Genomic DNA, 143,205 nt, shown 5'->3' on the forward strand with positions numbered 1-143,205 from the left:
TTTAATCCTCGTGACTCCCTCCCCCTGCTAACTGGAAGGGTAAGGTGATCTCACACATTAGACTCAGCTTACTGACTCATCTATAAAAATGGGGTAAGTGACTTGTTCAAAGTCAAAACCAGGACACAGACCTGGATCCATGCCGCAGGTGTGTCTGAACCAAACACAGGTTCTTTGTGATTACATCTGCCCAGGTACGACACTCCTGCACAACTCCAAGAATGTTGTGAGGATGAAACAAGTCACAGAAAGCACTTTTTGGGGAAAGCACAAAGTCTGAAAGCTTATACATAAAACACCCAAACCACCACCATAGAGTGGAACATGCTCTATGTTCTATTAGGATAACCATTACTTTACAGAAGGATTTTTCGGTTATGGATTGCTTTTTCTCAGTAGTGACGGCCCCTCCTTCATTCCTGGCTTCAAGTAATTTTAACCTTTTTTTTCTAGTCAGTTGAGCTGGAAGTTCGTCAATTTTGTCGATCCTTCCAAAGAACCCGTTTGGTTCTGTTGATTCTCTCTATTGTTCTCCTATTTTGTTTCTTTCCTCTCTCGTATTTCTTTCCTTGTTTTTTTTTTTTGGGGGGGGGGGGTTACTTTGCTATTCCTTTTCTAGTCTCCTAAGGTGAAAAATGGGACTATTGATTTGAGATCTGTTTTCTTAAGACTTTTAGTTTTAGACTCATAGCAAAATTGAGAATATGCAAATACATTTTTCATAGACCCCCTGCCCTACAAATGCATAATCTTCCCCATGATCAACATCCCCACGAGTGGGATCTTTGTTACAGTTATGAACCCATACTGACACATCACCACCCCAGTCCACAGTTTTCCTTAGGGCTCCCTCTTGGTGGTGTACACTTTGCAACTGGGCAGATGTGCAACGCAGTGCGTCCGTCATTAAAGTACCAACACAGTACTCTGCCTTTTCCAGAATGTCATGGAGTTAGAATCAAAACGTGTCATCTTTTCAGATCAGTTTCTCTCATTTAGTAATATACATTTGTTTCCTCCATGTCTTTTTGTGGCTTGTTTCTTTTTAGCGATGAATAATATTCCATTGTCTGGGTGACTCAGTCAAGTGTGTGACTCTTGATTTCGGCTTGGGTCATGATCTCAGGGTCATGAGATCGAGCCCTGTGTCGGGCTCCACACTGAGCGTGGAGTCGGATTGATTCTCTCTCCCTCTCCGTTTTCCCCACCACGACACCCTCACACATGGATGTGATAACACGCACAGACACATTCTCTCAAAAAACAAACAAACAAAAAAATATTTTATTCCATTGTCTGGATGTACCACAGTTTAACCATTCATGTACCAAGGGACATCTGGTTGCTTCCAGTTTGGGTCAATTATCAGAAAAACTGCCATAAGCACCCATATCCAGATTTTTGTATGGACATGTTTCATTTCATTTAGATAAACATCAAGGAGCACATCTGCTGGACCATATGCAAAGAGTATGTTCAGTTTTATAAGAAAATGTTCAACTGCCTTCCAAAGTGGCTGCAGCATTTTGCATTCCCACGAGCAATTAATGAGAGTTTATAATTTGTAGTTATAAATACAGGGATTTATAGTTATAAATTTCCCTCTACCTACTATCATGGATGCATCCCATACATCTTGGTATGCTGTGTTTTCATTTTCATTAATCCCAAAAGTATTTTCTAATCTTCCTTGTGAGTTCTTCTGTGACCCACTGGTTATTTCGGTGTGTTAATTTCCACATATTTGTGAATTTCCCAAATTTGATTCTGCTGATTTCTAATATAACTCCACTGGGTAAGATAACATACTTTGTATGGTTTTAGTACCTTTGGATTTACTGAGGGTTGTTTTATGGCCTAACACGTGGTCTATCCTTAAGAATATCCCATATACGCTTGAGTAAAATGTGTATGGTAACTGTTCTTGGATGGAATAGATGTCTGTTAGATCTACTTGGTTTACAGTGTTCTTGGATTCTCTATTTCCCTGCTGTTCTGCCTCATTCATGTACCCGTTATTAGAAGTGAGATACTGGGGCACCTAGGTGGCACAGTTAAGCAGCTGTCTCTTGATTTCAGCTCAGATTGTGATCTCAGGGTCATGGGATCAAACCGTGTCAGCCTCTGGCCTCAGGAAATTCTCTTTCTCCTTCTCCCTTTCCCCTTCTCTCTCTCTAAAATAAATCTTTTTTTTTTTTTTTTAAGTGAGATACTGAAGTTTGCAACTGCCATTGTTAGACTTCCTTACCATGCCACCTTTCACTAGCAAAGCAACTCAAGTTTTCCTTCTAAGCAATAGTTACCATTACAGAGCATATGCCAAGCACCTGGGACTCTGTTGCATATTTCATATGAATTATCTCTTAATCATTAAAAATCACTAATAGTGAATATTTAACAATAATAATAATAATGATTGAATTGTCTATTTCTCCCTTCAATTCTCTCAGCATTTGCTTCATGCATTTTGGAGCTCTTGCCAAGTGCATATATAATTGTTATGTCTTCCTTATGGACTGGCCCTTTTATCAATATGTACTGTCCTTTGTCTCTTGGAGCTTTTTTTTTTTTTTTTTTTTTTGGTCTTAAAGTCTATTTTGAATATGTCATCTTACAGCTTTCTGACCTCATTATTTCTGATGAGAAGCAAGCTTTTAATCTTTTTGAGCACCCTTTATATGTGATGGGTTGCATCCTCTTGCTGCTTTCAACACTGTCATTGGCTTCTGACAGCTTGACTATGGTATGTTTAGATGTGGTTCTCTTTAAGTTTATCATACTTAGGATTTGTTGAGCTTCTGGATATGCAGATTAGTAACTGTTTTTTTTTCCCAAATCTTTCATCAAATTTGGGAAGTTTTCAGGCAATAAATCTTCAAATATTCTTTCTGCCCCCTTCTTCTCCTCCTAGGACTCCCATAATGTGTATATTGGTATGCCTGATGTTGTCTCAAAAAACCCTTGGGTTATCTTCACTCTCTATTCTTTTTTCTTTCTGCTCCTCAAACTGGATGATTACAACAGTCCTATTTTCAAGTTTTCTGTTTATTTCACCTGTCAAATCTGATTAATTTTTCTTTTGGCTCTTTGAACATATTTAAGACAGTTGGCTTAAAGTCTTCTCCAGGATCTCTTTCGATAGAAAATGGAATACATAAGATTTCTGTTGAATTAATGCCATCGGCATATACTGAACTCACTGAGAACAGCAGACATTCCACTTAGGATATACCATCCAAGTGAGGAAACTGGCCTCTCCAATTTCACAAAATATCAGCGCTGGTTTCTGGACTATGGCATCTACCTCCCGATTAGAACATCAGAGTTCAAGGTCAAATCCATCTGCTCTTCAGCAGCACCGGAGTGAAGAGGATCTAAGGGGCCGACCGTCCGCTAATAACTGCAAACCAGTGTTTCTCACTCCTTCAGTACCACGGCCGCTTGTTATGACAAATATTTTTAAATGCCCTTTTCTTTATTCAAAAAAATGTACAGACAGACATCATATAACATACCTTAGGCGTTTTTTGAATCACTATGTCTAACTATAACTTGGGAGAAATGAAAGGAAGCAACTCATGGTGACATGTAATTCAATATGAAAATAAATGGTCACAACTTCTGAAGATACAGTAAGAAAGTAGTCAGAGGCTTACCCGTAGGTATATGTAATTACCATGAATGGGGCCACAACGGATGCTGACCAACGCAGCTCCACTGACGTCTGAGTTGCAACTCAAATGCTATGAGCAACGTCGCCACTGGTGACAGGGGTTTCCAAAATGGTGAAATACTCTTGCTAAAGTACTAAGCAAAGAGTACAACCTTCCCTCACTTGATAGTCGCATTTCTGGGTGAGAATCACAAAACTGCAGTAACAAAAAATGTACATTTTAGTTTATGTATGTACAATGGACTGAGCGTCTAGGCTCCGATCATTATTGTCAGTGTTCACCAGCTAGACACCATGGGAGACAGAGCTGTCGTCACGCCAAGGTGGGTTTATTAACACTCTTTGCACAAGGAAGATCCTTCGGATCACCATGGGATGCTCAGTACTGGGTGTTAGGAAGGATTTATTCTAGGACTTGGGCTTGTGTCATTTCCTTTCAAGAAGGGTTCCAGGAATCGGAGGTTCACTCTGGAGTGGGTGCTTGCAGAAAATGAAGCATGCTAATATGGGAGGTGGCAGAAACAGGGGCTAAAGCTAGCTGGCAAAGCAGCAGCAGTCAGTCACTCGTGGAAGCCAGGAGCAGAGGGTGTTTGGTCATTTTTTGTGGTCTGCGCAGTACTCTTGCTTCTATGCTCCAACATGATTACAGTGTCCTTATTTCTGCCTTGCTCCGTCATAGTCATAGAATGGCTCTGTCAGATGTTAGTATCGAATAAAACTATTTATGTTCAGCCGGACGCCGTAGGCTTAGCAGTTTGGGTTGGGGCAGCTTCCAGCCAACAGCTGTCAGGAGGTGATTTTTCTAATTATAAACAAAATTTTCATGTTTAATTGTTCAGGGGGAGATACAGACGTTATTTGAGATGCAGGACAACTGCTGGCTATAGAGGACTGTCCTATGATCTACAAGCGCCTGGCATCCCTGGGGTCCACACGTTCAAATATCACCCAGCCCCGTGACTAATCACTGTGTTAACCAACCCTTCCCTCCCCACCATCCCCCCGAGAACCACTGCTCTGAATATCCTAAGTCTAACCCCCGAATCACACCGAAGTCAGGATATACATTAAGAATACCTCAGACTACACCCCTCCCAGAACTATCTCACCAAGCTGTAGTGAATGGCTTTGCATCAAAAGTTGGCTACAGGGGCACCTGGGTGGCTCCGTGGATTAAAGCCTCTGCTTTCAGCTCAGGTCATGATCCCAGGCTCCTGGGATTGAGCCCCACATCAGGCTCTCTGCATGGCGGGGAGCCTGCTTCCTCTTCTCTCTCTGCCTGCCTCTCTGCCTACTTGTGATCTGTCAAATAAATAAATAAAATCTTAAAAAAAAAAAAGTTGGCTACAAAAGCCGTCGAGATCAAGGGCTATTTATCACAGAAACAGCACTAAAAGCATTAGCCGCCAGCTGCAAGGGTCCTCCACATAAAGCCTCCCATGAGAAATAACGTAGTCAGCACTGCTACCCACTTACTTACCTAATGTCTCTTTCACTTTCCCCTACTAATAAAATCTCACTTTTAGGCAAAACAGCAATGTGCCTACTGAAGTACCTGCTTTTCCAGACTTCCTGACACCTCAGTGATGCCATTTTGGCTAATCCGATGTAACCAGCAGCAGGTCTCCTGTTTCTTTTTCTTTTTTCTTTTTTTAGATTTTTATTTATTTCACAGAGAGAGATCGATCACAAGCAGGCAGAGAAGCAGGCAGAGAGAGGGAGGAAGGGAAGCAGGCTCCCTGCTGAGCAGTGAGCCTGACTCGATGGAGAGCTGGAGCCCAGGACCCTGAGATCATGACCTGAGCTGAAGGCAGAGGCTTTAACCCACTGAGCCACCCAGATGCCCCTCCTGTAACTTCTGAGAAAGCTTTTGCTTTTCCAATAGAAGCAGACAGATGCAACTGGAGCCTATAATCTTCTTCCTCAAAAAGAGATGAGTCACCTTCAGCTGTGACAGTCATCTTGTGACCGTGAGGCCATGAGCATGGAGACAAAAACCAGCTCTCTAAAGAACAGTTCAGTAGCCACAGCAACACTAGCCAACGGGCCACTGCCAGACTTCCTTTGTGGAAAAACACACAGACCCTTTTCTTGTCTAAGCCATTATTATTTGTAGGACTGTTCGTGACTTGTGACTGAACAAATCATTGAGAGAGGAAATCAACAGTTACAACAGATATCTCATGGAATTAAAAAAAAGAGGTTTATGTTAAGCCTTTAATATAATAACCAACTGGACAACAAACAATGCTCAAACTATGTGTGGGGAAGCTGTGTGCGTTAAATCTTCATCTTTCCATAGCAGGAAGTCAAGGGCTGATGTATCAAGTTGAAAAGCCAAGAAACACTGTAAACACCATAAGAATATTATTTAGAGATATGGAGGTAAATACCCCAAAATATAGAAACAGAGGCACCTGAAGACATTTGCTTCTGGGAGCAGAATTGAGAGTGAGAAAAGCTGCTTTCCTTTGTAGCCTCTGTAATACTTGATTTTCTGACTCAAGAGGTTTTTGTTTTAGTTTTTTTTTAATTACTTGGAGTAAAAAGCTCTATGAGATTATTTTTTTTCTTGGCAATAAATTGTAACTTCTTCAGGAAATCATATGCTTTCTCCTTTCTTATGTAGAATAATAAGAAGGTTTTAAGGAGTACCTCCTGCTTCTCATAAGAATTAGATAATACTTTGATTTTATTTGTAATTGAAAAGTAAACTTAACATCCAATTTTAGAATGTGCTGTTCAAAACCAGCAACAGACTAAGTTTGAAAATCACTGACTGCACTGTGGTAAAAACTGGCACAGCTGAATTTCACCTACAAATACATTGTTTGGCTTCATGTGTTTTCTTCCTTCTTCCTTTTTTTTTTTTTTTTTTTCGAGAGAGAGAAAGAGCACACGCAAGTGGGTAGGGGAAGAGCAGATGGAGATGGGGAGAGAGAATCTTAAGTAGAGCCCAACTCGGGGCTGGATCTCAGGACCCTGACATCATAACCTGAGCCGAAATCAAGAGCCGGACACAACCAAGCCACTGAGGTGCCTGGGTGGTTAAGTCGGTTAAGCACCCAACTCCCAATTTCAGCTCAGATCATGATCTTGGGGTCCTGGGATCAAGGCCCACACCTGGCTTTGTCCCTAGTGGGGAATCTGCTTGAGGATTCTCTCCTTCTCCCTCTGCCCCTCCCCCTGCTCTCTAGCTCTCTCTCTAAAATAAATAAATCTTTTTAAAAAATAAATTTAATATTTAAGCATTAAAAGATGAGATTTCATGTAAACATCTAGGCTTTTCATTTCTCTTGAAAAATGGAAAAACTCGGGAACAGAGGGACCGTACTCCTGAGTGGCAACAACTATCTGGAAATGAGAAGCTTCTAGTCTCTTGGATGGTGTGTGGACTCTCCCAGTTGGTAGTTTTCACCTGGTCAGCTCCACCTCTCTGGTCCCACCCACACTACAGGATAAGGAATCCAATGTCTCTTCTTGTAAACAGAAACAGCATGGAACAATGCAAAGTATAGCTTATCAGCTGTGCCACCAGTAAGTCAAAGCAGGCTGGTAAGCCATGTTGTGGAAACAAATTAACCAGGTAATCAAATGGCTTTACACACCAGAAGTTTCTTTCTCACCTGCACTGTATGTCCCACAGGAATAGGCAAGGGGATTCTGCTCTACAAGTCACTCTGGGACTCAGGCTGGCAGAGGTTCTGCCATCTTGAGCACCATTGGTTGCCACGGAAGGGGAGGAAAGATTAGAGACTTCCCCTTCTTCACCCAGAAATTACACTGGTCACTTTCACTCAGATTTCATGGCCATAACTACTCATGGAGGCTCAGTTAATTAAGAGAGCTGGGAAATGTAGAACAAATGAGATACTTAGTAAGCATTACTATCTCTACCACATGCAACCTTCAGTAAATTATTTTACTTATCTCACAGGGCACCTAGGTGGCGCAGTTGGTTAAGCGTACCATTCCTGATTTCGGCACAAGTCATGGATCTCAGGCCCCATGGGAATAAGTCCCATGTCGGGCTCCTTGCTCCGTCAGGAATCTGCTTCTCTCTCTCTCCCCCCGTCTCACTCTGTCCCGCCACCTGCTCACATGCACTCTCTTCTCTCTCTCTAAAATAAATAAATCCTTTTTAAAAATTTATTTTACTGGGACGCCTGGGTGGCTCAGTTGGTTAAGCAGCTGCCTTCAGCTCAGGTCATGATCCCAGCATCCTGGGATCGAGTCCCACATCCGGTTCCTTGCTTCGCAGGGAGCCTGCTTCTTCCTCTGCCTCTGCCTGCCACTCTGTCTGCCTGTGCTCACTCTCGCTCCTCTCTCTCTGACAAATAAATAAATAAAATCTTTAAAAAAAATTTTATTTTACTTATCTCGGTTCTAGTTAGGCATTTGTAACATGAGGCAATTAATGGTCTTTCCTCCCTCTTGAGGTTACAAGGTGAATCAAATTAGATCACACATGTTGGCAAGGATGCAGAGAGAGGGAAACCCTCCTGCGCTGCTGTTAGGAATGCAAAATGGCACAGCCATGCCGGAAAACAGCGTGGAAGTTTCTCAAAAACTTAAAAACAGAACTGTTCTACAACCCAGTAGGTCCCAGGGACCCAAAGGACACAAAAATACTGATTTAAAGGAGCACACACATCTCGATGGTCACAGCAGCTTTACCAGCAATAGCCAAATTATGGGAAGAGCCCAATGCCTGTCAGCTGATGAATGGATAAAGATGTGGTGTATAAATACCATAATGTCACTCGGCCATAAAGAAGAATGAAATCTTGCTATTTGCAAGCCAGAGTGTTATTATGCTGAGTGAAATGCAGGGAAAAACAAATACCACATGATTTCACTCATATGTGGAATTTAAGAAACAAAACAGATGAACCCAGGGGAAGGAGAGAAAGAGAGAGAGAGAGACAGAAGCAAACAATAAGAGACTCTTAAAGACAGAGAACAGACTGAGGGCTGATGAAGCGGGTGGGCGGGGTACAGGTTAAATGGGTGATGGACATGAAGGAGGGCACTTGGGAGAAGCATTGGGTGTTGTAAGTGATGAACCACCCAATTCTACACCTGAAACCAATTTTACCATATATGTTAGCTAGAATTTAAATAAAAAATTGAAATTAAAAAGAAAAAAAGCGATCATACATACGGAAGAATCTTGATGAGCTCTAAAGTTATACAAATTCAAAAGGATCAGAGTCCCTACGCTATGGTGGAACATGCTATCAGCCCTACACACGCGCGCACACACACACACACGCGCGCGCTATGCATTTCACAGGTGTGGTCCGAGAACACATACTCCGGGAGCTGTAAAATGCAACGTTGCTTTCATTCTAATGGCACCATGCAGCCAGTTCACCTATGCTCCAGACGGACCCAGGGAACAGAAAAGAGAAAATAATGCTCACTGCCCTCCTCGGTGCCCCCCACATAACCTTTCAGTCTCGATGAATGATTAAAGCAGACGTGGCAGACTGTACTTCCCAAAGAAGGCTCACAGTCTCTCCCGGCCCACGTAATCCTGTTTGTAATGTAGTCCTAACAGTCCCCCCATCAAGCTTGGGTCCACCATGTACCCTTCCCTTGAACTCAGAGAGACCTTGGCAACCACGTCAGCCACCAGAGAAGAGCTGAGGTGATGTTAAGTGGATACTCAGACGAGTCATAAAAACACCATGTGCTTCTCCTGCTCTCTAGGGAAGCACACTCTGAGAATCCAGCTGCCAGGTTGTGAAGAGGCCAAAAAAAGCCGACAAAGGGACTACAGAAAGACAGCACAAATGTAAGGTGTTCTTAGGGGCGCCTGGGCGGCTCAGGCAGTTAAGCATCCACCTTTGCCTCAGGTCATGATCCCAGGGTCCTGGGATGGAGCCCCAGACTGGGCTCTCTCTTCCGCAGGGGGCCTGTTTCTCCCTCTCCCTCTGCCTGCCGCTCTGCCTACTTGTGATCCCTCTTGCTTGCCATCAAATAAATAAATAAAATCTTTTAGGAAAAAAAATGTAGTGTTCCAACAACAACAACGTAGCAAAGGTCCTAGCTGCCTGCCAACACAACCCTCCAGACCTGTGGCTAAAGAAACCCCCAGAGTTTCCTGCCCAATGAGTAAAGACAGGGCTACAGCCGAACCCCAGACACTGTATAGCAGAGAAAAGCTGTCCCACCAGGCCACTTCCAAATTCCTGTCCCACAACATGTGTAAGCATTAACAAAGACTGTTACACCACTAAATTTTTATGCAGCAACGGCATCCGGAACCGCTAAACTCATCGGCACCAATAACAGTACCTTAATGACCACACATAGAAAACGACAACTACGTTTTTCCTGAATTATTACATCCTAAATGCTGTACTAACAGAAGCAATTGTGGGGGCTGCTAAAAATATACTGTACTGGTAAGAATTCCATTAGGTTACAGCAAAAGAAAAGCCAAAATAGTAACACTTGAACAAGAGAAAAATTTGTTTCTCACCTAGAAATTTGGACAGGCAGCTCAGGGCTGCTATCCCTGTCAGGGAGAACGCAATCTCTACCTTATTTCTGCTATTCATAAACAGGTTTCCATCCCACAGCCCTAGATGGCTGCTCAGGCTCCATTGATCACACGCCTACATTTCAGCTAGCAGGAAGGACAAAAGGGGATGGGATGGGTAGACCCCTCTTTATTATGTTTTTTCAAGATTGATTAATTGATTGATTTGAGAAAGAGAGAGTGGGAGGGGGCAGAGGAGAGAGAGAAACTCAAGCAGACGCCCTGCTGAGTGCAGAGCCCCAGGCAGGGCTCTATCTCAGGACCCTGAGATCATGATGTGAGCCGAAATCAGGAGTCGGAGGCTTTTTAACCCCCAATGCCCCTCTTTTTAAGACAACTTCCTGCAAGTGCATCCACTGGCCAGAACGCAGTCACAGGGCCACATCAAGATGCAGGAAAATCTGAGGAAAGCTGTATGTTGCCATGTCCCTGCTAAGAAGCAGGAAATGGGCAGAAGGGGAAAATGGGACTTTGGGAAGTAAGTGGTAGATTCTGCACATGCATACTCCAAAATACAATTCCTATTTGGCTTAGGATTACAGGTTCAAATCATGACGCAGCTCTCAGAAACCATACCAATGTGGCCCCTGTCAGACGTCAGACTCTCAGCTCTAGAGCTTTCTGATTCAACACACGTCTTTACGCAGTATCCACTTTCCTCACCAGACGACTATAAGCAAAATGGCAAATAAACACTTAATAAATTAATGATTCCTAAGAAAGCAAAAGACATTCAGAGACAAATACTTCCTCTAAAAATCATAAATATCCTGGTGGGTCTTCCTGTCATCTGTGTTTCCTTGGACAAGGCACTCGATAAAACCTAAAATCCCGTTCCATCAGCTGTAAACAGGTATTAAGCATTACTGGTTTGTCGTCAGGATGGAAGGAGATTACACATGCTGAAGTGCTTTGTAAACAGGAGGGTTTTATACAAATATAAAGTTATGCACCTTCAAAGCAATCACACCAATAAAGACACTTTGAATATTAAACATTTTTGTAAAATTTTTAACAATGTATAAATACATCCCACAAAATAATCTGTTGGTTAAAAGACACCAACAAAGTTTACAGAACATACAACAGAATTTATAGACTCCTACAACTGCTTGTAGATTGTTACATATATTGCTTTAAGAAATACCAATAATACAAAGGCATGATTTACAATATCCCCATTATATCAAGAAAAAAAATAGATTCATACAATAAAATGTCTTTTAGGCATTTATTATGCCAAGTATTTAAATGATTATTCTCACTAGGACATAAGAATAATACTCTTTTAGTGATAAAAGATAGATTTCATTAGGCCAAGGCCCACTGACGAGTTTCCAAGAAGTTCTAAAGTAAAATCTGGCTATCCCTTCCAAAAAATAAATAGAACAGCAGCAATCTCTAAAAATCCCCTAAACAGAAACTGTGAAAATTCCATTTACATTAATAGGGCCTTAAGTACATGAGTTATTATAAATAAAAATAAAATTTACAAACTAGTTAACCACTAGCCCAAATTTGGTTTCTACCTGCCTGTGAGTGCCTAAGATAAGAAGTTTCATCATGAAGTATATATTAACTTGTAAGATTAACAATTATCTCTAACTTACATGTAAGCCAAAGTGCTTACTTTTACCACAGAAGCAAAACCTTCTTCTGACAATAATTTACAGAAATAATATGGACACACCTAGAGTTCTGCAACAGACCGAGAACATCCCCTTTATTCTACACATCCAGGTACAAATGTCTCCATTACATATGTACATGAACACACTTTCAGTCATTTGGAATCAACGGACATTACAGGACTACGTGCACACATACATAACCACACATACATAACCATAAACCACTTTTAACCATGAGCCACGCCATACTTCCACGCCCCAAAATGCTAAAAAAAGATTAAAAACTCTGTATGAAAACTACCTTCCCATTTTTTTAAAGTAGATTTTAGAATGGAAAAACAAACCCAACACTCCTCTTTGCAACGTGTACTGAGTTCCAAGAGCCTCAGAGTCAAGAATCTCTTCAGCTGTTCCCCAGTGTAAAAGGACACACAAGCTTGCTCTCCCTCTCTTCAGGAAGTCTGCTCATCTCCGGTGTTCTGAAAAAGAGAAAGAACTCCTTCAGACTGAGAATTGTTCTACTTGACATGCCAGCCTCCAAAGCACTAGGAAAATATTCCATGTCTGTAAGGAGGGCCAGATACTACACTACCTTACAGAGCATGGCCCAATGATTTTAAAAATGATGGACATGCAGGGCACCTGGGTGGCTCAGCTGGTTGGGCGACTGCCTTCGGCTCAGGTCATGATCCTAGAGTCCCGGGATTGAGTCCTGCATCGGGCTCCCTGCTTGGTGGGGAGTCTGCTTCTCCCACTGACCTTTTTCCTTTCATGCTCTCCCTCTCTCTCTCAAATAAATAAAATCTTTAAAAAAATAAATAAAAATTTAAAAATAAAAAAAAATGATGGACATGCGGAGAAGTACATCAAAGGATCCCCTGAGATGTCCAGCAAGTCCGTCTCATGTTAAGCAGAATACCAGCAGCTGCCAGGTAACTCTCCTGACCCTACCCGTGTTATGTCAGGGTCAAGGTTCTATTTCCCTGTATTCAGTGTCCCTCCCTGCTTCAGAAACACTAAAAATCCGAAGGGAAAAAACTATTCAATACGCACTTGACAATTACCATACAATGGACCCCTGCAACATCCTATCTGGGACTGTGCAAAAATACCTCAGGAAAAGAATCATGTCCCTACAACATTATTCATTTTCTGGACTTTTCATCATATACAAGAGAAACTGTACAGTAGAATGGAAAGAACAATGAATTTCAAAAGAACAGAGGTGGGTTAGGCCTTAGCTAAGTGTACTATATATATACATATATATTAGGCCTTAGCTAAGTGTACTATATATATATATATTAGCTGTATATCCTTAAGAAGTCACTCAGTCTGTCAGAGCCCTAGCCATCTAAATGTAGTCCTAGGACCATGAGCATCATAGTCCCTGGACCACCACCCACCTGGAAACTTGCAAGACATGCAAATTGTAAGACCCTGCCAGGTTAACTCTGGGAGTAGAACTCAGCAATCTTTGTTTTAGCCCTGCAGGGGATTCTTAAGCAGGCTCAAGTTTGAAAAACCACTGTCCTATATAACATTACCTGCCTGACCTACTGCCCTTAACAAATGTGAGGTATCCCAGAAAGTACCCCGTCAAATCTCCCCAAGTGATTTAACCACAACTATTCACCTATGGATAGGACTTACTCCATTGAAACCCCTAATTTAAATCTTCATACAGGGGAACTAGAGTAAAACCTTTATGTTCTAAAAAACAATCAAACAAATCTGAGTACTCTAAAATAATCTTTAATGATAGAGTCTTATGTCTCTACTTGTTCTGACCATAAATCCAAAAATCATAACATATGTTCTCCGAAACTTCATTTAGAGCCACCAGAATTAATGGAAAGCTACTGAACTTAGGTAGTTTTTTAGAATTAAGTTGTTATCAATGATAGTTTTAAAATAATTTCAGGGCAGGGACCCTGGGTGGCTCAGTTGGACTCTTGATTTTAGCTCCAGTCACGACTTCAGAGTCATGAGGTCGAGCCCCGCATCAGCCTCTGTGCTGAGCATGGACCCTGCTTAAGATTCTCTCTCTCCAAGGGGAACCTTCCTACACTGCTGGTGGGAATGCAAGCTGCTGCAACCACGCTGGAAAACAGCATGGAGGTTCCTCAAAAAGTTGAAAACAGAGCTACCCTACAACCCAGCAATTGCACTACTGGGTATTTACCCTAAAGATACAAAGGCAGTGATCCGAAGGGGCACATGCACCCGAATGTTTATAGCAGCAATGCCCACAATAGCCAAACTATGGAAAGAACCTAGATGTCCATCAACAGATGAATGGATAAGGAAGATGTGGTGTATATATATACAATGGAATACTATGCAGCCATCAAAAGAAATGAAATCTTGCCATTTGCAACGACATGGATGGAACTAGAGGGTATTATGCTGAGCGAAATAAGTCAATCGGAGATATCATATGATCTCCCCGATATGACGAAGTGAAGATGCAACGTGGGAGGTTTGGGGGGTAGGAAAAGAATAAATGAAACAAGATGGGCTCGGGAGAGAGACAAACCATAAGAGACTCTTAATCTCACAAAACAAACTGAGGGTTGCCAGGAGAAGGGGGGTTGGGAGAGGGTGGTGGGGTTATGGACATTGGGGAGGGTATGTGCTATGGTGAGTGCTGTGAAGTGTGTAAACCCGACGATTCACAGACCTGTACCCCTGGAGCTAATAATACACTATATGTTAATTAGAAAATTAAAAAAATTATTAAAAAAAAAAGATTCTTTCTCTCCCCCTCTCCCTTGGCCCCTCCCATTTTCTTCTTTAAAAAATAATAAAAATAATACATAAATAATTTTCCAAAAGAAATAATAAAGAATGAATAAGATTTCAGGGTACTGACAATACATTTCTAGAAAGTCCTAAAAGTCAAAAATAATTAACATAACTTTATCATCATCATCTCAAAGTTTTTTAAGTATTTCCTAAAAATCAAACTCTGTAAGAATTAGTCACTGACCTTCACAACCAGAAAACACTTACTTGTCTTAAAAACTGCTTTCCAAGATAAGATGTAGCCATGTTGGTTAAATTCTTCCTGCTGCCCACTTTGCACCTGATGTAACCATACAGGTTGGCACCTTGTAGCACCACACCCATGATAACCACCGCCTGGGAAAGAAAAAATAATATAAATAAAATGCACTGACCTTCCTCTGTGTCAAAAAACAACAACAACAAAAAACACAACAAAACAAAGCAGACCACCATGGGAAAGAGAAGGAAAAGGAAACTCATGGGTGGGACTTGTGTCAATGAGACTCCTTAACCTGACAGAACAGACCCATCCAATACCTGCTGAGCACAAGGCACTCACATCCGCCCAACATATATTAATTACACACATATGCTATACACCAGGCCCCAAGCTGCCCCCTGGGGACGCAACAAAAGGACCATTCTCTCTCTAGGATTTTCCATGGGTCTGCAAATAAAGATACAAAAATAAGTAAGTAAATGAGATTCAGAAGAGGCTCAAACGTTAATTATTCCTTTAAGAATTGTGAAAGAATGGTCAGGAGATCAAGCTTTCTCAGTTATTAACTAAGCATGCAAAGGGGAATCTCCACTCTAGGCGAGCGTGCGTGTGTGTGTGTGTGTGTGTGACAAACAACCATCTTCCAGGAAAACAAGGCAGAGCTGGGAGACAGCAATCAATGGTTGTTGGCCTCCTGTGAGGAGCAGGATGCAGGGAGAGCACTAGGAGGAAACACACTTTGGCACAGTTGCTCCTTCCTTATAGCCACATCTGGGAACCTACCCATGACCCCACTAAGATCATTAAAGACAGTGAGTAAGAAACTCAAGCTTCCTCTTTAAGGATTACGGAAGAGGGGCACCTGGGTGGCTCAGTCGGTTAAGCGTCTGCCTTCAGCTCAGGTCACGATCCCCGGGTCCTGGGATCGAGTCCCGCATCAGGCTCCCTAATCAGCAGGGAATCTCCTTCTCCCTCTCCTTCTGCCCCTTTCCCTGCTTGTTCTCTCTCTCTCTCAAATAAATAAATAAAATCTTTAAAAAAAAAAAAAAAGATTATGAAAGAAAAGTTAATTAGAATGTGAGGAGGTCCCACAGTTGCTCTAGAACAGGGGTGGGCAAAGTTTTTCTGTTAGAGCCTTTGCAGGCCATGTGATCTCTGTTGCAAACACTTCACTCTGCCATCCCAGTCCAAGAGCAGACACACACAACATGTAAACAAACAGGCAAGGCTGGGTTCCACTAAAAAGTTACAAAAGCAGGTGCTGGGCTAGATTTGGCACACAGGCCATAGTCTGCCAAGGCCTGCCCTAGAATAAACTCATCAACCCATCTGCTGTTAAAAGGGTCACCCGGAAAGTGTTTCTATGTGAAAAAGCAACACAGCTAAACAGAGTCTCTCGCCAATCCACACTTACTCTCCTTAACCTTTAATAAGCTATGCAGTTGATTTTAAGGACGTTAAAGGGTTTAAGTGTTTAATTAAGGAACAGATACAAATTCCTAGTAAAAGTGGAATTGCACTTGCTGTTTAAAACTTGTGTTTCAGGGTGTCTGGGTGGCTCAGTCATTAGGCGTGGGAATGAACCCCACATGGGGCTCCCTGTTCTGAGGGAAGCCTGCTTCTCCCTCTCCTGCTTCCCCTGCTTGTGTTTTTTCTCTTACTCTCTCTCTCTGTCAAATAAATAAATAAAATTTTTTTAAAAACTTGTGTTTCACAGAAATAAATACATTAGAATTATACAAGGTTGTTAGTTACCTAAATAAACATAAAACTGTATTTTTATTTAAATAAAACTTCTCATGCTTCTCAAAGTGGGACACTCATAACATGCTAGGGACCAGCAATCACAGACTGAGCATGGGTCCTACAACAAATTTTAAAATCTATTTGTAAGTTCATTGGAGTGCCTGGGTGGCTCAGTGGGTTAAGCCTGCCTGTGCCTTCGGATCCGGTCATGATCCCAGGGTCCTGGGATCAAGCCCCGAGTTGGGCTCTCTGCTCAGTGGGGAACCTGCTTCCTCCTCTCTCTCTCTGCTTCCCCCTCTCTCTCTCTGCTTCCCTCTCTGCCTGCTTGTGATCTCTGCCTGTCAAATAAATAAATAAAATTTTTAAATCTATTTATAAATTAAAACAGCAGACATCTGGTTTAAGGTGGTGTAGTGAAGCCTAACATCCAGAGCTCTCTATCCCTAACACAGAAGAGATTTTAAAAATACACAGGTTAAAAAGAGATTTTTAAAAATAGGTTTGGGCGCCTGAGTGGCTCAGTTGGTTAAGCGACAGCCTTCGGTTCAGGTCATGATCCTGGAGCCCCAGGATCGAGTCCCGCATCGGGCTCCCAGCTCCATGCAGGGTCTGCTTCTCCCTCTGACCTTCTCCCCTCTCATGCTTTCTCTCCCCCACTCTCTCAAATGGATAAATAAAATCTTTAAAAAAAAAAAATAGGTTTAAAATAAAAGGGAAATAAGCCAGTACTAATAAACATTTAAAAAGGGGGAAGGGGCTGGGGGTCAGAGAAAGAACCAACTTGGTTCTGCTCTATACAACTCCTCTCTCTCCAAAGACCCTCTAACGGAAATTTCAGCGATGATCACTGCCCCTCAATATGTTGGAGGCAGAAGTCCAAAGGATCCAGACAGCCCTGAGAAAAAATTCAGACCCCTGCCTCCCAAACACCCACCACGCAACACAGGCACCTGATCCCAGCAGCCCGCCACAAGATGCCCCCGGGCGAGGAGAAGCAACACAGAAGGACCAGCCAGCATCAATCCCATGTTCTCAGCGGGAAAGGGGGAAGACGTTCCCAGAGAGCCTGAGTAATGGGAGCCCAAACCACCTTCCTTATAACCTTGCCCAGCTGTTTTAGGAAGTGGAACCAGTGCTAGGGAAGGACTGGGCTGACTCCCCCAGAGTGCTAGGTCTCCGAGGCCTCAAGCAGGAAGGTAGCACCAGCACGGCGCACACAGCCACCCAGGAGAAAGAATCACACAACCTTAGAGAAGGCAAAACCCAAACAAGCTAGTATAGAGGAAGCCAGAGGCCAGGCTGTGCCCTCCACCTCACACCTACACCTCAGGCCGCCAAAGCCAGAATTCTGGCCTAGCTCAGAGCAAAGCCCAGATGTCTCAGATACCACCTGGAGGCGGTCAAGGAGAAATCACCCGCACGCAACCTGGAGAGGGGAAGAGGGAAAACACATCCATGCAAAACTACGAAGGAGGAGCAAGATGAAGATGATGATGGTGGAGGAAAAGAAAATAATAAGAAAGGAATATAATATGTAAAAGGTGAAGAATCTATTCCGAAAGAAATAGAGCCCACCAAAATAAAAGCATTTCTGGGAACACTGCACCCTACGAAGAACCCAGAGATAAGAATTCAAAGGAGCATGAAGGTTAACACAGGACAAGAGGAGATGAAAACGGGGCTGGCAGAGGTAAGGAACTACAGATGGAAGCTGCTGCCACACGCCCACTGGGAGTGGCCCAGTGTCCTCGCCCCTGTGTTCTCCAGCATGTTCCACCAGCATAGAAGCTCCACCAGAGCCTAGGTGGCCACCAACTGCACCTCAGGGCCTGGAACAGCTCTAACATCTGGAAGAGTCCTAAGAAGATTTGCAAACCGAATAAGCAGGAAGGGAAAAAATGAAAGATGGTAGAGGGGAACAGATAAAAACAACCCAACAGAGAGATAAATGGTCCCTCAGAATCCAAGAAGCCCAAAAATAGAATATAAATGAATGTAAACACTTGACAAAAGACAACCATCCTGATTCAAAGCAAAACCAGCATTGACATATTCGAAGAGTACACAGTTTCCAGAAAAATCAACATAGAAAGATAAATATAAGGATACTCTGGAATTTTTTTAGCACTCAAGAATTTAAAAAAATAATTTCTTCATTCGGGGAGAGAAATGATGCACTCACTTACATGCAGGTTAAGTGAACCTGGCCTCAGATTTCTCTGCAATATTCAATAGAAGAAAATGATGATGTAATGTCTTCTAAAGGCTGCAAGAAAGAACCTCTGACTCACCGTGCCACATCATCAATCAAGAATGAAGTCAACTGGGGGTGCCTGGCTGGCTCAGTTGGTAGAAAGTGAGACTCCTGATCTCAAGGTGGTAAGTTAGAGCCCCGCTTTGGGTGTAGACATTACTTAAAAATAAAAATTAGTAGTAAAAAAATAAAAATAAAAGAATGAAGCCAACAGATTCATATTCTTTTTCTTTTTTTTTCAAGTAGGCTGCAAGCCCAGCATGGAGCCCAAAACAGGGCTTGAACTCACAACCCAGAGATTAAGACCTGAACTGAGGTCAAGAGTCAGATGTTCAACCAAATGAGCCACCCAGGCACCCCAACAGGCTCATATTCTTAAATATGACAGAGCAAAAGGAAAATAGCACCTACAAATTCTCTGAAAAAAAATCACCCAACAAGGAAATTTAGCCAACCAGGAGGTAAAAGGAAAAGCTGCAGTTAACCCAACTGAATCAGTGTATTTAAATAGATCAAAGAATGAACACCCAGTAAGACACATCATTTCAAAAGGTCTAACTGCTAAACCTTGACAACAAAACTCATACTAGAGAAAACGCAACCCAGGCAAGAGGAAGGGAAGAAACAAGAGAAGGAACAGAAGAATGTTTATCTCCTTCCCTTTCTGACAGATTCTAGAGGTCAAGAAAGAGGTTTAAACACCATACTTAAAACAACTAAAATTAGCCTAGAATCATCAGAAATCCAAATGCGGAGGCAGGACGAGAAGTGGGAGAAAGCATGGCTGTTAACTCTGCCATCCTTCACAGCAGGAAACCAAGACTACTACGTTTCCCAATCCACAAAAGAGGGTGTGATACAAACATAAAGAGAGACCTACTAGAAAAACTAAAAATACACAATAAACCTCCCAAATCCCAAAAGGGAAAGTATGTATATGAATACACAAAGAAAAAAAAAGGCCTATATAGCAAAACAGACATAAGAAAATAATTAAAATATGGGAAAAAAACATAAGTAAAGCCAAAACATGCCTGGAATCAATAAATGTTAAGTGAAATAAACTCAACTATGAAATGAACAAGAATCATGGTTTGGGTCAAGTGAGGGATTATATTTTCCAAAGATGGTAGCAATGACATCTGTTCCACGTGCTTTTCTAGAACTTTCATATTCCCCCCATCAAGCAAGCTACATAGCTTAATCCCCATTCCCTTGAATGTGGATGGGTGGCAAAAGTGATGATCTCTGAGCCTAGATTGTTGCCATGGCCTGAGTTGCATCTTCCCAAAATTCTAGGAAATTGAAATACTAACCCTGCACCTCAGAATGTCACTGTATCTGGAGAAAGCATTTTTAAAGAGGTAATTAAGGTAAAACGGGGTCACTAGGGTGGAACCTGACCCTCTATGACTGGTGTCCTTGTAAAAAGAGATTAGGACACAGACACACTTGGAGGAAAGACCACATGAAGATATGAGGGAAAGACGGCCACCCACAAGCCAAGGAAAGAGACCTTGGAAAGAAGAAATCAAACCTGCCAACATCTTGATCTGGGGCTTCTCGCATCCAAAACTGTGAGAAAATGAAGTTCTGGTGTTTAAAGCCCTCAGAAGGCAGTACTTTGTTACAGCAGCTAGAGCAAACTCACACAGTGTAAAGGGCAATTCAGCTTGAACTAAGACACTCCCAATGAGAGCTGTGAACTGCCATGAGGCCGCCATGCTGTGAGGACGCGCTACATGACCATGCGGGGAGACTACGCCGAGAGGCTGTGGGACTTCACAAACAGGCGATGCCTCCAGCCATGCCAGCCACTGCCTGACTGCAACCACATGGACCCTAACCCACAACCTTCCAGACAAGCCCCACTCAGTCCTAGTTCCTGAACCAGAGAAACTGAGAGAAATAATCAAAAAAAATTTTATTTTTATTATAAGTTACTTTATTTGTTATTTATACTTTATTTTTAGCTTGATGGGGGAAATAAAAATTTATTTTTAAGCCACTACATTCTGGGAAGATTTACGATATACCAACAGCCAGCCAGAACAAGTTACCAACTAATATTTCCAGAGAAGAGCCTTCTGTTAGTTCCAAACTAAGCTAAACATGTTTGACTGGAGCTTACTGAACATCCACCAAGATAATACTGTGATAAATATACAGTAACCTCTGTACAAGGCGGGTTAAGTCAAAATTTTGGAAGGCCCTAGGAAAATCAGTGAAAAATCGGTGTTTAAGAGGATTATGCTCTCCAGGTCTGAGAAAAGCAGAGTTGGAGAACAAAACTTGGGAAATGCATAATGGAGCTGCCTATTCAAGACAGGTCTCAAATGTTAACAGAGATGGTTGCTTCTGGTGATCACCCATCAGACACGATAGGGAATTAGTAGGGACATCCTCACAGATGGATACTCACCAACCACTTAACTCTGAAGGAGAAGAGCGCGCTAAAGGCAAATATGACCCACAGCACCGGGCAGGCAATGAGTCCTAACCAAAAGATTCTTGATTCAGCCTCGGAAACAGTTTTACTCTCTTGAGCAGACACCTAAAAAAGAACATGAACTTAATAACCAGTACTGTAGCATTTATCAGAAGAAAGTTTCACATTTTTCATGAAAATACCTAAGTCTAAAATCTGAATAAATTAATGAAGATGACCCAAGTCCCTCCCCCAACCCCAAAGAACAGTTGGTATATCTACCACTATTTAATTTTAGGAACTGGCTTAAATATGCTTTAACTCAAAAAAAATTTTTTTTTCAGGGCAGAATGGACAGTCTGTCATGACACAAGACATGGGTAAAGGTAAAGCTTGTTTCTGACAGGCTTCTATTCAATTCTTCCTGTTCTTGTACTGTTTATTAATAAGGAAGCTTTGAATCACACTATAAGAGCTAAGACAATCAAGACAATCAAGGCTACAGCCATCCTGGAGACAAAAGATCAGGTTAGGGGCCAGAGAAAGAAATGGAATCAGGGGATTTTGGATGATGCCAAAATGTCTTAGCAATATCCAGAAATTGTAAAGGGTGGTGAGTTGCTTCCATATAGATCTTATAATATAAAGGACCTGGGCTTATCACTGAACACAAGACTGCCTTCTCAGAGGTGGAGCCTGTCAAGGCCCTTCCAAGCAGAAGGCAAACAACTTAATTAGTAGTGTTCTCCAAGAATTCTGTCCTCTGCCTCCCAGCCGAATCCACAGGGAAACTGAATGTTTGCTACAGATTGGCAGGCTAACCCAAAACAGATCAGCTTCCCCAAGGGTTCCCAAAGGCAGAGGCTTAAAGAACACTGTTCTGGTTGATTCAGATTTTCTCTGTCTACTTGTAATCCCTCTTTTTCTTTTCCCTGCCCACACGAGGAAGTGGACCGTGCTTTGGAACAAGGACAGAAGGAGCTACTTTGGAAGCAGTTATCTGCTGACAGGGACAGATCCCTGGAGAGACCAGGCACAGCAACACAAAGCTGAGGGCCTTCAGAGGTCCTTTTATCAGCAGCCCCTGATAAGTAGCTTGGCACACAGAAGAAACTCGGACCCAAAATCCTTTCTCAGGGGCTTCTTTCCTGTACGCACCTTACTTCCAGTCTCAACTAGACAGAAAAAATGCAGTTTTAGAAGGCCATCTGGTTTAGTGCTCACAGGCCAAGGGATCTAGGGTAGTACTTTTAGTCCTTTATACTTCACCTATAAATACTCAAATGTAATCTGCACATAATTTATTGAATGAGATTTTGGAGGGGGAAAAAAAGGGTAGTTTACCTTCCTGGACTCAAACACCCAGTGGCTTTTTCCGTCTTCATCTATATGATTCCACCAACGCAGACCAACCATGAGTCTACCTGTGACATTCTGGTAAAGATTAATATAAACACATGCATTTTAAAAGCATTGTTTAAAGAACTACCATAAGGTCATATCTTAGTGCAACATTTCACAAACCAAAAAAATCTTCAGCTTTATCTCCCATAACATCCAGTTAACAAAGACCACCACACACCAGGCCTGGACAAAATAAAAAAAAAAAAGATAATGCAACAGCATGACCAATAGGGGTTGAGGTGACAGGGTAATAAGCATGTCACTAAGCATCACCCTTCCCCTTCTCTTGAACTCTTGCCCTTTCTTCCAATTCCCTAATGTGTTCCTTGGTTTTTTTTTTTTTTTTTTTTAAAGATTTTCTTTGGAGAGAGAGTGAGAGAAAGAGAGAATGAGTTCTGGGATGGGTGGGAAAAAATGAATAAAATGAAAAACTGGCAGTCTGGAACCCAGAGGAATGCCCTCACCAGAAGCTGACCATCCTGGCACCCTAACCTGGCACTTCTGGCCTCTAGAACATTAAAAATACATTTCTGGGGTGCCTGGATGGCTCAGTCGGTTAAGTATTTGCCTTCAGCTCAGGTCATGGTCTTCCTGCTCAGTGGGGAGTCTGCTTCTCCCTTGCCCTCTATGATCTCTCTCTCACAAATAAATAAATCTTAAACAAAGAAAGAAATAAAGAGAGAGAGAGAGAGAGGGAGGGAGGGAGGGAAGGGAAGTTCCTATCATTTATAAGCCACCAGACTATGGGATGTTAGAACATAGCAGCCCAAACCAATACAATGGTCACAGGCACTAGCCCTCATTTAATACCTCAAAGGTACCAAACCCCTTCCTCTTACTAATGTAACAAATTGCTCTGACAGCTCTCTCAAGGTCTATTTACTCAACTAATATTTATTGAGCACTTACTCTGTGCTGCTAATAAAAATGGTGACCAACAGGGAGCTCCCTGCCCTCAGGGAGCTTCAAGCATTATGTGGAAGAGAGACAGTCCAGCAAAACAAAAACAAAAACGCACTGCCACCAGCTGCGGTAAGTGTGGTGAGGGAGAAACGCAGGACACCTCAAGAGGCTAGCCGGGAAATCTGATCTAAACTGCAAATCAAAAAATGTCTCCCTGGGAGTCAACTTTGGGAACAAAATTAAAGGATAAGCAGGAATCACTCACTAATGTGGATTTCTGGTTAGAGGTGTTCACTAACAGATCCAAGGGTTCTGTGAACTTACGTGAGGAAAAAAAATGCTCTCTTTATCTTCACTAACTTTGGGCTGAAATTTAGTTTGTCTTTAAATTATGAATGGAAACAATAAACCACAGTAGAATTAACAGCATGTGTGACTCAGACCAATAAAAACCACAGATATTTTTTACATTGTATTACACCTGGTACAGTTATCACAAAATAGTGCTTATGCGCATCACGGCTTGGGAAGCAATCAGATAGGCCTCTAGATCTTATTATTTAATGCATTCATAAAGAAGCACATCACACAAAATCAGAAATTTCTCTTTTTAATGTTTTCATTATATCTCAATATAAGTAACTTTCTTTGTAATCTTGTGCATTTTCTTTCAAGTATTTAAAAGCACTCATGGGACACCTGGGTGGCTCAGTCATTAAGCGTCTGATTTCACCTCAGGTCCTGATCCCAGGGTGCTGGAATAGTGCCCTGTGTCAGGATCCTTGCTCAGCTGGAAGCCTGCTTCTCCTCCCATTCCCCCTTCTTGTGTTCCCTCTCTCGCTGTCTCTGTGTGTCAAATAAATTAAAAAGAAGAAGTAGAAGGAAGAGAAAAGGAGGAAGGGGGAGGAAGAGTAGGAGAAAGGAATGTCAATAAATAAATAAATGAATGAACGAATGAATGAATGAATGTGCTTGGTAGCTTCATGAGATTGTGAAACCAGTGGCACAAAAAAGGTTAGGAATCCTGGGGTTAAGGTGATACAGCAGTGAGAACATTCCAGGACAAACCGTGGGCACAGAGCCCTAGGGAAGAAAGAAACATCTATGGATTTATGGGACTTAGTGACAGACCGGATAAGGAATAGGAAGAAGGGAAATCCTCCATCTCTTGTTTGCTCAGGTTAGACACCAGTGATTCGAGGCCCCAGGAAAGGGAGCTCAGGTGGAAGTGCGACATCTTGAGGCCAGAAGGAATAGTGAGATTTCCCACAGGCTGAATGTGAGGTCCTTCAAGACAACTCGCTAAGTGAAACTGTCAAGCAGACAGGTCTGCCCGGGTGAGGACAAGCCTGGACTGGAGATCCAGGTCTGAGAGCCACATGGCTCATGGACAAGCAACTAAAATCAGAAGCACAGATGGTACTGATCAGGAAAGGAATACAGAAAAAAGGAAAAAAAGGAGGTTTCATACCAAAATTCATATTGTAGAAATGCTAATATTGAAAAGCTAAGGAAGAGGAGAGAGTCGGTGGTAAAACCGTAGGGCAGCCAGAGGTCTATTTTACTGGCATTTTCAAACACCACCTCTTTTAATATTTTCAAACTCCTTTCCCATTTTCCCATTCTTTACTTTTCTGTTTTGATCACTAGATTATTTTCAAAATTTCTCTCTGGTTTATTGTTTTGTTTTTGAACCTTCTGGACCTCTAATTCTTAAAAAACCTTTATTCTACTGTTTTTCCTCTAAGTTCAGCCTTAGACACATTCTGAAAGTTTCAGTGTAGGTAATCATCACCACGAATGTATAAATAATCTGTATTTATAGTCTATTTCCTGTTTAAGCCACGAGCTTTCAGCAGGTTGGCTTTTATTTGTAATCTGGATTTTGAAAAGCATTTTTTTTGTTGTTAGTTTTTAGTTTTACTGCACTAGACTAGAAAATAGAGCTTTTCTGAGGAACGTACTTGGGTCTTCTTCACAGTGATACTTAATCAACTTTTTTAAGTGCTCCACAGGAGCAGAACAGGAAGGTAGTCTCTGTATGTAAAAAGTTCCACAATATTGCTATTGTGTTGACCTCCTCATTTCATTCAGATCCTTTAGACCTTATTTATTTTTGTTGCTTTGATCTGTTAGATTCACAATAAGTTTTTCCCACCTTATCCTAGTGCCTCTAATAGTTTTTCCCCCATACATGATCTGAAGGAATGTCATTCTGTGAATGGTCCTCAATGTGATTCATAAGATGACCTTCTTTGTTCCCTTAAGTATTATCTTACTTTCTATTTTGTCTGATAATATTACAATGCCAGGTTTCTTTCTGTTTCTATCAGGCTGATATTATCTTGTGTCCTTTTACTTTTTCTAATGCTGCCATTTTATTTCGATCTTTTAGTTGGGACTTAAGATTTTAAGACTTTATTTATTTATCTGTCAGAAAGAGAGCACAACCAGGGGGAGCAGCAGGCACAGCAGGCAGAGGGAGAAGCAGGCTCCCTGCTGAGCAAGGAGCCCAATGTGGGACTTGATCCCAGGACCCTGAGATCATGACCTGAGCTGAAGGCAGAAGCTTAACTGACTGAGCCACCCAGGCATCCTAGGACTTTTGATTTTTTACCCAATCTTCAAATTGTTATCTTTAAAAAGAGATTTTAATCAAATTACGTTTACTGTTATAACTAATTTGCTCCTACTTCCATCACCTTGTACTATGCCTTGTGATATTTAAACTTACTTTGTTTTCCTTCTCTTGCTATGTGAACCATGCTTTCATTGCTATCCTCTCCAACACTGTGGGAGACACACAACTTACTTTAAATTTTACTAAGCATTATTAAAGTTCTAAAACCATTTTTTAACCTCTTTTACACATTCAGAAAAGGAATAAAACAAAAGCCCCATAGAAGCTATAACATTTAAAATTTTTTTAGTATTTTTATCTTTGGGGCACCTGGGTGGCTCAGTCCTTAAGGTTCTGCTTTCAGCTCACATCATGATCTCAGGGTCCTGGGATCAAGCCCCACTAGGGCTTCCTGCTCTGTGGGAGGCCTGCTTCTCCCTCTCCCACTCCCCCTGTTTGTTTCTGTCTCTTACTGTCTCTCTCTGTCAATAAATAAAATCTTTAAAAAATATATATGTATTTTTATCTTTCACTTGTCTCTTTTATAAGTTAAAATAAAATAATAATAAAATTAAAAATAAATCTCCTTCTGCCAAATGCACTGAGATTTATAATGATTATGATGTATCTCTGTTCTAACAAGGTTCTGAACTGGATCTACCTCTTTTACCAAATCCATTTAACAATCTCCCTATTCTTGACCTCTTCATTCTGCATTGTATCTCAATGACTGGGATACCTCCAAGTAATTCTGTCACAGATAAAAGAGTGACACTTTATAAGCCCTTTTTTAGGAAGGAAGGAAGGAAAGAAGGATAAGTTTATTAGAAAATATATTTTTGGGCCACATGTTTTAAAACCCTAAGCCCAGAAGGATTTAATTATATTGTTAAGAACTGGGAAATGACCAGGAAAACCAACCAAAGGCCCTGTTCTATTTGGCTAAACAGAAATTACATAATAACAAAAATGCACATTCCTCAAAACACAATTGTGACCAGGATACAGTAAACACTACAGAGCATAAAGCAACAAAAGAAATTCAAAGAAATGCAAACCAAAGACGGTACAAAAGAAAAGCCAGGGCGCACCTGAGTGGCTCAGTGGGCTAAGCGGCTGCCTTCAGCTCAGGTCATGATCCCAGGGTCCTGGGATCAAGCCCCACATCAGGCTCCCTGCTCAGCAGGAAGCGTGTTTCTCCCTCTCCCACTCCCCCTACTTGTGTTCCCTCTCTCACTGTGTGTGTCTCTGTCAAATAAATCACTAAAATCTTTCTCTAAAAAAAAAAAAAGAAAAGCCGAAATAAAAGAAATCTTTATTAAAATCCTCATTCTCCGTGTTTTGCGGCCTGTGGAAGCTGACAACCACCAAAACAGCCACTTCTGGTGTCTGAAAGAATCAGGAGGTCTAAAATGGCAGGGCTGGTGGCTGCAAATGGATCTATAACATCTTCCTGGTCTCTTAATCAATACACATGTCTCTGAAATCCCAAAATTAGCTTTGGCCTTTGTTGTTGTTGTTATCTTTGACTTTTTTTCCCCACCACTTTACTATGAAAATTTCCAAAAATAGAACAGTCAAATTTTACAGTGGCCACCCACATACCTACCACTAGAGTCTACGTTTAATATTTTACTAGTTACTTTAACATACCTCCACCTATTGAGGTACCTGTCTATTCATCCATCTTCCTACCTATCACTGTATTTGAGTTTAAAGCCATTTCTTACTACTTCCTATCCCTTCCAACAGGGTTTCTCCACCTCAGCGCTATGGATATTTGAGGCCAGATAATTCTTTGTTGAAGGGACTGTCCTGTGCATCTTAACATGTTTAGCAGCATCCCTGGCCTCTACCCACGAGATGTCAACAAAGCACCTCCCCCAACCCCAGCTGTGACAACCAAAAATGTCTTCAGACATGGATAAACGTCCTCTGGGGGATAAAATTGGTCCTGGCTGAGAAACACCTCCCTAAAACGCACAGCAGCCTTTGCAAAGGGTGCGCATTCCTTAAGAATTTGTGCGTGATCTATCCTGGGCCCTTACCCAGAAATCACACACAGTACACCTACAGGTGTGGTCTGAATGAGAAGCAGTATACAGACTTTGCAGCTGCTAGTCACATTCTGTCTGTTTAATTTTAAAGCTGACGTAGTCTGACATAGGCACAGACAAGTCACCAATATAATAACCCACATGTGATCTGATGATATTAACACAAAATGAGGGCTAAGGTAGACAACAAAAAGAAACATTAACACAAATCCAAATTGCTAAGGGTCATTTTTTTCCCCACAGTTCATGCATCATTCAATCTTATCGTATCAAACACAATTAAAATAAAAACGATCGAACCTACCTTGACTGCCCAAAAGTCACATGACAACAACAAGATAATTGTCACCATACAGGCAATAAAGCTGCTGCTGAACAATTCACAGAGAAGATAGACTACAATTGCACTGACGCGAAAGAATAAATGGAAAAATGATGCCACTGGGTGTCTGAAAACCAAAACATAACAAAAGAAATGCAATTACATTTCACCACAGGTACTGCAGACAGAGATGAACAACGTTTCAGCCATAACATAACCATGCAGAGTTTTGTCAAAACAAAAGAGATGACTGGAGGAAGAAGCAAATCGCCTACTTTTCTGTGTTTGTAAGTCCCCTTTTTGACTAGGCTCTGCTGTCACAGAAAATACACTAAGGAACCAGGACTTTAACATCTCACTGAATATAAACTTTCACAAAACATATAATGAGAAACTTTGCCAAGCTTGGAAAATTAAGGAAACTATACTCTTGGGATTAAATCCTATTTTCACATAAAAAACTAATTCAGGAGTGCCTGGCTGGCTCAGTCAGAAGAGCATGTGACTCTTGATCTTGGGGTCATGAATTCAAGCCCCTTGTTAGGCGCAGAGATTACTTAAAAAATAAAAATAAAAAGAATTCCTGGGCCCTCAGAAATCACTTCAGGCTTTAAGGCAAAGTAACTATCAGGTAGACTTGTTTTTGCTTTTTTAACAGCTTTATTGAGGTATAATCCACATACCATACGATCATATATTTAAAGTCTATACACCAGTGGTTTTTTTGGTATATTCACAGAACAGTACAATCATCACCACAATCACATTTAGGACTTCTTCATTACCCCCAAAGGCAACTGTATACCCACTGGCAGTCCCTCTTCATCCACCCCGAACCCTACTCCTCTCCAGCCATCAGCCATCACTCATGTCCCGCTGTCTCTACAGATTTGCCTATTGTGGACATTTCACATAGATGAAATCATACAATATGCGGTCTTTTGTGCCTGGCATCTCTCACTCAGCATGCTTTCAAAGGTCAGGTGGAATTTGATTGCAGTAAGTGACTTTCTTTAGAGGGAACTAAATTTGGAATAGAAATATGTCTGGCTTGACATGTTCATGTTATTTTATAGATAAAAGATGTGATTCTGAAATTCACACAATAAATCAAAACAGAACAGGTCTACAGAAACTAAAGAAATGGTGTGTTTCTATTTCTATGGCGCAGTTTGAAGTACAAACACCAGTGTTCACAAAAATGGATTCACAGATATGAAAACTCGGCACCGAGTACAATTCCATAGGCCAGTTATACTCAAAGAAAATCTGAAATGTCCTCTTTGTCTCAGACCAAAGCTCAAACGAGCCATGTCCACTACTCACAAGTATGTAACCACCACTCTGCCCTGAATCCATCGGCTGGCTCCCGCCTACACACTGAACAGCCCCGGGTACTCACACACTCTTACATCTTCCTACCTGATCTTGGATTTTTTTGGTCTGTTAGTTGTCTCCTCTTCCGCATCAAACAGGGAAACATCCTCGGTGTCATCATTACTGTCCTAGCAGGAAAATTGAATATCCATGAAGCAAGATGAAATTCGGTACTCGCGTGCCTCCTACACACAAGGCAGCGCGCTAGTCCAAATGGTGGACAAAAGACAGACATGGTCACGGACATTGGAGGATTGACAAGCTAGGGAGAGGGCACCCCAGGATCACCTGGCAACTAGCCATTGCTCCCCTGCTGCTGAGCCCCATGAGAAACCCCTGGGGTGTCAATGATGCTCCCGCAAACTTCCCCCGAGCACTCTTGGCTGCTCTCTCACCAGTCGCAGAGAAAGCAGAGACCATTGTGGGACACACCTGATGCTTTTGGCTCCTTCACGAAATCACCTGCCTGCACCCTTGTTTCCCTGAACTCTTCTCACCATTTCTATCCCACTCTATCCACAGTGAAAGCAACTGTTGGGCTTGGAATCTCTTCTTTTCCTGCCTCCTCGGGGGGGTTCCTCCATCAATTTCCCCTTCACTTACACTTTCTTGTATCTGCGGGTCTTTCTACTGCATCTTTCCAATCAGCAAATGAACTTTTTCAGAGATCATTTATTGCTTGAAAAAGATGTTTTAAAAACCCTGATCCTGACGTCTACAATAGCCATAATATGGGAAGAGCCCAGATGTCCATCAGCTGATGAATGGCTAAAGCTGTGGGGTGTGTACATACGTGTACGTACACACACACACACACACACACACACATTACTCAGCCATCAAAAAGAATGAAATCTTGCCATTTGCAACAATGTGTACTGAGCTAAAAGGTATTGTGCTAAGCGAAATAAGTCAGAGAAAGACAATTATCATATGATCTCACTCATATGTGGAATTTAAGAAATAAAACAGATGAACACAGGAACGGGAAAAAAAAATAAGTCAAAAACAAAGAGGAAGAGTGCCTGGGTGGCTCAGTCAGTTAAGCAAGCATCTGCCTTTGGCTCAGGTCATGATCCCAGGGTCCTGGGACTGAGTCCCACATAGCTCTCCCTGCCTAGGAGGGAGTTTGCATCTCCCTCTGCCTATGCCCCTCCACACTGTACATGCACGTGGACTCTTTCTCTCTGTCAAACAAATAAATAGATAGAATGTTGAAAGAAGAGAGAGAAGCAAACCATAAGACTCTTTAACTGGAAACAAACTGAGGATTGCTGAAGGGGAGGCGGAGGGATGAGGTAAATGGATGACGGACATTAGGGAGGGAACGTGATATAATGAGCACTGGTGTTACATGCAACTGATGAACCACTGAATTCTACCTCTGAAACTAGTAATACTGTATATGTTAATTAAACTGAATTTAAATTAAAAAAAAAAAAAACCCTGATCCTGAACCTCCCCTTTCGCTCTCCCCCCACAACATTCCTCCCTTTCATAGCCTTAGATTGGAAGGGTGGCTTACATCTCAACTCACCGTTTCAGCCTCAACCACAACAAACCTTCCTTGACACCAGACCTAGGGCCAACCACCCACCACTCACCTGCCCTTACCTCATCCCTGCCCAATTCCGGACCCTCATGTACCCACAGAGTCATTCTTCTAACAGGAAGGTCACACCATGTCATTCCCCTCTGCAAATGTTTTCAACAGCTCTCCTACATGTATCAGGTAAAACTTAACTCCTCCATGTACAGTACAAGACACGTCATGATCTTCTGACTCTCCCTCCTACCGGGCAGTGCCACAACACTGCTAAGACATGTTCTCTGAAAACACCATGGCTTCCCATCTGTCTGCCTCTCGTGTTTGTTCCCTGCCCAGAAAGCTCTTCCCTTCTGCATCCCCTACAAAGTTCACCGTCAGGCAACACCAGATCTAGCTTTCATATTTCAGATAAAATACTGAAAGAGCTGAGACACTCTCCCTGCAACCCCCAGGCCTCCCACTTCCCATGTTCCCTGAACACAGGACGAATGTCCACTTGTACAACTATGTCAGGGTATCTTCAGGTCTCCAAGGACTACCTCCATCTAGACTCCAAGCCACTAGAGAGCAGGGAGTGTCACTGCATTGTAGTAGTGTCCAGCAGAGCACGCAGCCAGGCAGTACAATATTTATCAAAGGCATGAGCAAATGCACAAAGGAAGCAACTGCAGGCCGTGATCAGAGTTGGGAGAAATACAAGTGCAAATGGGAGCACAGGGTTCTGGAGGAGAGTGTCTGCGCTGGGTGTGGACAGAGCAAGGAGGCCTCCTGCTCAGTCCAGTCCCTTGACTAGGTAGATTTTCAAAGGCAGAGAGTGGAAACACACAGGTATGTGCAGGGAATGGCCAAGGAGCCCAGAGACGCAGTGTGTGAGCTAAAGGTGTGTGATGTGTGACATATCTAAAGATGCAGATGTGTGAGCTGAAGCTTTAAAAGGAAAATGGGGGTGCCTGGGTGGCTCAGTGGGTTAAAGCCTCTGCCCTCGGCTCAGATCATGATCCCAGGGTGCTGGGATCGAGCCCTGCATCGGGCTCTCCACTCAGTGGGGTGCCTGCTTCCTCCTCTCTCTCTGCCTGCCTCTCCGCCTACCTGTGATCTCTGTCAATTAAATTAAAAAAAAAAAAAATCTTTAAAAAAAAAAAAAAAAGGAAAATGGACTCAGAGACCTGAGACCAGTGGTTCTCAACTTTAGTTTACAGGCTGGAATTGCCTGGGGTGCTTTCAAAAAGAAAAAAAAAAAGGAAAAAAAAATCCTGATGCCTTGGTCCCCTTGAATTACAAGATTCAGATGTAACTGGTCTGGAGTGTGGTCTATGTATCTGGATTTTTTTTAAGCCCCCAGATGATAATAATCTGCAGACAAAATTGAGATCCACTGTATGATCCAACGGACTAAAAAACTGAGACTTCTGCCCTTGACCCCAACAGTCCAATCTATACCCAGCAGCCAGGGTGACCATTCCCACTTAGATCATATCATCCTCCTACTGAAAACACAGAGGACTTTGACTGAAAAACTGACTCCCTACCTGGACCCATCATGATCTGGTCCTGCCCACCTAGAGGACCTTATCTCAGGCTGTTTACTTTGCCTTCTGGAACTGTGATGGACTGAATAATGCTTCCTCTCCCTCCTGCCAAAGACATCCTGGTTCTAATGACTGGCACTTGTAAATATGTAAATTTACTTAGCAAAAAGATTTTTTGCATATGCGATCAAATTAAGGATCTTGAGAGGGGAAGAACATCCTATTCTGTTGGGCCCAGTTACATCATTACATTGGTCCTTATAGAGGAACACAAGAGGATCAGAGAGGGCACTGAGATCCTGTAAAGCAGAAGATATCAGAGATAAATAGATTTGAAGATGCTGTGCTGCTGACTTTGAAGCTTGAGAAGACCATCAGCCAAGGAATGCAGATGGCCTCTAAAAGCTGGCGAAGGCAAAGACGAATCTAAGACTCTCCCCTAAAGCCTCCAGAAGAAACACAGCCCAGCCAATACCTTGATGTTAGTTAGCCCTTATGACGCATTTTGGACTTGTGACCCAAACTGTGACATGATAAATTTGTATGAAACAACTTAATTTATGGTAATCTACAGCAAAAGGAAAACTATACAGTATCTAAGCCCCTGCCAGACTAGTCTCTTTTAGTTTCTTAAACATACCAAACTTGTACCCCACTGGGTCCTTTTACATTTGTTCTATCTAGAACACTCTTTCCTCTCACCCTGTTCTTTGAAAGACTGCCTTATTCTCATTAAATACTGAGTGCCAGGCACGGTTTTAAGTGGTACAGCCTGAAACAAAAAGACAAATAGTTCTGCACTTCCGGAGATGCATTTACTAAGATGGGGAAGGCTATGGGCACAATATCTGGGTGAAATCTGGAGTCTGATTTTGGACATTTAAGCTGAAGATGCTGGCTTAAGGACTTTTTTTTTTTTTTTAAACTGAAAAGGGTAACCGTTAGTATGTTCTGCGCATAAGACTATCACATTCCGGGGCACCTGGGTGGCTCAGTGGGTTAAAGCCTCTGCCTTCGGCTCAGGTCATGATCCCAGGGTCCCGGAATCGAGTCCCACATCGGCCTCTCTGCTCAGCAGGGAGCCTACTTCCTCCTCTCCCTCTGCCTGCCTCTCTGCCTACTTGTAATCTCTGTCTGTCAAATAATTAATTAATTAATTAAATTTTTAAAAAGACCATCATATTCCAATTTAGGTGTTAAAAGGAAAATTCTGACTACTATATGGAAATTCTGGAAGGGAAAGGGAAAGATAAAGGCACAAAGCTGTAAGGATGGTTTGAGTGGCTAATCCAATAATGGAGCCAAGAAGTCATGGTATGGTCTAGTGTGGACACAGTGCGGGTGGTGAAACACATCCAGATTCCAAATGCATTTTAAAGTAGCAATGAGGGGCACCTGGGTGGCTCAGTCAGTTAAGCGTCTGCCTTTGGCTCAGGTCACGAACCCAGGGTCTAGGGATCGAGCCCCGCACTGGGCTACCTGCTCAGTGGGGAGTCTGCCTCTCCCCCTGCTCATGCTTGGGTGTGTGCACACGCTCTCTCTCTCTCAAATAAATAAATAAATAAAATCTTTAAAAAATAAACGTAGAAATGACAGATTTTGCTAATAGGCTGAATATGGGATAAGAGAAAACAAGTTAAGGAAGATTCCAAAATTTTCGCCCTGAACAGCTAAAAGTGCAGGCACCAAGACAGACTCTGAGCACACCAATATCTATAAATCAAAAAGATGAGAAGGAATAAGCACTGGGGTTGAAAAGGAAGTGCTCAGGAGTAGGAGCTGAACCAGGAGGTGGTGTCCTGGAAGCCAAGTGAAGAAAGTGTTTCCAGGAGGAAGATCAGATCAACTGTGTGAAATGCTGCTCACAAGTAGGATGAAAACCAGAGACCACTGTCTTTCGAGCGAATCATCAGTGACCACATTAACAGCAGTTTCAAGATGGCAGAGGGAAGTAGGAGAAAACCAGACTAGACTGGACACAAGAAAGAACACAAGTAAGAGACAAGTATAAATAAATCTTAAGGAACAAAAAATGGGGGGGGGGGAGTTGAAAGGGTACATAGAATGAAGTTTTTCAAGACAAGACATTAAAGCACATTTACATGTTAACTTAAACAAGCTTTTTTTTTTTAAAGATTTTATTTATTTATTTGACACACCAGAGAGAGAGAGATCACAAGAAGGCAGAGAGGCAGGCAGAGAGAGAGAGGAGGAAGCAGGCTCTCCAAGAGCCAAGAGCCCAATGCGGGACTCAATCCCAGGACCCTGAGATCATGACCTGAGCTGAAGTCAGAGGTTTAACCCACTGAGCCAGCAGGGCACCTTTTTTTTTTTTTTTTTTTTTTTTTAAGTGGGCTCCACCCAGCAGAACCCAACTCAGGACTCTGAGATTAAGACCTGAGCTGAGATCAAGGGTCAGACGCTTAAGCAAATGAGCCACCCAGGTGCCCCTAAAGCTTTTAAAAATGGAAAAAAAAAAAAAAAAAACACCTGATGCAGAAGAGCAAGGGGAGAATTGCTGGAGTACTGCCTTCCAGAGGACCAGAGTGCACACATAGAGGGCATGGCCTAAGGATAGAGCACAGACAGGAAAAAGAAGGCAGAGTCTATGGGAGATCATGAGCACAGATGCAGGAGGCAGATGGTGTGAAATTCTCTTCTGATGCCTTCCACTTTTCCGGTGACATGAGAATTAGAGGACAAGGGGGAAAATGTGGAAGGTCTGAAGAATGAGAAATCTCAGGAGCGGCCCAGAAGGGTGGGAGGGTGAGGAGCTTATGGGACTGTGGTGATGACTGCCTGGCAACATTAAGAGACCGCGCATGTGAGGTTCACGGTCACACACTTAAAGTGGGAACAGTCAGTACGGTTGCGTGGTGCCCTTCAGCCTGGGTGCAGGTTCTGAAAGCCGCATCTAACCATCATTGGAACTTCTCCACTCAAGCGACCTCCTCAGGGGTCTTTCCTGATCATCAATTCTAAAGGTGTCCTACTTCTCAAATTCTTGCTATGACATCACTATGTTGTCGCTATCTTTACCGAACTCCGCACCCCAACGCATCCACAAGCCCCCAACCCCCGGCACCATAAACCTGTCTGAATCGTTCAAAACCCTATCCCAAGGCCCAGAACAGGGAGTGCCTGGGCCACAGCAATCCCTCAGTAACAAAACAAACAAACAAAAAAAAATAATAATACCTATACCCTTGAGGGAAAGTGCACTATAAACAGGAAAAAGGTTTTAACACGGGAAGGGATTAAATTTGTCGTACTCATCGCTGGTCGTCAACCTGTAAACTGTAATCAATTCTAAGGGGACAGACGTTTTCGCCGAAGTGATAAGCAATCACCACTAGAGTCACTTCGGCAACGGACACTTGAATGCTAGGGCCCTGGCGGGGTCTCCTACTCCCACAGGATCGCGGTGCACCCCTCAGAGTCCCCGACCGCCTGGGGAAAGCCAGACCGCCAGCAACTTCACTTTCCGCAGCAGAGCGCCCGAGCGACTCAGCGCCCCGCGTCGGCTGGCACTGCGCTCTGCACACACCCGTGCACACCCTGCACACCTGCGCTGTGCCTCCGACGCGCAGCCTGCCATCCTCCGCCTCCACAAAAGGTCTCCGGGCTGCAGGCGGCGCTCCCCAGACAGCCGCCCGCGGCCCTCCGCCCACACGCGCCCCCCCCCCCGCGCCCCCGGGCTCAGTCGGCTAGTGGGGCTGCGGGTACAATGGCCCTGGGCCGCCAGACTCGCACTCCTCGGACCCCGCGGACCCGGCGCCCAGCCACACCCACCCTCACAGAGCGCCCCCAGAACCTCACCTGCTGCAACATGACGGCCCTACGCCGGCCCCACTTCCGGGAGCCACGTAAGCGTCGCGGCTGAGGTGACCTGGTCGCCACAGGAGGGGAGGAGCAAAGCACAAGCCCAGCCCACTCCCACTTCCGCTTCCAGGTGCTTCGCGGAAGGCGGGGGGAGTAACGGGGGGGCGGGACGAGCTCGGGGCGGAGCGCGAGGAAGGCTGGCGTCCTGACGGCCTGGCGAGTTCGGGACGGAGCGGGAGGGCTAACAGCGGCCCCGGAACGGAGCGAGCATGTGGGCGGGGTTTCCGGGGTGGGACGAACTCAGAGGGCGGGGCGAACTCGGGGACTAGGCAAGCGCCAGGGTGGTGGGCGGTTCGGGGGTGGGGCGACGTGTGAGCGGGGCGTTCGGGGCGGGGCGGGCGGCCCAGGGGCGGGGCGGGGGCGGGCCTGGGCTAGTGCGTTTAGTGGGCGGGGAAGCGCGGACTGGTCCAAGCTGGAACCAAAGACAGGCTCGCTTCTAACAGCATCAGCAACGCTCCCCTACGCTCGGTCAACTTCAGGGTGAAAGCTTTGTGGTTTGGCACGTGGGGATGTGGTTGCTCGCATTGGTATACCCGAGAGCGAGGGGTGTGGGGAACGGGCCTTACTATAATACAGTTGCATTTTGTTTGAATGTTTTACAACATGTGTACCTGCATTATTTTATGTGTACCTTAAAGTATAGAAGCAACTTCGCTTCTATAATTCACATTATTTTATGTGTACCTTAAATTATAGAAGCAACTTCGCTCTTGCGAAGAGGTGGAAGGGCATTAAGAAGAAACCAGGCAGAGGACTGTATACGATGGAGAGTACTGTTTTGGTTTTTTTTTTTTAAGATTTTATTTATTTGACCGACAGAGATCACAAGTAGGCAGAGAGGCAGGGAGAGAGAGATGGGGAGGGAAGCAGGCTCCCTGCTGAGCAGAGAGCTCATGTGGAGCTCGATCCCAGGACCCTGAGATCATGACCTGGGCGAAGGCAGAGGTTTAATCTACTGAGGCACCCAGGCGCTCCACAATGAAGAGTTTTATCGTGGGAGGAAAACAGGCCAGGAAACAGGAATAGAGGTTGAGAGCATGGGTTTGAGTCCCCAGTTTTCCAGGTACCCAGCTAACCTCAATGTACGTCTTCCCTCAGTTATAAAGTGGGGATGCTCATGGTATCTGAACAGGTTCAGTGTGCTTAGTAAATAGTGAATGTAATTCTTACTACTGTTTTAAGTTTAATCGCTGGAGATGTCATTTTGCTCCGTGAAGGACCTGACATTCAGGGACCTCATATCTTCTTTGAAACTGTGATTATAACAATGTGACCGTAGCAATATCCTGTCTGCCTGGCCCACATCAGAGGGCTGTTGGGAGACTCATGGAATAATGTGTGTTAGCACATTTCCTTCATTGAGGGGATCCTTTCCATAGAAATCACAATTTTTACATGGCTGTTTACTAGTGCTGCGTTAACTCTTTTTTTAGGATTTTATTTACTTATTTGAGACAGTGAGTGAATGGGAGGGAGAGGGAGAAAGACTCTGAAGCCAACCCCACACTGAGCCCAGAGCCAACCTGGGCTCCTTCAGATCTTCCTGAGTTTAATTAATTTGCTAGAGGGGTTCACAGAACTCAGGGAAACTTACATGTACCAGTTTATTTAAAGATTCAGATGAACAACCAGATACAGACACAAAGAGCCAGGTCTGGGAGGGTCCATGGCATTGGGGTACCTCACCCAGTACATGGATGTCTTCACTAACCTGGAAGCTCTCTGAATCCCATGATATTGAGTTTTTATAGAAGTTTCATCACGTAGGCATGAGGGATCATTAACTCTATTTCCAGCCCCCCTCTCTCCTCTTTGGAGGATTGGGGGAGCCATCCAGGAGCCCACTTGGAGTCCCCTCATTAAAACAAAAGATGCTCCTATGTTTCTATCAGTTAGAAATTTATAAGGATTTCAGAAACTCTATGCCAGGAACTAGGGGAAGAGACCAATATATATTTTCTATTATCCTACACCATCTGATGTTCATGCTGAACCACCAAGGAGAAGCTACCCCTTTGGATAGGACTTGAGCTCTCCAATGGGCTATAACTCCCATAGTGTGCGACACCCTTTTCAATTACCTGCCTGGTCCCTGACACCATCCTTGGAAGGTCTGAGTGGAAACATCAACACACTTGATATTAGTGTCCCTCTTTTTTTTTTTTTTAAAGATTTTATTTATTTGACAGACAGAGATCACAAGTAGGCAGAGAGGCAGGCAGAGAGAGAGGAAGGAAAGCAGGCTCCTTGCTGAGCAGAGAGTCGGATGTGGGGCTCGATCCCAGCATCCTGGGACCATGGGACCATGACCTGAGAGCCGAAGGCAGAGGCTTTAACCCACTGAGCCACCCAGGTGCCCCATATTAGTGTCCCTCTTTGAAGAAAAGATGAATATGGTCAATTCTGTTCCATAGACGTTAGCCCTGAGAAGGAAAAGAACACATAATGTTCTCAAATGCAATAGGTCTCCTTTTAGATTCTTAACTGAAGGGGTGCCTGGCCTGGGTGACTCAGTTGTTAAGCGACTGCCTTCGGCCAGGTCAGGATCCCAGGGTTCTAGGATGGCGCCCCACATCAGGCTCCATGCTCGGCGGGATGCCTGCTTCTCCCTCTCCTACTCTCCCTGCTTGTAGTCCCTTCTCTCGCTGCGTCTCTGTCAAATAAATAAATAACATCTTTAAAAAAAAAAAAATAGATTCTTAAGTCATTGAGTTTCATCAGGCTTCTGTGCGAAAATACCAGGGAATTCCAGTGCATTCTTATTATACAATCCCATCAGTTCATTTGCTACCAGAACGATGGCACTAAATTGGTGGTGATGAGTGGTATCTAATTTCCAAAGGTCACTTTCCCATCACCCACCTGAAGCTGGATTTTCATAAGTTTCATTAACTGGTTACCAGTGGGACTACAGATGCCAGTCTCTCCCAGCAACACCCCCCTCCCTGCCTCTGTTTTCTTGATTTGATCTTACCAGTCTTTGGGCTTATAGGAAGATGATTAAGACCTACCTCCCACACGGCCAAGGGACAATCCAAAATAAACAAACAAACAAGCAAAACAAAAAGGACAAACACCAACATCCACTTGGGTTCTCTGTTTATTGTAAGATGTTCATTTCCCAAAGCTGGTTCAGATAAATACGTTTTGTCCAAGTTCAGGGGCTGCTGTCTTCCCTTGCTTCATGAAATGATTGATCGGCAGGCCTTTGATCTTCCTGATCCAGGCAGCTCTGCTGGCTTTTTCTGGACTGACCACGTCTCTGGGCTTTCTGGCCTGGAACTCCTTCATTTTGGCCTCCCTGTACTCCTTCTCCTCCTTTACGGTCAACAACATGAACTCGGTGTTCATTCTAAAGGGATCAAGGGTCGTGTAGAAGCGAGGTCGATCTTTCTTGATGGACTTGGTTCTCGTGCCCACGGGGGGAGCCAGCATGCGGTTCGGTTTAATGACCTGCAGGCTGGTTAAAGGGCTACAGCTACGCACTGTCCCGCCGACGGGGCCGGTCGCTTGGTCTTCTCCCTTAAGGCCACCAGCAAATCTGGGGTAGACGATCACAGGCTGGGGTATGGTGGACTGGACTTGGGGACTGTGCAAAGAGTTCTTCAGGTTGGGCTGCAGTTTCTGGATCTCCAGGGGAATACTGGTTTGCTTCACGTCGATGGGTGGGTTGCTATGTCGCAACCTATTAACTGCCTGTTGGACTGATATTCCTTTGAAATTCAGGACCTTCCTTGGGTGTGAAATTGAAGGTCCCCAGGCATCAATGACTTGGGTTCGAGGCCTCTGGGGATAGGCAAACTCCCCTGACTTATGGGCCCGCTGCAGGGCATTCACCGTGAGAAGGAACTGGTCGGGCGACATGGGGATTTGCCAGCGCTTTTTCTTTGAGCGCCTGATCAAGTCTCCAGGTGGAACTTTCTCCTCGTCCTCTGGGTTTTCAAAAATGAAAAGAAAACAAAAGCAAGTCAGAGTGTGCCATGAAAACTGGTAAGTAGTTATGCATGAAAGTTAAACCCATTCTTTTTTTTTTAAAGGTTTTATTTATTTTTCTTAAAAAAAGAAAGAAAGAAAGTAAGTCGAGTTTGAGGGAACACACCTCAACATAACAAAGGCCATATATGACAAACCCATAGCTAACATCATACTCAATGGTCACACACACACAGAGGAATATTACACAGCCGTAAAAAGGATGAGATCATGCCATTTGGAACAACACAGTAGACCTGGAGGGTATTATGCTAAGTGCAATAAGTCAGACCAAGAAAGACAAATACATCATTTCACTCATAAGTGGAATCTTTAAAAAAATGAATAAACAAATTAAAAAATCGACCTATAAATACAGAGCACAAACAGATGGTTACCAGAAGGAAGGTGATGGGGACTGAGCAAAATGGGTAAAGGGAAGTAGGAGACACAGGCTTCCAGTAAGGAAATGAATAAATCATGGGAATAAAAGGCATAGCATAAGGAATGCAGTCAATGATACTGTAATAGGGATATATATGGGGATACATGGCAGCTAGACTTGTAAACACACTATAATGTATAAACTTGTCAAATCATTGTGTTGTACATCTGAAACTGTTGACCTGTGTGTCAAATTTTTTAAAAAAGGAATTGTGATGACTCATTGTTCATTAAGATGTCTTTTTTTGTATAATAATCTATTGTGAATCTCTTTCCAAGTCACCGTATGTGGGTCCTCATGATACAATTTTTAGCTATTAGATAATATTCCACAGTATGAATTTTTCCATATTGACTTAGTCATTGCCCACTGGTGGACATTTCATTAGTGATCAACTTAAAAAAATGCAAATATCATTTTTACTTATCATATAAGCAAGCACAAAATGATTGGATAACACGTATTTGGGCATGGGTAGAGTAGGAGCTCTACGCATTGTTGGTGGGACTATAAATCGATATATCATTTTTTAAGGGTGACTATGGTAATATCTTTCTAAACTTCTTAAATTTTTATTTGTTTATTTTTTAAGTAACCCCCTCAAGGTGGGGCTTGAACTCATGATCCTGAGATCAAGACCTGAGCTGAGATCAATAGTCAGATGCTTAACCAATGGAGCCACCGAGGCATCCATCTAATTTTTTTTTAATCCAAAGAAAATTTATCAGTTATGCTAGTGTCCTCCTCTTTTTTTATTATTTAAAAACATTTTTAATTCCAGTATACTGAATGTACAATTTATATTAGCTTCAGGTGTATAATACAGTGATTCTGTACTTTCCCCAGTGCTCATCACGTACCCTTGACCTATTTTACCCACCCCCCACCTGGTGTCCATCAGTTTGTTCTCTACAGTTAAGGGTCTGTCTGTTTTTTTGGTCTTTTTTTCTTTGTTCCATTTGTTTCATTTCTCAAATTCCACATAGGAGTGAAATCATACAACATCCGTCTTTCTCTTTTATTTCACTTAGCATTATATCCCTTAGATCCATCCATGTGGTTGCAAATGGAAAGGTTTCATTCCCTTTTCATGACTGAGTAATATTCCTCTCTCTCTCTCTCTCTCTCTCTCTCTCTGTGTGTGTGTGTATACACCACCTCTTTTTTTTTCCAATTTTTTAAAATTTTATTTATTTGAGAGAAAGCATGAGTGGGAAGGGCAGAAGGAGAGAGAACCTGAAGCAGACTCTGCATAGAGTCCCAACACAGGGCTAGATCTCATGACCCTGAGATCACAACATGAGTCAAAGCCAAGAGCCAGCCACTTAACCAACTGAGCCATCCAGGTGCCCTATTATCTTCCAGATTTTTAAAGGCACTTTGGCTCAGCAATGCAACTCCTAAGACTTTACCCTACAGGCATACTGATACAGGTACATAAACATAGGTATATTCAAGGATTCCCATTGTTAGTACAGCCCTTTTAAAACTTAACTGTTTCACCCTCACCCTGAAGCTGGTCTCTCCAGGGAGTTTGATTCAAAGAACCACTATTATATTAGCCAAAAAATATTGGAAAGGCATTTTAAATCTATACCAAAATCTCTCTCAAAAACAACAAAGGGACACCCTATTCATGATGACACACCAGTCCAAGAAATGAGAAGTTTCAGTGGCCTGACATGGGAGGCAGGCTGTGAGCCCCAAACCGGAAAGGCACCTCTTACAAAGGTGTTCGTGCTGTGGCCTCAAGTTAATAAGGGGACAATTAAGGAAACCGCCCCCCCTTAAGAAAAGTCAGACATTTTATCCTTCCTGAATTCTCAAAGGGTCACTGATTTGCTGAAAAACTGGATGGAACAGAGAGAGTGAGCAATAGAGAGAGGGGAAGATGGGGTGTTGCCCCTGATCTGGAGTAAAATATCACCGTTCGTTGTATCTCCTGCGAGGGATTTTGCTTCCAAACTCTCTTGCCCACCATAAATGCCGCATACTTCCTTAGAAAGAGCGCTCACTCTCTTCTTGCCATCCCTCTGGGGTGATTTTGACTTTCTTTGACTTTTAGGTCCCTCTGAGAAGACTTCTAAATGAAGATTGGGGAGGAAATCATTGTAATTACATCATTCAATGAGGTCTAAATAATGGGGGCATAGCTGGTAATTTGGCTGATTCTCACCCAGACTGTCACCTTGTTGTTTGTTGTCGTATGACACTAGATAACCCAGCTGTAGCCTTTGGCTCCTGCCTTCCCTCTCACCCACTTTTTCAACTGACTGTCAAGCTTTACACATTATCTATACCAGCTGGCCTCTGTCCTCCAAAGAGAGCTGATCATTTGTCTGTGTAACATACCAGGATGTGACCTCTTGATGTTCTCTGTAGACCTGTGGATCGAGTTCCACATGCCAAATGCAGGACAGGTGAAAGGAAGGAGTCTGGATACTCTAGCCCACACCTAAATGATTCTTTGTGTCTTAAATGGCATCCCATATCACACACACACACACATTTCTGCTTCATACTAATATTTTCTGGGAATGCATGCTATCAATCAGGACTCTAGAGATAATACATTCTGCTTAGAACATTATTCTGTGGCATAGTAATAGCTTGTCTCTGTTCGAAGTAAATTATTATGTAATGTATGTTTGGATGGGGTGGAGAGTGTTGGTGGTTTCTGGTTTGAAAGGCAAGTACAAAGGATCAGTGTTATCTACTATACAAAGATTCTAGTATGTCTGGTAAACCCAGGCCTTGAAAATCAGGAGATTCTCTTGAGCCGGAGAACAGGATCCCACCTTCCTTAGTAGTAAGGATTTACATCATCAAGAAATCATTGGCTAAAATATCCTACAGAGAAGCTAGTCCCGCCACCACCACCACCACCACCTGCTCCATTACGAACCACCGAGGTGGCCTGGGATTCAGCCCCCTTACCTGTAGGTGCCCGGGTGTCCTTCAGGAAAACTCGGGACCTGTATGATTTACTTAACAGGGACTCCTGGCCCACAGTTTGTTTACTGGACATCGAGTCCCTCGGGCTGAAAACCTGAGTGCTAGACCTGGAGGCGACTTCTGTGAGGTCATTTTCTTCCCTGTCCTCATCTTTATCTTTCTTCTTTTGTTTGGCCTGGTCCATGGAGTACTGCCACTTTATATTCTCAAACTGGAACATGAGAATATTGCTCTCAGTGTTGATCACCATCCTGGAACCGAAACAACAAGATGGCCCACAAAAGGCAAGAAGGCCACCACTGCCCAGCCTCCAAAAATGCATTTCCAGTACTGTCCCAACCAACCATAAGCCCGAGGGAACAGTGCCTGAGATGTGGCTGTACAAAGAGGGGGTGGAGGCTGTTAGGGTCTGGAGTGGTGAACGGTAGCAGTCTGGCAATGGGGGGGCGGGGAAAAGGGTCCTCTTGAAAATTAAGCAGGGCACGTATGTTCTGATTCCTTCACTTTTCAAGTTAAAATATTTTTTAAAATATTTTGTTTATTTATTTGACAGAGAGAGAGAACACAAGTAGGCAGAGAGGCAGGCGTGTCGGGGGTGGGGGGAATATCCCCGCCGAGCAGAGAGCCCAATGCGGGGCTCGATCCCAGGACCCTGAGATCATGACCTGAGCCAAAGGCAGAGGCTTAACCCATTGAGCCACCCAGGTGCCCCTCAAGTTAAAATATTTTTAAATGAATTTCTGTTCATAGAGTGAGTAACAAATCCCTAGCATACCCCAAGCAGAAAGGTTAGGGAATCTGTATATTGATGTCTTGAAATTCACTTTTTTTTTTTTTTTTTTTTTAAAGCACAGTATCTAAACGCCATGTTTTATTGCTGTGATGGGGATAAAGAGTCTAGTGGGAGGGACTCTGCTCCCTTGCTGACCCTCCCATCTCTGTCCCTCTGTCCTTACACGGTCTCTGTGTATGCTCTGCATTTAAACAAAACAGCCATGCTTTATAAAGCAGGATGATTTCCATCTTTCTTAATGCACATGTTTATGCCCTGGTAGGAAAAAGAGTTCTAAACCTGAGCCCCCCAGCAGGGACCGCCAACCACCCACTGGTTTCTGTCATTCTCAAAGTTCACAGAGCTCGTTATCTACCCTACTCTCTGCCTAGATCTCCTAGAAGTATAAAGGAGCAAGGGAGATATCATGTGTGGGTTCCTTTCTGTTCCAAAAGGCTGAATTTTAAGACCTTCACGGTTAGTGTAAACTCTCTTAAAGAGTGACTTGTTTGGGAATGCCTGGATGGCTCAGTCCATTAACCTGCTGCCTTTGGCTCAGGTCATGATCCCAGGGTCCTGGGATGGAGTCCCACATCAGGCTCCTTGCTCAGCAGGCCACTCTGCCTGCTTGTGCTCTTTCTCTAACAAATAAATAAATAAAATCTTTTCTTGATTAATTAATTAATTAAAAAGAAAAAGAGTGACTTGTTTTGGTTAGAAATGCTAGCATGGAATTTGGAGAATCATTCCGATGAGGATTCCCTTTCTGACTCATTTTTACTGAGGTCCAAAGGCAAATGTCTCTCTTCGGACGTCATAAAAAAGAAAAGGTCGGAGGTAAATTTTTTTTTAATGGCACTATTATTTTGAAACTGAAAAAGTGTCCCTTGATGGAGACTTCTTACCAGTCCTGCCCCTTTTAGATGGGAAATAGCCCCAGTATGGTTTCATTAAAAGGAATGCAACATGATTAGGAAAGATGGACGGATATCTCAAGGGAATGCAAAAGTTAATTCTATTTGGGTATTTTCACATACTATCACCCTGAACCTAGCCTATGACAAATACAATATGACATACACATGGTCACAGTTCTAGTTTCCGTAAAACTCAGCTGCTCAGCTCTGCCTGCCCGGACACTGGACCCCCTGTTCCTACCATCCCACTTCCCACCTAAAGGTCTCTGTGCGTCAGAAGCGAGCATCAGAGATGGCTGGTCAGGGAACAAACGGGCTGCCCAGTTAGAGCAGAGCCATACCGTACTCACTGCCTGATTGTCCCAGACATCCAGAACAAATTCTGAGTGACATCACCTGCTTGCTAAGCTTTGTGCAACGTCCGATCTGCCCCCCACCATATGATTATTGACCCTTTTCCAGCCAAAATTGGAGGGTACCACGGCGCCCTCTCTCCTACTGCCAGCAAATGCAGGGCTGGCATCCCAGAGGAGAAGAAAATGATCCAAACGGAAGAGCTCACAGCCCTGACCTCCACACCTACCACCCTACCTGTTGCCCTGAATAAAGAAGGACAGCACAGGATCACCTCTGCCGTTGACTTTCATCACCTTCAGACAGTTCCCATTGAGGAAATTGTAAATGCGGATCTTGCCATCGGCACAGGCACTGATGACCCGGAGGAAGAGAAGGGCCACGTGGAGCACCTCCCTGGAAGGAAACAGAGCAACAGGCAGTACTTGTCTTCTGGGAAACTGCGGGGGTTTGTTTGTAGCTTGGGGGATTTTGTGTGCATGCCTGGGAACCATTGGTCATGACTGTGATGTCTGCCGTCACTTCATAATTCCGGATGTAAGCCATTAACCCTCAAGACATACTTGCGCCCTCTCCTCCCGTTCTGCTGTCACATTTCCTGCAAATTGGTCACAGTGCCCCAAAATGGCAACAGGCAAAGGTTTATGTCATCGTGGCTCTTTGTTTTGTTTTGCGGTGGTCTGATACATAGGCAGTCATGGTTTTTCCTCTTCCAGTTTGGTTCCTACTTACTGACTTCTCCAAAAGTCATGCAGAGAAGTACTTAATGTTGGGATTCCTTTTCAAATAGCATTATTGGGTAAAGAAAGAACAGAACAGGTGGGAAAATGATCATCGTTCTATGAAGCAAGAACCTGATATCTCAGCATTTTCTTTTGGGTCTTAAATTAGTGACTTTCAGGGACGCCTGGGTGGCTCAGTGGGTTAAGCCTCTGCCTTCGGCTCAGGTCATGATCTCAGGGTCCTGGGATCGAGCCCCACATTGGGCTCTCTGCTCAGCAGGGAACCTGCTTCCTCCTCTCTCTCTCTCTGCCTGCCTCTCTGCCCACTTGTGTTTTCTGTCTGTCAAATATATAAGTAAAATCTTAAAAAAAAAAAAAAAATTAGTGACTTTCAGTCTTTCAGTGAAACATCCTGAAGAAACACCGTATCCAGGGATGAGACGCAGGTATTCCCTTTGGTAGTGACCAGCAGAAACAGAGAGAGGACCAGGAGACTTAGATACCTCCATTCCTACAACAGCTGCAGCCAAGTGGGACTCCAGACAGGCTGAAGTATTCAATTCTGTAAAATGTAATTACCCTATTCCTGTTAATGATACTAAAAAGTTGAATCTGCTGCCACCAATTAGTTGGATCTTAGTGCAAATCAAGTCCTTCAATCCCTGTCATCTGTACCTATCCAAGCCCCACTCACATGCTACCTTCTCTGTAAAACCACACTTAATCTCCATCTCCCCTTTCCCATACACACATGCACAAACTTCAGGCACACTGTAAGATTCTCTGGGGCAGAACACACATCCTCTTCATCTTTGCATCCCCAGCACCTAACACAATGCCTAGCCCATAGAAGAAGGTCCTCAGTAAATATCTGTTGAAATAAATGGTGAGTATCAGCTCAATTGCAGAGTATGATCCTTGATACAGTGGGTTAAAAGCATGACATCCACCCCATACCATGTAGCCTTAGCCCTGATCAGATCCAAGAGCCAAATTAAGAAGTTTCAAAGACCCAACCACTAGCAAAATAGAAACAACAAAGACTTTGAAAGGCAGGAATATGCTTAGCATGTTCAAAGGACAGCAAAAAGGCCAATGTGGCTCGTGTGATGGATAGATCAAGTCATCAATTGATCACTCATTCTGAAGTGTAAAAAAAAAAAAAAAAAAATAAGTGAAGTCCAACAAAGTTCTAGTTTTATTTCTAAGATGGAGATATAATACATTTATTGGTGTCTTAAATGCACTTTAGTTTACCTGTAGTTGGAATCCAGAGCTAGGAGAGATGGCCCTGTTGGTAGAAGGGTTTGACTCTCCTGTACCTCTATTGATTTTATGGAGCTGGACCTACACTTCTCATAGGCTCCTGTGGCATTTGATATTTCAGGCTATACCATTATAGCCTAGTAATATAATAGAGCACAGGCTTTAGGATCAGAAAACCTGGATCCAAACTTGGGTCTACCACTTGCTGGCTGCATAACCTTGAAAAAGTGACATGACTCTCAGTCTTTAGTTTTGTCTTCTATGAAAAGGAGGTAGTGATTTCTGCCTCAGAGGACTGCTGTCAGGATTAAATTAATGGAGGTATTTTTCAAACAGCCCAGTATCTGACACAATAATGGTTACTAGGAACCTGTCATAGCTCTGCCTGCATTCAGGTTTTCTCTCCGCCCTAAAAAGTCATTTCTTTCTTAAGTCTCCTTCTTTGTTCTTTCTTTATCAAAAGACACTGCAGAGGGGAGCCTGGGTGGCTCAGTGGGTTAAAGCCTCTGCCTTTGACTCAGGTCATGATCCCAGGGTCCTGGGATCGAGCCCCGCCCATCGGGCTCTCTGCTCAGCAGGGTGCCTGCTTCCTCCTCTCTCTCTGCCTGCCTCTCTCTGCCTACTTGTGATCTCTGTCTGTTAAATAAATAAAATCTTTCAAAAAAAAAAAAAAGACACTGCAGAGAGTGATGTCAGAAAGAATGGTGGAAGAAGGAACTCCAAAATCCCACCCTTCCCTGAAAACAATGAAAAAACTGGCAAGAACTGTCACAATCAACTTTTTCAGAACTCTGGAAAATAACCAAAGGCTTGCAGCAACCCAAGAAGTACTCAGACAAAGAAGAATGGCTTTGTGTCAAGAAGAAGAATGAACTTTGTGGTATATTAACTTACCCAACTCCCATTCCCAACTCCCCAGCTCACTGGTAACCATGAAAATAACAGCCCACATTCCTGGTACTAGAGGAAACAGAACCAACCTCCTTCACAATGAATTATTTGACCTCTCTCTTGGCTTCCTGGAAGACTAGTTCAAAAAGCTTGTCTTTATTTTGCTTTAGTAGGAACTCACCCAATGCTAAAGCTGCTACCTGGGGAGTATTCTGTGAAGGCCTTGACAGTCAAATCTTGTAGTCACTGCTGCCTAAGGCAATAGACATCTGTTGGAGCAAGCAATACACTGACCAAAAAGATGTAATGTTAAAGCTGGGGAATAAAATGTCCATTAGGGCTTTGAAAAGTTCAGACACACTCCTGGGACTCTATGTGGCCATATACAGAGCTGTGCACACATTGAGGAAAGAACTCACTCTTAGCTGACCTTGATGTTCTCCGCGAACTAAAGTGAGAGCTAAGACAGAGTTGTAAACTGTCTAGCAGAGTGTTGAAAGTTTCCCTCAACAAGTATACAGAGCCCCTTGGCAAAAAAAAAAAATGGGAGATATTTTATTTCCAGGTCTTCAAATAAACCTATTCCACTCAGTCACCACCACGGTAATAGAACAGAGACTTCAGAGGCCAAACAAGACAATACACAGACTCACTAAACAAACACACAAGAAAAGCCACAATAGGCAACAGTGAAAACAGACCCTGGGAATGGGGAAGAATTTGATTTCCAGAGATGTCCTATTAAAATATCCAAAATGCCCAGTTTTCAAATAAATATATAAAGTATAAAAAGATACTGAAGAGGGGTTTCAGTGGCTCAATAGGTTGAGACCTCTGCCTTTGGCTCAGGTCATGGTCTCAGGGTCCTGGGATCGAGCCCCGCATCAGACTCTCTGCTCAGCAGGGAGCCTGTTTCCTCCTCTCTCTGCCTGTCTCTCTGCCTACTTGTGATCTCTCTCTCTGTGTGTGTCTGTCAAATAAATAAATAATCTTTTTTAAAAATGGAGAAATGAAGATATTCCCAAATAAACAAAAACTAGGAGTTCACACTAGCAAGAAATGCTATACAGACTCCTTCAAGCTGGAGTGAAAGGACACTACTAGTAACTGAAATCCGCATGAATAAAGAGCATCAGTAGAGGTAACTACCTAGATAAATATAAAAGACAGTATAAATGTGGTTTATAGGTCTTTTCTTCTATCTCATTGAAAAGGCCACTACATAAGGCAATAATTATAATAAGTCTATGATGATGGATACACAGGATATAATCACCTATGTCATATTCAAAAGATGGGTACCAGTCCCATCATTAGAACTCTCCAGAAAGGCAATCTGCAAGTCGGTCCTCATTACCAGTCAATTAGAAGCACTTCCATGTGCACACCACTACTACAGATGAGTAGAGGAGGGGCCTGACAAACAAGAACATTGACCATGTCCTCTACATACCTATGGACTTGCTGTAAGTGTGAAGGGACCAAGGACCAATGTGAATGAGATATTGGGGCCGTCATTCAATGTCAATGAGAATGGTCTGAGAAGGTCTCATTGCTGAGGTGGAGTGGGAGGCTGGGAATAGATTATTTTCCAATAACTAAACTAAATCCTACAGAATCATGCTTGGAAGTCTACAATTTTCAAGTGATAATCATAAAGTTTGACTCTTGAATTTGATAATCCAGATGATATGCTAAGAAGCTCACTGATAATCACGTAAGGGTTGGATAATGCACCAAAGAGAAGCCTTGCCCAGCACCCACTCATCAAAGGTGCAGTCATACACACAATGAGTAAATATACACAAAAATGACCCAAATCCCCTTCCCACAAAGTCAGTGTGTGCTCAAGAGGTTCCTATGAAGATATGTGGAAATCTGGGGCCATATTTTACTAAATAACTATCCCAAATAGATCCCCTAGAAGATCCATTTAGTCTTCTAATCAATTAGCATAGCATTTTGTTTCCTAGAGTTTTTTATAGTGCCCTTAGGGGAAGAAGCATTATTCATGTAGTATATAAGAGGGACCCAGAGCAGCCGATAAAACCCATGCCCATGAAAGAACCATGAACTGACCACAGTATCCCTTCCAAGTAAGCTCATGTGACCTTAGACTACTTCTTAATTGGCTCCAAGCACCACCACCACCAAATTGGGACTGGAATTATAAAATGAGATCCATTTGCTGTCCTGGAACGGAATGTAGCCAGCAGACTTATAAGAAAGCTCCTTCTTTAAGCCTTTAAGTTACTTTTAAAAACCTTGGTCACCCTTGGGTGACTTTAAGCTTTTGTGAACACAAGCTTCCTGGGGTAAAGACCAACAAACTCCAAGTATTTTAAATTTCCTGGAACTGTCATTCTTTGGGACAGTTCTGCCAATATTCCTAAATTTAGTAGACAACGGATACAAACGTATCAGGTGTGTCACAAGCATAACATTTCAATAACTTCTCAAGATCCACATTGAGTACTGTTATTTCTTAAGAGAAATAAGTGATGGTGGGAGAGGGAATGGCCAAATGAGGGGGTGGGGCGGGGTGGGGATGGGGAACAGGTAGAGGGGACAAAAGGTCAGCAGAGCATGGAAAGGACTGATCTGCCAAAAACCAAAGTCTAGCTACGAGGGAAAAGGACAGAGTACCACCTTCATCAATGAGGACTTCCCTATACCTACTTTGGATGCTTGTAGGCCATGAGGCACCGCTCGTACTTTCCCACCATGCTCCAGGCCATAACCAGGCCATCAGTACTTCCCGAAAGGAGATGCCACTGGTCACAGCAGAGACACTTCACAGCTCCCTCGTGGCCACTGAGAGTCTGCAAGAAAAGAGGCCTTTTTTCAGCCCTCTTCAACTCAGATAGTGAGTCCTCCAAGGGCCCAAGCTGGAGGTGTCTTTCGAGGAACTGCAAAGCCACCCTCCAGCAATCCATGACTGCCACCTGAGCCGACTTCACTTTTGTTCTAAGAAGGCCAGTGGTGTCCATGCCCCTCCCCCCAGAGCTCCCTCTCCCCGCTGAAAGAAGAATGTGGTCAGGGAGAGGCCTTGCTCCTGGTGGGTCTTTGGCTGGGGCAGGCCTCATCTTCCTGGAGTACCAGAGGCCAAAATCCACCATCCTCTGCTGCCACACGGCATAGGGTCAGGCGTTCCATCCCTAGCTCCTTGCCAAGATCAGAGGACGCCTGGGACACCCCTGCACCTGTAACTGCTGATTAGGCCATGGGGACAAGACAGATGGGAAACAGTCCATCAGCCAGGCCAGCAGCTTCTCATTTTGCCCCTGTGTTCCCGGTACCAACGGATCTCACCACCACCCACTAGGGCCATGGGAGTTCAAATCCAGAGATATTTTTTTACATGTGAACATTCAATCGTTTTCACGACAGCAGATGTTCTCTTTTTACCACAGAATTAAGGAGGAGAACCACTGTGACTTTCTCCATTCCCTTACCCATGCAAGAGTCAGGGTAAAATGTTCTGGAGAAGGAAAAGTCACTTTACTTCTGCTGCCATGAAAAGACCCTGAGTCCGTATACCATGCTGAGTCAGAACATAGCCTCTACCACCACCTCCATGACATGATCCCTGACACTCCACTGAGTCAGAATGCCCCTTTTTTGGGGGGAGCTCTTCAGGACCCTCCTTTTGGTGACCATAAGTTGGTAGCTTTATGGTGGTGTGGGGAGCCCTCTGGGGGAGACCCTAAGTTTCCTCCAATCCATCATCACCAGTACCCCATTGTTCCGAGAGCCCACCACCCTCTCACCTTTACCAACTGGGCCGAGACAATGTGCCACACTTTGACTAACCCTCGCTCACAGCTGCTCACGATGTAGGTGTCATTGATCTTGGTGGCCAAGATGGGGTCTTTGTGTTTCAATGTCTTCAGACACTTCCCTGTCTCTATATCCCACTCTGAGAGGGAGGCAGAAAGAGAAGGGGCATGAAAGCAGGTTACAGTGGAGTTCTGGACCCCGTCACCGAAGCCAAGCCCATCAAGTCAGACCCTAGAAGTCTGTCGCCTGGCCCACCATCCCTGTAGGCTCACCAACAGCTCCGTGAGTCTGCACCACAGAGCTCCCTGACTATGGGCTCCTGGGGAAGCCGCCATTCATAGACCTTGGCTCCAACCCTAGAACTCAGTGTTAGGGTCCAAGTGCCAGACATCTCCTCCCTAATAAGGCTCCTTCTTGAGCCTACAAAATACTTGCTATTGAGTGGATTTCAGGAAAATCATGGCATATGTTCCGTGGCACCATGCTTTCCAGACGCTGTTCTCCTGACTCACCCCTTCTAGCTCCAAAAGCAAAGAAAGCTGTCTATCCTTATTTACATTTTAAAGTATCTTTGAATCTGACTCTTGGATTTTACTAACTGACAGATTGTTAGAGCTGAGCAGGCTTAATGGTGCTTCTACATAGACAGTAATAGGGCAACTGCCTAGCACACTGTAAGGGTTGGGAAGATATGAATGTAGCTGGGTAGGTGGGAGAACAGAGCTTAAAGGAAAGAACTGAAAGGAGGCACCACAGATTCAGGGATGAGACCACCAAAGTCAGCCTCGTTGGCCCCAAAGTACCTGTCAGGCAACAGAATGTATAACCGAGGACAAAATAATAACCATGACTGATCCTGACACGTAGCACACACAACGAGCCAGGCATCGTTGGGAGTGTTTGACATGCATTAACTTATCTTCCCAAGGCAGTTGCTATGATGATTCCCCACGGCGCAGATGAGGAAACAGGCATAGAGAAGTTGAGTAGCCCGCCAAGATCGTGCAGATGGTAAGCAGAATGAGCTGGGATTCGAACCCAGGGAGTCTGGATCCAGAAGCCATGCTCTTAACTGCAAATACTAGATTCATCCTAACTAAATAAGTATGCTTTTCTTCATGTGTTTTTTATATACACATTGGCCCTTTCATCTGATTAGAAAGGAGAATGCTGACAGGCATCTGGCTGTCTCACCAGAAGGAGCATCTGACTTCTGCTCGGGTCGTGGTCTCAGGGTCTTACGATCAAGCCTCATGTTGGGCTCCCTGCTCAGAGGGAAGCCTGCTTGTCCCACTCTCTCTACACTTTCCCTGCTTGTGTTCTATCTGTGTCTCAAGTAAATGAATAAAATCTTCAAAAAAAATTTTTTTTAACAAGTTGGGGGTTACATTTCAGGTCTCTAAGATCTCTTTTTCTTTCTATGGGTAACCGAGGGAGCTGGGAGGAGCCCAGGGGAAGCAAGCAGGCTGGGGATGGGGCTAGGATTAGGGTAAGATCTTTTGAAATTTTTTTCGTCATGTATTTTGTGAATTAATTTTGACATTTTCAATATCGTTTTAAAATGTGTATCTTGAGGGCACCTGGGTGGCTCGGTTGGTTGAGCAACGGCCTTCGGCTCACGTCATGATCCTGGACTTCCAGGATCGAGTCCCGCATCACCTTGGGGAATCTGCTTCTCCCTCTAACCTTCTCCTCTCTCATGCTCTCTCTCACTCATTCTCTCTCAAATAAATAAATAAAAATCTTTAAAAAAAAAAAAAAAAGTGTATCTTGAGAAGCGCCTGGGTGGCTCAGGTGGTTAAGCATCCACCTTTGGCTCAGGTCATGCCCTGGGATTGAGCCCCACACTGGGTTCCCTGCTCAGCAGGGAGCCTGCTTCTCCATCTGCCCCTCCCACCACTCATGCGTTCTCTCTCTCTCTCTCTCTCTCTCAAATAAACAAATAAAAAAAAATTTTTTTTAATGTGTATCTTAAACAAGATGGGATTGGGAGGGAGACAAACCATAACAGACTCTTAATCTCACAAAACAAACTGAGGATTGCCAGCGGGAGGGGGTAGGGAGAGGGTGTTGGGGTTATGGACATTGGGGAAGGTATGTGCTATGGTGAGTACTGTGAAGTGTGTAAACCTGGTGATTCACAGACCTGTACTCCTGGGGCTAATAACACATTATATGTTAATAAAAAATTTTAAAAAATAAAATGAAATAAAAATAAAAATGTGTATCTTGATTACTAGGAGTTTGGGGGGCCCTTTGCCTAGCTCCAGCTCTACCAGTAGCCATGCAAGACTCTCTCAAGTTTGGAGGCCTTGTCTGGCCTTCCAACTCCAAACCTTCTTCTGCTCCCCTCCTCAAAGCAGTCATGGCAAAGAGACTTTCAGGTCAAGGAGGGCAAAGAGGTAGGGAGTAAGGTTTCTTAAGCAGGTCTGAGGGTTTGCCTATGGAACAACACTCCATTCTTGCTTTCCAGAATGTTCTTCCTCCACCTACCCCCAGCATGATATGCTTTCCTGGGTCCCTTGCTTCTCTTCTCTTTTGACTCTTTCCTCTTGCTTTTCAGGGGACATCTCATCCACACCTGGAGCTTCCACCTTTCCTTATAACGGATAACCACCAAATCGATGTGTCTGGAGCCCCAGACCTGTTATATGGTAAACTCCCATGTAAACTCACACTTCCACCTGCCTCCAGCAATCTTCCCCTCGCTGTCCTCCAGAATCCCATACCCGATGCCTTAGCTTTCTACTGCCACTGTAACAAATAGTCACAATTGTTTAATAGCTAAAAGGAAGACAAATTTATTATCCTACAGCAGTCTGGTGTGACATCCCCACAAGGCTGAAATCAAGGTGACAAGAGAGCTGTGTTCCTTTAGGGAGATTCTGGGGCCGGAGGGACCCATTTCCTTGCCTGTTCTACCTTGTAATGGCCACCCATGTTCCTTGGCTCATGAACCCTTCCTCCACCTTCAAAGCCAGCAACGTTGCATGTTTCTGACCATTCTTCCAAAGTCACATCTCCTTTTGATCAGATATGAGAACATTTCTGTTTTTAATGATGTGTATGATGACCCACAGGCCCACCCTGATAACCCAGGATAACCTCCCCACTTTAAGGTCCTCAACTTAATCACATCTGCGAAGTCCCTTTTGCCATAAGAGATAGCATGGTCACAGGCTGTAGGGATTAGGACGGGACATGTTCGGTTGGCCATTATTCTGCCTACCACACTCAGCATGTCCAAAAACTCAGTGGCCTGAGTTTAAAGGTCTGGCCTCATTGTCTACACTTCTATCTTCCTCTTCCATACCCAGCTGATGGCAAAGTCCTCCCAACTGTCCCTATAGGAATCGCCCTTCAGTCTGTGCCCCCTCATGGAAACTCATATCCCCCTGGCTTTCTTCACGTCTGTCTGTTCTGAGTTGTCTGAAGATGCCACAGTAGCTCTCCAGACTGAGTCGTGTCTCCACCTGTCGCTTGTCTGCATAGTCCCCCAACTCCAAATCTTCCTTCCACAGTATCACTAGTTATCTTTGTCAGGCACACAGTTGACCATGTCAGCCTGCAAGTCAAAGTGCATTGAGAGCCTCCTGCATTCTATAGGGTAAAGTTCAATTTCCTACCATGATGCAGAAGGCCCTTGATCATCTGGCCCCAAACAAACTAACCAGCTTTATGTCCAACACCATGTACTGCAGTCCAGCCATACCGAGCAAGGGGAAATTCCCTAAAGACACCATTTTCTTCAGCCTTCTGTGAATTTGCCTGTGCTGTGCCTTCTGCTTAGAACATTCTACATTCTCCCTCTGCTTATAGAACTACACATCCTCAAGCACACACTCAACCCTGGGACGCCTGGGTGGCTCGATCCATTAAGCATCTGCCTTTGGCTCAGGTCATGATCCCACAGTGCTGGGCTCGAGCCCTGCATCAGGCTCCTTGCTCAGTAGGAAGCCTGCTTCTACCTCTGCCTGCTGTTCCCCCTACCTGTGCAAACTCACTCTCTATCTCTGGCAAATAAATAAATAAAATCTTAAAAAAAATAAATAAAAAGAAAGAAAGAGACACACTCAAACAGCACCCTGTCTGTGATGCTTTCCCTGTTACTCTTACTTCTACAGTCCCTTAGAATTCCACATGTGGGACGCCTGGGTGGCTCAGTCAGTTAAGTGTCTGACTTCGGCTTAGGTCATGATATCAAGGTCCAGGGAATGCCGCGTTGGCATCTGCACTCAGAAGGGAATCTACTTGTCCTTCTCCCTCTCTCTGCCCCTCCCCCTCCTTGTGCTTGTTCTCTCTAATAAATTAAAATCTTAAAAAAAAAAAAAATCCACATGTTGGTTAGGAGCCCGTGATTTAGAGTCAGACAGCCCTGGATTTAAATCCCCACTCTATCACGTAGCAGCTCTGATTTGGGGCAAGTTGTTTTTCTCTTAGAGTTTTGGATTCCTCATCTGCCTTCACCACAGAAGCTTCTTGTGAGGGTTAAATTAATAAATAATATGTGTGGGGTGCCTGGGGTGGCTCAGTGGATTAAAGCCTCTGCCTTTGGCTCAGGTCATGATCCCAGGGTCCTGGGATAGAGCCCCACGTCAGGCTCTCTGCTCTGTAGGGAGCCTGCTTCCTCCTCCCTCTCTCTCTTTGCCTGCCTCTCTGCCTACTTGTGATCTCTGTCTGTCAAATAAATAAATAAAATCTTTAAAAAAACAAACAAACAAATAAATAAATAATATGTGTAAAGTACCCGTGTCAGTCACAAGGTTAGTAATCAGGAAGTGGCAGCCATTATTACTCATATTTATTATATCCTCAATTATATATTTATTATCTATCTCTGTTAAAAGATTGAGCCTCTTGAGGAGATAAAAAACCATATTGAAAGGGCCATATCATATTGTTTTTTTCCCTTAGGACTTAACACAGTGTCTAGCATACTGTAGGTATTCCACAGACAGTTGTTACATGAATGGATTCATAGATGGAAGGATGGATGGATGCGTGGTTGGGTGGGTGGGTTGATGGATGGATGGATGGATGGAAGAATGGGTGGAAGGATGGATGGATGGGTGGAAGGATGGATGGATGCATGGAAGGAAGAATGTCTACCAGGCGCCTGGGTGGCTCAGGTAGTTGGGCAACTGCCTTCGGCTCAGGTCATGATCCCTGGGGTCCGGGGATCGAGTCCCACATCAGGCTCCCCCTGCTTTTTGGAGAGCCTGCTTCTCCCTTTCCCTCTGCTTGCTACTCTCCCTGCTCATGCTCTCTCTTTCTCTGTCAATAAATAAATAAAATGTAAAAAAAAAAAAAAAGAACATCGTCCTACAGAAATGAGCAAAACAGCATTTTGACAATTCATGGGTTTGGGGGAACTTCTAAGAAAGGTCAAGGCATTTCTTTCTCACCTTTCACCTGGCAATCTCTTGCTCCAGATACGAGCCTGTTCTTATATAAATCCATGCAAGTGACTGTCCCCTGGTGGCCATTGAAGATTCGTATACAAGCTCCACTTTTCAGATCCCAGGATCTGCAGGAATCAGGCCAAAAAAATGTTTTTGAGATTTTTTTCTGAGGGCCCAAAGGGATCATACTATATACGACCTCCCTTAAACCAACAGTCTGTTGGAAGGCAGCAAAGTTTCATGGTCAAGCTCAGAGTCAGAGACCTAGATTTGAATCCCAGTTGCAGCAGCCATTAGGCATAACTTTGGGAAAGCTACTTAACTTCTACGTAGGCTTCATTTCCTCACTGGTAGATTAGAAATGATAACAATGATAGTTACACCTCATAGCAGTTTTAGCAAAGAATTAAATACACAAATGCAATGATTGTCAACCAGGAGTGATTACCACCACTAGGGTACATTTGACAATGCCTGGAGACATTCTTGGTTGTCTCCACTGGGGAGAGACATGCTATGGATATCTAGTGTGTAGAGTCCCAGGATACTGCTGAGCAACCTCTCAATGCACAGGACAGCCTTCACATGAAGTACTTTACAGCCCCAAATTGAGAAACCCTCCATTAATTCATGTAACATTGGAACAGTGATCAACATGTCAAAAATGCTTAATAAATGTTGGTTGGTATTAGGTGGAAGTTTCTAGAATTACCCCCAGGTTTAAAATCCATGGCACTGATTCAACAGAAGAGCTGATCTTCAAACAAGAACAATAGAACTATTGGGGATGCCCGGGTGGCTCAAAGGGTTAAGTCTCTGCCTTCAGCTCAGGTCATGATCCCAGGGTAGTGGGATCAAGCCCTGTATCAGGCTCTCTGCTCAGCAGGGAGCCTGCTCCCCACTCTCTCTCTGACTACCCCTCTGCCTGCTTGTGATCTCTCTCTGTCAAATAAATAAATAAGATCTTAAAAAAATAAAAAAGAACAATAGAACCATTTACTTCAATCACTTAGATCCAAAATATTTTATGTGTATTTCTGAGACATATCTAAGAAATACATGGAAGCATGTATGAGTCACATCATTTTTTAATAAGCAAAATTGCCCGAGGTCTCTCAGCTGTCTCTGATACAGACTTCTACATTAGCCAGTTTGCGTTTGCAGGGCAAAGAGTGATACTAAGATAGTGGGTTCTGGAGCCAGGGGGCCCCAGGTACCATCCCAGGTCCATCACTTATGAGCTGTAGGATCTTGGATAAGTTAGTGAACCACTCTGTATCCCAGTTTCCTCATATGTAAATTGAGGATAAGAATGGTAGTTACCTCATAGAATTCTTATGAGACTTGGCACACAATAAACAATTAATAAATGCTTCTTTTGTTTTTCTTTGAATGTGCTACCCTTTCCCTTCTAACATTCCCAAAGGTCCTGTGGCCTTAGTGGTTTGTCAGAGTCTGCTATGCGCCCACAGTGCATTTAAATATATCCCAGTGGCCTGAAGAAAAGCAGGTTTTGAATTTCTGTTCTAGCAACACAGCCAACCATATGTTCAGGTTGTTTTTCTTTAGTTAGGCAGAAAAGATATCTGACAAACATTTTTAGGAAAATAGGAATAGGAAGTCCTGGCTGGCTCAGTCAGAAGACCATGTGACTCCTGATCTCAGGGTCATGAGTTCAAACCCCACATTGGGTGTAGAGATTACTTAAATAATAAATAAACTTAAAAAAAAAATAAAAAGAGGAACACCTGAGTGGCTCAGTCAGTTAGGCATCTGCCTTTGGCTCAGGTCATGATCGCAGGGTCCTGGGATAGAGCCCTGCGTCAGGCTCCCTGCTAAGCAGGAAGTCTGCTTCTTCCTCTGCTGCTCCCCCTGCTTGTACTCTGTCTCTCTATATATGTCTCAAATAAATAAAATCTTTAAAATAAAAAAAGAAAATAAAATTTAAAAAGTAGGAATAGAAGGAACTTAATGATTTCACAAACTTATTTTAAAAAAGTTATAACAGCAAGAATTATACTTAGTAAAACAAAAAAAACTATAGATGTACTCCCTTCAAAAAGGATAACAAGATGTCTGCTCTTACTGCTTCTACTTAACTGGAAGGCCAACGTAAAGTTAGAAAGAAAGAAAAAGAAAAATGTAGTATAAAAGTATGGGTAAAGAAGATAATTATTATCATTATTCCTGACTGGAAGACCATCTACATAGCACATATACTTTTTGTTAGTTTTTGTTTATTTATTTGACAGAGAGAGAGAAATCACAAATAGGCAGAGAGGCAGGAAGAGGGGGGTACAGGCTCCCCACCAAGCAGAGAACCCAATGCGGGGCTCGATCCCAGGACCCTGAGATCATGATCTGAGCCGAAGGCAGAGGCTTAACCCACTGAGCCACCCAGGCGCCCCAGCACATATACTTTTAAAACCAATGAGAGGTTAACAAGGTTGCTAGATACAAGAACAATCTATAGTAATCAACACCATTTCTCTATACCAGCAATAATCAATATGAAAATATAAACAAAAATAAGATACTGGGCACCTGGGTGACTCAGTCAGTTAAGCAGCTGCTTTTGGCTCAGGTCATGATCCCAGGGACCTGGGATCGAGTCCCATATTGGACCTTCCTGCTCAGCAGACATCTGCCTTCTCCCTCTGCCTTCTCCCTCTGCCTCCCTTCCCCTGCCCCGCTCTCTCTTTCTCTCTCTCTCTCTCTCTCTCTCTCTCTCAAATAAATAAATAAAATCTTTAAAACTAAAAGAATTTTAAATTTTAAAAAAATTTTTGAGAAAAGATACTTCGGGAGAATGTCTTTTGGACTTCCCCAAAGGGAGGCGTTTCTTAAACATGTCAAGTCCACAAAGTCAACTACCTTAAAGTTAAGGATTTCTGTTCATCAAAAGTCACCACGGTGACAAGAGGAGTCTTAAATTGGAAGGAGGAATATGCAACACAAAAAACAACTAGTATCCAAAATATATAAAGAACTCCAACAAATCAGTAAGAATAAATAAATTAACAGAAGAATAGGCCAAATGACAACAAAAACTGAACAGGAATTTCATAGAAGAAAAAGCACAAATGGCTCTAAAACATATTGTGATGGTTAATTTTATGGGTCAGCTTGAAGGCTGTTTTAGGTCAAGATCAAGGTTTAAACCAATGGATGTCGAGTAAAGCACATGGCCCTTCATAATGTAGATAGGCCTCAACCAATCAACTGAAGGCTTAAACAGAACAAAAAGACCAACCTCCCCCCATGCACTCCCAACAAGAGGGAATGCTCCCTCAAACCAGCTGCAGACTTATCTCCACCCCCAATTCTCCTAGGTCTCCCGGCTGCAGGCCCACACTGTGAGCCAATTCATTATAAAGAGATAATCAATCTCTTTATATCTTTTTATGCACACACACATCTCCCTGGTTCTCTTTCTCTGGAAAGCTTAATACGCACGTGTGAAAATATGCCCAACCTCATTAGTAATCAAAGAAGTGAAAAGAGGTCGCAGCAGATTGGCAGTTAATGTTGTCAGTATTGAGCATCAAATAGTAAATATTGGTAGGGGTCTACCCCTGATGATGAGAGTAGAACCTAATATAACTGTCATTATGCCTTCAGCTCAGGCCATGATCCCAGGGTCCTTGGATCGAGTCCCACGTCAGGCTCCCCGATCAGAGGGAAGCCTGCTTCTCCCTCTCCCACTCCCCCTGCTTGTGTTCTCTCTCTCTGTCAAATAAATAAATAAAATTTGAAAAAAAGGAACAAACTCATGCACATAGATGTCAGGGGACACATCCAAGAACACCTGTAGCAGCAGATGTTTATTCTTTGAAAGAATAAAAAAATGGAAACAATGCAAATATCCATTGACAGAAGATGAAATAATTTATAATATATTCATCCAACAAAAGACAGTGTCTCAATGAAAATAAATTACTGCTACCTACATCTTATGGATAAATCTCAAAATCATGGTTCAGTACAAGAATCCAGGATAAGTAAAAATTTTTTTTAAAGATTTTATTTATTTGACAGACAGAGATCATGAGTAGGCTGAGAGGCAGGCAGAGAGAGAGGAGGAAGCAGGCTCCCTGCTGAGCAGAGAGCCTGATGTGGGGCTCGATCCCAGGACCCCAAGACCATGACCTGAGCTGAAGGCAGAGGCTTTAACCCACTGAGCCACCCAGGCGCCCTATAAGTGAATTTTTTAATGCAATTCCATTTACATAAGTTTAAAAATAGGCAAAAGTAATCAATATTTTTGGAGATCTATAAATAGTTAGCAAAATTATAAAGAAATACAAGGGAATAATTAGTATAAAATTTAGGGTAACATTACCTCTGGTTGGAAGGAAGAAAGCAAGGTAAGACACACAGTGAGATTTGGGGAATGGTAATGATCTATTTCTTGGCCTGAGTATAGTACATGGATGTTTACTACATTGTCAAAAAACATATGTATATATACATTTTTAAACACCATTTTTCTTCTATATCATATGTGATATCCACAGAAAAACACCTTTTCCTAAGGCATCTATAAAAGAACTATAAATTGTGCCATCATCTAAGAGCACTAAAAAAGGTACTTTCCAAGGAGTGCCTGGGTGGCTCAGTCTGTTAAGTGTCTGCCTTTGGCTCAGGTCATGATCTCAGGGTCCTAGGATCAAGTACCACATCGGGCTCCATGCTCGGTGGGGAGTCTGCTCCTCTCTCTCTCCCTCTCTCTCTCTGCTCCTCCCCCGCTCATTCTCTCTCTTGCTCTCTCTCAAATAAGTAAATAAAATCTTCAAAAATTAAAAATAATATACCTTCCAATTCAATTCCTCAACCAGAAAATAGATCTGATAATGGCTATAAATTAATCTCATTCGAAGTTTAAACAATATATAAATTATTGGTTTCTACCTTGCCAAATAAAGAAAAATATGTTACAGGTTATCCATATCATTTAGGAGAGCATTACTTAGGATAACTTTTCAATAAATACTAAGAGGAAAAAGTATGCAGGCTTCTTCCACAAGCTGACTTTAGGCCTTGGGTGGGATGGACCACAACTCCTTTGGACCACTCACCTGATACTCAGGTCATAACTCCCGCTCAGTAGAAAGTTCTCCTCCTCACACAAGAAGAGGGTGCGGACACTCCCAGCATGGCCTCGGAACTCAGTGGGTAACTCCTTTACTTGTATGACATCTAGAAGCTGGATTTTCCGGTTGGATGACACTGCGACCAGATCTCCCCCAGAATAGTGGATGACTCTGTTTCGGTCCCACCTGAGTTGCCGGGGGCAGAAAAAGATGGTCCATGAAAGAAAAGTTAGTGTCCTTCCAGAACTCCCTTCGTCTGATGACTGTCCCCTGCAGGGGTGGTATAATGGAAAGCAGAAGGCACACTCCTGGTGGACCCCGACCTCATACCATATCAAGTCACTTTAGGTGAAAACCTAAAGACAACAGGAAAACTATTAAAAAAGAATATACTAATATATGATAAATCATCAAGAGAGGATATTCTGCTGAATATGCATCATTTCCCAAACTTGTCTGACCACAGAAATCTTTTTTTATGGAAAACATTAGAAGAACACAGCTTGGAAGCCTGATGCCAACTGCATATCCCACTGTTTCTTTCTTTTTTTCCTCTCTCTTAACGAATACCCAATGAGTGTATGTCAGGTTCAAAGTACTGTGCTAAGAGCTACCATAGGAAATACAGAGATGAATCAAGATACGGATCTTGCCTTCAACGAGCCTGCAGTCTAGTAAAACAGGGTAAGTTAATTTTCCAGTCATAAGATTATTAGCAAATAGATAAAATATGAGCAAGACGACCAAATCATTTATTGTCCAAAACGAGACTTTTTCACTGTGAAAGGGGACACGATTATTAGTAACACCAGGACCATAGAGTAAAGGGGGATTTTTTTCAGCAAACATGGATGGAGTCATGTCTGAATACGAAAAGTAATTCTTGATATCTTTGTCCTCATTCCCCTTGTTACATCTAGAGTTCAGTCACCATCATCTCTTCCAAAGGGCACTTATCACCAGGCCATCTATAAAAACCCAACTTTGCCTTTCCACTATCTGCTGTGTCTTCCCCTTACTGACTGCTCAAGATGTAATCTGTAAGTAACATTCACAGTCAAAAATAAAATAGAGAGAGGCAGCCTCCACAAAACCTTATGAATAAAGAGTGAAATCCGAGGCCTAAACTATGGCAGAAAGTTGATTCCTGGGGCACCTGGGTGGCTCAGTGAATTAAGCAGCTGCCTTTGGCTCAGGTCATGATCCCAGGGTCCTGGGATCGGGACCCACATCAGGTTCTATCTTCAACGGGAAGCCTGCTTCTCCCTCTCCCACTCCCCCTGCTTGTGTTCCCTCTCTAGCTGTGTCTCTCTCTGTCAAATAAATAAAATCATTTAAAAAAAAACTTATAGATATACATGCAAAGAAAATTCTAGAATATACAGAAGTATACATGAATATTAATAAAATGAATATTAATTTGTGTACTAATATACATGAAGATTATAGGAGGTCTTTGCCTTTCTCTATACATTTTATGGTATTTAGTGGATTTCTTCTTTGTACTAAGCATATATCACTTCTAAAATTGAAATAAAACCATACAAATATTTCCAAAAAAAGCAATGTTTTCATGCATGTGACTTGTGTGAAAGTTGGTCAGTAACCCGAAATTACAACAGGAAAGTGTCCTCTGGCCACGGGGAGAATGGTGCAAACATCCAGCCCTATTCTCCGAAGGGGATCTCATGTTCCTGCGGGACTTGAGCTTGAGGGGAGGAAGGATTGCCTTTCCAAGTGAACAGGGTCATGGAAATCCTATAGACGCCAGTGTGAGTAATTCAAGGGTCCCCGAAGACCTGGGTTCTGGCCCTGGTACCTACGTGTCTGAGAGGATACGGATATTATAAGTCCCACAGAAGATATTTCTCTCCTCCATTAGGACCTGCTGAGTTTCCTGGTTCTGGTATGCGGCCCACAGGTTGTAGTCATTCTAACAACGGAACACAAAGTCAAATCACAGCGGCAACTTTACCCCCCGCCCCAAACATGCACCCCCGAGGGCGCCCCCAGCAAGGACATAAGGTCCCAAGGATTCTTTTGCTTCAGGCTGTGGCTGCCACTGTGTGTGGGGAGGGAAGGACCCCGGAGCAGACCCCAAAGTAATCCATGGAGAACCAAGGGTCCTGATTTGTCTTCCTTCTCTTTGTATTTTCTGTGTGTTCTGATTCCATGAATTGCTGATCGCTCAACTTTTCCCAAAAAAATGGGCTCACAAAGAGCAATGCTCACAAAATAAAGTGACAGGTGCCCTCTGGCCAGATCTTTTGCAGAAGTTGAGGTTCCATGGGCCTATTGCATTGACCTGAGGGTACAGAGCGTGCTGGTGGGAACTCAAACTGTATGTGAAGTCACAACTACACCCACTATGCATTTGGGCCTCAAAGTCTGCCCATAGAGGCAAGCTTGGTTCCTCCTTACAGCTGCCTCACGGAGGACACCATTGGCCCCACGAATTATTCTCATCATTTTGCAGGTGAGATATATAGCTGAGCCTCGGGAAGAAGAAACCAATTTTATCAAGTCTCAACAGGGGTGTTTTCCTTCCTTTTCTAAGACTTCCTTCCTTCCTTCTTTCCATCTTTCTTACCTTCCTTCCTTCTTCTTTTCTTCCTCCCTTCCTTCCTTCTTCCCCCCATCCCTCCCTCTCTCCATGGGACACTTTCTGAGCCACTGTGGCATGCCAGGTAGGCCAAATTCTGCTAGAGATGACTCAACCAGACTCTCGCTTATCACTCCTCTTTCCAGCCATACTCTTCCCCCTCAAATAGCAGGAAATGCCAACCATGCAAGCAGGAAACCAAAACACAGAGTGCCTTTACCATGAAAGCAAAGAAGACCACAGCAGCACATTTGGACCTGGGAGCCCTCCTGGGAACATCTCTTCAAGGCTTCCTACATGGCCTTCTTCTCCGTGCCTGTAGACTTTTCCTTGGGATGCCTGCGTTTCTGGACTCAACCTCCTCCTTGATCTCTAACCCAGTAGTGACGTCCACCTTAGAAGCCTTGCCCCTGAATCTCTCAACCTGCCTCCCCTCGAATGTCCAAGCATCTCTGATATCCTGCCTTGAATTCATCAAGTCTTCCTTGGCTTCTCACAGCCTGGGCTGGAGTAACTTGGCTCTTGGTCATTGGCCAAGTTTTGAGAGCCCAGAAGCTCCATGGTGGAGTCAATCAGGAAAAAGACCTGATTCAAATCCCAGCTCTGCCACTGAGCAGCTAGGAGACCTTTGGCGATTTTTGGAACCTCTCAGCCTCCACTTCCACGTCCAGAAACTGGAAGCGATGATATCCACCCAATCTACAGCAAAGATCAAGTGAATTATGTGTACAAAGCCCTTGGCACTATGTCGGGCACACCACTCAAACTCATTCCCCATGGCAGTCACCAGCCCTGAGAAGCACTCTCCTAAACTTTCCCTAGCAGACCCCTTAGCTTCCTCGTCTGGGTCTTCCATGTTTCTCGTCTGTTGTCCACAGTGCTTCACCTGTTTCTCTCTCTTTCCTAAAATTACAACATTTCTAAAATATCAAACACTGCCTGGGTCTTCCTTTCCAGTCAGGCAGTTACTAGCCATGTCACCCAGAGCAGGGTGTTAGCTCTGTTATACTTAGAGCACCGAGCTCAGGAAGAACGGGTCTGCGTCCTATTGTATCTCTGTCATTCTGTCAAGGAGACCAGAAACTCTCAGCACCTCGGTCTTTCCATCGGTCACACGAGTGAATGGGCCGATTCAAAGATATAAAATTCAGGTCTTGGGGCACCTGGGTGGCTCAGAGGGTTAAAGCCTCTGCCTTTGGCTCAGGTCATGATCCCAGGGTCCTGGGATCGAGCCTGGCATCGGGCTCTCTGCTCAGCAGGGAGCCTACTTCCTCCTCTCGCTCTGTCTGCCTCTCTGCCTACTAGTGATCTCTGTCAAATAAATAAATCAATAAATCATTTTTTAAAAAATAAATAAATAAATAAAATTCATGTCAAATGAAATTCACAGATGTGTTTTCTTTGGCTCCCATAGTTTTGGGGTTTTTTTAATGCTTTTAATTGGCTGCCCACATTTAAGGAAAATGAGAGATGTCACAAGGTAATTCAGATTTCTGACTTTTCTTGAAAGCTCAGATGGATGGGGAGGCTGAGGTCCAGTCTCTATGGCCGTACCTCGTGGGAGCTGTGTAGCACCTGGCCCCTTCGGATGGAGAGGGAAGTCTCCAGCTCCTGATGGTTCTGACACACCCACTCGCACCCCCAACCGCCCTCATTCCTGTGACCTGCCCGGCTTCTGTGGACAGAAGAACTGGATGGTCACTCTGGTCCTTTCTATCCCTCGAATTCTAACTCATATACACAGTTGCCTTCGAGAAGCTACAGTCTGGATACCCCTTACTGAATATTCTTTTGAGGCCCGTGGGACAGATTTGAAAATAGAAGACCCTTGAGCAGAGAGGAGACAGCAAGAATCTGATGGTTTCAGGAATGACCACCAGGCCTGGATAAACTGTAGAGAGAGCTCAGAGCCTTTCTTCTGTCCTTCACTGTTGCCCAAGATTTGGTATGGGGGAGTCTACGGTTAAGTAACTGCGCCCCTTCATTCTAGAATAAACCTGGAAGTGAGAGGGGAGAAAGCATAATCCATTCTGGACCCTGGACATTCTAGACCCATCCTGGCCCTTCCATTCCCGAGCCACAGACCCTCACAGCCTCTGGATGCGTGTGGCCTGACGGGTGTTAAGGAAAATCCCAACCATCCCTGACATCCACTCGTTTAACAGATGAGGGATTTCAGGCTGAAGGAGAGGAAGTCACTTGCTTAAGGACACACAGCACCGAACTCTGGTCTCCCTTAGGGAATGTCGCCTCCTAGGCCCTAAATCCATGTGCTATATCCTATATCCTATATCCTCCCGCTTCCTCTACCCTCATATAACGACTGAGTCTGGACTGCAGCCTGGCTAAGAACAGGACGCCACGGTGACCTGCCCCAGATGCCACTGCTACTCACCTTTGTTCTGAGTTTCAATTTCTGATTTTTCACACGTATGCACTTCCCGTTATCGGTTATTTTAGGAACTGGGATAAAAAGCTTGTTGGCATAGTTAGGATCGATTCCCTTTGTGTAGGATCCCTGAGGGAAAAAACAAACAGAAAATGGTTATTACTCTTGGCCCTTACTCCCCAAGAGAAGGGGGGAAACTCGTCCTTGGCAAGGTCTGAATGGCGGGTAAACTCTGGCAAAAGAAGGCCCAGGTCTGGCCCATGAGGCTGGTAGTGTGCGCGGACTGGTATAAGGTGGACAAAACACATGGAGGGACCCCAGGAGGACATGGCCAGAGTCCTCCACTTCCCAGAGGGTGGTCTGCCTCACAAGGCCGGCCTCTTCGTGTCTTCTCTTATCTATCTGTGCTGGGAAACACTCAAGCTACCAGCAACCCATGACATAGGGCAAGGCCAGAAACAGAAGTAAAAATGCCAGAGGTGCATTGGGGAGGGTATGTGATTTGGTGAGTGCTGTGAAGTGTGTAAACCTGGTGATTCACAGACCTGTACCCCTGGGGATAAAAATATATGTTTATAAAAAATAAAAAATTTAAAAAAAAAGAAAAAAAAATGCCAGAGGTGGACACTATTCCAGGAGAAGAGCATCTTGACCCAAGAATATACTTTGTGGGCTTTGAAACATCTGGGTACCACGTGAGGCTGCTCCAGGAACACACTCACGGTCCTCTCATTGCCAAAGCCACAGTAAAGCTCTCTGGTGAAAACAATCCCCCACTCTGTGAGGTTTCAGGAAGGCTCTGCCTTCTCTCCTCCTGAGAGGTTTCCATATATGTCCTCCCTCCTGGATGCGCTGACCATGGGGTGATTAATGGGGAGAACAGACACAAAGGAAGTCACTACTGAACCCTACAAAGCAACAAACACGGGGCAGGAGGCCAACTGAGGATCTAGGGAAGAGACCGGAAAGGCCCCCAGGCAGGCCAACCTCAATGCGGAAAGGAGGCGGGTCTCCAGATCGACCCCTCCCCCTCCAGACAGGAAGTACCTGCAAGAAGGTGATATGGCTCTGAATGAAAGGATGCATGGACAATTCCATCTTGACCTGCTGGACCAGCATGGCCCAGTGCTGGCTCACGGAGGCACACCTGTTCAGGCTGTTTTTATCCAGCATACCTGAAAAAAAAAAAAAAACATGGACCTGGGAACCTCCCAGCCAGCCCGTGAGGCACCACGGTGTTTGGAGAAATCCCCCAGTACAGCCCAGCATACTTAGAATATATTTGGAGAGGTGAACGGGCAGGGAACGGATGAAGTCCCGGTATTTGCTGACCCCGGACGACAGGTGTTTGACGACATCCAAGTCAACCAACAGATTGGAGGGCGTGTATTCGGCCTTCGACAGGCCTGCTTTTCCGGAAAACAGGCTATTCATCTCTAAAATGCACTGGATGGAACTCTTCCATTGTCCATCTAGAGGAAAGTGAGAGAAAGGTGCGGGATGAGGCTGATTCTGCAATAACTCCAGGCCAAGAGAAGCCCTCCAGAAACCCTCTCCCCAGAAATAGAGCTCATCAGAATCCACCCTTTTAGACCCCTGGATTTTTATCGTTTCTTCTGCCAGAGTGGAAATAATGACCTCCCCAACGAAATGCACGAGGACTTTTTTAGCCTTCCCAGCTCAGGTAGGATACCTATAGCAGCAAAGCCTGCCCCACTCAGGTGAAATGGCCTTGTGCCTGGAATTTCCTTAGAATATCGCAAGGGGAAAAAATATATAAACAATTTTGTAAAGGGACAAATGAATGACATGAAGGGGCCAAGTATTGATAATTATCGAAACTGAGTGATGGTTATGTGCGTGGTGATTACGCTCTCTTATCTGTTTATGAAATCTGGAAGTTTCCAGATGAAAAGTGCCTGAGAATTGATGCTTTGTGTTTCTTATAATGAGGTCACATAGAGCTCTCGCCTCACACAAACCAGCTCAGGAAATCGTTGAGGCTATGCCCTACTTCCCCACTGCTTTTGCTTCCTCCTCAAGACTGAATCCAGTGCAGCAAAAGATAGGCACCAGTGGGCTGGCCTCTACAGGTGTCCCCTATGCCAAAAAGGGAGGGGCCAGACAAGGGATTGTGGCCCCGGGGCAGAGGGAGAACCCAAAGGAAACCCTCTTATAGTTCCCTTTCTGAGCTTTATTTTCAGGCATCTCTCAGAGGCACCAAGATGGAGAAGTGAAAACATGGGCTTTAATAAGGTTATAATGACCACCTTCAATTCTCGCTTCTCCCCTACTGGATGTGGGATTCGATTATGTAATAAGGATCGGTGAGGCCAACATACCACTGATGCCAAATGAATGTTCATCTCCAAAACCTGCCACCCCCAGACGCTACTGCCCTGTGCCCACCGCCCCAAACCCATCGGGACTTCCCGATCTCCCGTCTATTAGCTTTCTTGCTACAAGCTGACTTACCAGTATTAGATGCTTCGCCCCTCCTGTTTTCAAGCGAATTTTCTTTTCCTGAAGCTCTGGACAAAGGGAAGGATGCAGTCTTGGTGCTGGCTGCCCAGAAAACATCCGAGGTCTCATACGGCACGTTGTAGTCTTTCTCGGGAAAGAAAAGAACACATCACTAGTGTCTTGGTTGGGGCCTGAAATGCCAACGGCCAAGACAAGGTGGCTTTTGAAGTGGGGTTGTGGAGGAAAGGACATGAGGCAAACAGTTTTTTGTTTGTTTGTTTGTTCTTTAAAGATTTTATTTCTTTATTTATTTGATGAGAGAGATCACAAGTAGGCAAAAAGGCAGGCAGAGAGAGTGAGAGGGAAGCAGGCTCCCTGCTGAGCAGAGAGCCGGACTCGGGACTCAATCCCAGGACCCTGAGATCATGACCTGAGCCAAAGGCATCGGCTTAACCCACTGAGCCACCCAAGCACCCCAAGACGGTTTTATTTCTACTTGCCTCTCTTCAGTCTACACAAAACGGACCAGGCCAGTTATGTCTGGTTTTTTGGGAGGAGGGAAGCGGGAAGGGGGGCCTCCAAGTTTCCATATAAAATTTGCAGAAAGGGGTGCCTGAGTGGCTCAGTCAGTTAAGCTTCTGCCTTTGGCTCAGGTCATGATCCCAGCATCTTGGGATGGAAACACCATTAGGCTCCTTGCTAAGCAGGGAGCCTGCTTATCCCTCTGCCTGCGGCTCCCTGCTGTGTGCTCTCTCTCTCTCTCTGACAAATAAATAAAATCCTTAAATAACTAAATAAATAAAATAAAAAGCCTTCCCAGTGATTCTGCTGCAAGCTGAAGTTTGAGAACTCCTCTTCAAGGTTGGATTTTATGCACAAGCAAGGAATATGGTGCAATGAAAGGGGAAAAGCCCTAAACTTGGTCCCCTTGACCCAGGTTCTGTGCAGGGCAAACTGAAAGGCAAACCAATTCAGAAGCCTCCCCTTTACATCCCTCTCTAACCCTGTCTAGTCCCTAACGCACTGCAGGAACCACACCAGCAAAAAGCAGTAGTGGCACAGGCCAGCCACATCTGGGTCTAACTCCATTTTAAATGCCTCACAGTGGGGCCCCTGGGTGCTCAGTGGGTTTAGCATCTGCCTTCAGCTCAGGTCATGATCCCAGGATCCTGGGACCAAATCCTAGCATGGCATGGGGCTCCCTGCTCAGCGGGGAGCCTACTTTTCCATCTCCCGCTCCCCCTGCTTGTGCTCCCTCTCTCTCTTTTTCTCTCTCTCTCTCATAAATAAATAAAATCTTGAAGAAAAAGCTTTAAAATAAGACAAAAAATGCAAAATTAAATGCCTGACAGTTACAAGTTCTGCACTTCCTTCTGAGTGTGTATTCTATACTTTTCTAGAAGGAAGTCGCAGTCTGCAATTTCTCCTTCGGTAAACAGGGCTGCAGGTCAGGACAAGGACCTCTGTCGTGTATTCTGGAAGATCCCCGTCTCCCTAAGCTGGTCCACACCCCTGGTTCCTTGACAGGTTCCCCAAGTCCGGCTTCCCAGACCCCCTGGGGCCTCATTTACCCGCGACGTTGTTCCACTGTCTCAGAGACAGGACCCTGATGACATTGGCAGCGGTCAGCAGCAGCTTGGGGTCACACATCTGCAGGAGAAAGAGCGTGTAATTCGCCTTGGTCCGGTGGGTGCTTCTCGCAAACCAGGACAAGATCTCCCGCATCTTCTGCTCCACGGTTTTATCCAACATCTGGTTCAAGGAAGACCTGACGATCTTCCCCTCCTTCCTGCTGAGGTTGATCCGGGACCGGCTGTAGATGAAATCCTTCCCCTGCGTGGTCTGAAGGATATTCTGAAAATAGTGCAGCAAGTAGAGGCTACCCAGCTGCTCCAGGATGCTCACCAGAAACTTTCTCCGGGGCACCTCTCCTATCCTCCGGAACCACTGTTTGGTCGAGAAGATATTCCAAGCCAAGACACATGTTTCGCATTCTTGACACACGGGGACAGAACTGTCTCCCTTCTCACAACGGAAATACGGGGCATTCCTGAGCCTTGGGTCCAGGTTTTCCATGATTCTGAGATGACCAGCTCATTTTATCCTTGCCCGTTGTCAACCCCACCAAACATCAGAGGTACAGGAGAGGCGGACAGATATCCTAATTGAGCCTTTTCTATTATAAACATTTCCCAGAGGAAAGGTAAAGCCCTGCGTTGGATGGAAAGCTGCTCTCTCCCAGAAACTGCCGGTAGAAGTCTGGCTTTTTGTACTGACTTCCTAGGAAACATGGCTTTTACCGTAAATCTCCTAAACCGGGCACTGCTTAGTAGGTGGAGGCAGTTGCTGTATATTCTGAAAGAGCTGGTCATCCCATTTCTAGAACCACAAGAATAGCGTCAGTCCCATTGAAGTCATACATGGAACCCTCTTAAAGGAAAAGATATATATATATCATATATCGTGAAGCCTGGCATTGAGCTTCGACTGTTACTAATGACTTGTAAATATTCATGATGTACTTCTTACGTTAATAGCTGTTTGGCTATAAGGTGGCTAGCCCAATGATCCTGAATATGTCTCTACTCATTTTTTTTAAGATTTTATTTATTTATTTGACAGAGATCACAAGTAGGCAGAGAGGCAGGCAGAGAGAGAGAAGGAAGCAGGCTCCCCGCCGAGCAGAGAGCCCGATGCGGGGCTCGATCCCAGGACCCTGAGACCATGACCTGAGCTGAAGGCAGAGGCTTAACCCACTGAGCCATCCAGGTGCCCCTGTCTCTACTCATTTTCTAAAGTCATCATTGAACTGAAAACAGAAATGTTTTCATTTACCTTACTAGGAAGGTAAGTCGTTTCACTGGTTCAGAATGCTAATGAGAAACCTCTGCAGGGAAGCCCTCCCTCAGGGAAAAAATTTCACTCAGCCTCAATTACATGCTCCTCTGGGAGGCAGCACCCGGACTGAATTCAAGGGAGGGGGGGCGGTCACCCCTTGGGGTGCATTACATTGAATACAACCCAAGGAAGTGTTTGAAAGCAAAGAATTACTTTGATTACTTGGTGCACGTAAGGAGACAGATCACTCTCAAAGCACCGTCTCTCTTGGGGTTAGAACAGGAAGCTTTTATTCAGTGTAATAGGGGGTGAGAGCAAGGAGCTTGCATATTCATTAAGGAATTTACATGCTCTATTACTTGGGCATTTCTGTTCTATAGCTCAGACCTAGACCGCCCACAGGCTAGTATATACATTATGTTCAAAAGGTGGCAGAAAATTCCGCCTCTAGGTGGAGATCTTAGTACTATAACCAGATAAAGGTTAAGTTCGGGACCAGGTTAAAGGGTGGAGACGGAATCGGTACACAGCTCTAAGCTGGCTCAAACTGGCTCCAGGAGGCGCTAACCAGTGAAATATCTAGCCAGGGGCTAGCAGGTGAGACACCCAGCTGGGCAGCTCTCAAAACAGCACCTTCCTTCCTGGCTCTCCTGCATTTCCCATCTTCCTTCCTTCTGCTGCTAGCTTTCAGCCCTCTGATTCTGAGTACCTCCCCCATTGCATCCCAGCCAGTTCTGGGGCAGAACTCCTGGACCCCAGCCCAGCTGCTTACTAGCTCTGTGTGCACAAGCGTATTACTTAATGCCCAATGTGTCAGTTTGCTTATTTATAAAACAAAGACGATAGTTTTGACTTGGGGTGGGAGGTTGAGGATTAAATGAGATACTATATGCAAAGCACTTAAAAGATGGCCTGTTACCTATTCAGCCCTCCAGAAGTGCTAACAATTGTCCTGTTGTCATCATGGGTGTCATTGGGATCATTGTTCTGGGCAGCCAGGTAATCAATGCCCCCTCCAATCTCTACACAATCTCCAATCTCCATGTGCATACATTGAGATGCATTTTAAAAATGACCCTAGGCAGGCATTGGCTCAGTCAGTCATGCATCTAACTCTTGATCTCAGCTCAGGTCTTGACCTTGGGGTTGTGAGTTCAAGCCCCATGCTGGGCTTCACTCTGCATGGAGACGACTTAAAAAGAAAAAAAAGAAGAAGAAGAAGAAGAAGAAGGACATGAAACGTGGTATACCTATTTCATGAGGTCTTTACCATTTGCCGTGGCTTATGATCCATTGATCCATTCAGGAGTGATGACTTGGGTCATTACAGGTAGCCCTCAGAGTGCACATGGTCCCACAGGTTTCCAAACAGAAGGCTTCTGCAGTCACTTGTGACCCAGAAAGAGATCAGGGGCTCAGTGGGCTTTTCAATCATTTTGAACAACAAAATCCTATTTGCAAATCGTCTTCTTCTGTAAAAGCTCAATGTGGAACATAGACAAAATGATTTATATTAGAATAAATCTATGTTGTAAGTTAAAAGTTCACTTGCTAGCAAGGCATGTAGGGAGAACAACTTGGCTATTTTGATGAAGACAAAACTTGGGAACCTGAAGTTAAAGATGACAGACATGCGGGACGCCTGGGTGGCTCAGTCGGTTAAGTGTCCGACTCTTGGTTTTGGCTCTGATGACCGTTGGGGCTCCAGGAGTGCAGGAGGAACAATAGAAATGACCTCTGAGTCCGCTGTCTTCCAGCCGCCTCCCCCTCCTTTCCTTCACCCTTGACTCTCCCGCCAAAAGGATGTATGCCCATGTCACATCTCCATGGGTAACCCAATACCTATGCAGGAAACAGATAAAAGACACACACACACACACACACACACACACACACCCGCCAACTCCCTCCCAGTGCGACTTCCCCCACTCTGCTTTCCAGAGTGACCCAACCTTGCCCGAGGGTGCCCACCTCCTCCCAGCGCAACCTTCCTGGCTCCCCTTTTCTCCTGAGCTCTGAAACTTCACTTGAGAATGCCATTAATAAATCTTGCCTTGCACCCACTTCGCCTGGTGTCGTGTTTATCTCACCTATAAAACCTTACCATGACGATCTCAGGGTCATGAGATCAAGCTCTGTGTGGGAGCCTGCTTAAGATTCTCTCTCCCTGGGGTGCCTGGGTGGCTCAGAGGGTTAAGCCTCTGCCTTCGCTCAGGTCATGGCCCCTGGGATTGACCCCCACATCGGGCTCTCTGCTCAGCAGGAGCCTGCTTCCTCTTCTCTCTCTGCCTGCCTCTCTGCCTACTTGCAATCTCTCTCTGTGTGTCAAATAAATTTTTAAAATCTTTAAAAAAATTACAGCTTCCCTCTAGGATGAGATCAGATGTGTGAGACCAGCTGTCACTGCTCTTGTCGATGCTGTAATGATGATTTCCCTAGATTAAGCCAAAATGTTTGGTGTAACCAAGCATTTCTGGTGCCCACGTCTGGAGACTAGGCACAGTTAGAGAAAGGTATTGGGTATCATTGCCTGGCTCGGTGGCAAAGGCAGTCTCCCACAAGGGTCGGGGTTGGGGGCAGGAATCAGGCTGGGAAGGAGATCAGTTCTAACAGGTTGGTCTCTTCTGCCTGAATCCGTATCTGGAGAAAAGGTGAAGGTGGGTTAGCTTCTAAACTCTTGGGGAGGGTGGCCAGGAGGAAAGAGCTCCCATACACATAGGGTTTGGGTCTCTATGCAGGAGACATACCACCAACACCCCAGAACTACTACAAACTGAAAGTAGCTCGTGTTTTTTGTTTTGCTTTGTTTTATTTGTTTTTAGAGGGGGAGGCAGAGGGTGAGAGAGAGAGAAAATGTTAAGCAGCTGCACACCCAGCAGGGAGCCTGATGTGGGGCTCCATCTCACAACCCTGAGATCATGAACTCAGCTGAAATCAGGAGCCAGATGCTTAACTGACTGAGCCCCAGAGGCGCCCCTAAAGTGGCTGGTTTTTGAAGGTCCAAATTAATCAGTGAGGCTGATATACATCAAAGCAGTTTTGCCCACCCAGCTCAGTCTTGATTCCATGCTGAGGGCCAGCGGTGGCCCTGGGGGAGCACAAACCTGGGAGTCAGAGAGACCGGCTGGAACCCCACTGCTGCTCCTTACTAGCTGTGTGACCTTGAACGAGGTACTCGTGCTTCCCTGAGCTCCCGTTTTCTTATCTGTAGAAGACATATAATCCCCACCACGCAGGGTGCTGTCCTATGAGGACTAATTAATGAAATTAGGTGAGCATGAAATTTTTTTCTGCTGCCTCTGCATTCGACTCCCTACCAACACACACACACACACACACACACACACACACACACACACACACACATATACACAGCATCTTACCTGCAAGGTGACCGGATAGGATAAGTCAATGATGGGGTATCCAAAGAGGAAGGCAAATAGGTCTCATCAGAGTTGAGAAGAAAACATTTCTCAAAGGAAGGTTTTGGGGCTGAGAAGTCCACCTGGAGATTTCTCAGATATCCACGCTGCCAGCAGCTTGTAGACGTGCAAGTCCCCTGGCTTTCCTTTCTGCCCTGTGTTCTTCACGATTCCGATTAGACGGTCTTCCCATACATCCTCAGTCTCTACTTCTCTTTCCCACCTCTCACAGAGTTTGGAGAGCCCCAGGGAGCAGGGTTGCTTCACCCTACCCCGTTCGGCTGCCCTATCTAGGACTGCACCCACGGCCACCTGCCGGGCTCAGGCAGCAGAAGTTGGGAAAGGGCTGGGGGGCCAGAGTAGGAGGGTGTGGGGTGAAACCAGGCTGTGCTGCGGCCAGCGACTCGCCCCTCGATAATTCCCTTGCTGCACCCCTTCTGCAAAATGGAGCTCATACTTCTGCCTAGCTTGCGGGTGAGAGTCAGGGTCAAATGAAGGGATGAGTTTGAACAGCACCTCACAATGTGTGAAGAACTATCCAAGTGTCGTTATCCAGGAAAGCGGGGAAAACTCACATTTTATCATCTCTCCTTCGTGCGACGTTACAAAGTCGATTGAGCAAAGTTCCTGTTCCTGAGAAGTCCGTCATTCTCCAGGCTTTCAAAAGGCCCTTTGACTTTGAAAGAAGCAGGTGGAACACAAGGGCCTTGGCTCGACGTTGTTTTATGATGCACGAGGGGGAGGACGGAGACAAGCACAGAAAAGCTGGAAGCCCAGCTGCTGGCAGTTGATGAGCAGAGCCGGTTAGGGAGAGAGAGATGCGAACCGTGGTTCTCACACTTCGCGCGGGCTTCAGAATCGCCTCGCGAGGCCTTCATAAACCAGACTGCTTCCCCGGTCCCCAGAGTTTCTGATTCCTAAATCCAGGCTGGGAGCCCCAGAATTTACATTTCTAAGAAATTTCTGCATGGTGCTGATGCGGCTGGTGGGGAAACTGCGCTTTGAGAAACACAGCTGTGAGCTATGCTTGCGTCTAAGTCTGAGAACGGAACTTCGCTTTAAAAATGAACACGGGGGCAGGCACCTGGCTGGCTCAGTGGGTTAAAGTCTCTGCCTTTGGCTCGGGTCATGATCCCAGGGTCCTGGGATCCAGCCCCGGAGCCTGCTTTCCCCTCTCTCTCTACCTGCCTCTCTGCCTACTTGTGATCTCTGTCTGTCAAATAAATAAAATCTTTAAAAAAAAAAAAAAACTAATTTTTTAAAAAAAGTAAAAATAAACACAAATCCTTCATTCTTTCAGAAGTTATTACTGGGGGTGCCTGGTTACTCAGTCGGTTAAGTGGCTTTCTTCAGTTTACGTCATGATCTCAGGGTCCTGGGATCGAGCCCCGCATCGGGCTCTCTGCTCAGAGAGGGAGCCTGCTTCCCCTGCTCTGCTCTGCTCAGAGGGGGAGCCTGCTTCCCCCTCTCTCTTCCCCCTCTCTCTCTGCCTACTTGTGATCTCTCTCTCCATCAAATAAATAAAATATTAAAAAAAAAAAAAAAGAAAGAAAGAAAGAAAGGGACTAAGCATATCCCAGCAAAGCCTGGATGACCACTCTACCTGAGCCGTAAACAGTGGGTGCCCTGCATGTGTGTATCAGCTGAACATGATACAGTGACCCTCCCTACAAGGCCTCCTGCCCTCCCACCACCGTGTCTCACGGTGGGTGCAGAGGGAGGGGAGTTGAACTCAGGGAGCTAGGAGAAGTTGGAAATGAGCATGCTACCATTTCTTCTATAGCTGTCTTTGGCGATCGGGGCTGGAAGGGTGAGCCCCAAAATGGGGGTAGTTGGTTGTAGAGATGGGGAGCAATCAGACAGATGGTCAGTCAATGACACAACGGAAAATTCAAGATGGGCTGAGAAGACATTACATTAGAGGCAGTACTTCAGACATGGGATTGAGGGATGTAGTCCATACTGCTTTGGCTGTTATTGTTGTGAATAGTAGATTCCTCTATTTTATTTTTTTAAGATTTTATTTTTAAGTAATCTCCGCACCCAGTGTGGGGCTTGAACTCACAACCCCCTAGATCAAGAGTCCCATGTTCTACCAGCCAAATGCCCCTTGAATAGTAGATTCTTATTTAGTTCTTCAGATTCTATCATTTTTCACTTAAATTTATTTTTTTTAAAGATTTTTATTTATTTATTTGACAGACAGAAATCACAAGTGGGCAGAGAGGGAGGCAGAGAGAGAGAGAGAGAGGAGAAAGCAGGCTCCCTGCTGAGCAGAAAGCCCGATGCGGGGCTCGAGCCTAGGACCCTGGGATCATGGCCTGAGCTGAAGACAGAGGTTTTAACCCACTGAGCCACCCAGGTGCCCCGAATTTAAATCATTTCCTTGGGGCTGTCATTGAAGCATCCAACTCTTGGTTTCCGCTCAGGCCATAATCTCAGGGTCATGAGATTGGGCCCCACAGTGGGCTCTGTGCTGAGCATGGAGCCTACTTAAGATGCTCTCTCTCTCTCTCTCCCCATCTACCCCTCCAAATCCCCACTCTCTCTCTCTCTCAAAAAAAAAAAAATTATATATATATATCAACTTCTTGTGATCAAAAGATACATCTAGTTATGTTCTGAGTCACTGTTATCTTAGCATATTGGCTTCCATGTTATAAATGCCACATGTGTTGAATCAATTTCATTTTATTTCAGGACAGTCATTCCAAAAACATGCTGAACCCGGTTAGAGAAATAAGGGTTCCACAGTTGGGCCAAAATTCTTATCTCCTCATTCCATCATAAAGCTTGGGAAGACATGGGAATTTACTCAGGTTCTCTAACATTCCTGGAAAAGAAGTCATAAGCACTTGAACTTCAACAAGTTGAGACAGGAATGAATTACGTGGTGGCTAAAATTACATTCTGACTCCACAATCACAAGTGGTCTAGTAACGGAACAAAACAATCATGCACCAGAAGGAGCCCCTGATGAGTTCAGACTCTTTTCCCAAATGTGTCTACACAGAGCAAGAGGAAGTAAGTGTAGGTAAATACAGAGGGTGATGTGCACACACAACACACACACAGAGCTTGGGGGAAATGACAGAATATAAAATAGGCCTTTGTTCTCTTGTTTTATTTATTTATGCTTTAAAATTTGTTCATTTTAAACAATTTCTGTTTGGGGACCAAGAATAAGCAAAAAGATATGCCCGTCAGTGGAAGCAATGACAGACAGAAAGTAGGTGTTTCTCTCAGTTTTGCTTTGGTCTTCTACATCAAAAAGGGAAGGTTGACACTGAAACTGAATGAACAACAAAGGAGCTGGCAGGGAAATGAAGCTCAAGTCAGTTAAGGAGATGCCCAAACGGTCCCTTTATAAGAGCTCCGGCATTCTGATCTCAAAAAGCTACATCTCACAGCACGGACACTGTTGGCCAATGTGACCAAAAGCCAGGCAGTAATCTTCGAGAAATGAGGAAAAGTGATAGACGATGGGGACACACGAAACTGCCTCAGCTTTTAAAAAGAAAAGTAAGGTACGTTCTGGAAGCAAAAGACTCATCAACTTGATGTTAACTCACAGCAGAGAAACCTTAAAATCAAGCATTTGGTGAGCATTCAGAAAATAAAGCAGCTGCACCAATAAACCACAGTGGTTCCATAAAAACAAGGGCAGGCCAAGGTGTTCTCCTTTTCTCTTCTGAGCGCCTTATGAGACAGGTGGAATGAGGAAAGGCAGACGTGTCTTGGTTTCTCCCTTTGGAAAAGTCCTTCCTGGTGTCTGGTGGATGAAGAGCTAAAAGTGGGCTACCTCAGTGTACAGTTTTACCAAAGTGCAACTTACTGCAAACTCAAAAGGCATTGACTGGGAGGTGCCAGATTCCCTATTTGACCCTCCTCTCATCAACAGGTATCAATAAGATTAATTAGGAAAGTTGACCAGCTCTGTGGGGGACACCAAGCTAGGAAGGAGCACTCATCTACGGGCTCCAGAATCAAGAATCAAAAGCATCTCGGTGAGCAGAGCAATGAAATTTTAAATTCAAGTAAAAAAAAAAAAAAATGAACTCAGTAAAATTCAAATTTCAAAACATCCAAGAAAAACAATTCAAATCCTACTCTGTATAAATCCTAGGACATGAACAGAGGGCAGGGTCTCTGGGAACAAAGTAAGCGACTCAAAGCAATGTACTCTTGAGAAAGGACCATCAGACAGACAGAGGAGGAAACTTGCCTGACACGGTTCCCAGGAAACGACCCAGAAGTTACGAAGGAAAGTGGGAAATGTAGTGTGAAAACAAGACGACTTTCCTGGAGGGTCCGCATGAGAACTGCCTCCAAGTATTTGAAGGGCGGTCCTCTGAATGAGAGATGGGACATGTCCACATCTTGGGGTGAGACCCTCCCCTGAGGTCATGAGGACTAAGACTCCAACTCCAGGAAGACATTTCTTAGCATCGTCACTATCCAAAAATCCGATGAGCTGCGGGGTGAGGTAGTGAGGTCTCAGCTGCTCGACTGGCCCAGACGGAGTGGGCGCGAAGGCACGGAGGGCTTAAGAGGCTCGATGTCCATGCTGAGGAGCTCATCATGTAGCTTATCCCCTTACACACAACACCCAGGGAGGAATGAGGAGGGCAGCATCGTGTAGTGGTTAAAAATCTCTGCATCAGCTGCCCAGCTTCCAACCCCAGCTCGGCCACTTGCTCACCGTGTGAGTGCAACGACTTTGAGCAAGTTCACTGACCATCCCCCCACCCCGGGGGCCACAGGTTCCCCAATCTGTAAACTGAGGATGATGGGAGCCTGGACCCCCAGGGAGCCACCGTGAAGTTGGGAGTGGATGGCCGTGCGGCATTAAGAACAGTGTCTGGGGCGTAGGCAACACAAAATAGAGTCTGCAATTGATTCTGATTACTCTGCAATCTCTGTGATCGCGCTGAAGATTCCTGGGCACCGAGCCTGGGCACAGTGTGACATTCACCTGAGCAGAGAGGAGAACATCACTAGAAGATGAGAAACGGGGTGTAGGTGCCTAGGGAGTAAAGAACACGGAGAACAGCACAGCAGAAGTAAAAGGGGAAAGCCAGAGACCTCTCCCCTCGTGCAGGAATCCACGTGATTCCTAAAGCCACTGGCAGACCTTTCCATCCCCAAGTCCCCTTTAAGATGCAAGCTGCTGGCTGGTCTTTGTGGTCAGCAAGAGTCTGGGGTCTAGGACGCAGCCTCGGTGGACGCGCCGGGCTTCTCAGCCTACTGGCATGGGCTTCTCAGGCTCCACCCCCAGATCCACGATCCGGATGGTGTTTTCCTTCTTGGAAAGCCAGAAGGCAGGGTAGACCGGCTCTGAAAACTTGCACTCAAACTTGTGAATCAGAGTCATGGCATCGGGCTCTACCCCATAGAAGGAGAGGATCCCCCCCAGAAAGTCCACGTAGATCCCCAGCCTCCGGAAAGGGCTGGCTTTAAGCGGGGTTTCCGTGTCGCTGTGCCAGGCTGTGAACTCCTTCCCGTTCCAGTGGAGGCTCCAGGAGAAGTTGTTTCCAGAAATGCAACCATTGCGCTCCTCCCCTTTCCGGTCGATGCCTTTGCAGGTCAGGCCAACATAAGTGCCGGCTCCAGAGATCTCTACCTCGAAATAGTACCTGTGCAGGTAAAGGCTCTGTGTGGACAGCACCTGCCGCCAGTGCACAAACCTGCTGGGGAGGTCCGGGTAGGGGTGCTCCCAGGGCGTGGTGTTGGTGACCTTGCGATTGTCCTCCTGCAGCCGGAGATACCTGTGCGCCGTGTCCGGGTCAAAAGAGATGTCACATGCATCTGAGGGGATATGGGAGAAGGGCGGGGAGGCAGGTCAGGAAGAGACAGCTGCTCTGGACAGGACACTTTGAACCCATCCCACTTCCCAGGTAAGAGAAAAACATCTTTCTCCTCTGCTCTGTTTACCCCAGGCCACTGCTCCCCCCAGAAAAGCAGTGGGCGAAAACCAGGAGCAGAGAACACAAGTCGCGCCACTTCCTTCCTTTATGAAGTTCAAATTGCTTGGCATTGACTGTGCAATTTACGGAACTGAACCAAGAAATAAAACCCCCTGATTTAGTCATTCATTCATTCGAAAATACGTATCGAAAGCCGGGCACTCGTCTTCTTCTCAGTGTTGGCAAGGGTTTGTGGAAATAGGCACTCACATATCCACTCCTGATTCTTTTACTTTTTTTAATTTGACCAATATTTAGCATGGTAAACTCTCACCCATTCCCTCAAACATAATCATTTCCGAATCCCAGAGAATCAAAAACTAATGGCACCTCCTTGCACCCAGTTGCTGGAGTCACACTGAAGTTATTCTGAAAATTTCTTTGCCCCCAGCCTCCCCCCCCCCCCCAGAACACACAGACAGCCCCAAGCCTGGTAGATCCCACTTCTGTGCAAACCACTGCTTCACCCCCAATCTAGTCCAGAATCATACAACGGGCTCCTAGCTGGCCAAGCTGCTCTGTCTTGACCCCCTCCCATCCCCTGTCCACCACAGAGCCATGGAGCAGGTTTCAGGGTACAGGCTAAGGTAAAGTATGTCACCCCAGCTTTAAGACCTTGGATAGTGCCTCTTGCCCACCGAATGCAGCAGTGGCCCATCACCCTGGCCTGCACAGCCAGGGATGACTGGCCCTTGCCTGTGTCTCCAGCTTTGTCTTCTGCCCTCTGGCCCTTGATGGCCATGGTCCAGACCTCCTGGCCTCAGGAACATGCAGCGCTGAGCCCACTTCGGGGCTTTAGCACAGACCATTCTCTCCATGACATCATCATCGCCCTAACCTGAGCCTGGGAGATTCCTGCTGATCTTTCAAATTGTAGCTGAGAGCTCATGTCCTCAAGGAGGCCCTGGCCACCACTTTTTCTCAGAGCGCTCCGACTTCGTAAGGGTCATGGTACTCCACACAATGGGTCTAATCTATTTACTTATGGGTTCGTTTCATGCTCGTCTTCCTTCTAATCTATAAACTCCACATTTCACATGGGACTGGATCTTGGACTTCTAGCTCAGAGATGTTCAGTATATATTCCCCAAGTGAATTCGCATATTCAAGTCTATTTAAAATCCATTAATATAAAAAATTGTTTTAGATTAACCCCGAGTTTTCCAAACTTCTTTGTGTCTAGGGAAGGGAAATTCTTTTTGGTTGTTGTGGGATTTTTGTTGTTTTGTTTTTGTAAGGGAAATTCGTAGCAGTCAATGAATCACTTTAGAAGGAAAAAAAAAAGGACACAACAATCTAAGAAGTTAAAAGGAAAAATGAAAGGGCTGCTGGGTGGCTCAGTCAGACTGTCCGACTCTTGATTTCAGCTCAGGTCATGGTCTCAGGGTCATTGAGATCGAGCTCTACGTCAGGCTCTGCACGGAGTCTGCTTTAGATTTTCTCTCTCTCCCTCTCCATCTGCCCCTCCCCCAGCTCTCTCTCTCAAAATAAATAAACAAAATCTTAAAAAAAAAAAAAAAGAAATGTGAATGTGAACCGAGGACCATAAAAAGGCATACAGGTGCTCACTTTGGCAGCATCTATACTAAAATGGGACTGATACAGAAATGAGCACAGGCCATGGACACAGGTCACATGCAAATTCGTGAAGCATTCCATATTTTTAAAGGCAGCCAAAGGTACAAAGTTTCAGCTATAAGAGAAGTCCAGGGGATGTCATGTACAGCATAGTACCTATCGTTAACGAGACGGTGCTGCAGATCTGAAAGTTGCTTAGACAGTAGATCTCAAAACTTCTCATCATTAAAAAAAAAGAATTTTGTAACTATATGAGGTGATGGACGCTAACCAACTTTTCATTTCACAATATAGGTGTATGTCAAATCATGATCTTGTACATGTACAACTAGTATACGTTATATATCAATAATACCTCCAAAAATGTGGTTTTTTGTTTTTATGCATTTGAGAGAGAGAGAGCACAAACAGGGGGAGAGGCAGAGGGAGAAGGAGAAGCAGACTCCCCACTGAGCTGGGAGCCTGATGTGGGCTCGATCCCAGAACCTGGAGATCATGACCTGAGACCAAGGCTGATGCCTAACCATCTAAGTCACCCAGGTGCCCTAAAAAATGTGTTTTAAAAAGGCATATTTTGGGGGCGCCTGGGTGATTCAGTGGGTTAAAGCCTCTGCCTTCGGCTCAGGTCATGATGTCAGGGTCCTGGGATCAAGCCCCGCATTGGGCTCTCTGCTCAGTGGGGAGCCCACTTCCCCCTCTGTCTCTGTCAGATACTCTGCCTACTTGTGATCTCTGTCTGTCAAATAAAGAAAATCTTTTTCTTAAAAAATCCTTTAAAAAAAATATCCTTTAAACTCTTAAAGGAGGAAGAGTTGTCCTCCTTTAATTTGGCAAGTTGGTCAAGTTGGCAATTTGAGCCACAGGACTTTGACAGGTCCAACAAGTGGACTCTATAAAAGCATCAAAGTTTGTAACAATCCCCAAAAACACAAAGTTAATATCGGGTGTGAACAAAGACCTCCGTAATGCCAAAGAACAGAGGTTATAATACAATACGTTTCATCTTTATCTTAATGTCAGGAATAAAGCGTGTTTGGTTTCTTGTATTCATTAGATCTGTGTATAACAATACAGATGTGCTTCTTTCAGGAAGCAGGAAAGAATACATAAAGGAAACTATGTGGAAGTGGAGAGGTCCTGAGAAAAAGTAGGAGCCGTGGCAAAAAACAGGAAACGGTCTTCGGAACCTGGGGCTCCATGGAGAAGGAAGACCTGCACTTATCCAACCAGTGGTCACCCCCAGAAAACAAGCAGTAGCAGGATTCAACGGTGTATCCCAAAAAGATTAATTTGCCAAATGTCATAAAAATATGCAGTTCTGCTTCTCCTGGGAGATGAAAGCATATGGACTGGTTATGTCCTGATCGGAAACACAGTGTTTTTTTTTTTTTTTAAGATTTTATTTATTTATTCATGAGAGACAGAAGGAGAGGCAGAGGCAGAGGGAGAAGCAGGCTCCCCAAGGAGCAGGGAGACTGGTGTGGGACTGGATCCCAGGACCCCTGGGGATCATGACTTGGCCAAAGGCAGACACCTAACCTTCTGAGCCACCCAGGCACCCTTGGAAACACAGTGTTCTAAAACATGCTAACAGACCAGGTCAGTACCACACAATGACAGGACAACAGGTTACCCAATTCTGGCCAAGCCAGACCTAAAAGGGAATCATCTGGTAACTAGCCAGGAGCTTCCGAAGTGCCAGGCTCATGAAAGACAGGCTAAGGGATTGGACCCAGGTTGGGGGAGACTAAGGAGGCAGGGAAACATCTGTGATCCTGGATCAGACTAGGGGCCAGAAAAAGGACACCGGTTAGCATGCTGGGTGAAACACTTGGATAATTCTACAGATTGGTTAATAGTAGTGAACTGATGTTCATTTCCTGGTTTTAGTCAATTTACCATAGTTATAGAAAGTGTTAATGTTCAGAGAAGTCTGATGAAAGGTATACCAGAATTCTGTCCCATTTTCTCCAATGCCTTTGTGAGTTTGAAATTGTCTCAAACATAAAAAGTAAAAAAAATAATAATAAAATTCAAAAAAATTTAAGTATCCCATTTAGGGGTAGACTTGAGTTTGCAACAGCCTGAAACTTACAGGAAAAACGGTGTTCTTGCTCCAACAAGCCTTACACTGACATCAGTAAGTGGGTAAGGAAAGCTGTTTGCAACTTACATTGGAGGAACTGCTGCCTGGTGCTGGGCTCGGGTTTTGAGGTCCAATACTTGCGCTTGACAACAGCAGACACTTGAGTGCTGATATCATACTCCTCTGGAAAATCAGAGAGTTATGCATGCATACCTGTCCAGGTGGTCAGGAGAACCTAAGAAGCAGGGGTCCCCAGCCTCTCTTCCCTGAGCTTCCTGGGGAAGAAAGGGCTGGACTCTAGTCACATCAGAGAGAAACACACTCAACGGATGATTTCCCTGTGGGTGAAACAAAATCCACTGGAGAATGATCCCGAGCTGACTTGGATCTCACTTCAAAGTACAGGCATTAGCAACCTCGGAAACTAGTCAGGGAAATTCGAGCCAATGGCAGGATGTAACTAACTCAACTTCTCTGGGTTTGCATCATAAAATCAAATGATCAAGGTAAGTGCCCGTTAGCCACTGGTCTGGCCAAAGGACAGCTTTGAACATGAGCTATTCCCCCTGATTTCACCCTCTGTCCCCTGGCTCTCTCCCACTCTGAGAAACACACATTCCTTTGCCCACGGCGCAGACAGCTTTCCTCACCTTCCTTGGAGAAATCCTGGAGCTTCTCCTTGTAGTTTTGCAGCAACTGAACTAAGTGCACCGTGGAGTCTGTGATGACTCGGCGGATGCCCGAGAGCTTGTCCTTGAGTCCGATGTAAACACTAGGGAAGGCACTGTCCTCAGTGTTCTTAAACTTGCAGTACTCCTGCAGGAAATGAAACACGGCAGAACTTGCCTTGGTTTCTGAAGTTCTGAAACTGGACTGCTCTGGTGACCTCACTTCCTACATCTGAAAATAGGTTGATGGCAATGCAGCCAACACAAAGCAGGCATATGTAAACATGTCCAGCTCAGGACCTAATAACGTAGAAAGCATTTTTTTTTTTTTAATTGGGAAAGAGGGCTTTTAAAAATCAAGGGGCACGCACAAAAAATAAACATAAAAAAAATAAAAATAGGGGCGCCTGGGTGGCTCAGTGGGTTAAAGGCTCTACCTTCAGCTCAGGTCATGATCCCAGGGTCCTGGGATCAGGCCCTGCATCCAGGTCCCTGCTCGGCGGGGAGCCTGCTTCCCCTTCTCTCTCTCTGCCTGCCTCTCTGCCTACTTGTGATCTCTGTCTGTCAAATAAATAAATAAAATCTTTTTAAAATAATAATAATAATAAAATTAAAAATAAAAATAAAAATCAAGAGACACACACAAATTAAAATTAAAAAATAAAAATAAAAACCAAGAAACACTAGATGCCTAGGAACAACTCTAAGGCACCTCCCAGATTAGGGACCAAGGACAAGAACACCTTGTTTGCCAACAGTCCAAATAGCAACAGAAACATTCCTGCTACTTCCATTCCTTGGAGACTTTTTTTTCTTTTATTAAGAATTTTTTAAAAAGATTTTATTTATGTATTTGAGAGACAGAGAGAGCATGAGCAGGTGGTGGGGGGCGGTTGGAAGAGGCAGAGGGAGAGGGAGAAGCAGACTCCCTGCTGAGCAGGGATTTCCCAGGACCCTGGGATCATGGCCTGAGCCGAAGGCAGACGCTTAACCAGCTGAGCCACCCAGGCGTCCCTCTTTTTTAGAATTTAGACAGAAATCATGATATGGAAGGGAGGAATGGAGGTGGAGGTATAGCCCTAGGAAGACCCATGAACAGGTCCTCAGACAGGAATGCTACCTTCGTCCTGCCCATTCAGTCTGATACACAGGCTCTCTCATTCTTACACTGTGCTTTAGCTTTTGGAAGCACCTTCCAGTATAATCATATGAAGTTGTTTACGCTTCAAAAAAAGGCAGTGATGAGGAAAGGTTGCTCTCAGATGCAACACAGTATCAACATCCAAACTCAGCTGGAACATGGTAGGGCAGACTGGATACAGTAGAAAACTTAGCAATGGAAAGTTGTACCAGAATGGTTAGGCAGATTAACAAGAGAGAAAAAAAGTCCAACCCAGAGAGTTGACAGAAAGAGAAACATTTTAACACTGCATACAGATTTAGTGCCATACATGAAAAAAGTGATATTTTAAATCAGTGGGCGGAAGGGGCACCTGGATGGTTCCATCAGTTAAGCGTCTGCCTTCCCCTTAGGTCATGATCCCAGGCTCCTGGGATGGAGCCCTGTGTGTGTGTGGCGGGGTGGGGGTGGGAGGGTGTTCTGTGCTGGGGGGGGGGGGGGTCCCTGCTCAGCGGGGATCCTGCTTCTCCCTCTCCCTCTGCCTGCCACTCCCTGTCACTGGGGCTTCTGTATATCTCTTTCCAATACATAAATAACCTTAAGAAAAGGAAAGAAAGCTATTGACTTAGTACCTGATTGTCTGATAAATGAGGAATTTGAGACCCAGCAAGTTTCAGTGACCTGGTCAATAATTACACAGCTATTCAGCGACAGATCTGGGATGATGGCATCAAAGTACCTTATTCCCCAAATCAGTTGTGGTCTCTCAAACCTCTCTACTCATGCGTAGGCTCTAACTGACTCTCTTTGGACATGACCTACTTCCCCTGACCCAGTTCCAGCCTCCCACTCTGGGAAGTCTGGCCTGCCTCTCCCGTATTCCTGCATTCTCCTAATACCCCCTTCCCTCTGTGTCCCGGGCTTCCTGCGCACCCCCATATAAAGGAGCAGTTCCACTCCCGCGGTCTCCACCTCCGCCACAGGCCTCGCCAGTGAGGGTGCTCCCTGGCACTAATGAACCTGATGCCTCTGCCTCCGTCCCTCCATGCCTCCCTCCACCCCACCCCACCCCACCCCCACCCACCTCCAGGAACAGGACGGTGTTGCTGATGGCAGCAATCCTCTCCAGCTCCTGCCGGCTCTTCTCCATCTGTGCACTCCGGTGCTCCAGGTGCGTCTTGATGCCGTTGGCCTGGTTCAGAGCCACTTGCTCCTTCTCCTCCAAGAAGAGCATCACGTCGGCCTGGGCCTTCCTCATGGCGGCAAGCAGCTCCCCAAACTGCTCCTCGGCCACCGCCTTCACCTCTGACACCGACAGCTGGCGAGGGAGGGGGCAGAGAAGAGAAGGTTAGTGAGGCATGCAAGGTTCTGGAAGCTCAGCCCACAGGACCGTAACCCCGAAAAGCCCATAAGTTAGGGAGCAATTTTCTATTATAAAAGGAAGATTTGGGGGTTCCTAGGTGGCTCGGTTGGCTAAGCATCTGCCTTCGGCTCAGGTCTGGATCTCAGTATCCTGGGATCAAGCCCCATGCTGGGCTCCCTGCTCAGCGGGGAGTCTGCTTCTCCTTCTCCAGCTGCCCCTCCTCCCTCCCTACACCACCCCCTCCAAATAAATAAATAAATAAATAAAATCTAAAAGGAACATTTTATTCTCCTATAAATCCTGGAGTCCTGAAAAAAAGGGGGGGGGTTACTTATCCACCACCATCAACTTCATCTCTCATACATCTGATGTCTACTTGTGATCTCTGTCAAAGAAATAAATAAAATCTTTTCTTTTTTTTAAAGATTTTATTTATTTATTTGACACAGAGAGAGATGACAAGCAGTCAGAGAGGCAGGCAGAGAGAGAGGAGGAAACAGGCTCCCTGCTGAGCAGAGAGCCTGACTCGGGGCTCGATCCCAGGACCCTGGGATCATGACCTGAGCCAAAGGCAGAGGCTTTAACCCACTGAACCACCCAGGCACCCCTGAATTCCTGTTCTTTTTTTTTAATTTTTTTAAGATTTTATTTATTTATTTGACAGACAGAGATCACAAGTAGAAAGAGAGGCAGGCAGAGAGGAGGGGAAGCAGGTTCCCTGCTGAGCAGAGATCCTGATGTGGGGCTCGATCCCAGTACCCTGGGATCATGCCTTGAGCTGAAGGCAGAGGCTTTAACCCACTGAGCCACCCAGGCACCCCCGAATTCCTGTTCTTATACTTGAAATAAGCCAACTAAGAGTGAACCCATGAAACCCTAGACACCCACCTTGAACCCCAATAAAGGCAGACCCAGGTCTGTACTCTCTCCTTCCCTCTCTACCTGCAACCTTGCTGTGTGGCCTGTGGCCTCTGGCAGCATTCTGTGTCCTCCAAGACCTTTGAGTAATAAATCTCGTTCTTCAAAATGCCCTGAGAATTCCTTGCTGACACGCATCCCACAACTGCAAGTTTCTAATAGAAGCACAATACCACGAGGCTGAGAAGCAGGAGTCTGAAGAGAGACTTCAGGGTCCAAATCCCCTCTCTTCCACCAAGGCCTTCCTGAGGAAGGCTGGATAGATTGAGAGTTCAACTGATGATGGCATACTGACTCTTCCACTATCAAATGTAACCTCTTATATGGAGAAATAAATACTTGTTCCCAGGGCATCTGGGTGGCTCGATCTTTAAGCATCTGCCTTTGGCTCAGGTCATGCTCCCGGGGTCCTGGGATAGAGCTCCCTGCTCAGCCGGAAGCCTGTTTCTCCCTCTCTCTCCGCCTGTGCTCCCCCTGCTTGTGCTCTCTCTGTCAAATGAATAAATAAAATCTTTCCAAATAAATAAATAAATACTTGCTCCCTGCATAGAAATGGAATATGCAAAGGATATTTTTTACATAATGTGTAATGACAAAGAAAGACTAAAGAGAGGAGAGGCCACACGGGTAGCAAAGTATGGAAGCTAATGGCTTGAAGAGATTGAGGATGGTGCTTGCACCTATGAACATCTTGAGTTTCTTAGGTTGAGGGAGCAGCAATCCCAGGTTCCTGTTTCATCAATCTGGGACCCCCCAGACAAGTCTCGTCATCACTCTGTGTTCATGTCCCTCGTACATGCTGGCTATTGTGATAACTACCTCCCCAAGTTACCACACAGTCATGAGAAAAGCTGAGTAGGGATCAAAGTGTCTGAAAAATAAAGGGCTAGAAAAAAGGCAGGATGCTCCATGTGGTTTCTAGATTATCTTGAGCCTGGAAATCAACACTCGCCAAAGGTTTACAAGACTTTAAAAGGAAAATTATTTCTCTTCTTTTCATAAGATGATATGGGTGTGAAAGAGGTGTTGATCTTTCACAGCTAGTGAGTTGTAAACACTGAGAAGGAGAAAATTAAGTTGAAATGGATAACATGTATCAGATGTGGGTGGGTGGATGGATGGATGGAAAGATGGAAGGAAGGATGGATGGATGAATGGATGGATGAATGGATGGATGGATGGATGGATGGAAGGAAGGATGGATGGAAGGAAGGATGGTTGGGTGGATAGAGGGAAGGAAGGATGGTTGGATGGATGGATGTGTGGATAGGTGGATGGATGGATGGATGGATGGATGGAAGGAAGGATGGATGGAAGGATGGATGCGTGGATAGGTGGATGGATGGAAGGATGGATGGATGGATAGGTGGATGGATGGATGGATGGATGGATGGATGGAAGGAAGGATGGATGGATGGAAGGAAGGATGGTTGGATGGATGGATGGAAGGAAGGATGGTTGGATGGATGGATGGAAGGAAGGATGGTTGGATGGAAGGATGGATGGATGGAAGGATGGATGGATGGATGGATGGATGGATGAATGGATGGATGCGTGGATAGGTAGGTGGATGGATGGATGGGAGGATGGATGGATAGATGGATGGATGGAAGGATGGATGGATGGAAGGATGGGTAGATGGGTGGATGGATGGTTGGATGGAAAAAATAATTCATGGTATGCAAAGATGTTCCTGCTGACTCACTACCATAGCTTAGGTGTTTCACATTCTTTTTTGAATGATGGTTTGGCCTTCCACTAATGAGAAGTATTTGTGGAACTCTTTGGGTCCACTTAGAGTTTATATGAAAAGTGTCCATAAACTACAGAGACTAAAACCAAGTAGCCTGGCACACCACTGGCCTTATCAAGTTACCATCCACTAATCAAGCAGTTCTCCACTCTTTTTTCTTGCTGCCAGGACACAGGACTGGTGACACTCTCATGCCAAGCACCTTCCTAAGACAGAAACCCAGATTCTCTGCCTGATTCGTAGAATTCTAGCTAGATGCCCCCTCCGCCCCCCACCCTCAGCACACCTTTCTCCTGGTCAAAAAAGCATACGCAAATGTAAAAACAAGAATGATGTTATCACAGGACCAATCTGGCTCTTACTCTGTATCATTAAAAAGTAAATCACTTGCCAGTTTTGAACCTTAATTTCATAGGAAAAGCTGACAGAGAGCTGAGCCCCCCCCCCACCATGGAGCTGCTCATACCTCTACCTATAATTCTCATTTGCTAAGAAACCCCAAGGAGCCCATGGACAAGGAGACTGGGCCTGCGACCCCATGTCCCACAACCCCAAATGGGCACAGCAGGTGACCCAGAGCAGCCTTACCAAAACAGATTTGTGATTGGCTTGGAGCCTGGCGATGGCGTTTTCATTCAACTTCAGCTTCCGTTCCAGCTCTAACTGGGTGTCCCGAAGCTCAGCCTAAGAGGGAAGAACCGTGTTAAGGAGTGTACACAGAATGTGCCCCCAGGAGCAAAGACGCTACCCACCCCTCCTGCGTGGAAAGGAGAATCTGACCTTGGGAGCTGCCTCAGAAGCCACCTGGAGGGCCCTAAAAGGACACGAAGGGTCAGCTGTGTGCCAGCGCCTCCTGGTGCTGAACTCAGCACAGATCAGCTAAAAATACCACGAGCACATACATTATGCGACACTAGGCATTACTTCCAGCATGGAGATGGATCAGCTTGTATCGTCCTGACCACACCCATGGTAGCTAAGTACCATTATCCCCATTTCTCAGATGATACCATCAAACCACCTGTCAAGGTCACACAGTTCAACGCTGGAGTCCAACCCAGCCCATCTGCCCCCAGAATAACGTTAACAAGGAGTAGGAGCTGGAGCCAAGCATGGGAACCCCAGCTTTTCTACTTAGCAGCCGATCCTTTGGAAAAATCTACTTAACCTCTCTAGGCTTCCATTTCTTCACCTGTGAAATGGGAATAACAAATGCACCCAACCCACAGGGGTTTTGCGAGGACTGAGTGAAAGAGCCTGTGTTAATGCGAACTTGCTTTAGCAGCTGGCACATTGTGTGTGTGCTACCAACATCAGCCATCGTGGGGGCCCCTCTTCTTGCTTACTGCTACAGATGAGGGAGCAGAGCCTGGCTAATGACAGAGCAAAAGCGGACACCCTGCTACCTGCCTCCCTCCACCTGCCACTTCTGGGTGGGACCTGCGTGACATTCTTGTAAAGATCTCCCAACTATCTTTTTTTTTTTTTAAGATTTTATTTATTTATTTGAGAGAGCGAGAGAGAGCATGAGAGGGGAGAAGGTCAGAGGGAGAAGCAGACTCTCCATGGAGCTGGGAGCCTGATGTGGGACTGGATCCCAGAATTCCAGGATTAAGACCTAAGCCAAAGGCAGTGGCTTAACCAACTCAGCCACACAGGCATCCCTAAAGATCTCCCCACTATCTTAAAGTCAGTGCCTGGCTAGAGAGAAAAACAACCTTAACTTGACAATGGCAAGACCTCCAGTATCTTGTGGGTCCTCTTTAGCATATGAAAGTTCTTTTGAAACCTCTCTTTTCTTTACTTTCCCCCATCTCCCAAGTATATAATCAGCCACCACCACCCCCCCACACCCCCCCCCCCACCACCACCCCACCCCGCACTGGGGCAGCAGCTCTTTCCGCCCACGGAGCCCATCCCGTGCTTTAATAAACCACCATTTTGCACCAAAGACATCTCAAGAATTCCTTCTTGGTCCCAGGACCTCACCCCATTGAACCTCACCTAGATTCCAAGACCACATCACTACCATGGCCGCGCTCCATCACACACTCACCACCGCGAGCCAGGCCAAGCTAGACCTCCGCGCCGGGCAAGTGTGTGCCTGAGAACCTCAGGTTTGCTAGCTCTGACTCCACTGCCTGCTTCACCCTTCCGTCTGGAGACTCCCCAAACACTTTCTGCCAAGAAGTGGGCCAAGGCATGAAGCCTAAACCTTTGTGGCCTTCAAAGGCCCTCCAAGGGCATGAGTCAGCAAGAAAGAAAAGACAAGACTGGTTTTAAATGCTTCCAATAGGTTCTATCTGCACCAGAAGCTGCACATTTGCGCCCTAAGGGAACTCAGTAGGCATCAATGGTCTCTACTCCACTCCCCCCCACTCACCCGGCCCGCCCCATCGCAGGAAGCCTGGGGAAAATTCCAGGCCCCCTAGTGAGGGGGAACCAGAGACCTGGCTCACTCTGCAGAAGGAATGGAACTTCTTAGTTTTGTTTTGTTTTGCTCAGGATCTGGGGTGTTGACTTGGAGCTAGGGGGCCCTGTGACCCCCATCCCTGAAACCTGTTTGGGGGTTGGGGGAGGGTCTGGCCTATTTGAGGGCAGTCCTGTAAGTTTTGGGGGTGGGGGGTGAAGTGCTTGTTTTAAGGTGGTGAAGACCACAACAGAACACATCCTGGCAAGGGGCCTGGGTAGCCCCAGCAGGATCCAAAGCCATGGGGGAAACTCCCAGAAAGTAGCCAGGGAAGGGGTGCTCTCCCCTGCCTGCAGATTGCCATAAAAGGAGAAAAAGACTACCTAATGGGGACCTCTCTGAGTCAACCCAAGGGAAGACACTCCAGATTACCACAAAAGGGAGGGCCGCTTTGGAAGACCTGCCTCTCCGGTTATGCCTGTTCCTAGAACATGACAAGGGGCCTCAGGCTCTGTCTCTAGGGTTTCCCAAGATGCCGGCCATTCACTCGTCTCAGGCCAGGGTGGATGGACTCATCAGAAAAGCGGGACAGCAGTGCCAATGAGAGCAGGCACCCTGTATTGAAGGGCACAGAGGGTCCTGCCTACTTCAGCAAGGTAATAAGTGTTGTGCAAAAGGCACAGTATTGGGGGCGTGAAGACCTGCCACTGTTGGCCATCCCATCTCTGTCAAATCGCTGAGCTTCTCCCCTGGGGCACGGGGCACAGGAACAGATTAACATAATTGTTCTTGCTTCTATCTACAGGGGAAGGTGGTACCCAGAGCTTAGGGGTCGGACTTGGGGTTAGAGATGCAAATAGGAGCAGGAGAGGGAGGGAGAAGAGAGAAAATTCCAGGAGGTCCGGGTTCCTCTGTATTTCCATCTGCACGATGGTGGCCCTTCCGAGTCCGCCTGGACTGACTTCATTCCTCAGCCAATTGGTCAGAACCTACCACATGCCAGTCCCATCAAATAGGACACCCTCCCTGCTCCTTAAAGACATACAAGTGCCTGGTAGAATGCGTAAGAACAACAATTAAAAAAAAAAAAAAAAAGTTATGTGATACTGAGTCCAAGGCATTCCTCAGAACTTCTAGAAGAAATTCTTTCCCTGAGTGCCCTCAAATCATCCGTGTTGTGGCCACCAGCAAAGGGGCTATGGAAAATGCCGGTGCCTTGCTCCCCAGCGATGCATGAATACCTGTGGCTTGCAGAAACTTGGCTCCTGCTCTATAAGGAGACTGTGTCCCCAGGCTGCTTCCAGTCCCGAACCTTCTGGAACCAATGCTGAGGCTGAATGTAATGTGGGCCCATGATCTAAGACAGATCTTCCCACTCCCAAGAACCCTGCCTTCGCTCTTGCTGACAACTCCTTCCTGGACCAGGTAGCAGGTCACGGTCATGCCTCAGCCCTGAGGTACTTCCAGGGAGCCGTGGAACTTGCCTTGGCTTCCTCCTTCAAATCCAAGCCCCCAGAGGACACAATGTGGTCTCACACTTAGCCCATAGGAAGCAATCGATGATGTGTGATAAGCTTGAGGAAGAACAAGAAAGAACCATGTGCACTTCCGGGGTGTGAACAAACAAGGAAATGGCCAGTGGAGTCCAAGTTTTATCAGGTTTTGCATGCACGCAGGCAGGTGCACAGCCAGGCCAGCTGACCTTAAAACCGAAGGGGCCTTAGGAAGCTGGCCTGGGGCAGAGAGAAGTCCCCATCAGGAAAAGCCAGGATCTGGTAGACCAGCAGGATGGAACATGTATCAAAGAACAGCCATTTCCCAAAATCCAGAAGTTCTGTCCACTGGTACAGCTAGAGACGGGAGAAGCTTCAGGAGGGGTTCCCTTGGTTAACTGAGAAGTCAGTGGCTCTGGGGATCTGATGCAGATCTCAGCTGCTTTGTGTCCTCATGACTGACCCCGCTATTTACACCTTCCTACAAGGACGTGCCTGCTTGAGTAATTAGCCCTTAACACAATCCAAAGTGACCTTCAGTGAGTCACTCCAGCAGGCAGGGGCCAGCTGAAGGGGATACGAGTTTTCTGGGGCCTTCATTATGCCAGGTAAAACTTTCAAAATAATTCTAGGGGCATTTTCAGTCTCATCAACCCACTGTGTCTTCTGGGCTGATCTCTTGGGCTCCTTGCGAGAAATCTTTGACTCCTAAGATTTGGCAGAGACACCTGCAGTGTGGCTGCCCTTATGAAGGAAACTTGCTCTCTAAGCTGAAAACAAGGCCACAGGAAAGAAATGGCGAGAGCTCTCTCCGGGAGAGCAGAAGAGTGGAGGTTTGGAACTGGGGTCCTCACCAAAAATCTGGGGTGTGGAGCTGCTGGATTGTACCTGGACTGAAAAGCCATGACTGCTTTTCAAGACCAAATGTTGCTCTGGAGCCCCTTACCCAGTTTTTATTTTACCCTACACAGTCTCCCTGCCTGAACTTAGGGCTCCGTACATGCTCTCCTCAAGTCTTCCCGCTCAGAATGACAATCACCCTCTCTGCCATGCACCAGTCTACACCGTGCTTAAAATCCATATTGTACCCATGCCAGTATAGACACACTGTTTCTGAAAGGAAGCAGAAGAAAGTAGTGTTTGTCTAAGGAAGGAGGAGGGGGGGTGTCCAGTCTGGAGGGAGTGCTTTTCTTGATATGATCTATTGCAAATTTGGTGGAGATTGCTTTTTAACATGTATATGCATCCCTTTTTCCAGTTAAATATAGTAACATTCACATATCAGACCCCAAGAGAACAGCAGTACACTTTGTCTTAGTATCTCTACTCTATGTGTGGCAGGATTTGGGTACCCCTCCCCCAAAAAAAGGTAAGGTTATAATAATGTCATCTCGGGGTCCTTCACTCACGTTCCCAAGGTGGGGTGATGTTCCAAAAGCTTCCATTCCTCACTCCATGACTTAGCTGTCTGTGTGAGTTTGGCAAAATGTGACGCCAAAGAGGACTGCCACCCCAGAGAGTTATCTGAATGAGAAAATGCACAGAAAGCACCCGGCCCAGGGCGATGCTCAGTGAGGACCATTTTCGCTCAATTCTGTCGCGCTTTTTTCTTTTGCCCCGTCTCTCTGTTGACTGAGAGCTTCTGCATGGTTACAGAAGCGCATAATACTGACCCTCACCCTGGTTATGTGTGGCAGCAAACGGCTTTCTGGACAGGACATTTCCCTGACTCCGGAAACATTGGAAGCAGCTGGCAGGGGCCTCCCTGAGCTGGGATTGGTGACTCACTAGCATCTGGAATACAGAGCTTTCCAGAACAAAGGCCATGAACACTGGATTCAATCTGTGCCTAAGAAAGGACACGGAGGAGGGGCTCTAGCAAGTAAGCCCTTCCCAGAAAGCCCTTCCCTTTGCTGCCCAGGAACATTGGACCGAGGAATTACGGAATTACGGTGGGGCTCCCGCCCTGTGCGGTGCAAACAGGGAGCTGCCCGCAGAATAAACGTGAGCAATGTGGGAGAAAAGTCAATTGCACTGCCCTACCCAGGGGGGAAAAAATTGCTCCTGAAAAGTCAAAGTGCGAGAAACCACGAACACAAAGTAGCCAAGTCCCATTCCCAAGAACTTCCCCATGCTCTGGGCTTTAGGGCAAAGAAAAGCTGGTTGTTCTAGAAACAGTTTCCCTATCTGATGGGAGTAAAATTATAGGCTAAGAGTATAGTGTTTCTTAGTCCCTCCTAGTACCTCTGCCTGCTGAGGAACTTCTGTTTTCCCTAAGTTTCCAAGCTCTCGGATTTCACAGCGGGTATTTCTAGAGGAGCACTTCCTACTGGTCTCCCGTTTGGGGTAAAGGGGAAAAAGAGAAATTAAGTGAAAGGTTTGTTTTTTTTTCTCTTGAATTTCTGCCAAGGTTTACATTTCATTCGTTGCCACACAGATCCAGCCAGAAGGTGATGTCACTGCCCTGAGCCCCAGAACGCCTATTCCTATACCCCACACCCAAACACACATCCGTCCCCGAAAGCAGAGTGACGGAGAGGAAACTAGCAAGCATGAGGTCAGACAGACACACACAGAGACAGTACGGGGCAGCCGGATGGAGATGGGAGCAGAGCAACCCACTTCAGTTTCCAAAGCCAAGTGCAGTAGATATCTACCCTGGACAAATAGCCAGGGACTACGGCTGAAGTCCTTGGCAGGACTCAGAGCGCAGAAGTGAAGTCGGGAGCCCCGGGAGCTGTGGCAGTGGTCCTCCACCTCCCTCTCCTGCATGGACCCCAGCACTTGCCTCCTTGTCCCTCCGGGCAGCATCCAAGGAAACCGAGGAATGGCCCTTGTGCTCGTCCTGGCCACACTCCTGGCAGATGCACTGCCCGTCGGGGCGGCAGAAGGCGACCAGTGGGCTGTGGTGGGCAGGGCAGGTGCGCAGGTCCCGGTCCTTCACGGGCTCGATCAGCTGGTGGCTGTGCAGTCTGCTGTTCTCCTGGTGAGGCCGCAGGTGCTCCTCGCAATAATTCACCATGCAGGTCAGGCAGGACTTAACCGCCTTCACCCTGCCAGTCCCGAGGCAGAAGTCACATAGGATCTCCGCCTCCCCCTCACCGTCAGGATCCCCCTGCCCTGCAGAGTCACTTCCCTGTCCCTCCGTCTCCACCTGAGGGCTCCCCAGGGATCCCATGTCCTCTTCTTCCGCCAGGCTGCCTGACCTAGGGTCTGGGCTGACAGTGGCCAGAGGGTGAGCCAGGATCCCAGGCGGTGGCCCTGGGTCCATCAGATCCAACTCAGCCATCTGGAAGACTCTGGAGCCGGAGCCGTCCTTCCTCTGCCCCTTGTCCCAGGATCTTGTGCGGCCCAAGTCAGACAAGAAAGCCACGCCTCGATGATTGCAGCTGTCACAGGAGTTTAACTGTTTCCGCCCTGCGGGAGGAAGCTCAGTTAGTCATTACTCTGATCCAGCTTGGATGGCGGCCAGCGGCTGTGACGACGCGGCAGCTAGGTTGTTCAGGCTGAGGACGGCCGCTCCCAACGTCTCCCCAGGGGCTCAGGCCGCTCCTTGGGTCCAGCCCCGAAACTTCTATTCTTGCATGAAATCATTCGCACCCTGTAGGCTCAGCCAAAGATCATGTGTGTCTGTGGCTGCTCTGGAAAGAATTCGAGATTCCTGAGCTCTGCTGTAAAAAGCTTGACCAGCTGCATTTTTTGTTTGCCTTTTTTCAAGGGATCTAAAATGCAAGGACTTCAACGATCGGTCAGACCTTCATCTCTTCCCATCTCGTAGAACTGGACATGAGGCATCTAAGAAAGGGAGGATATGTGCCCCTGACCCTGACTTTGTCCATGCCACCTTCTTGCAAATGGGTGCTTGAGGGGATCAGAAGGTCAGGGACAGCGTCAGGGAAGAAGACGTCTCCTTCTACGTAAAGCTCAACTCAGACAGCTCCCCCGGGCTACACGTCCCACCCCATGGTTCCTAGAAAGAGGTTCCTAGAAACAGCCCCTTTGCCCACTTAGTAAGGTGTTTCTGGACACAGCGTGTGAGTTTTCTTATGCTGTCAAAATAACCAAGTACCACAGACTGGTGGATATAAACCACAGAAATTAATTTTCTCGGGGGCGCCTGGGTGGCTCAGTGGGTTGAGCCGCTGCCTTCGGCTCAGGTCATGATCTCGGGGTCCTGAGATCGAGTCTTGCATCGGGCTCTCTGCTCAGCAGGGAGCCTGCTTCCCTCTCTCTCTCTCTCTCTCTCTGCCTGCCTCTCCATCTACTTGTGATTTCTCTCTGTCAAATAAATAAATCTTTTAAAAAAAAAGAAATTAATTTTCTCATGGTTCTGGAGGCTAAAATCCAAGATCAAGGTGTCCGCGGAGCTGGTCGCTTCTGGGGTGTCTCTCCTTGGCTTATAGATGGCCATCTTCTGTTTCGGCCTGGCCTTCCCTCTGTGTGTCTGTGTCCCGATCGATTTCCTCTCCTTGATCTCCCCTCCTCCTATAAAGACACCGGTCATACTGGATTAGGGCCACCCTAGCGACCTCCTCTTAATTACCACTTTAAAGACCTTGTCTCCAAATACAATCACATTAAGAGGTCCTGGGTGTGAGGCGTTCAACAGATGAATTTGGGAGAGAAAGACACAATTTAGCCCAGAACACACGGACAAGAGGACAGCGCAGGAAGCATCTAGCTCCCTAAAGAAAGGAACTCCCAGGCATCACCACCGTTGGGGATCTACAGTTGTGCCCAGGACGATTCCAGGGTGCCTGGACCCCAACATCTATATCCTGGAGAGGTTCTACAGCCTCCCCCCTCCCCCGGACTTTTTCAGAAATACTCAAAGGGATTTGGAAAGCTTATGAAAGGGAGAAAGAGTGGGGGAGGGGGCCCTGGTCCAGTTTGTCCCTGGGATCTGGGGCTGAGGCGACTCCAAGACATGGTACTACTCCTCTGTGGCTCTCCACCCTGTACCCTGCCCCCCTCCCCCCTAACTCTGCAGGGTCTGGGTTAAACGAGATCAACCAAGGCACATTTCTTGTCACTAACCAAGATGTTCCAAAAATTCAAAAACTGTAGCGGTTGCTCAAAGTTGGAGGGCATTAAGATAGTAAAAATCTATCTCAGCCACCGCCCCATTGTATTTTCAACGTGCATAGAACATCTGTATCCTGATGGCCTAAAAGCAGCCCTTTTTAGTAATCTGAAGTGTCCCCGTCCAGAATGTTGTGGTCCCCTGTTGAAGAGCCCCCACCCCAAGAGGCTTCCCTGCATTTAAATTCATAGTTTTTAGATCTCCAGCCAGGAGGGAAAGGAGCTGGTGTCTGCAGGCTCCCCTCTGTGCTCAGAGTTAGCAGATGGGGCTGTTTCCTTTCCCTTTTTCCGGAATGACCTGGTGGTGGAGGCTGAGCAGGTCTCACAGGCACAAAGCCTTTGATCTTCCTGAGAAGGAGGAGGGAAAGTGGCCTGGGGCTGAACCGAGGACTTTAAAACCGTCTGGTGGCCTCCTGGCCTCTCCCATTCATTCTGGCTCATTCCCACCCTCTCTCCTTTCATGAATCCGTTCCCTGCCCTGCCCCCACCCTCCACTGTCAACCCTACAGGGCCGCTCCCCCGCCTCCTCAGACCTTCCTTCCCTAGTTGCACATGGGGGAGCCGAAGCAGCCTGGAAAATAGAAAATCTGAATTTCAGTCCTAACCTGGCCTGACAAAATCCTTTGTCCCCACAACACCCGAGTGTCCCCAACCATAAAATGAGTGCCTGAGTCAGGGCTAGCCTGAGATTCCTGGTTTGGCTGTCTGGGGCACTGTGTGGTCTCTGACTTGATGTCTGAGCTTCTTGGGAGAGTGGACGCCTTCTGGAGACTTGCCTCCAGCCCTCTTGGGGACCACGGAATGCACCACAGCTTCTGAATCCCTACCAGGCCTTGAAGCCAAGCCTTCTAGGTGACAGGCGTAGCCCTGATCTCTGCCAGGGGATGTCATGCATCTCATCGCGCTTCAAATACCAGAAGACTGGGACCAACGTCTGGTGTATCTGTTGCACCTGCTGCACCAAGCGCTCCACAGCCATCACCGCCCCTGTCCTCCTGCTGCCACCCAGGAGGCTCCCCAATGTTCTCAGTCTTTCTCAAACAGTTCCTTTGGCTTCCCCGACTTCATGGACATTTGGCTTCTCCAAAGTTTCCTGCCACCTCTCAGTGGACATGCTTCCTTCTCTCACCCCTACTAATGACAGAGCCAAGGTAGGGTGGGCGTTGATGAAGTCCCAGAACCTAAGTCAGGTTTGGTGGGGTGAGGAGGTTCGGAGCCGACAACTAAAGAAAGAATTCTTAAGACGTCGTTGGTGCAAAATGGTGGTTTATTAAAGCACGGGGACAGGACCCGTGGGCAGGAAGAGCTGCTGCCCCGGGTTGTGAGGGTGGGCATGTTATATACCCCACGGTTGGGGGGAGGTGGTGAAGGAATGGGAGATTTCAACAGAGTTCTCACATGTTAGGGAGGGCCTACAAGGTGCTGGGGGGGGGGGAGTCCTTGCCCTTATGGCTTGATCAATGTCGTCTTTAGGTCAGGCACTAACATCAAGATAATTGGGGGATTCTTGGTGGGGCATTATGATCCTGCTGTCATTTACATTCCCTTTTACCCCAGTTTCCTCCAGTTTATGGTGGGAGGGGGACATTAGGGCTTCAGGAACCAAGAGTTATTTGCCTCTGGAAATTTGTGCTATTGATAAGGTAACCTCCCTGTTTAGGTCTCTAGGACATCTTATAGGGCAAGGGAGATTCCTGTTCTGCAGGATTGTGATCCTTGCAAGTTAACTATTTATCGTTTTATGGCAGTCAGGGGTGCCTGAGGAATGCTACACATATGGAGGGGAGCGGGTGAAGAGGGGGTGCAAGGCGCCAGCTTTCGCTGTGTCCTCAGCCAGCCTCCTGCTCCCTCATCAGGCGTGGGCCTCGCTCCCGGTCACAAGGTGCATACCACCCACCCTATAGTCACACATAGGGTTATTCCCCCCCTGCAGTAAAATACACATCGCATAAAACTGACCATCCTTAGCTGTTTTCAAGCATCCCATTCTGTGGCATTAAGGACATGCATACCGTTGGCGGCCATCCCCGTCCACCTAGAGCTCCTTTCCTCCCCCCCCCACTAACACTGTCACCACTCAAGCCTAACTCCCCATCCCTGTGCCCCACGCCCCCAGCTGCTGGCAGGCACCCCTCTACTTTCTGACCCGATGAATCTAACGAATTCCAGGTACCTCATCTAAGTGGAATCAAACGGTATCCGTCCTTCTGTGTCTGGCTGCGTCCCTCCGCCTAAGGTCCCCACGGTGCGTCCAGGTTGTCGCCAGTGTCAGAATTCCCTTCCTTCTTCACAGCTGGATTTTGCATTTGCCCGAAAGCTTGAAAAATGGGGAAGACCGCCAACGGTATGCATGTCCTTAATGCCACAGAATGGGATGCTTGAAAACAGTTAACTGGAAAACAGTTAAGATTTCTCCCAAAATCACGAACTGGTAATTTTACTGACTGTAGCTGCAGCTCCCTTGCTATAATGCCAGAAGGGGAAGAAAGTGCCTCACGTCTAGCATGTCAACGACGTAGTTCCTTGTTGTCATCTTTCCCTTCCTGTCTTCCTGCTCTTCTGAGCTGCTTTTACACTCCAGGGCCCAGCGTAAGCATGTCCCCTTTCCACCCTCCATCTCACCTTGCCGGAAACCCCCAAATGCTCCCAGCTTCCTGGAGCCTGCACCTAAAGGCAAGGAACACTAGAGCAAGAATCCCAGTCACACAGAGAGGCGCCATCATGAATTCAAGATGGCTACCCTCCCGAGGCCCCAACACTGCACAGCCCTGGTGCTGTGTTTTTCTAGGTAAACCCTCTCTTCCCTCCCCAGGGACCAGGCTCCTCCCTTCTCAACCCTCTTCCTTCTTCCTACTTCCCCTTTGTGCAGAGAATCTCGTCCTCTCCCTTCCCGTCAAAAAGAAGCCACTATTCAGGAACTCACTGATGTCCCCATGACCAGCCCTACAAAGGTGCCAGCATCTCTCGCCTCTCTTCCTCCTCCTCCCTCTGCCCTGGAAGCAGGGTCCCTAGGCCTATTAAAGTCTAGTCCTTCCCTGAGAGTGTTGGACCCTCACCCCTACCCCAGTGCTGTCTTCTACTTCTCTGAACAAGGACTCTGCTCCTCCAGTTAAGCTCCATCTTACACTCTTATTCTGTCCCTCTCCGCTAGCTTGCACGCAGCAATTTGCAAACATACTCTAGTATCTTCCATTAAAAAGAAATTAGGGGGTACCTGGGTGGCTCAGTGGGTTAAATCCTCTGCCTTCGACTCAGGTCATGATCCCAGGGTCCTGGGATCGAGCCCCACATCAGGCTCTCTGCTCAGCGGGGAGCCTGCCCCCCCCAACTATTTCTCTCTGTCTGCCTCTCTGCCTACTTGTGATCTCTGTCAAATGAATAAATAAAATATTAAAAAAAAAAAATTAGGGGTGCCTGGGTGGCTCAGTTGGTTAAGCGACTGCCTTCGGCTCAGGTCATGATCCCGGTGATTAAGAAAAACTGTACTCTAAGATGGCTGACCCAACCAGCAAGGGAATTCCAGTCCCTGTCTCAAAGCCCTTCCAGGTTCTTCCTTCCTATTGCATTTCCTGCGCGCACCAAAAGTACCAAGTATGTGGAAGTAGAAGGGTATAAATCCCCCTCCCTGCTTGTGCTCGCGGCTCAGACCTTTGGAGAATAACCCTGTCTGAGCCCACCGTGTTAAATAAACCTCCGTTCCTCCAAAGTCTCCGAGGGCTGCTTGGTTCTTCCACCAGAATCCAGTCCACGTTCCACAACACCGGGGTCCTGGGATCGAATCCTGTATCAGGTTCCCTGCTCAGTGGAGAGTCTGCTTCTCCCTCTGACTCCCCTCTCATGCTCTCTCTCGCTCTCTCTCAAATAAATTCAGTCTTTAAAAAAAAAAGGGCAGATCTTGCTTAGTCCCTCCAACAGCAAAAAGTGACACCAAGGTTCGTGCTACCGTTCTCTCACTCCGGACTCTGGTCAGTTCGGCTCGGACCTCCAAGGGCTCTGGCACATTCTGCAGCTTGCTGGCTCATCTCCACAGCAGCAAATTATTATATGCAACTCACTGAGATCAATTTAGGCACAGGGATGGCCTTCCTGAGAGGAGGCTTGGTCCGGGGTGTCACTGGACACCACTCACACCCGTCCCAAACTTTCCCCCCTATATAAAGTGTCTCTCTCTTCTTCACCAAACTAACATAATTTGACCGGAGTATCCTTTCCTGAGTCAGACCTGCCTCCAGGAATGTGATGGCCGTGGTGGTTTGGTATTCCTTTCCAGAATTAAGGGGGGTTTCCTCTCCCCAGAATTTTGAGGACTCCAATTCAAACAAGCCAAGTGGTAGGAGATCCGTAGATAGGCCAGTAACTACTTAGTTGACTTTGTGAAAAATAATCCCACAAACTCCCTAAAAGGTACACAAACATTAAATGCCAGTGGATTCACTCTGATGTGGGGAACGAAGGCAGAAGGAAATGTGGATAAAATTACTTGTCCGCAGGCCCTTGATAGGTACTTAACGCAGGCAGAGAATAACATCCCTCCAGGAATCTCCCAACGTCCTCACCTCTTCACGTTAATACCTTGCTAGAGGGGAAAACACCGTTAGCTTTGACAATAGCCAGGCCTCCAGGAACCAGAGAGTCTTCTTTAGCGTATGAAAGTCCTTTTGGAAACCTCCCTCTGTCCTTACCTCTGCCCACTGGATCCTGTCCCTGCGCTTCAATAACCCTTACCTTTTTGCACCAAAGACCACACTCCTTGAAAAGCCCCTGAAGTGAGACTAAAGGAAGAGGAGAGAAAGTACTTACCGATTTTGCACCGAAGTGCAGAGTCCAAATGTAAAGACTCAAAGCCCCACGTTCAGGCTGCAAATGATGAAGTTTTAGAATATAAGTGAGGTTCGGTGGGGTGAGGTCCAGAGCCGACAACCATGAAAGAATTCTTAGATTTCTTTGGTGCAAAATGGTGGTTTATTAAAGCACGGGGACTGGACCCATGGGCAGAAAGAGCTGCTGCCCCAGGGCTGTGAGGGGCTGCAGGTTATATACCAAGGGGGTGGGGGAAGGAAAAGTGAGGTTTCAAGAGAATTTTCATATGCTGAAGAGGACCTACAAGATCCGGAGGCCTTGAGGACTTGCCATTGTCAAGGTCCTTTTTCCCTCTAGCAGGGTATTAACATTAAGATAGGTGTGAGAAGGGCACCTGGGTGGCTCAGTGGGTTAAAGCCTCTGCCTGCGGTTCAGGTCATGATCTCAGGGTCCTGGGATCGAGCCCCGCATCGGGCTCTCTGCTCAGCGGGAAGCTTGCTTCTGCCTCTCTGCCTACTTGTGATCTCTGACTGTCAAACAAATAAGATTTTTTTTAAAAACGAGATCAATATCACTGCTAACGGGTTTACATATAACATGTGGGCTAATCTTCACAACCACCCCACAGGGAGAGATACTATTACTATTCCTACTTAGTAAATAAGGAAATAAACTGAAGCTACCTGGGCTTAAATAACTTGCACAGAGATGCTGGGTTCTGCACCAGCTTGGATTTGTGCCCAACAGGCTGACTGAGAGCCTGTGATGCTAGTGAAAACATCTGCAGTTTATTTGAGAATGTGCATTTTGTTAACTCTCCTCCAGCAATCTTGGAATCAGCTGCATTTGTTTACATTTTATTTTTATTATTATTATTTTGAGTACAAAGTAAGAACTACGGACCTATATCCCCAAACAAGTAAGGAAAAAAAAAATTTCTTTCTAGGGCCAAAACCCTCCCCCCCTCCCTCCAGGGATCTCCATGGCCAGGGTCAGAGGGAAATGGTTTTGGTTTCTCTTTTGTTGTTGTTGTTGTTGTTGTTGTTGAAGATTTTTTATTTATCTATTTGACAGACAGAGATCACAAGCAGGCAGAGAGGCAGGCAGAGAGAGGAAGGGAAGAAGGCTCCCTGCCAAGCACAGAGCCCGATGTGGGGCTCCATCCCAGGACCCTGAGATCATGACCCGAGCCAAAGGCAGAGGCTTTAACCCACTGAGCCACCCAGGTGCCCCTTGGTTCCTCACTGCCTCAGGGAAGTCCTCTCCCTGGGGAAAGATGCTTTTGTCTCAAGACCCCCTGACAATCCATTCTTAGTTCGATTCCCCTGGGGACACCCATTTGATCCAAAGTTTTCCATTTCAAAAAAAAAAAAGAGGGGCGTGCCTGGGTGGTCCCTTAGGTTAAAGCCTCTGCCTTTGGCTCTTTGCTCAGCGGGGAGTCTGCTTCTCTCTCTCCCTCTGCCTGCCTCTCTGCCTACTTGTGATCTCTGTCAAATAAATAAATAAATTTTTTTTTTAAAAGTTTGTAATTTCCTCCTCATTGTTGCAAACCAGATGGTTGAAGAATGATCTGTATTTTTGCCCCCTTATTGAGTGAACAAAGCATAATAACATCTGTGTGCATGGGTTTCCTGGAAGGAGGGGGCAGCCTTCCTGCAAAGCCTGTTGCAGATTCAGGAACCAAATACACAGCAGGAGGGCTCAGAGGAAGACATTGGAGCAATTGCCTCCATGAGAGTACAACAATCACCGTCTTGCCAAGAATTTTAGTAGGAAGGAAAAGAGCTTACTAAACAGGAGACTTGAGTGTTTTTTGTTATGGGAGGAATCCAGATAGAATCAGAGAGTGAAACTGCAGTTAGAAGTGCCAGGTGATGAGTCTGTATCACTCTAGCCTAACACCTACCAGCTAGCTGTGTGACCCTGGTAAGTGTCTTAACCTCTCTGAGCCTGTTCCCTTGTGCAGCACATGGGGATGCAGTATCTGCTCCTGCCAACTGACATTGTGTGAAGAAACTGGAAGAGAAGACATCCTATAAATGCAAGTGGACTTGTAAACTAATGATATATGGTCACTAGTACACACCAGGTACTTGATGAGCTGAAAGCTTCTTCAAAGGAGTTTTCTTAAGCTGTGAGAAAGGAAAGAGGCCACGATGATCCTCTGTAGGCCAAGAGAGTTAGGGGTCCCTGGAAAAAGGAAGACGAGACATAGCTTTCTTCACATTTTGAGGTTCCCCAGCCATTTTGTGATCTATGCCTGACTTGCACTACTTGCTCCAATACATTTCCTGTGGAACTTCCTGGAAAATGCTAAAATGGGGTGGGGGGGGTGCAGATAGACCTCAGAAGTTAACAAGTTCAAGGGAACAGAAAAATGTGAAAACCAACAGCCACTCCTGGGCCAGGAGATAGCCTAACCACATTAGACATAATAAATTGGTGTAAGAAGCCCCCGCACACACACGCAGTGCTATTTCAAAAGCAAAGATTGACCTGAAGCACATTCTTCGGTCATTTTTGCAGGATTTAAAACCCCCTGAGCACCCAAACATCAGAATGACTCAAACCAGAGAAATGATGGTGTCAGCCCTTGTTGGTCCCATGACTTCAGCCTCCCAGGACCTGGACTTTGTCAACTCGGGATGAATTTGCCGCAGTTCTAGATAGAACTCATTGCGGCCGAAGTACCCCCCAGATCCACCGGCCCCATGCATACTCTGTGAATATCCATGCGCCCTTAGCTTAAAACTCCCCAATTGTGTTGACCCGGGAGACACTGTTTTAGGAAATAGCCCTGGTGTTCTCCTTACTTGTCTCAAGTAAAAAACCCTTCCTTTTTGTACTCAGTTGTGTCTTTTGGCTCTACACCCACCAAGAGGTGAACCTAGTTCCAGGTTACAAAATTCGGCATCCCGGAGGGACCTCCCAGCTAACCCCTTTGAGATCCCCCAGCTCCCACCAGGTGATGCCATGGGCAGCAGGAGGTCACTGGGCCTGTGGTCTATGTCACTGAGGAACCTGGGAAAGGGCATTAAGCGAATTCCTATTGGTACCTGATATGCTGGGTCATACAACTGAATGGGTTCAGCGGCTGCTCAGGACATTGTAATCAGGGAGTCTCTCCAGAGAGATCAGTGGCAGTTACCCCACAAATTAGCTTTCTGGCTCTGTCCCTATTTCAAGGGAAGAGAAAAGGAAGGGCTCGAGGTCTGTGCAGCGATCTGGCCAGGTCTGGATGGGAAGCCTGGGGGAATCATCCCTGTGTTCCTGGGTCCTGGAGACTCATCAGAGATACCCGATTCTGAATTCCTAATCCTGGAGGACTCAGTAGGATAAACCTCTGATTCTGGAGAGGGTAGAGAGGCACCAGCTTGGTTTAGCCAAACAATGAAGTATGCACTTTTTTTCCCTAAGATTTTATTATTTGACAGAGACACAGCGAGAGAATGAGCACAAGCAGGGGCAGTGGGAGAGGAAGAAGCAGGATTCTTTCCCCCTGAGTAGGGAGCCCAATGCGGGGCTCAATCCCAGGACCCTGGGATCATGACCTGAGCCGAAGGCAAAGGCTTAACGACTGAGCTACCCAGGGGCCCCTGAGTGTGCACTTTTAAAATTATCAGTCTTAAGAGCTTCCCCTTACCAGACCTCCCGAGAAGGAAATTTTCAGTTGGTTAAGAACAGTCAAATCGATGGCTTCACCAACACTTACTAGAGAGCTCTTGGCAGGTGGAGACAAATCCTTAACAGAGATCCAAGGTCAGGGGAAAGGTTTTAATAAAAGAAGAAAGGGCCTTTTGGTAAATGCTTTGGTGGACTGAATGCTCCTTAGAGTTGAGCCTAGAAGTCCCTAGTAGAAGGAGATAACAGCATCCTGGATCACTGTAAGTATGTCCCCCATACAGGTTCCTGGGATAAGAAAATTGTTAGGATCCAGGGCACCTGGGTGTCTCAGTAGGTTAAGCCTCTGCCTTCAGCTCAGGTCATGATCTCAGGGTCCTGGGATCGAGCCCCGCATTGGGTTCTCTGCTCAGGGGGGAGCCTGCTCCCCCCACCTCTCTCTCGGCCTGTCTCTTCGCCTACTCATGATCTCTGTCTGACAAATAAATAAAGAAAATCTTAAAAAAAAAAAAAGAAAGAAAGAAAGAAAACTTTTAGGATCCTATTAAGGATGGTTTCTAAAAAAATCTTTTTAAAGATTTTCTTTATTTATGTGTGGAAAGAGAGTGGGAGCCCAATGCGAGGCCTGATCCCAGGACCCCAAGATCAGGACCTGAGCCAAAGTCAGATGCTTAATCATTTAAGGATGATTTTAATGCTCAAATGGCCTGACGATCCTTTGGAAGATCTAATAGGTTTATTTGCACACCCAAATCCAGAAAGCTGCTGTTAACCCCACAATCCAAGTGGGGTGCATATTCTGATTGGTATTTAGACGCTTCTAAAAAAGCACTGAGAAGATACCATCCATGCAAGAAACTAAGAAACTTCCCGAGATAGAGACAAAATTGAGCCCCAAAACATCAGCTCCTGAAGAAATACTTCCTACTGTTTTTCAGATTGGAAGTTGATATTCAGTTATGAGCCTGATAGGAATTCTTTTGAAAGCCAAATGAGAACGGAGGACTCAGAGGGGAAGAAGCAAATTGAGGAGAATGCAAGCAGAAGGGTAGATCAACCTTCAATGTCACTTAAATTGCAACCCAAATTCTCCCGGGTTCAAAGCAACTGTCCTTATCTTGTAAATCTTTCGCAACAACTAGAAATATGGCCCCAGAAACAATCCAAAGTCCTTCCACCTCCCTGGGAACTCTCGCCGAAATCATTCTCCATTCCTAAAACTGAAAGGAAAAGGCAGGGTGGGGGTTGGGGAGGAAGAAGAGGACTTTTAAAAATATGAATGGCTAGGAAAGCCCCCTTGTTCAAAACCTAGCTCCCAGTTGCCATAAGATTATTTGACAACAAGAAACACAAATCTCAACTCTAATTTTTTTTTTTCTTTCTGCTGTTAACCCCACAAAAAGTCTTTAATTTTTTTCACCAAAGATGAATTTCTTTCTGTGGATATTCGGTATTTTCTACCTCCAGATGGTAGTGCTAAACTCAATTGTAGAAGAGCTCTTGCAGACATGGTTTGCAGACAAATGCTTATAAAAATTGAGGATTCTAGGGCTCCTGGGTGGCTTAGTCATTAAGTGCCTGCCTTTGGCTCAGGTCATGATCCTGGGGTCCTGGGATCCAGCCCTGCATTGGGCTCCCTGCTCAGCAGGGAGTCTGCTTCTCCTTCTCCCTCTCACTATGTCTTTCTCTGTCAAAAACAAATAAAATCTTTTTTTAAAATTGAGCATTCTAGAGTGCCTGGGTGGCTCAGTGGGTTAAAGCCTCTGCCTTCGGCTCAGGTCGTGATCCCAGGGTCCTGGGATCAAGCCCCACATCGGGCTCTCTGCTCGGCAGGGAGCCTGCTTCCCTCTCTCTCTCTGCCTGCCTCTCTGCCTCCTTATGATCTCTGCCTGTCAAATAAATAAATAAATAAAATCTTTTTTTAAAAATTGAGCATTCTAACACTCAAAAAGATAGAAACTAAACCAAATGTTTTTCAGGCTCATGTGATCTGGGATAATCTCTGGTAAATTAAAGATTTTGTCTGCCGGCTTATTTAAAATAGTCATTTTTTTGGAGTTCTCAACACATAAAACATAATACAGCTAATCAACCTTCATTCTCTCTGAATTTGTTAGTCATTTTTTTAAAAGGTCTTATTTATTTATTTAACATAGAGAGAGAGAGATCCCAAGTAGGCGGAGAGGCAGGCAGAGAGAGAGGGGAAAGCAGGCTCCCCGCTGAGCAGAGAGCCTGACGCGGGGCTCAATCCCAGGACCCTGAGACCATGACCCAAGCTGAAGGCAGAGGCTCAACCCCCTGAGCCACCCAGGCGCCCTGAATTTGTTAGTTAAATTCATGTTGTATCTATTGCAATTCATCACCAAAGAAGACTTAAAATGATGGCTGGCTTTGTCTGTCTCCTGAAGTTTCCATGGGTAATGATGTTAGAAACAAAGGAAAAAGAAAAATTAAGTGTCCTTACTACTTACAGCCCATTGACAAGTCCTTGAAACAGGCGGAGTGACCTTCCTCTGAAAACTCAACTGCCTCGATGTTAACACTTGCTAAGGGCAAAAGGCAAATCTTAGTAAGAAATTGTAGGTGGATTTTATAGGCAGATAGGGTTAGGGGGTTCCCAGAAAAAGAAAGACAAGACATAGCTTGCTTGCTTGCTTTTTCTTTTTTTTTTTTAGATTTTATTTATTTATTTGACAGACAGAGATCACAAGTAGGCAGACTCCCCACTGAGCAGAGAGCCCGATGTGGGGCTTGATCCCAGGACCCTGGGATCATGACCCGAGCTGAAGGTAGAGGTTTTAACACACTGAGCCACCCAGGCACCCCAAGACATAGTTTTCTTAACCTAAGAGAAGAACATTACTTCCACTGACCTCTCAAGAATGCATTCCCCCTCCCACTCTGGACTCACGTAGCATGAGTTTGAAACCCTATCCTGCCTGGTACCCATCCTGACATTCATACTGATCTGTTGGTTTTGTTCCCCTCATTTGATGGGGAGGGGAGCATTTGTACCTTCATCTTTGAAATATGGTATGGCTTCATCTGGGGTGTATGGGAAGGAGTGTGTTCATTCTGTCCCCAAAGACTAGAAACACATGCTTCTAGGGTGGGCCCACAGGCTTGGGTAAGGTTACCCGGTTGCATTCCCCATAAGGGAACTCATGTTTTGGCTTCAGTGACCAGTGCATAAAGAGGCATAGGCAGTTGGGTGGTATTGTAAGTCCTCTACCCAACGTGACTTGTTTGCCTCTGGCGAGGTGTTCTGTTTGCTCTCCTAAGATTCTGCCAAACAGTTCATTCAAAACCAGTTTTTCATTATGTAATGGCATGAGGAAAGGATCACAGTATATTGCGTTTCTAGAGGAAAATTATAAAATGGACTGTACACCATGAGCCGCATTATGTCTAGAAGAATAGCTTTGAGGTATGTGTGTGTGTATAAACAGGAGTACAGCAGGAAGAGAGCTGCATGAAATTATTGTTGGCAGTGACCTTCTCATGCCTTCTCGTATTTTTCAACTTTCAAACTAACAACTCATCATTTAAGTAGAGAACGACACCTTTAAACAAACAAATCTGTCTGTTGGCACGTCTCCCGCGTGCCAAGTGATGGTGTTCATGAGCAGAGCACCCTGGGGTTTTGGGGTCAGAAGACCTGGGTTTGCATTCCAGTGCAGACCTCGACTAGCCACTCACAGGGTGTCATTTGCCTTATCAGCCCCAAATCTCTTCACCTATAAAACTAGTAGGACTTGGGGCACCTGGGTGGCTCAGTGGGTTAAAGCCTCTGCCTTCGGCGCGGGTCATGATCTCAGGGTCCTGAGATTGAGCCCCATGTCGGGCTCTCTGCTCAGCAGGGTGCCTGCTTCCTCTTCTCTCTCTGCCTGCCTCTCTGCCTACTTGTAATCTCTGTCTGTCAAATAAATAAATAAAATCTTTAAAAAATTAAATAAATAAATAAATAAATAAATAAATAAAATTAGTAGGGCTTGCTTTGTGTAACTCTTGGGGTTACTGTAAGATTCTAGATTTTAGGACAAGGTAACATATCAGAAAACTAGATCACGAATGGATAATTTTCAAAGGACATCACATTCTCTGGATTGCCTTCCTCCCTGTAGACGTGACTTTTCAACCTGCTTAGCTTTCTCCTCTTCTCCTGCCTGGCTGTTAACATGAGAAGTCCTTTGAGGTCTTTACCCAAGACCTCCTCCTCTTCCCAACCTCTCCTCTCTCCCTAGATGATTCATTCCTAAGACTTCAATTCCACTGGCGAAAATGACTCACAAGTTGTGTCTCCAGCCCAGACTTGAAATAGGAGATCTCATAGGAAATATGAGAACTTGCCTTTCTTATAGCCGCCTTGAACCTAACAAGTCCAAAATTAAGCGTGTGGCCTGTCCAGATCCCACCACAACAAAGCTGGCCCTCTTCCTGGTTCTTTTCTCTGAAATTGTGACCGGCACCCAACCATATATGCAAACAGAAACCCGGGGAGCATCCCTATCTCTTCCCTTTCCCTGACCCCCCATACCGATTCCATCACCATTCCACATCCCAAATATCTCCAGAACCTTTACCCTTCATGTTTGCTCTTCCATCACAGTAGTCCAAACCACCATGGTTTCCTACCTACATTATAACTTTGGCCTCCAAACTAGGATTCTTGCATCCATTTGTTCTTCTATCCAGTCCATTTCCATTTTGCATCCAGAGAAAGCTTTAACAAAAAAATGGGGGTGCCTGGGTGGCTCAGTGGGTTAAAGCCTCTGCCTTCAGCTCAGGTCATGATCTCAGGGTCCTGGAATCGAGCCCTGTATCAGGCTCTCTGCTCAGCAGGGATTCTGCTTCTCCCTCTCTCTCTCTGTCTGCCTCTCTGCCTGCTTATGATCACTGTCTGTCAAATAAATAAATAAAATCTTTGAAAAAATAAATCAACTGCATTGGGGTGCCTGGGTGGCTCAGTCCACTAATCATCTGCCTTCTGTTCAGGTCATGATCTCAGGGTCCTGGGATAGAGCCCTGCCTTGGGTTCCCTGCTCAGCGGGGAGCCTGCTTGTCCCACTGCCCCTCTCCCCACTCATGCTCTCTCTCTCTCTCTCTCTCTCAAATAAATTTTAAAAATCTTTTTAAAAAAGGGAAAAAGACCATTTTCAGCACCTCAGCAAGTTCCCTTTACAGTCTGTCTTTCTGCCATCCCTGGTCCCAGGAGAGTGCAGAATCTGATTTTTTTTTTTTTACTCATTTTTTGGTATCACTATAAAGTAGTTTTGCCTGTTCTAGAATTTCAAATAAATGGAAATATACAGGAGGTACTCCTTTGTGTCTGGCTTAGCATCATTCAGCGAAACAACGACGAGATTCATTCACGGTATGGTGCGTCAGTAGCTTACTCATTTTATTGCTGAGTAATATCTCCTTGTATGACTATATACCTCAGCGCTATCTACCCATTCACCTGCTCATGAGCATGTAGGTTGTTTCCAGGTTGTGGCTATTTGGTGGCATCTCTTTTCTATCCTTTTAACAACCTACCTACTTTTTTTTTTTTTAAGATTTATTTATTTATTTGACAGACAGAGATCACAAGTAGGCAGAGCGGCAGGCAGAGAGAGAGAGGAGGAAGCAGGGCCCCCGCTGAGCAGAGAGTCTGACTCCGGGCTCTATCCCAGAACCCTGGGATCACGACCCGAGCCAAAGGCCTCTGCAAAGGCAGAGCCACCCAGGCGCCCCTACCTATGTTTTGATATCGAAAATGCACCTCCAGGGTGCCTGGCTGTCTCAGTCCATGAAACATTCAACTCTTGGTCTCAGGTTGTAAGGTCAAGCCCCACGCTGGGTGTAGATATTACCTAAAAATAAAATCTTAAAAATAAAAAAATAAAATGTACCTCTTGGCAGGCATCATAGGAGTATTATTTTTTAATCCGGTTAAATGGTCTCTGCCTTTGGCAATAAGGAGGAGGGAGTGACGTGGCAAGCAGTGGAGAAGCTAATGGATTTCATTAATGGGATAAGTATAACGAGCATAAAGTAATTGTACGCACTTGACTTCATCTTCCAAAACCTGGATGCCTGCCATGAACCAGTGGTTTTAAAAGTGTAGTGTAGGGTTGCATGGCTGGCTCAGTGGGTTAAACCTCTGCCTTTGGCTCAGGTCATGATCCAAAGTCCTGGGACTGAGCCCTATATCAGCCTCTCTGCTCAGCGGAGAGCCTGCTTCCTCCTCTGTCTCTGTCTCTCTCTCTATGCCTGCCTCTCTGCCTACTTGTGATCTCTCTCTGTCAAATAAATAAGTAAAATCTTAAAAAAAAAAATTCACTAGAACAGAGTCTAAAAACAGATCCAGAGGAGTCCGCATTTAGTACAACGAGAAAGGAAAGGGATTATGTACTAAACACTATTAGTTTGATTGGCTAACTATTTGAAAAAGTATTGTTTTATCCCTAACTCATTCCTTAATTAAAAATAAACTTCAGATAAAGTATTAATAAGCAAAATGTATAAAAAGCTACTTCAGGGCTCCTGGGTGGTTCAGTGGGTTAAGCCTCTGCCTTCGGCTCAGGTCATGATCTCAGCGTCCTGGGATCGAGTCCTGTATCAGTCTCTGCTCAGTGGAGAGCCTGCTTCCCCCTCTCTCTCTGCCTGCCTCTCTGCCTACTTGTGTTTTCTCTGTGTGTCAAATAAATAAATAAAATTTTTAAAAAAAGTTACTTCAAACTCATAAAAAGAAAACAGCTCAATATAAAAACAAGAAAAGGGAATGAATGGGCAATTCAATGGGCAATTTATGGACTGATTAAGATGAAAATACAGATAGGTATACGAAATGATGAGTCACTAAGAATGCAGTATAACAAAATATAAAGTAAGATAAAATATACATCGTATCCAATGTAGGAAAGAGTATGGGAAATAGGTATTCCCTTACACTATGAGAGTACAGATGAGTACTGCTAATTCGTCTAGATTCTAAATGTACCTGCACTCTGACCCAGTTCTCACATTTCCAGGAACCTGTCCTACAGAAATAACAGCAACACCACAAAATTGCTTGCATCAGCAAAAAATTGGAACGACCCAAATGCCTATCAATAAGAATATATATAAATAAATTCTAGTCACTGTAATATCAGAACACTATGTATCCATTTAAAAAATGCGGTAGCTCAAAAAAAAAAATGAGGTAGCTCTAAATTACTTACGTTCACAGTATAATGTTGAGAATTAAAAGAAGTTGCAAAAAAAACCAACAGTATGAGACTAGTTCCATGTGTGTGTACATACACAAGTACACAGGAATCTGGCCAGGTCCACAGCAAACAGTTCTAAAGGGTAGGAATTGAAGGGGGAACAGAAGAACCCTTGTTTTTTAAGTTTATATACTTTTATTTATTTATTTATTTATTTATTTGACAGAGTAAGAAGGGGAGAGAACACAAGCAGGGGGAGAGGGAGAAGCAGACTCCAGGCTGAGCAGGGAGCCCCAGGCAGGGCTGGACCCCAGTACCCTGATCATGACCTGAGCAGAAGGCAGACGCTTAACAGACGCTTAACCGACTGAGCCACCCGGGGCCCCCAGTGTATATACTTGTATATTATTTGAACCTATTGTGAAATTGTTTTCACTTTTGTAATGTAAAAACAGTTTGTGTCTGTCCGTGTTGAAAGGAGAAAGACTGCTCCAATCAACTCTGCCCCTGGTGAACTCTGTTACGGGCTCGGCAGCAGGCGTCATGACTGCCATCTGGTGGTCACACAGAGTCATGACAAATTGCGCATCTGAACGTTTCTCCATGTCTGCACTCTGGCCATTTGGGGCCAGATAAATGGGGGTGGGGTGGGGTGGGGTGGGAGGCTGTCCTGTGTGTTGTAGAATGCTTAGTAGCGTCCCTTGCCTCTATCTTCTAGATGCCAGTAACACCCTCTCCCTAAGTTGTGACAACTGGCAATTCTCCCCCCACAAAGGGGACAGGGCACAACTGACTTTGGTTGAGAACCCTGATCTAAGAGAATGGAAGTCTTGTGAATGTACAGTAAACATACAAGATGTGCTCATTCGTTCACTCACAAAAATATTACAGTAGGGGCGCCTGGGTGGCTCAGTGGGTTAAGCCTCTGCCTTCATCTCAGGTCAAGGTCTCAGGGTCCTGGGATCATGTCCTGCACTGGGATCTCTGCTGAGCAGGGAGCCTGCTTCCTCCCCCTCTGCCTGCCTTTCTGCCTACTTGTGATCTCTCTCTCTCTGTGTCATATAAATAAATAAAATCTTTTTTAAAATATTACAGTAGACAAGGTATCTTTACGAGATCTGTTTCTAATGTCAGCTGGAACCAACAATCCCTGACCCATGGTTGTGCCCACACAGAATTCTTTTCATAGCTTTGCAATACTCTGAGGCTTAAATTCAGTAGCAAGAAAAGCCATTCTTGGGCTCCCGGGCAGCTCAGTCAGTTAAGCATCTGTCTTTGCCTCAGGTCATGATCTTGGGGTCTATGACCTTGGGCTCCCTACTCAGTGGGGAGTCTGCTTCTCCCTCTCCCTCTGTCCCTCCTCACTGCTTGTGCTCTCTCTGTCAAATAAATAAAGATCTTTTTAAAAAAGAAAGAAAAAGAAAAGCCATTCTTAGCCAGTGAATCCCCAACTGCCTCAGGTCAATCCCAGCACAGGTGCCCCACACCCAGCTCCCAGACCCACAGCAGGAATTCACAGCCCCCTACATTGTGGCCTCAGCACAGTGCCTCAGTCAGTAAGTGCCACAAAACAGTAAGCCGGTCACTTCCTGTCCCTCACTCAGCCGACTGATTTACCCTGTGCGGAACCATCCCTATGTCCATTGCACTCACAGTATTACTGCCTTAGAGTCTACAGGTTACCAAGAAGTATTTGGCCAGCGGGGGTGGGGGGTGGGGGGGGTGGATGAGGGGTGGGGGTACAGGGAAGGGGGGATGTCTGTGGAAATTCATCTCTGCTATTGATTACCCCCACCCCCACCCCAAAATCCACAGAAACCACAAAAACAAAAACCTCAAACAAACATGGCCTTGGGCATATCAGTTAATCTCTCCAGATCTCCAGCTCCTTATTTATGAAACAAAAGACTAATACTAGATATTTTAAGCTCCCTTTCAGAAGGTTTTGCTGTATTGATATGATCTCTCTAGGATGAATCCACTGAAGTAGAGTAAAAGCTCAGTGATGACAGGTCCCCTCAAATTCACAGCATTTGTAAGACTTCTTGTTAGTGTGAATTGTCCGATAAAGAGTAAGGGGGGAGCTAAGACCAGGGGCTTTGACACGGTAGTTGCATCCATATTCTTCTCTCTGGTGTGAGTGTTGGAAGAGCAAGATGTGTGTCACAGTCAAGGGTGTTCCACTTTTGAAATATTCGGAGGGTTTCTTTCAAGTATGGATTATTTTATATCAAATTAGGTTTCCATGATTACTGAAGGCCATTCCATACTTACTGCATTATATGGTTTCTTTCTAGCATAAGCCTTTGGTTTGGTTTGGTTTTTGGTTTTAGGTTTTTAAGAGAGAGAGAGCTCAGGGGTGGGAGGGGTAGGAGAGGGAGAGAGAGAATTGTAAGCAGGCTTCGCACTCAGCACAGAGCCTGATGTAGGGCTCAGTCTCATGACCCTGAGATCATGACCTGAGCCAAAACCAAGAGTCAGAGGCTTAATGGACTAAGACTAAATAAAAGACTAATGTCATTTTATTTTAAATTCTGGTATGGCTAAATAGTGTTATATTAGTTTCAGAAGTTCACAGTCTTATTCAAACACGGACATTCCGGAAAAGAGACATTCCGCAGAAATCTTTGTACTACTCATTTGAAGCTGTGCTCTACGTAACTCTGGGCATGGGGTGGGAGTCGGGGGACCACTACTCACACAGATGCTGATGCTAATGTGACTTTGATTCCTTTAAAAGTGGTCCTGCTGACAGGATAAATAAAATCTTTAAAAAAAAAAAAAAGATAGTCATATGGCAAAGATATACAATTCAGTTGGGATCAGTTGGGAGTTAGAAAACAGAAGATCTTTGAGACTATGGGTTATGGAGACACTTGGGAAAATTTCAAGATATTTGAAATGCCTAGGAAACGTTGTGTTCGTTTTCCTCACTCGGTACTATTGGTTGCTTAAAATCAGCCATAATGGCATTACTTGCACTGCAGAAAATGGTTAATACTACAAATCCAGACTCTCCCCGCTTTCCCTCCCAAAAGCTAGTTGTTGAGAATTTCCCAGCATACCCTTGGGTGTACCAAGTTCCACACATGCCTCTCTTTGAAAGAAGGTGCACCTCTCTGATAAAGAATGTGTAAAATCAAGTTTCCCCAGCTTGTACGTGGAGTGTAAAAAAATAAACAACAAAACAGAAAAAGACTCAGAGATACAGAGAACAAGCTGGCAGTTGCCAAAGGTAGCGGGATAGAGGGATAGGCAAAATAGGAAAGAAAATTACTTCCATTTATAAAATAAATAAGTCACAGAAGTGAAAAGTACAGCTTTGGGAATATGGCCAATAGTATATAATAGTATGGTGATAAATGGTAACCGCCCTTATCATGGTGAGCATTCCACAACATATACAATCATCCCCTCACTATGTTGTATACCGACACTCAGATGTCAACTATCCTCCAAATAAAAATTTAAAAATTTGAGATTCCCTAGCTTAAAATCCCCTTTTTAAATGCTTGCCTTATTATTTTCCTAAAAAATATCAGGAAGTTTGTCCCTCAGTATCTAAATAAGGTACAAGAAAATTATCTTTCATATTATCTTAGCCTGCCATTTCTGTCCTCTGTGAACAATAAGAGATGAAAACTCTTCCCCTTAGCCTAGCCCAACCCTCACAGTTGCCCAGCCTACCCACTGCGATTCTCGGGTCACAAGCAGCCCTTCCGTTTTCTGCTCACTCAGCCAAAAGAGCAACACAAGCTCTGGGGGAAGGTATGTAGGTGACTTTTGGGTGGGCAACTTGACAATATTTGTTTAAAATATGGGTATAATTTGGGGGCACCTGGGTGACTGTCATTAAGCACCTGCCTTCAGCTTGGGTTGTGATCCCAGGGTCCTGGGATCGGGCCCCACATCAGGCTCCCTGCTCAGCAGGAAGCCTGCTTTCCCTCTCCCACTCCTCCTGCTTGTGTTCCCACTCTCGCTCTCTGTCCAAAAAAAAAAAAAATATCTTTAAAAAAATATTTAAATACGGGTATAATTTGACCAAGAAATTCCACTTCTGGCACTTTATCTTTTTTTTTTTTAATTTTTTATTTATTCAACAGACGGAAATCACAATTAGGCAGAGAGGAAGGAGCAGGCTCCCCACTGAGCAGAGAGCCCAATGCAGGGCTCCATCCCAGGATCCTGGGATCATGACCTGAGCCAAAGCTGGCACTTTATCTTAAAAATACAACCAATCAGGGGACACATGGGTGGCTCAGCCAGTTAAGTATCAGACTCTTGATTTCAGCTCAGGTAATGATCTCAGGGTTGTGAGATCGAGCACACCTCGGGCTCCTCACTCAGCGTGGAAACTGCTTAGGATTCTCTCCCTCCGCCTCTGCCCTCCCACCTTTAACATGCTCTCTAAATAAATAAATAAGTAAAATCTTAGAAAAAAAAAGTGTTATGGCAAAGATGTACAGAAGTGCCAATTAAGACTCCAAAAGCAAACCTCAGCCAATCAGGAATGGAAGTTGGTGAATAAACACCCATGTTCCTGGACCCTTCCTGGACAAGTCTGAGACGTCATCTACGCAGTCTCTCAGGGGGTCCACAGAGGCACTGAGCCTCAATGGTCACCTGCTCATTACTTGCCCTTTTTTGACTTTCCTTCCTGTTTCACTACCCCATTCCCTCACCATGGTTCTTGGGATCACCTCCAGATTAACTACTTGCCTCCTAAACTCTTGTCTGAGTCAACGTTGGGGGAAGCCCCTGCTAAGACTGTGTGTTTAAACCTAAACCCCTAAGTTATTCATAGGTCTTCATATTGACTTATCCTCACCACACACACATAGGAAAAAAATAACGGAAAAATTATGAGGTTTTTTTTTTTCTTTTTAAGAGTTATTTATTTGAGAGAGAGAGAGAGAGAGCACGTGCACAGGTGGGGAGGGGTAGAGGGAAAGACTCCCTCGCTGAGCACAAACCCCTATATATGGGGCTGGATCCCACCATCCATTATCAAGACCTGAGCTGAAACCAAGTGGTAGTCCTTTGCTTAATCAACTGAGCCACCCAAGACCTCAAGAGCCATTTTGTTAAAGCAATAACTAACTGTTACTCAAATACAAACTGTTCTGTAAAGCTTTGTAAGGTTACTTCCTCAATGCAAATTGTTTTGTAAAGTCAGACATTTAATTGATTAGTCTTGCAGTTCCCAGGTAAGCATTTTTTCCTTTCAAAACTGATTCTTTACGGGTATCTGAGTGGCTCAGTGGATTAAAGCCTCTGCCTTCAGCTGGGGTCACCATCCTAGGGTTCTGGGATTGAGCCCTGCATCAGGTTCTCTGCTCAGCAGAGAGCCTGCTTCCTCCTCTCTCTCTGCCTACTTGTGATCTTTCTGTGTCAAATAAATAAAATCTTAAAAAAAAAAAACCCTGATTCTTCAAGTCTACTTCAGTGTTTCTACTAGAAAATTCATAATGGTTTTGTAATTCATTTTAGGTCTTTCAAGGAGGAATTTGTGAGGGAAGGTTTGAAATAAAAATTTAGAGACATTAATTCATAGTAAGGACTAAAATATCTGACTTTTATTTTGCACACCAAATATACCTGGAAACATTATCTTACCGTATTATATAATATTTTTACTGTCATTAAAGAATCGGCCTGAATATTTCTCCCCCAAGTAAGGGAGTGGACAAAAAGGGTTTCCATCCAGATGCTTGGGTGGCTCAGTTGGTTGAGCGTCTACCTTTGGCTTAGGGCATGATCCCAGTGTCCTTGGATGGAGTCCCACATCCGGCTCCTTGCTCAGCAGGAAGCCTGCTTCTCCCTCTGCCTCTGCCTGCCTGTCTGCCTGTGCTCACGAGTTCGCTAGCTCTCTAACAAATAAATAAATAAAATCTTTTTTTTAAAAGGGGGGGGTCCCATCTTTACTTTTTGAGAAGTCCAATGCCGTGATGAAGAGGGACGAAATAAAATTTTAGCACTCAGCACCATAGCAAAGTTTTCAGAGGAGGACCTTATTTGCAATTGTGGTGATCAAGGAGAAAGTGACACTTTAAGTTGGCTCCTAAAGGAGACTGACTTGCAAACTGAAAACACTGATAATGTGACAACTACCCTCTTGATTAAAAAAGACAAAAAAATAAACAAACAAAAAAGGATTAATACGCACTCAGAAAAGACAGAAAGCCCTGTATTAATCAACAAAGTTCTCAGGGTGCCTGGGTGGCTCAGTGGGTTAAAGCCTCTGCCTTCATCTCAGGTCGTGATCACAGGGTCTTAGGATCGAGCCCCGCATCGGGCTCTCTGCTCAGCAGGGAGCCTGCTTCCTCCTCTCTCTCTCTCTGCCTGCCTCTCTGCCTACTTGTGAACTCTGTCAAATAGACAAATAAAATCTTAAAAAAAAATTATTTCCAGATGTCACCATTTCTTCCAGAGTACTTTGTCTTACAATTTTCAGAACAAAAATTCTTTTTCCCCTTTATCTTCAGTTGTGCTTTTCAGCTCTGAAACTCAAGCCCTGTTGAACTTCAAGCTGTAGCTAACACTTTAAACAGAAGAGAAGGACAGGGAAGTCAGTGAGAAGGGAGAGTTCAAAGTAGCCCTTTTACTGAGGACAGTACTGCTAGGAGGAGGAATGATTTACATTAAGGCAAAGATTTCTAGAAAGGCGGTTTTCAAATATACGACCGACCGACCATGAGTCTATTTGACTTGGACATGGGCGGTATTCCGATCAGTACAAGGAGGGGCAATGAGCTCAAGTTTAAACAACAGGAATTCCTTTGCACGTTGGAATAGCCCAATCCTGGGGTTAGGGGAAAAAAATTCACTTCATGGAGACATCAGTCATCTTCAGGCACGATGAAAATATACACGCAGAAAGACTGATGGTTGCTCTCGGGCTATTCCAGCTTCCAGATCAGTATTTTGCACATGGATTTGTGGTATGCTGGCAGCTAATTCTTCGCAGGAGAAAATGGGAGGCAAGGATTCTCAGCCCTCAAAACAAAAGGGGGGGATCACAATCATAGTAACTCATGAAAGTAGGATTCTTTGGTCTTTAACAAAGCGAGAGTCGGAATGACCACACATTCAGAGTGATTCTCCACTGTGAAGCCTCTGATGCCTAATGAGGGCTGAACTACACCTGAAAGCTCTGCCACATTCATTACACCCACAGGGTTTCTCTCCGGTGTGAATCCTCTGGTGCTGAGTAAGATGGGCACTCCTGCTGAAGGCTTTCCCACACTCATGACAATTGAATGGCTTTTCTCCAGTGTGAATCTTCTGATGTTGCGTCAGGGATGAACTCTGGCTGAAGGCTCTCCCACAGTCTTTACAGGCATACGGTTTCTCTCCAGTGTGGGTTTTTGTGTGTTTTATGAGCGTTGAGCTCTGGCTGAAAGCTTTACCGCATTCTCTGCACTTGTAGGGTTTTTCTCCAGTATGAGTTCTCTGGTGTCGAATAAGGGCTGATCGATCACTGAAGGCTTTCCCGCAGTCCTTACAGGCGTGCGGTTTCTCTCCAGTGTGAGTTCTCTGATGCTGATAGAGGTGTGAGCTCTGACTAAAGACCTTGCCACACTCGCTACATTCATAGGGTTTCTCTCCAGTGTGAATAAACTGATGGACAATTAGGGAAGAGTTGTGACTAAAGGCTTTCCCACATTCACTGCATTCGTAGGGCTTCTCTCCAGTATGAATAAACTGATGTTCAATACGGGATGAGTCATGACTGAAGGCTTTACCGCATGCGTTACATGTTACATTCATAAGGTTTCTCACGGGTATGAATTCGCTGATGTTGAATAAAGTGCCTTATCTGACTAAAAGCCTTCCCACATTGACTACATTCATGGGGTTTCTCTGCAGTATGGATTCTCTGGTGTTGAATAAGAGAGACGTTATGATTAAAGACTTTCCCACATTCCTTGCATGCATAGGGTTTCTCTCCAGTGTGAATTCTCTGATGTACTGTAAGAGCTGAATAATTACCATAAGTTTTTCCACATTCACTACACTCATAAGGATTCTCTCCATGTTCGGATCTCTGATGCGGAATAAATAGTGCACTCTGAATTAAGGCTCTTTCATGTGCCTTCCCACCATGAACGCTCTGATGGTGTTTGGCAAGGTGTGAGTTCCAGGTGTAGACTTTCCCATCTTCACAAGACTTCTCTCCAGTATTACTTTTCTGATGTTCCGTTTGGTGTATACCATGACCAAAGGTCTTCCCATACTGATTACATTCCACATTTTTTTCTTCATTATGAACTGTACAATGTTGGACATAAACTGAATGATCACTGAGTATTTTACTGCGTACATTACACTGAAGAGCTTTCTCATTTATGCTCTTTTTCTGATGTCTTATTAATTTTGAATTAATTTAAAGCTCTTTCCCTGAGCATCAGATGTATAAGGTCTCTCTTCTTCGGAGTGTCTTGATTGTATAACAAAGACTGACTTCAGACTAACATGTCTGCCAGATCCAATACATATGGGGTTACTATCGGCCATAGAAGTTCTTTTCTTGAGGAGAACTGTTTTTTCTTTCCAGAGTCTATCTTGAGCATCCTCTTTGATCTCTGCATATCCCCAGGCTTCCTTCAAACTGGAAGGAACATCAGCCCCTGTGCTTTTCTCCATATTTATCCCCTGGTATGATTCTTTTCCAGAAAATAACTCCTTTGGGTTTGACTTTCTGGTCTCCAAATCTGGAGGGGAAAAGTAAAAATGTTCCCTATACTAGAAGAAGGAAATGACTCAAGGAGGAATGAAATAATAAAATTGCATACATACCATTAGTTACAAATACAAGTCAAGTAGTCAACAGATAATTTATTGAACACCTATTATGGGCTAGTCACTGTGTTATATGCTAGGATTCAATGATAAACGAAGCAGATGTAGTATCAACTCTTTTGAGGTTTACAGTCTTTTGGGGAAAACAAGTATTAAATAATTTCAAGAATGATGAATGCTGTAAAATATGTGTGAGGGAGATTTCAATTGGAAACGATCAGTACCATACACTGGAATGATAGCTGCCCCTAGCTTTTGAACCATGAGAATGTTCCCTGGCTTCTGATGCCACCACCACCAGCAGTCCCATGTTCCCTGTCTGGAGTTCACTCCTGCTAGGGACATCCTTCAATGCCTACCTCTTCCACTCCCACTGGCACAGCTCCGCAGTAACTCTCCTTGATTATGCCTGAGGTTGCTGTTGGATTGATTCAGTAAAATCATTCGCCATATTTTCCCTTGTTACCGTGAATGTTAGCATTTGCCAGAGACTTCCTCAGCTTTCCCTTTTTTCCCTCTCTCTCTCTGGGCCTCCACAAATACACACGTACATGCCCCAAGAAAAGAAAAAGAGGGTCAAAGTTCAGGAGGATGCAGAAATTTTAGGAGGATCAGGGCTTAGGCTTACTACTAGTACTAGTTCAGCTTTCTTATGGGTAAGCTATAAATGACATTTGTGTTGTTGTAAAATTGGGACTTTGTAATTAGGGATCTTGTAAATAGTTTTTCAGCCTAATGAAGGGTAAGACAAACAGCACTGTGTTTTGCAAGCTGGACTACCTTCAAAGTAAACTCAGTATGTGGCTTTGAAAACCTTATATAATGTAGGAAAATGGAAGTTAAAAGAAGGCAATGTAAGTTAACTAGGGGGGAGAGATGGTAGCAGGGCACTAATCCACTACCACATTAGCCAAAAAGGAGGAATCACCTGTTAATTCCAATGGACATTCTTCAGGTCCTTACTTGACCTCTCTAGTGTCTATCACTATGCACACCTCCCCTCCCTGAAATGCTCTTTTCTGCAGGCTTCTATGACAAGAATCTGACTTGGTTTCCTTCTACTCTGGCCACTCTTTCCTAGTATCCTTTCTGGATTCCCTTTCCTTCATTTATTTTGATAAAATTGTATAATATATCTCCACTGCCATCACTCATTATTAAGAATTATTGCTATTTTATTATTTTGACACCATTTCCCCCATGTGATTTTCTTTAAGTATACAAGTGATATAGATATTTACAGATATAGATAGACAGACAGCAGATACTTAAATGTGTATGTTCATTGGGCTTCTAAGTTCTCTTGCAACTCTTTTCATGCCCTATTTCTCTCTTTTCATATTTCATCCACTCCCATGTCCTTAATTGACCTGCATTCTTCTTTTCTGCATACAGAAATGTAAAGAAACATGGAGACTGACTAGTTACTTATATAATAAGAATCCTAAATGGAAAGGAAGAATAAACAGATAAAATACTTAAAGAAACAATAACCAAGGATTATAGAGAAATGAAAGTTAAGGAACTTCAATCGAATTTTCCTAGAAAGTCAAGCAGGAAAAATATGAAAAGACACCACGTATTATAATAAAATCTAACAACATAAATTTTTATTTGGAACCTTGGGAGTTCCCTAGGCGGAATTTGAAAGTGGCCCCTATATATGGCAAGGAGAGATGGAAGGAAGAGGCAGACTACTGCAGGTTGGTAGGCATCAATTTTAATAAACAAGGGAAGTTATATACTAGGTTCTCTTGAGCAGCTGCACCTCTGCACCTGCCCACCAGAATATTTAAAATTTCTATACAGGCTTTAACTGGGTTCAGTCCACATGGTCTCAATAACACATTACTCTCTCAAGGCTGCATTCCCCCAAAATGACTCCTACTGTGGAAATGCTGGACAGAACATATATTTCCAAGGGCAGGGGAGAAGGTGAGGAGTCTCCCATTCCTTGGGTGTAGCTCACAGGTCAATTGGCAGTCACTTTTCATGACCCCTTACACAATAAATAACAAGAAGTTCTAAAAACTCCCAGATACAAAACAGATCACATATAAAACAGAGTTCACTGCTAAATCCCCTGTGTCAAAATCAGTGCCTGGCATTTTGTGGCCCTTTAATGAGTAATAATTGAATAAATGAACCTAATCATTCACTAGTAGTACTGACTACAGAAGAAAGCGTAATGATATTTTCAAATTGTAAAAGATTAAAAGTTTGAATCCAGGATTTTATATTTTAATTAAGCATCATACAAATGAGTCAAAATAAAGCTACTCTTATGCATACAAGACCTTGGAAATTTTCTTGGAGGATGTATGTCCCAAGAAGGAAAAGAGTTCAGGAAGATGCTTTAGGATATAAAAGGCAGTAAGGGCAAAAATAATTTAATAAAGGATTTGTTATCATCTTTAAGGAACAGAGGTAGTGAAACAGGGCGAGGCCAACTACATGTACATAACAATTCCACTAAAATTTTAGTACCAGTGAGGATGAGGTTGGGAAGTAGAAATGCACAAATAAGGTGACTAAGTTACTTGTCTTGAGTAGAGGGAGGATATACATAGTCACAAGTTAGATAAATAGATGGGTTATGGGGAAGAAACGTAGGTGTGAGTTTTAATAAATTAAGTACAAGTACCATGAGGGTAAAAGTACACGTATAACATTCAAAACAGAGCCAAAGAACTGATTTTTTGAAATTTTTTTAAAAAGATTTTACTTATTTTTGAGAGAGATAGAGAACAAGCAGGGAGAGGGGCATATGGAGAGGGAGAAGTAGACTCCTCACTGAACAGGGATCCCAGGACCCTGGTATCATGACCTGAGCTGAAGGCAGACACTTAACCGACTGAGCTACCCAGTTACCCCAAGAAGTGATAACTTAATAGAAACCCAGACAAGAGGAAAATGAGAAACAACAATAAAGTATGGTCAAGGGAAAACACAGAATAAGACCTGTTATATAACATTACAAAAAATGTAAATGAGTCAAACTCATCCATCAAAAGGCAGAGAATCTCTGTTTGAATTCAAAACAAAACCAAAAACTGGGGCACTTGGGTGGCTCAATTGGTTAAGCATCTGCCTTCAGCTCAGGTCATGATCCCAGGGACTTGGTATTGAGCTCTGTGTTAGGCTTCCTGCTCATCAGAGAGCCTACTTCTCCCTCTCCCTTTGTCCTCCCCCCACCAATTCCACTTGTGGTCTCTTTTTCTAAAATTAATTTTTTAAAAAACCAAACTAACACAAGCCCAAAGATGCAGCAATAAGTTCTTTACAAAATATACATAGAAAACTAAGCAACACAGAAAAATGGAAAACAAAGTGGTGACAAAAGGCTATACCAGACAAATATGAACTAAAAGAATACCCACATAAAATGTTATTAATAGAATTAGATTCAAGCTTCATAATGGACAAAAGAGGGATCTATATACTTGTAAATCTCATGAGGAGTATTGTATTTGCCTACATTTCTGTTTCTTCCATGGTTCTTTCTTTTATGATGCTCTATGAGTCATATATATATATATATATATATATATATATATATATAAAATGTTGTTAGACTTTCGCTTCACCATTCTTTAAGGGTAGATCTGCTAAGTGACCGATTCTTTTAGTTACCATTCATCTGAGAATGTCTGGATTGTCTCTTCATTCCTGAAGGATATTTTCTTTCAATACTCAAGTCATGGTTGGCAATTTTCTCCCTTCAAACTGATAGCACTTGAAAATGGCTATTTTCATCTATCCCTCATGGTTTTTGATGAGAAACTTCCTGTCATTCAAATTGCTGTGGCCCTGTAGGTAATGTGACATCTCTCCACTGCTTTCTTCTCAGTGTTGGCACTGTCAACTGCCTTCTCTCCTTCAGGTTGTGATATTCCTGGTTCTTATTATGATGGGTAATTTTGGATTGATTCCTGGAGATTTTGCCTGTTATATTAGGAGACTCAGGATCCTATTTAAATCTTCTGTTTTAGACCACTGTTACCCTGTTTAGACCACTGTTACCTGTTTAGCCTACTTTTGTGGTCTGTGATTTCAGTGAGAATTTAATTTTCGAGCTTTTGTGGTACAATTTTGGTCTGGTTGTTGTATCTGGTACCGCTGGGGCTCCCACTGGTCCCTGTTGGTGCTGCTTGAGTGAGTGGAAAGAGCTTCCCCAGGCTGCGCTAAGGTGGGGAAAAGGGTTTCCAGCCGATGAGGAAGAAGAGTGCTTCCTGGGTTGGGCCCTCTATGTGGTGGCATTCGCATGCCAGCAGTAGGACCCATCCAACTGGTGTCTCTAGATGTGGGTGTGGCTGTGTGCTGTGGTGGGCAGGTGGGGATTCCTGGGTCTAGCTGGGGCAGAGAGCACTTCTTGGGCCAACTTGTTGTTGTGGTCAGATCCCCCAGATTGTGACATCTAGAGTCTGTTTCTCTCTATGGGTGAGAGGGGTCTCACATTTGGGGGGACAAAGAAGCTTCTCAATCAGGACAGTTGTAGTGGTGGGATCCCCTTTGTACGGTGCCATTTCTCAGTAGGGACACTTTCCTCCTATCTTAGCTCTAGATTGGGAGGGGGGTTTCAGGTTTAAGGGACAAAGAAGCTTCCTGACTGGACGATGTGGCAGATTACTCTCACTTGCAGTTGATGCCCATCTACCTGGTGTTATGGATGGGGGAAGAGAGTCAGATAGGTAGGGAAGAAGAATACATTCCCGGGCTTCTTATTGTTGGTGGGGCTTCCAATATTTACCCTTTCCAGTGCTACAAGGCTCCCCTGGTATTATAGGTAGGGCCTCTATTCATTCTGTGGGAGAAATGAGTCTACCTGGGCCACCTTCCCATGCTAGGTTTGGGTTGTGACTTGCCCTGCCACCATGCTGTTCCTCTAGTCCTGAGGTCTGTCTCTCTACCCAGTCCACGTTCCTCTTTCCACCTGTCAGAGTTCTTGTTTGTTATTTCTAGCATTTGTAATAAATGCAGCAGGAAGGACCAGGGAGAAATAAGTCTACATATCATCTCATCTAGACTGATTGTATACTTATAAAAGAAATGAGAGATCAAATAGATACTGTGACTGACAAATCAATAATTATAGTAGGAAAGTTTTACATAACCTGTGAGAAACTAATAAAACAAGCACACAAGAGGAAGGAGAGCTATAGAAGTTTTAATAACAGGGTTAAGGAGCACAAGATAAGGGGTTATTGGGTGGCTCAGTTGGTTAAGCGTTTGCCCTTCAGCTCAGGCCATGATCCCAGCATCATGGGATCATGCGCTGCGTTAAGCTCTCTGCTCAGTGGGAGCTTGCTTCTCCTTCTCCCTGACACTCCCCCTGCTTATACTCTCTGTCAAATAAATAAATAAAATATTTTTTTAAAAAGAAGCCCAAGATAATAGATTTACATGCAACTTGACATGCAACAAACAGATATGTATTCTTTTCTAGTATACAGGCATTACCCAGAAAAATTGACTATAGGCTTAAATACAGAAGATGCCTCAGTGAGTTTAACTATCACACATCTATTCACTACATATATTATAGATTGTTGAAATATAATGTAAACCGCATATGTAATTTAAAACTAGCCAGTGCACCTGGGTGGCTCAGTTGGTTAAGAATCTGCCTTTGGCTCATGTCATGATCTCAGGGTCCTGGGATCAAGTCCTGCATCAGGCTCCCTGCTCAGCGGGGAGCCTGTTTTTCTCTCTCCCTGTGCCTGCTCCTCTGCCCACTAGTGCTCTCTAGCTTTTTGTCAAATAAATAAATAAAACCATTTAAAAACTGATTTTAAAAACCTTAGGAAAATAAAAGAGATAAAGCTGTCACATTTGTTTTAGTAACTCAGTATAACCTTGTTCTCAACACTGATAAGGACACTATATGGAATAGGAAAATTATAAACTAATTCCACCTTTAGATATAGATGCAAAAATCCTAAATAGAATATTAGGTAACTGAATTTAACTGATACCATGATCATATAGACTTTACCATCAGAAAATTTAGCTATGAAATTTGCCATATTAATGGACTCTAAAGGATAAAAGTAAAGTGATTAAATCAACAGAAACAAATATCATTTGGTAAAGTTCAATATCTTTTTATGATTAGGTTAAAAACTCAGATAAGCCTCCTTAACTTTTTAAAAAAGGATTTTATTTATTAATTTGACAGAAAGAGATCACAAATAGGCAAAAAGAGGAAGGAAAGCAGGCTCCCTGCTGAGCAGAGAGCCCCATGCGGGGCTCGATGAAGGGCTTGATGCGGGCGGGGCTGGATCCTAGGACCCTGGGATCATGACCAGAGCTGAAGGCAGAAGCTTTAGCCCACTGAGCCACCCAGGCATCCCAAGCCTTCTTACCTTTTATAAATCTATATTCCAAAAGCCTAGAATAAGTGCGAGTTTAATAAGGGTGATTAGGAACATTCCCTTGCAGACTTGGAATGAGACAAGAACGTTATCATTGTTGATGTTCAACATAGTAGAAGAGGGAATACAGTCCAGTCCAGTATAGGAAGGAGGGGCAGCAAAGGGGAGGGGCTGGTTAGGGTGTTGGAAGAGACAAAATCTGAATGGCAATTATTTATATACATAGAAGTTAAGATCACAGACCCTAGAGCCTGACTACCAGGTTTTAAATTTAAAATCTTGGCTCTGCTGCATATTATATGACCCCAAGCACATTCCTTAACATGTCTGTATCTCAGTTTTCTTTTTTGTAGAATGAAGGCAATAAATAATACCTACTTCAATGGTGGTTGTGAAAATGAAATGAGCTATCTAGGAGAGGATTAAATGAGTTGAACTCATATGTATTTTGTGCAGTTATTTGCTGGTGATATAACAGGAAATGAGTATCTTTAGAGAAAACCTAAAAAGAATCAACAAATCATTAAGCTTGTAAAAAAGAAATTTTAGCCAAGTTTCTAGATTCAGTTGGTTTTCTAATGCCAATAACATTCCTCTACACCAACTGTAACAGAAAGTAACACACCTTTGACAATATGTCTCAAGCTAGTAGTAGATACATGGACATCCTTTACTATTATTTTAAGCATTATGTGTTCTTCTGCCTGTGTGATCTTTATATAATAATTTTTTTAAGATTTTTTTCTCTTGATTTCCAACAACATAAAAATAATTTCTGGAAGTCAGTGATTCTGTCATTTAGATAAATCTTTGCTTTACATTAGGGGGGTGAGGTAATTAATGAATATGCAGAATGAAGGGGTCATGATCCAAAGATATCTATCTGTGTAAACCTACGGGTGCATATAATATAAATATTAAAATCTGACAAAAAGTTTTAGGTTTTCCCAATCTGAAGATACAACATTATACCATGTGAAAATTGATAATCTCATATTGCTGCTCCTGCTTTCTGTTCATGCATTCCTTGCAAGTTCACCCTAGGCATTTCTGGAAGTATATAATGAGGATCTAGAAGCTGCACAGCCATAAACCAGACTTTGGGGTCCACCTTGCTCTTCTACTCCTGCTCTCGCTCTCCTGGAAAACATCCATGGGCTGCTCAAATGAAGGGACCTCATTATTGCCAGCACCAAAGAAAACTGACTATTTTACCTCTTTGTACTCTCAAGCTGCCAATCTTCATAGGGTTAGAAGGTTCTAGGTTCATGAAGAGGTGGGGAAGGATGGCTTTATCTTTGCCTCTGTAAATTAGATGTAGAGGGGTTCTCCTACTGATTTCCCATAAAGTCTTTTAACAAAACAGCTTCTCTGACTGCTGGCCTTCACCAGCTAATCACTACATCCCAGGGACCATTCTATCCCACTGTGTTTTATTCAGGTTCTTCTCTCTCCAAAGCCTTTTCCTTTCCTCTGCTGTTGTGAAATAAAATTTCCTACACAAATCAATTAGCTAAGATTTATTGAAAGTCTCCTATATGCCTATAAGTCTTCTATATGTTCTATATCATTCTAAGAACTTCATGTTGTTCCATTCATTCCCAATATCAAATGCTGAGTTGGATACGACTAGTGTCTCCGTCCTACAGATGAGAAAACCAAGACACAGAAAGATTAATTAACAGTAGAGCCCACATTCAAACGCATGCTTTCAGATTCTACAACCCTTGCTCTTAATCACTCCCAGTAGCGCCTCTCATTCCCAAAAGTAATCTCTGGGAAGCAGCTGAAGGGGATACTGCATGAGCTGTAGCTCAACTAAACAAAGTAGTTTGGTATATGATTATATCTCCATCAGAAAATGATAATCTCTTCTTGATGAGGCTGAATATTGTGAGCATATCATAGGATTTGTGAATGAAATGATACCTGGCTCTGACTTGAATGTCATTTTCTGCTGGTGTGACTTTGGACTAAGCTCCCTGAGTCTTAATTTCTTTGTCTTTAAAGGAGATGATGATTACTATATATTTTTAACGATTTTATTCATTTATTTGACAGAGAGAGACACAGTAAGATAGGGAACACAAGCAGGGGGAGCAGGAGAGGGAGAAGCAGGCTTCCCACTGAGCAGGGAGCCCGATGCAGAGCTTGATCCCAAGATCCTGGGATCATGACCTGAGCCAAAGGCAGACGCTTAACAACTGACCGACCCAGGCGGCCCAATAATTACTATCTTTAACATAGGAACATGCTGGGTCACCTGCCTGGTTTGGTCAGAAAAGCACGATTTCAGGGTCATGAGTTCGAGCCCCATGTTGGGTGTAGATATTACTTAAATAAATGAAACTTTAAAAAATATAAATAAAATAGGAACATTCTTCTTCAACTAAATAAGGTAATGGATATAAAGCAACCAGCAGGTGCACTGAGCACATGGAAAGCAGCCATTCAGTATTAATTTCTTCGTTTCTTATCCAGAAAATAAGTAAACTATAAGCTACTATGTTTTGCTGTATTTCTTCTAGGTAGATTCTCTTTGTAAAATAGAGTTCAAGATGATAAAGATGGTCTTAAAAAAAAAGATTTTGGGGCACCTGGGTGGCTCAGCTGTTGAGTGTCTGCCTTCAGGTTGGGTCATGATCCCAGGGTCCTGGGTTTGAGCTCCATGTCTGGGTCTCTGTTAGGCAGGAAACCCCCTGCTCATGTTGTCTTTCTCACTGTCTCTCTCTGTCAAATAAATCTTAAAAAAAAAAAAAAGATATTAACTATCTGTTTTGTTAGAGAGAGCACAAGCCAGGGGAAGGAGCAGAGGGAGAAGCAGACTTCCCACCAAGCAGGGAGCCCAATGTGGGACTGGACCTCAAAATCCTGGAATCATGACCTGAGCCATAGGCAGATGCTTAACCACTGAGCCAACCAGGTGCCCAATGAAGATTGTCTTACTCAAGATTCTATATGTCGTTCCCAAAAGAACACTTTTCTGCTGTAAATTATCAATGAAAATTAAAACAATTCCATGTTATACTCGTTGCAATACTGATTTTTTTTTCCTGGGGTGGGTATGCACAGGTGATCTGTAGAACACAAAAATAATCTACAATGAAATATAATATTTCCCTTTGGCAGAATACTAAAAGCTGTTACTGAGGGATCTATTATCTAATCATTTTTTTTTTGTGTTGCTATATTAAAATATTTTGTATTTACTTAATAATCCTAGTACCATGACTACATTTGGAGTTAACCTTTGGAGTTTAAACGTACAAATACCATTTTTAAATGGTTGATAGAATACCTAATTCTTGAATTCTAAGAATAAATACAGACATGTCTTAGCCTGTTTGGACTGCTGTAACAGAATATTATGGGTCACTTATGGACAATAGAAATTAATTTCTCATAGTTCCAGAGGCTGGATGTCTGTGATCAGAGTGCCAGTGTGGCCGAGTTCTGGTGACAACCCTCTTCTGGGTTGTAGACTGAGGACTTCTTGCTGTGTCCTCACATGGTGGAAGGGTAAATGTTGTAAAATATCAGTCACGAGCTCAATAAAAGTTCTTAGGAGTTAACCTAATAAAGAATTCCCAGGACAATATGAATACTTATTATGTGTTTATTTCAGATACAACATTGGTCAAAACAAGAGGAGCTTACATCTGGAGTGGAGAGAAGACGGAGTAAACAGATAACATAAATGTATGTCAAGTAGAGATAAGCATCATTAAAATAATGATGGTGTGTAAGAGAGATAGTGAGTGGCATTATTGGGCCCCCCTATTTTGTATACAGTGTTGAGAGAAGACACTGGTGTTAAAGATGATATTCAAACAGGGTTTGGAAAAGATGAGCGAGTGAGGGCTATGGGGATATCTGGGGATCGAGTTTGGCATGTTGATGAGACTAGAGTGGATTGAGGATGGGGGTGGAGTGTAAAGTAGTGGTAAGGGATAATGGAGAGAGATGCAAGGTTAGAGACTGAGTCAGATCGCAGATTTCTGTGGGGTAAGTTGATCTGACCCCACAGAAAACACACACACACACACACACACAACATTGTAACCAAGTACGCACAAACACAGAACAGAAAGAAAAGTGCATTGACAGAAAAATGAAATTGGACCATTTCCTTACACCACACACAAAAATAGACTCAAAATGGATGAAGGACCTCAATGTACGAAAGGAATCCATCAAAATCCTTGAGGAGAACACGGGCAGCAACCTCTTCGACCTCTGCCGCAGCAACATCTTCCTAGGAACAACGCAAAAGGCAAGGGAAGCAAGGGAAAAAATGAACTACTGGGATTTCATCAAGATCAAAAGCTTTTGCACAGCAAAGGAAACAGTTAACAAAATCAAAAGACAACTGACAGAATGGGAGAAGATATTTGCAAACGACATATCAGATAAAGGACTAGTGTCCAGAATCTATAAAGAACTTAGCAAACTCAACACCCAAAGAACAAATAATCCAATCAAGAAATGGGCAGAAGACATGAACAGACATTTCTGCAAAGGAGACATCCAGATGGCGAACAGACACATGAAAAAGTGCTCCATATCACTCGGCATCAGGGAAATACAAATCAAAACCACAATGAGATATCACCTCACACCAGTCAGCATGGCTAAAATCAACAAGTCAGGAAATGACAGATGCTGGCGAGGATGCGGAGAAAGGGGAACCCTCCTACACTGTTGGTGGGAATGCAAGCTGGTGCAGCCACTCTGGAAAACAGCATGGAGGTTCCTCAAAATGTTGAAAATAGAACTGCCCTATGACCCAGCAATTGCACTATTGGGTATTTACCCTAAAGATACAAATGTAGTGATCCAAAGGGACACATGCACCCGAATGTTTATAGCAGCAATGTCCACAATAGCCAAACTATGGAAAGAACCTAGATGTCCATCAACAGATGAATGGATCAAGAAGATGTGGTATATATACACAATGGAATACTATGCAGCCATCAAAAGAAATGAAATCTTGCCATTTGCAACAACATGGATGGAACTAGAGCGTATCATGCTTAGCGAAATAAGTCAAGCAGAGAAAGACAACTATCATATGATCTCCCTGATATGAGGAAGTGGTGATGCAACATGGAGGCTTAAGTGGGTAGAAGAATAAATGAAACAAGATGGGATTGGGAGGGAGACAAACCATAAGTGACTCTTAATCTCACAAAACAAACTGAGGGTTGCCGGGGGGAGGGGGTTTGGGAGAAGGGGGTGGTATTATGGACATTGGGGAGGGTATGTGATTTGGTGAGTGCTGTGAAGTGTGTAAACCTGGTGATTCACAGACCTGTACCCCTGGGGATAAAAATATATGTTTATAAAAAATAAAAAATTAAAAAAAAAAAATAAAATAAAACAAACGTGTCTATGAAAAAAAAAAAAAAAAAAAAGAAATGGGCAGAAGACATGAACAGACATTTCTGCAAAGAAGACATCCAGATGGCGAACAGACACATGAAAAAGTGCTCCATATCACTCGGCATCAGGGAAATACAAATCAAAACCACAATGAGATATCACCTCACACCAGTCAGCATGGCTAAAATCAACAAGTCAGGAAATGACAGATGCTGGCGAGGATGCGGAGAAAGGGGAACCCTCCTACACTGTTGGTGGGAATGCAAGCTGGTGCAGCCACTCTGGAAAACAGCATGGAGGTTCCTCAAAATGTTGAAAATAGAACTGCCCTATGACCCAGCAATTGCACTATTGGGTATTTACCCTAAAGATACAAATGTAGTGATCCAAAGGGACACATGCACCCGAATGTTTATAGCAGCAATGTCCACAATAGCCAAACTATGGAAAGAACCTAGATGTCCATCAACAGATGAATGGATCAAGAAGATGTGGTATATATACACAATGGAATACTATGCAGCCATCAAAAGAAATGAAATCTTGCCATTTGCAACAACATGGATGGAACTAGAGCGTATCATGCTTAGCGAAATAAGTCAAGCAGAGAAAGACAACTATCATATGATCTCCCTGATATGAGGAAGTGGTGATGCAACATGGAGGCTTAAGTGGGTAGAAGAATAAATGAAACAAGATGGGATTGGGAGGGAGACAAACCATAAGTGACTCTTAATCTCACAAAACAAACTGAGGGTTGCCGGGGGGAGGGGGTTTGGGAGAAGGGGGTGGGATTATGGACATTGGGGAGGGTATGTGATTTGGTGAGTGCTGTGAAGTGTGTAAACCTGGTGATTCACAGACCTGTACCCCTGGGGATAAAAATATATGTTTATAAAAAATAAAAAATTAAAAGCAAAAAAAAAAAAAGTGCATTGAAACACATTATTACTACCTGTAGTAAACTCTAGTGTTTTTACTTCTTTTCTGTTCTGTTTCACTCTCTAAAAATGCGGATTGTGGAGGGCCTGGGTGGCTTAGTTAGTTAAGCATCTGCCTTCTGCTCAGGTCATGATCTCAGGGTCCTGGGATGAAGCCCCATGTCTGGCTCCCAGGGAGATTGCTTCTCCCTCTTCCTTTGCCTCTCCCCTTGCTTGTGCACTTTCTCTCTCTCTCATGAATTAATAAAAAATTTTAAAAAATAAAAATAAAAATGCTTTATTTTTTGTGTGGCACTAAACTGATTATAAGGACCCTTAATAGTATGAACTTCACATTTTATTCTGCAGTGAGAAGCCAACCAAAAATTCTTAGCATAGGAAACAGGTGATCTAATCTGCTTTATTTTTAAAGTGAATTTGTATTGTCAAATTTATGACAATTTCAAACACACTACTTTGAGGTAATAACATAATGAATGCTCATTTATCTATCACCCATTGTCAATAACTATCACCAATTTGTCATTCCTGTTGCATCTATCACCTTAACACATTTAAAATAAAGCATTAGACTACTGGGGGCTATGGGATTTTGGGGGGTGTGTAGTGCAGACAAGGAGGGGGTGAGTCCAGCTGGTAGAGCATTCCGTGGGATTTTTCCTTCCAAATCCAAAACTGTATAGGCCTCAGCATTCCTTTTGAAACCCCCGCATAAGGGTCTCATGGTTCAGGTTTTGCTTTCTTTATATTTTTGTTTAATTTATTTATTTGACAGAGATCATAAGTAGGCAGAGAGGCAGGCAGAGAGAGAGAGAGAGATGTGGAAGCAGGGTCCCCGCTGGGCAGAGAGCCTGAAAGGGGGGCTCAATCCCAGGACCCTGAGATCATGACCTGAGCTGAAGGCAGAGGCTTAACCCACTGAGCCACCCAGGTGCCTCTGGGTTTTGCTTTCTTAAGAGCAACATTTTTGTGATGCTCCCTGCGCTCTAGGTAGAAAAGTGCTTAGAAAGACAGGATCTGGGGCACAGATAGGAAGCATGGATAGGCTGGGCTTATGTACAGGTTGTCCTACTCAGGTGGGGTGGGGAGTGGAGGTGGTGGTGAGCCTGGGGGTTTGTCCTAGAAGCTGAGGGTACGCACCCTCTCCACACTTCCTGCTTCTGGAAGTGATAAAGAAGACACCAACAACTCAACTGTCTTCCATCTTGTCGCAGTAGAACCGAGTAGCAGTACAGTCGGATGGGCCCACCGTGGAGAGCTGGTTGTAGAATATCCCCCCAAAAGGCTAAATTAACTGAACCTGGATACATATAGCATCAATCTCTAAGGGATCTGGAGGACTGTCATGCATGTGGAAATGGCTAGCAAAGAGGAAACAACGCGGCACTCTTTTGGCCTGAGACGTGAACACCAACGTGCTGAGAACAGTAATGCAGGAGATGTGTTTATCGCCGGGGGAGAGTCACCTCTCCGCGTCTCAGAATACTACACTTCGGTGACAAGAACCCAAAAGGCCATCAGAGGACCCGGGCTCTGCGCTAAGGGTGCAGAGCGTGGGAACCACTGAGATCTGCCCCAGAATGTGAGGGCACGGGGCAACCGCCGGGATTCCTGGAGATGCAGAACCTCGAGCGTGGGGCTGTCGCGTTGGGCTTTCTGAAGCAGGGCTGAAGCTCCGCTTATTCTAAGAAGAGTGACCAGAGGGACTAGCTCACCCGAGGAGAGCTCTGCTCTCCAGACCCCACCCCTCCCCCAAGCAATCTAGACAGTCCTTGACGGTTTAGTAAACACCCCCAAAGTTTCCTGTCCACTTTCGCAGGGCTGCAACATTAACCTCTCTTTTTAGGTCCACTCAAGAGATTGCCTGCGAGGCAGAACAAGCTGGGGTCTGGGAGGTCGGGGCCAGGCTTCAACTCAGTCTCGCGGGGGCTTGTCCGAACGCAGGCGCCGGGTAGGGCCGGACTACATTTCCCAGGAGCCTCGGCGCGCGCTTCCGCTTCCGGCTCCTTTGCCCGGACGCGCTCGGCTCGCGGCTCATATATTCTTGTTCTCTCTATAGTGAACAGCTTGGTGTCCGGACGAGGAAGGAGCAGACGTTGGCCAGGGGTGTGTGTCCAGCAGGGTGTTGTCAGGCTTGGGGGTCTGGCCGTGCGTCCCCCTGGGGATCTCCCTGGACCCGCTGACCTGCCCGTAATCCCTTCTGGAGCTGGGGAGTTGTCCTGGCTCGGCCACCTTGACCCTGCCCCTCTGCTCTGAGTTTTGTGGGTACGTGGTGGTGGTGTGTACGTGTGTTTAAGTCTGAGACCTGTCCAGGCCCATTACTCAGAAACGGGCTGGGGGCCCGCAAGCCTGAAGCGCTTGGCTAGAAGGAGAGGCAAGTAGGGCCCGCGGTCGTCAAGGCTTTCAGGTCAGAGACCGACGCGCGTCTGCCCTTGGGCCCTTGCAGCCCACGGCGTGGTGGATCCGTTGTGTAGACCGAGATAATGTTGACGAGGGAGGACGTGGACGAAAGAGATCTTTGTCTGCATCTCGAGAAAGCGGCTCTAGCTCAAGGATGTGTCCGTAGGCAAGTTACTGAGCTTGGCCTCGGCTGTTCCTTATCTGTCAATTTTATTGTCCGTACCTTACGTGATGATTTTGAGGATTCAGTGGAAATTTGGTATGAAACAGTTAAACAGTTGACACAGTGCCAGCAGTAAGTAAGGACTCAATCAGGAGTAGTCATTATGAAAAGTAGGTATCCACCTCCCCATTTGTACATAAAAAGCAACTGAAACCCAGGAAGGGAAAATTACTTGTTAGGGGTCACCTAGCCATCTGGTACATAGAAATGAGAACCCCGCAGGGCGCTTGCCACTACCCACTACGGCCTGCACTGGTATATCCTTCAGGCATGTTAGTGACAATGTCTTTACCTGCTGTCTGTGATTATCTATGTTCCTGTGTGTCTGTCTCTGCAGGCCCTTGGGGAAAGGTTCCCTGAGAACATTTCCTGAGACTTCCCTGTGAATAGGGCTTCCTGAAGCCTGAATGATTGCTGAACTTCTTTAGTCTTAGCTCAAAATACACTGTTTCAGACTCCCCAATCACTGTTATGAATGGGGTCTTAGAGAATGAAGGGAGAAATACAATGAAAAAGAAGAATTCAATCCAGAATCTCTCACTAGAGTCTCTGGGAGAATGCTGGTAATCCCCAGGAAGAGACATGGAGGGTTTGGGTGAAGTTGCTTTACCCAAATGGTGCAAAGGCTATGGTTATGGTGGATCAGAACCACGAACTCCAGAACAGAGGTAAGAAACACAAGTGAGAGGCTTCTGTGGCTAGGTTAGCTGGACACCTGCAGTGCACACACAATAATCTTATCTTAGTTTTTCTTTACAGCAGCCTTGTAAAATGTGCGTGGGCAACTCTGAGCCCTTGGGCAAGTCACCAGTTTCTTCCTTTGTAACAAGTGATTTATGGAGAGCATCTGGTACATGGTGAGTGCTCCATGAGTAGTAGTAATTTCACTATTATCATTCCCGTTTCACTTGAAACTCTAAAAAGTAAGACATCTCTATTTTACCTAATGTCTCTCTAAAAGATGAGAGCGGGCAAGTCAGACTCTTTGGACAGAGAAAAGGAAATGGGCATGGAGAAGCAGATGATTTGAACTGATATTCTAGCACATGGGAGAGGTCAAGTGCAGAGCTGGGGCCTGCATCTGCAGGGTCCACTGCCCAATTCTGGCAGGATTGAGAACTGCTCCTGACTTCTTTCAATATCTTTTTTTTTTTTTAAGATTTTATTTACTTATTTGACAGACAGAGATCATAAGTAGGCAGAGAGGCAGGCAGAGAGAGAGGAGGAAGCAGGCTCCCTGCGGAGCAAAGAACCCCATGTGGGGCTCGATCCCAGGACCCTGGGATCATGACCTGAGCCAAAGGCAGAGGCTTTAACCCACTGAGCCACCCAGGTGCCCCTCTTCCAATATCTTTTAAGAAGTATTCTCTCTTAAGGAGATACAAAAGGGGGGCACCTGGGTGGCTCAGTGGGTTAAACCTTTGCCTTCAGCTGAAGTCATGATCTCAGGGTCCTGGGATCAAGCCCCACATCAGGCTCTCTGCTCAGCGGGGAGCCTGCTCCCCCATACCCTTTTCTCTGCCTGCTGCTCTGCATACTTGTCTCTCTCTCTCTCTGTCAAATAAATAAAATCTTAAAAAAAAAAAAAAAAAGGAGATACAAAAGGATGGCACAGATGAGAAGGGGCTTCTATGGTCTAGCTTCAGTCTGTTTGGTTTTCCCAGACATCCTGACCTCAGCCCCTCTGATTTCCCAAGGTCCTGAACCTTACAAGTTCCCATCTCTATCCCATCTTTCACTGATTGTCAGAGTTCAGTACAGGGAATGGACAGGCATCCTCTGGGGAAGTAGGGGTTTGGGGTATGGCC

At 44.9% G+C, this 143,205-nt stretch overlaps 5 protein-coding genes across 13 annotated transcripts in view; 1 reads left to right on the forward strand and 4 right to left on the reverse strand.

Annotated features, from left to right (window-relative positions):
* Positions 1-11,333: 11,333 nt before the first annotated feature.
* TVP23B (trans-golgi network vesicle protein 23 homolog B) lies at positions 11,334-36,910 on the reverse strand. The gene is made up of 7 exons (NM_001281942.1): positions 36,873-36,910; positions 30,021-30,103; positions 28,581-28,725; positions 22,637-22,726; positions 21,287-21,418; positions 14,870-14,998; positions 11,334-12,333 (listed from the first exon to the last, which is right to left on the reverse strand). The coding sequence occupies exons 1-7, from the start codon at positions 36,882-36,884 to the stop codon at positions 12,307-12,309; spliced, it is 618 nt and encodes a 205-aa protein (NP_001268871.1). The 5' UTR covers positions 36,885-36,910; the 3' UTR covers positions 11,334-12,306.
* Positions 36,911-40,017: 3,107 nt separating this feature from the next.
* Positions 40,018-73,260, reverse strand: CDRT1 (CMT1A duplicated region transcript 1). Of its 4 annotated transcripts, XM_013060347.2 has the most exons (15): positions 72,864-73,254; positions 72,530-72,608; positions 70,971-71,102; positions 69,767-69,967; positions 69,543-69,670; positions 68,502-68,624; positions 65,328-65,437; positions 63,490-63,690; positions 58,415-58,536; positions 53,000-53,148; positions 51,909-52,051; positions 46,588-46,746; positions 44,290-44,558; positions 43,280-43,435; positions 40,018-40,867 (listed from the first exon to the last, which is right to left on the reverse strand). In XM_013060347.2, exons 1-15 carry the CDS (start codon positions 73,032-73,034, stop codon positions 40,068-40,070), a joined length of 2,943 nt encoding a protein of 980 aa, XP_012915801.2. In that variant the 5' UTR covers positions 73,035-73,254; the 3' UTR covers positions 40,018-40,067. The 4 variants fall into 4 exon arrangements, with proteins under 4 accessions (XP_012915801.2, XP_012915800.2, XP_044941331.1 ...); XM_013060346.2 differs by having other exon boundaries at positions 72,530-73,254; XM_045085396.1 differs by lacking the exon at positions 43,280-43,435 and having other exon boundaries at positions 69,543-69,967; positions 72,530-73,258.
* A 6,633-nt stretch (positions 73,261-79,893) lies between these two features.
* TRIM16 (tripartite motif containing 16) lies at positions 79,894-100,119 on the reverse strand. Its single transcript, XM_004760125.3, has 6 exons — positions 99,362-100,119; positions 93,259-93,354; positions 89,721-89,954; positions 87,499-87,664; positions 86,936-87,031; positions 79,894-83,026 (listed from the first exon to the last, which is right to left on the reverse strand). Exons 1-6 carry the CDS (start codon positions 99,860-99,862, stop codon positions 82,458-82,460), a joined length of 1,662 nt encoding a protein of 553 aa, XP_004760182.1. The 5' UTR covers positions 99,863-100,119; the 3' UTR covers positions 79,894-82,457.
* A 23,844-nt stretch (positions 100,120-123,963) lies between these two features.
* Positions 123,964-126,384, reverse strand: LOC123393461 (zinc finger protein OZF-like). Its single transcript, XM_045085471.1, is given in 3 exon segments — positions 123,964-125,030; positions 125,032-125,631; positions 126,304-126,384. Coding segments are annotated over 3 exon segments (1,350 nt in total). The 3' UTR covers positions 123,964-124,361.
* A 14,388-nt stretch (positions 126,385-140,772) lies between these two features.
* LOC101692271 (zinc finger protein 354A-like) overlaps positions 140,773-143,205 on the forward strand; it is a 10,641-nt gene continuing 8,208 nt past the window's right edge. Inside the window, exons 1-3 of one of the 6 annotated variants that reach the window (XM_013060404.2) lie at positions 140,773-141,039; positions 141,735-142,065; positions 142,144-142,254. The gene's annotated coding sequence lies outside the window, so the exon portion shown is untranslated. The remainder of the gene's footprint in view (positions 141,040-141,734; positions 142,066-142,143; positions 142,255-143,205) is intronic. The other 5 variants (XM_013060399.2, XM_013060402.2, XM_013060400.2 and 2 more) reach the window with 5 other exon arrangements.

Source organism: Mustela putorius, unplaced genomic scaffold (genome assembly GCF_011764305.1).
Source record: "Mustela putorius furo isolate JIRA1106 unplaced genomic scaffold, ASM1176430v1.1 tig00000867_pilon_pilon_pilon, whole genome shotgun sequence".
In the NCBI taxonomy this organism is placed as follows: Eukaryota; Metazoa; Chordata; class Mammalia; order Carnivora; family Mustelidae; genus Mustela; species Mustela putorius.

What these genes read in the sequence shown, in the direction of transcription:
- TVP23B (NM_001281942.1), bottom strand. An exon ending in GGGTGTTTGAGTCCAGGAAG is followed by an intron (nt 21,419 to 22,636) that starts GTAAACTACCCT and finishes GTTCTTTTTTAG; the next exon opens with GTGTCTGCTCAAGAGAGTAA. An exon ending in CCTTCAGAGTTAAGTGGTTG is followed by an intron (nt 14,999 to 21,286) that starts GTGAGTATCCAT and finishes TTTCTTTCCCAG; the next exon opens with GCGGTGGTTATCATGGGTGT.
- CDRT1 (XM_013060346.2), bottom strand. Translation starts at nt 73,034, where the DNA reads ATGGAAAACCTGGACCCAAGGCTCAGGAATGCCCCGTATTTCCGTTGT. An exon ending in AATTGAAACTCAGAACAAAG is followed by an intron (nt 65,438 to 68,501) that starts GTGAGTAGCAGT and finishes TTCCGTTGTTAG; the next exon opens with AATGACTACAACCTGTGGGC. An exon ending in AGTTATGACCTGAGTATCAG is followed by an intron (nt 58,537 to 63,489) that starts GTGAGTGGTCCA and finishes TGATTCCTGCAG; the next exon opens with ATCCTGGGATCTGAAAAGTG.
- TRIM16 (XM_004760125.3), bottom strand. Translation starts at nt 99,862, where the DNA reads ATGGCTGAGTTGGATCTGATGGACCCAGGGCCACCGCCTGGGATCCTG. An exon ending in CCAATCACAAATCTGTTTTG is followed by an intron (nt 89,955 to 93,258) that starts GTAAGGCTGCTC and finishes CTCCCTCGCCAG; the next exon opens with CTGTCGGTGTCAGAGGTGAA. An exon ending in ACACCGTCCTGTTCCTGGAG is followed by an intron (nt 87,665 to 89,720) that starts GTGGGTGGGGGT and finishes CATTTCCTGCAG; the next exon opens with GAGTACTGCAAGTTTAAGAA.